The sequence below is a fragment of the Caloenas nicobarica genome, chromosome 4 (assembly GCF_036013445.1).
Source record: "Caloenas nicobarica isolate bCalNic1 chromosome 4, bCalNic1.hap1, whole genome shotgun sequence".
NCBI lineage: Eukaryota > Metazoa > Chordata > Aves > Columbiformes > Columbidae > Caloenas > Caloenas nicobarica.
This window is the reverse complement of record NC_088248.1, coordinates 52,420,201-52,564,379: the sequence shown is the minus strand read 5'-3', so window position 1 is coordinate 52,564,379 and position 144,179 is coordinate 52,420,201. Positions and strand designations below refer to the sequence as shown.

At 37.8% G+C, this 144,179-nt stretch overlaps 1 protein-coding gene across 1 annotated transcript; it reads right to left on the bottom strand.

Moving 5' to 3' along the window:
- Window positions 1–44,612: 44,612 nt before the first annotated feature.
- GABRA2 (gamma-aminobutyric acid type A receptor subunit alpha2) lies at window positions 44,613–100,423 on the bottom strand. Its single transcript, XM_065633382.1, has 9 exons — window positions 100,353–100,423; window positions 97,656–97,771; window positions 74,672–74,739; window positions 63,282–63,502; window positions 60,847–60,929; window positions 57,775–57,918; window positions 56,831–56,983; window positions 48,811–49,013; window positions 44,613–44,921 (listed from the first exon to the last, which is right to left on the bottom strand). The coding sequence occupies exons 1-9, from the start codon at window positions 100,421–100,423 to the stop codon at window positions 44,613–44,615; spliced, it is 1,368 nt and encodes a 455-aa protein (XP_065489454.1).
- Window positions 100,424–144,179: the final 43,756 nt, after the last annotated feature.

The window sequence follows — 144,179 nt, the reverse complement described above, 5'->3', positions numbered from 1 at the left end:
TTAAATAAGAAGAAAACCATATTAAATGAAAGGACTAACAATCTTTTAAAGACCTCAAATAATTTAATCCAAAGGGGACATAACTTATGTTACCTCCGATCTTTCCTCTTCACTATGTCTGTCTGCCTTCCTGAAAACAAGAAAAATAAGTGCATATAAATTTAGAAACACAGAATTAGCCATTCGTACCTTACCAGAGATGAACGCAGTGACACACAAAAGGATTTGAGGATCAAGGTAGAAAGTAAAAAGTACATGAGGTACACCAGAGCAGTACCAGGGCTAATCCTGACATAGAGTATCTCAGTAGTATGAAGCAGGAGTAGGGACGTAATATTCTGTGTGTACCTGCCATTAATGAGGCTAATATTTATATAATCTCTTTATTTTTGAGGTATGTACTTCAAAGAAAAAATTGAGAGGGTTTATAGAATGGTTAAACAAACAACTTGATATTTTCTGAAGAAATGTAACAAGCTCAGTTTACTTATCTGGGAGAAAAATGTAAGCTGCTACCAAGTTGCCTCTTAAACTACACACACCAGGGAAATACTTCTAACAATAGTTAGTACGACATGGGTAAATCAAATTCAATTGAAATTTCCACTCTATGTAGAGTATTGCAAATTGTGACACATTTGTATAAAACTTTGATTTTTGGACTGGATCGTTCATCCTGCAACAACTGCTAGACATAGAACTGCACTGCAGCTTCTCATCTCCAAGAGGTGAGGAGGTTTCTCTAAGCAAATGATCTACAACATGTCATGAAAGAATAGACTAGAAAGAGAAAGTCAGCAGGATATCTTCTGACCAAAATGCTGATTCCTTCAAGAATTTCCAGGATTCATTTGAGGTGCTCTGAGTTCTGCTCAAGGCAAAACTCGACAGAGGTAAATGAGGCAAGAAAGAGCTTTGGTAAGCGGCTTTCCTGTTGAAGTGCAGCCGGCTGCAGACCACACTCCATTCCTCAAGAGCCACTGCAGCCATGGATCCACACCCTGAGGCTGCCCTGCAGAACCAGAGGTATGAACCAAGACCTGGATTTCTCCACAAGGAGATGGACGTGGGATCCAGTGGATGAGGCAGCTGTAGCAGGTGGTACTGGTAAAAAAAAAAAAAAAAAAAAAAAAAAAAAAATCAGGCTTTTTTCAGCTAGCAGAAGTCAGGAGATCCACTAGCTGGAAGCCACAGACACCTCCAACTAGAAATACTGTAAAGTACTTCATCAAATTCCTCCTCCTCCAAGCTTTTATGCAAGGGCTTACAACATTTATATTGAAGCCATAAACCTGATACAGAAGCCAGGGTAAATTCTCCAATTTTGATGATTCTGATATCAGACTGAATTATCACAACAGATCCTATTGACTTGAACATCCAGCAATGAAAGCATATTTTAGAAACTATTTCTTTCCACCTTTGCCATATCACTAAGATTTTATTCTTTGAAGCAAGTTCTGTTCCAGATCATCTCCTGCTAACCTTTCTAGTCTCTCCAGCCACCTCTATTAGCTAAATGCTGCTGCATTGATTTACCATTTTAAGTTTAGATATGTAGAATCAAGTTTTTACATAGGCCGGCAGGCCACTGAACTCATCACGCTATTTTCAGCCTTATTAAAACTGTTTGCATGTGTAAAACTGCAAAAATTGAGGCTTCTGTGTCATATCCGGGTTAATTCAATTGCATCTGAATTACTCCTTACAAATTATTACTATTCAGAGACACCAGTAAGAAATAAAAGTTAGTGACACTGTCATTCACCACCCTTCGAAAGGTTCCTCTTAGTATGCTACACACTGTCATTTATAATTATTACTTGATACTTGTCATAATTATTACTCTGTTACTTTTTACTAAATAAGTTATGATTTTATTTAAGTACATGCCCAATTGAGTATGCAGTGCAAGAAAGGCTTATGCAGGTAACTAAAAAAGCCCTAATACTCTTCTCTCATAAATGTTACTACAAAAATAGCTCTTTGCTCATCTTGGAAGATGCTCACATTTGTTTTTGTATGAGTTCAACATACATGACTTCTTAAGTATATATACGGTAGCACAAGCCAAGGCAATTCACTTTCAAACAGTGCAAATGCGAAGTTCATTTAAGTAGTCCTACCTACTAGCCATAGAAACTAGGTGTTCTGTTCAACCCTGATTATTACAATTCCTCTACAGCTTCAAAGAAAATTCACAGAATCCCCAGCCCCCTTGTAATTCACTTATGTACACAACAAAAGTTGACCACTGTCAATGAGTGCTCACCTGTAATCTTTTCTGTCCAGCTCAGAAAGGCTTGAATTGGTAGCAAGGGTGTTTTTATTTAACATCAGGCATATTTAAAAAACAGAATGTTAAAAGTAATTAAAAATGTAGTTTAATTTGTTATGAGAGGGGTTTTTTTAAAATATATTGCCATAGCTTGAAGATTTCTTTTAAATCCACCATAAGAAAATTACGTGCAAAGAATGTATTTCTTAACATTTATGTCTCATTAAACTTTATACTAACAAAAGAAAATATTAATAAACTTTAAATAAAACAAACAGTATTTTAAAGCACTGGGGCTGCTAAATAACAAGTTCTTCACTGTCAAATCATGAACAAAGTACATAAGAGTGAGGAAAATAATGAATAAACATCACAGATGTTCAAATGAAACAGTAAATCACTATTATCAAGCATTAGGAGACCCATGTTGTTATGACAGGCTTAACTCCGATCCAGTAATTTATACAAGAAGAAAACACAGGCCATATTATATAAGTATTTTCCTAGGAGATACCTTAAAGTGGAAAAGAAAATATTAGTTGACATCTGCACCTGATGACAGTTACAATTCAATGGAGCATTTATAATTGCTTTTTAGAACATCAGGTTACAAAACTAAAGAGAAGATATGGCCAAAATTCTTAAGCTTACAATAGACTTTCAGGAATGCTGACCAGCACATAGCATTTAAAGCAGTATAAATTAGAAGAAATGTTACAGTCATGCTGCACCTGTATGGTTCAAACTAAGGAAATAATATTAATTATATTGTCAGCTCTTATGCTCTCCCTATGAATTATCTATGTATTTTAGCTCAACAAGAACAATGGGTTTGCCGAACATTTAGGACTGAAGAGACTGCTGGGTAACTACTCTTTTCCTACGTATACCTTATAGAAAGGCTCACAGCCCAACTTCTGCTACAGAAGAGATGTCAGCTCTTGACAGAAACAGTCCTTCAAGAAACTGGCTTGTGAAGTTACATCAAGTGCACTGGCCATTCTGGTGTGTTTGTGATGCATGTGCAAAGCTGGGGGAAACAACTGTTTCGCGGGACAGAGTTCAAATGCTATGAATCCCTGTGGTGAAGGAAGTTTGATTTAATGTCATGCTACAGTTTTTGGGGTGGTACATTAAAAGGATAAACTTTTGGTTGGACTCAACTTCCAATTTTCTTCCTTAGGCTCTAGCTCTATTTGTTATACCTGAAGCAATTTTACTCATGCTCAGCACAGACTACTTTGTGTATAAATGCACTAGAAGTGATGCATTTCGCAATCTTTTAAACATGTGTGTTGAAAAGGTGGGTTGGTTCCTTCAGGATGTTTTTAGAAAAACAGCCAAAATTGGTGCAGCCTGGTTTATTCTTGAGAAAGCCTTTACTTCTGTGTTTCAGTTTGAACTTCAAGGAAAAGCTTTGGCTGAAACTACAGAAATGCATTCAAATGATCAGAAAAAGAATATTTCCATCCTATTTTGTGACAGGCTGCTAAAGGGCGCTAGAGCTCCTGAGCTCTCTGCAAACATCCTCGAATTGTAATGCACTACATACCAAAGAATCAGGATCTCAAAAACATGTCAATTTGTGGTCACTTAAAGACAAGACAGAGAAAAATCTCTCAACGGCCATCATTTTCCCATGTAATCTCTGAATGCAAGGCAAGCCAGAAAATAGTTGATTCAGATACATGGATATTTATACCAAAGATTTCATTTTATCTGAGATATTCTGTAGCACAAAATAAAATAATGCATGTAAATTACCTCTTTTTCTCACTGAAGTCTTCTTATGAACTTATTTATAAACGCTACTCTTAATGAGATGTACATATAATAATATACACCTAGTCCTGTAATCACAACCACACTTTACAAACAAACAAAAATTATAACTTTTTTTTAGCTAGTCCTCCTCCTTTGTAACTAAGTCTTTGAACTGATAAATTAGCATGTATATTCTTTTCTTGCAAACCACGTGATAATTTCTTTCATACCTGAGGTACAATATGTTCATTAAGAAACATTCTGAAGATGCACAGCTGCACTGGTATAATTTCCATCACTGCTTTTGAAAAATGTTTCCATAATATGCCAAGGTTTTCAAAGACACAGAATAAGAAGAGTATGATCAGTGGTGTTTCTAACTATTAATAGGATAAGACAGCAGCCTTCTGAAGATGAGAGATGAGCCAATATTAACACACTTCACACAGATTGATAAATTATCATTCAATATGGGGAAGGGGTCTAGAGTCCAACAGACTCAAAAAAATTTTTAATAGAATTTTTTTTTACCAGCCTTTATACTACATATTTGGTACATCCTCCTAGAATGATAATTTGGTTTATCATTAAAAATAAAGACACACTGGGCAACAGTCAAATACCCTTTCAGTACTGTGTTGTGATTTTTATGAGAGTATAACCTGTGGAATGATTCACATTAGCTCTGAATTATTAATGTAGTTGAATGATCAGCTTGCATTTTGCTACGTTGTTATGGGTACCAATGACACCTTTACACAGCAGTACCAAACTGCTGTTTCTTCAGAGCCCTTCAGATCAGTTTTGTAACTCTCTTAAAATGCACGTTTCCAACTCCTGGGACTTGAGCAGCTGCCCGGCACCATCCCACGCGTGGGCCAAATCCCATTCCCGAGGGGTGCAGAGGCACAAGCCGGTGCCGTGCAGGATGCACAGGCAGCACAGTGAAAAAGTACCAGCACCACTAGCTGTTCCCCCGCGTTTCCACCAGCTGCTGGACCAGGCTTTTCCAAAGAAGCCATCAGCGCCGCAGCCGCTCGCCAGCGAAACTCCAGCCTCCTCCTCCCCCAGCAGCCGCCAGCGAGGGAGCGGGGTCGGGCAGGCACGGCGGGGCGCACCGGCGCTGCAGGGAGCTCCTTGCGCCGGGCAGCAGCCGCACCGCCGCCCCAACTCGGGGTGCGGAGCTGCCCCACCAGCCCCGGGCCGCCCCCCGGCCCGGCCCTACCGCCCTCTTGCCGGGAGGGACGCGCTTTTCCCTACACCGAGCTGAGCCTAGACTCACCAACTCGCTCAGCGAACAAGTGGGATGAGGCAGAAGTTTTACTTTGCCGGTGCCGGCTTCCCCCGCAGCCGCCCGCGGGAGCCATCACCACAGCACCGGGACCTTTTTTTTCTTTTTCTTCTTTTTTTTGAAGTTTCGCGGCGCGTCGCACTTCCCCTTCTCCCTTCCCCCTCCCCAAGCCCGGCCGCCTCCCCCCCCGAGCTAAGGCCGGGGCACGACGCGCAGAGAGCCGAGAGCCGGCCGGAGGATGCGGGCGGCCGGGGCTGGTGCGGAGGTCCCCGCCGTACTCACCCGCTTCCCAGCCGCACGGTCAGCAGCAGCAGCAGCAGCCGGGCCCCGCGGCGGCGGCTCCAGCGGGGTGCGGGGCCCCCCCACGCATCCATGGGCGTGAAGGCGCTCTACCTTCCACGAGTTTTCTCCGGAGAGGCTAGGGAATAGCGACCCTGCCAATCCCACCGTCCCCCCACGGCACACGGCAGGCAGAGGGAGGGGAGGGGAAGGGGGGAAGGAAAAAAAAAAAAAAAAAAAAAAAAAGAAAAAAAAAAAAGAAAAAAAAACCAAACAGGTAGGAATGCACTCTTCAAGGACCAACCAACTCACCCAATAGGCTCATCAGGTTGCTCCATAAATTATCCTAAAAACTGCTGGGCGAATCAGTCCCTCGCAGAGGTGGAGCCTCCTTTACTAGAAGGGAAACATGCTCGGGAGAAAGGGTGGCATTAATTAGCTATTTTCTCCGAAGAGGGAAATAAAATACGTCTTTTATATATATAATATATACAATGTTAAATATATAGCTAAAGCTACATATGTATAATTTAATATTTTTATTTTAAAAGCTACTCGGAGGGCGTTTTGCAACCTGAGAAGCAGCCCCTCGGCCCTGCCAGACAGAGACCCGCAGCCGGGAGGAGAAGCGCCGGGGGATGTGCGTGGGCACCCGCGGAAACTGCGCGGCCCCGCGTCCGGCACGACCGCGATTCTGGGGAGGGCGGCACTAGCCGCGGGAAAGGGGTTATCCTGGAGCCCCTCGTCCGTCCCCAAGACACGAAGCCTTCCCTTCAACCCGCGGTCCCTAGAGCCGTGCTGGAGACAGGCGGCATGATCGGCGCGCAAGTGCAGCCGCGGGAATTCCGCGCACCCAGTAAACGAGAGTCACGCAAGCCCGGAGGCTGCAGGCGGCTCTGCGCGGCCGCGGAGCGCCCCCGGGGGGGAAGGGGGAGGAAAGCGGCCGATGCGCGGTGCCGCGCTATAATGTGCGCCGGGATTCGCAACAACATGCAAAACGCGCCTTTTTTTTTTTTTTTTTGGTGTGTGTCTCTCCTCTGCTGATCCCTCCTCCTGCCTCTCTCGGGAGACCTACGCTGGAAAGTAGCCAAAACAGAAAAAAAAAAAAAAAAAAAAAAAAACGCAAATAAAGCCCACACCAAAACCAAACCCGAGGCAGAAAAAGCAACCGCGGTGGCAGAGACGTGCGGGAGGTTCCGCGCCTGCAGCCCTCTCGTCCAGCGGTGGGACTAGCGCTTAAGTAAACTGTATTTCTGTGCACGTCTTCAAGGTCGGGTAGCCCCTGAATCTCTCCTCTACCCACTTCCCTGGCCCTGGAGATGTCCCCACTTGAAGCTCTCTATTGGGCACTCCTGGATTAACTTGCGCTGCGTGGTTAACAACATGAGGATAGTCGTCATAATAATCCTTTCAGTCAAGATGGAGCTGCACAAAAATGTAAATAATCCCCCATGCAGTGGTTATTCTGATGAAAGACAGTGCTTTGTTTTGGGTTCTGCTTCTTTACATGTCATTCTCTGGTTATTATTTTATATGTACAGCTTACAGCTGCTTTAATGATTAAAGAAACTCACTACGCTTCAGAAAGCTGCAATACATTAAGTGACAATTCAATGACTTGAAAATTAATAGCCCGTCCTGGGGGTACTGGCAGAAGGTAAAGGCACATATAATTGTATGACCTGGGGTCTCTTTATTGGTGGATTAACACAGCAGTGTCCTAGCGTGATGGCAGAGGCATGAGCTTAGAGGAGAGAACATGCATTTATTACAGAATAAATGCAGAAGTGGCTCCCCTGCTGCAGCTGGTGGTTCTGGCTCCAAGGAACAGGATTTGCCATTTCCCTCAGCAAGAAAATAAGCACAGCCCATCCCCAAGTCCCTTTCTCTCTGGGAAGCTCTTTTGCCCTGAAAATAGCTGTGGTCTTTAGGTTTATTATGGATTGATCTGTCAAATTGACTGCAGTTTGTGAAATACGCAATGAACTCTTCTTATGCCTTTGCATGCTGATGTTTATGGAGCCATTAAAACTCTTTACTAATCTATAAAATTTCATCCTGTCACTAAAATGCATTACATAATTAATGTGACTACTGAGAAAGTCTGACATAAGAAGTTTAAGAGTACTTACAGGACTACAAGGCATCTTCTTTCTATGTGAGCAGTCTGGAGCACCTATTTAAAAACACTTAATTTGATTCCTGTGTAGGTCCAGCAGCTTGCTAGCACAGAAAGAAGTGGAGGATTACAACTAAAATAACATGTGGCATTTATAGTGAGAATTTTTTTTTCATTTGATTTCTGGGTTTAGGATGCTAAGGCACATCAAAATGCAATTAAAAATAAAATAGAATCAGCACCAACGAGATTTCTCAAATGATGCAAGACTAAGGATGATATCAGAACAGGCTGTTTTCTGGTAGTCCCAAATCTGAATTTTCCTTGTACTTTAGCATAAACAATAGAAATCCATCCCTCTCCAAAACAGAGAAGAAAATATTCTATGATTAAATAAAATAATAGATGAAAAATAGGTATAAAATTTGTGAAAAGCAAACAGGAAAGAAAAAATAATTAAAATTCCTGAACTACTAGAAGAAAACTTGAGGGAAAAAAAAATCATCTCAGCTTGCCTGTATTCCTGAGGAACAAAAGAGGCAATAAAGGAAAATTGCAAGATGGAAAATAGAATATTGAAGAAAACTGGGGAAATTGCCTAGATGAGTGTCCAAAGAAGGAGATGCTGATGTATGATAATAAACTAAAGGACAGTGAGTTACCAAGGCCTGCTGATATTCGTCAGCCACTTGGTACTGGAACAGCTGACCTAACAACAATATTTGAATTCTCAGTTAAAATCATCTCCTCCTGTTCAGAGTAGGATGGCTGTCTTAAAAAAAAAAAAAGAGGTGAAAAAAGGGGTCAACAGTGGAATTTCAGACCTGCTAGGCATATCACTTCAGAAGCAGAAAATTGAACAATGTTAATGTACAAGCAAAACTATAGGATTCAAATCACTGTTACTATTGAAGAGGCACAAACCAGAATTGCTTCTGCAAAGGAAAACCACTGTCTCTAACTTCTTCAGTCATATTTAATGAGTCTGTGAATAGAAGGACAAGGCTACATTAGTCACTGTCTTTCAAAACCTTTTTTGAGTCTATCAGTTATTTGTTAAAGGAGCTGCATAGTTATGGGATGAGTAAGATAGTTATGCCGTCTTTCAGAAACTGCCTGAGACTACTATCAAAGTGGTCAACTTTCCACATTAAAAACATGAATTGTGAGTTCTTATGAATCTGCTCTTGAGATTATTTTATTTAACTAATTCCTCACTGAAGTAATGGTTTTAAAGACAAGAAACAGAAAAATTTACAGATGAAAGTTTCAGTTGGGTCAGGTCTATAGAAAAAGAATACTGATCAATTCATCAGAGTATATAAAATTAATTATAAAATTATAAAGATACATTGGCAAACCAAAAAAGACAAATAATTCAAGAATCGAATATGGTAAAGATTTCAAATACCTAAATGTAAAATCACATCTCAACTATCAGCAATACTGCTACATAATAGTGGAAGATCCAGAGAAAGCATTTATATTTAACTATGAAATTTCTCCAGGGCTGTAGAGCAGAAGGCATACAAATACCTAGAAGAGCACTAGTTTGAGCAGCTCAGCACCTAAATTCTGCCCAAGCTCATCTGAAAGCTTTCTCTACCCCCCAGGTTTGAGGAGTGCAAGATAGCAGGAAAATCAAATGCAATGTAAAAGTCCTCTAAAACACAGCCAGGGTAGATCCTCCCTTTCCTAACTTCATAAAAGTGCAAGAATTGATTTGGATTCCATACAAACACACCTAACCCTCTGGCACTGTAAAAGAAGCAAAGGCACTTGGCACAAGCTTGTGATTTCCAGTCTAGAAGCCACCTATTCAACTTCAAGGTACCTACAGTCTGTAATGCATCTGAAATGATATGAGAAAGAATTTTTATGCTTAAAGCTGAAGTCCAAGTAGAAGGAGGAAGGAAAAACAAACAAGCAAACAAACCAACAAAAACAAACAAACCCCACACAAAAACAAGCTAGCTAATATGTCTATATTTTGCAACTGGGAGCCTTCATGTCTAGTATTGAAAAGCATTGTGATTCCTCAGAAGTTAATTGTTCAAGACCACATAGGAACCTAAAAACACTCGTATGTTATTTTCCATAGCTGACATCACACACCTGCTGTATTTCTCTTGAACATAACTGCTTTCCTGACAGGAACATGTGAAACTTGATGGCAGGTGTGCGTGCCTGCGTACCACTTTAAGTGCATAAAAAGCTTTGAATATCTAGCCCTAATGGATGGCCCATCTTCATTTACTGTGCTTGAGAGAAGTTGGAGGTCCTCACCTATGTAGTTGTGTAAGGAGCACTTATCCTGCTGAGAATAAAGTCATCCAGTGCATGGAGAGGGAAGAGAAAATTGTGTTCCATCCTCCATCAAAAGAAAAGCATACACAATAGCAAGAGCTCAAGGACCATCGCAGCCGTGTCTTCAAAAGGGTAAATTCAAAATTTATATAACACTTCTTTGGTGAAGTTACATCTGTAGACCTTATCTGTGGATGCACAAAGAAATTTCTTGTGTGTACTTCACCCCTTAGAGCCATGGAATCATAGAATGGTTTGGGTTGGAGGGGACCTTTAAAGGTCATCTATTCCAAAGCCCCTGCAATGAGCAGGGGCACCTTCAAAAAGTATGCACACGCGAGTTATGCGCTTGCATTTGAGCAAGCAAAAATGCAAGTACAAAGTCACATGCACAGTATTTTAAACCTGCAGCCCAAATGAAAACAGTTCCATTCTTCTCAAGGCAATTCAGAAAAAAGGGTTTTAAATATGCATAATCATGCTTAATCCTACCTGAATCTTTACACTGTAATAAAATTCCAGAAAGGTATCCTAAACAGCACAGGAGCTTACTGTTGCAATAGATGTACAAAAATCTGAGAACAAAGAAAATGAATGAAAACATTTGGCACTGGCCTTTTAAAATGGGCCTTTAAAGATGAGGGTGGTGGATCTCCATGGGACAACAGAAAAATGCAGAAATGTCACTTCAGTGCAGCTTTCATATTGTGATTAAAACCACAAAATAATTGCGTTCAGTGAAACAGTCAACATCTTAATAGAAAATAAATTACAAAACTCTCACTTCCCATAGCTAAATACCATTTTAATTAAGATTTCATCTCTGATACATTGATTTAACTGCTCACTCACTTATGTTATTCATTAAAATGATTACTAACGGTACAACTTTAGCAGCACTTAAAAATTAAGTGAGAGAAGTAATCTCAAGTAGAGAACAACATATGTAGGCAAGGAAAAGACTGCACCCATCTTTGCATCCTGGGGAAAGGGAAGAGTTAGAGTGGTGGATGATATTCCTTTACATTTAACATTTAACCCTTCTTCTCCATTTAATCTATGATGGAATGAAAAACAAATTGAAGTGTAGGCAGATCTATGGTAACTAGGCTGAAGTGCTTGGGCACAGAAAGGTAACTTCAAAGCACACGTATGCCCTTGGTCTATGACTATTGTCATTGCCTTTCACTAGACCTCTAAGTATTTTCAGTGTGAGTCAGAAAACAGAATATAAATACATTTTGATCCTTTACCTTTTACAGGGCATAAATACACAATCTCTCTGGCTTCTTCTCCCTAAGAGTACAATTTTGTCTTTGCCTCTCCCTCACCTTTCAAACAATATCCCAGAAAACAGAAGCCATGGCCCTGGATTTGTTGGGAGCTCAGATTTCCCATCTGCCAAGACACATCTTAGAAGACAGCAGACTTTGCTAGGGAATATGGTGACCAACAAGAAGAGTGATGTGTCATACCTGCAAGTGTGAGATGCGTGTATGCTGCAGGCAAGGCAAGGAGTCTTACAGGGAACTGGGACACCGAGATGCGCTCTAGTTCATTTAGGAAGGTGAATTTAGCTTGAATTCCTTCAGTGTCATGGGCAGGGTTTGAGCACTCGCTCAAACTCCTCTCCAGTCTATGGACTGTTTTCCCCAGCAAGGAAGTGATATAATTCACTCCAGCAAACCACAGTGGTGGAAACATACTAAGGGTGCATCATATACATTGTCACTTAAGTTAAAATGACAAGTGTACTTTCAAAGTGAACCTCCCAATCACTCCTTCCTCCTGAGCTCTACCTGCCATAACAGAGAGACCCTGGAAAACATGAAGATACTTGCAGCATCTTTTTGGAGGCAACTAAACCAGAAGGTGTGTTCCAGGAGTGCTGGAACCTGCTAACGCGTCTGCAGTTTATGGGACTAGATTAGTTCTAGTCTAAAGTAAAAGTCTCCCAAAACACACATACTGTGGATGTTGGATCCTCAACACCAACTGATTGTCTCTGAAGACCTGCTTCTGTTTCACCACAGCATTTGCCAATGTAGCCAAAGCCACAGTGAATTATTAGAGGACAAGGACCCTGGCATGAATCACAGCAAATCAGTCCGCCAGTGTAGGTGCTCCCATACTTTGAAGTCACATAGCAAAGAGCTCTTTTCTTTTTGCTGCAGGATGGAAATTCCCTGCAAATGGTAAGAACAAGAATGTTTCACAGCTTATAGGATGCTCTCAGGAGGGTAATATTTGATTATCTGTCTGCTCTTATTTTGTTAGAGGCTAACAGGGCAGCTGTTCTACCCCACTACTGTGAGCACTTACTGTTCCAGCCAGATCAGGAGGACAAAGACATGTGAGAATGAAGAATAATGGGGCAGGCAAAAGACTGTGGTCTGCACTTTTTCCAGTTTTAAAAAGATTCGGTTGATACTTGGCTCAGCCTTTGTTGAAAGTTGAAAGTGACTTTTCAGTATACCCTATCCTGACCAATCCTCTTTAGAGTATACATTTTTTAATCTGCAAAGCATAAGACATAAAAAGGTCTTTTCATAAGATTGGTCTGTCTGATAATTGAAAAACATTCTCTCCAGAATGCCTATTTAAGCTCTTGGTAACAGAATCCCATAGCAAATCTAAATGAAGGGGAATATAATTGCTGTCCAGAACATTAACGCTCTCTCTGCAATATATTATGTCACTTGCTGAACTTCTGTAATTGTTATTAATTGACCTCTAGACCTCTCAATTGTATCAAAAGCCTGAGATATTTAGAGATTGCTTTCAGGTGTATTAGATTGTATTCTGCTGCCTTTTACAGAGGGTATACGTTCTCTGAAGTTCAACTAATTTTCTCCTTTTCTTTTGCATCTCCGTTTTTCTTCTTAAGGTTCTTTTTCTGTCTTCCCGTTATTAGTTATTATAGAACACTTAAAAAAAAAAAGAAGTGTTTAATTTCCATGTTGAAACATCACAATCATCAGTATCTCCTGTGCTTACCAGAGAAATAAGCAGAGATCTGGCTGTGCTTCAAATTATTTTAATCATTATTGAGTATTCACTACATAATCAAACAGAACTGTCCTAAAATATAGCTTGGTGTAAACTCAACCGTTAGGTCAATAGATTTGTTTGCAGTGGCAGGAATAGGTCAAAATGCGTCATGTAAACCCAACATTGCTTCCAAGCTAATTACTGAGAGAAAAACAAACAACAAACCAACCAACCAAAACAAAACAAAAACAACCCCTAAACCTAAAACCCTCCTAAGTAGTTTGTCATAACAGGTCCTACTAGATTGTGTAAAGAAAATGCTGTTAATTACCAGTAACCATTTGCTGATAATATCAAGCATGTCAACACAAAGCAGTGTTGAGAGAGTGGAGCTTAAAGAATAAAAATATGCACATTCCACTTTGTTGAAATGAAGATGTCTGCTGATCTTCTAAAGATGTATTTCATGCTAAGTTTTCAAAACTACTTCATTGCATCATCAATATAAAAGTGCTTTGATTTTGTTCCTTAGCATGACCCAGAGAAGAGTATTTTTCTCTCTCAAATAGTACTAGAGAAGCAGGGCTAGACGACACTTAGTCTTAGGTCTTTTGCTCCTAGATAAACTCTTGCTTCTGCAGTTGTCTTTAGTCACCGACTTGCATATGCTAGCATCTGCATATGATGAAAATTCATCACTCTAGCATGACAAAAAATTGTTGCTGTGCAGAGATAATTCCAGTGAATGACGTAGAAATCAACTATTTTTAAAAGTGGAAGAATTATCTTACGGTTTATCATATGCTCTCAGGAAGGTCATTATCAGTAATGATTATCAAAACCAATTCACTCTTTTGATTGTAGACTAACAGAACAGCTGTTTCAGTTTGTATCACTGATGACTCTATTATTCTTGAGTATGATCCTTCCCTGGGGTAATTCAACCATTCTCTTGAAAGTATCTCCTAAAATAATTCCACTAACAAGATTGGTGATATTCATATTATCTTCTGCTTCAGCTGTGTTGCAAATGATACTCTGAATGTTACAGTCTTTGATTTCCCTAATAGCTGTTAAAAGCATAGCATGTGTTTGTAAAGCTACACCTCAGTTACCATGCTGTATTAGCCATGTAAAACACATTCTTTATTTAGTCTGAAAAATAGAATTATAATTTAATCTGATATAATAAAGTAAAATGTAATTTAAAATTAATTTTCTAATCAATTTTGTTTCATAGTTCCTTTCCTTTAAAATATTTCTTCTAAACTACTAATCCTTTTTCACCATTAAATATCCATTAACTCCTGGCAAAATGTTGTCCACCCAGAGGCTAGCCTTCCTCTTTCAGAAGCATTGCAAAGACTGCAGTATGTTAATAGCTGCTAATGTCAATATGTCACAGCCTTAGTATACAGTATAAGCTGCCATTCATGCAGAATTTGGCAGTGTGTCCCATAGCTGAGGAATTTCCACCATCCATCCTCCACAGCTCTTTATCATAGTCTCCACTTCCTTCCAGATCAATACCAAGACCTGAATGTCTATTTGCAAGAGAGTTTGCAGTGCCTTCATGGTCACACTGTTTCTGCTAATAAAATATTATTTTAAGAGGACCGTAACCCCACTTCCATTTTTCCGACTTGTATCTTTCTCACCCCAGAATTTCATCAAAGTAGTTACTATAATATCAGTGACTTTGTATCATTTCTTAAACTACCTCATTAAATTTCAGTGGCGGTTGCAAGCACTCCACTTAGTCAAAAGTGTAGGGTTTGAGCGGAAAATCTTATGGAAAGACAACAAAAGACAGAAAGATATAAAGGTGGTCACTCTTTTCAATGTTGTCTCCCTGCAGAGCCTTGTGTCTGTCATGAACCCTGCCTGACCTTGCTTGTTCCACAAATTTCTTCCAGTAAATTATGTCATCTTCTGAAAAAGCTCTGCCTCCAGGTTTTGACATTTATAGCCTGGGCTGTGAACATTACCTGAAGTCCCACTGTGCTCTTTAGGTGAATCATGGCAAGATCCATAGACTGGGTCTGTAATAGAATGAGATCTGCCCCTTTGAATAAATGTAGCACCAATGAAAAAGACACATTCCTGTTATTTCTCGGCCTTGAGTCACTGCCACATTATGCTGAGCAGCATTCCCTGTGTAAGCCCCAGATAAAGTGAGTCATAGCTGCATGGGTACCAGGGATTGCCGGAGCCTACTGCAATTGCAAAATACCTTAGAATAGCAGTGGTGTAGTCCTCTGCCAAATAGATATCACAGAACATTTTTCTCATGGTGAGTAAACACTAAAAACTGTCTTTAAAAAATAAAGTCACTTGCCTTCTTGGGATGATGGAGATTCTTGCTAGCAGCAAGTATTGTTGCTGAAGCCTTATGTGAATGTCCAGGCTGGGAGCACCTGTTTCTTGTTTGCACTCTGAGTAAGCTGCCCATTCACAAGCATATCATCTTCAAGACTTGTGACAACCTGGTGACCTTACACGCTGCATCTATTGAGAGCAGATGAGTTCATTAATCCTATTCAAGCCCTTGATGATTAGGAATGTACTGAAAATAAATCCATAGACTTAATCAAAGCATAGATTTTTGATAATATAAAATGGCAGGACATCTTACTAGATGTATCTAATGTAATCTCACCTAATATTTGTTGTTGTGAATGCATTTTTTTTCTTGTTTAGAGGCATTTCAAGCTAGCAGAATAAACTTTTATCCTGTAAGAATGCTCCCCGAAGTATTGTCAAATTTTCCTTGGGGAATTAATCTAGGTAAAAATTTTCACTATATTGAAACAATATTGCTTCTTTTATCTATCCATAGGGGAGAGGGGAAAAAAAAAATTTAAAAAGTGAAGTTCATCTGTATGGCTTGCTAGTCTGTGTGTTTGGAAAGCAAAGTAATTAAGTCCAAGTTGTAGCTTATCTTTAGGAAGGCACAACTTGACCTTATCACTGTCTCCGAAAGGAACGGCTCCTGAGAATAGGCAAAATTATGTCACTAGCCAAGTGCTAACATAAAACTAAACTGATTTATTAGCCTAAATTATTTAAACTACCGCTTTTCTTTATTAGCACATATGCCTTAGGAGTACAGTATTGCAGCAGTCCTGTCCTCTCACCTGTAAGTATGACATTATGGCTGCAATGCTATAGTGCTTCTGGAACAAACAGGTCAGAAAAAGTGAACTATTATACACAAAAGCACTACTCTCACACTGTAAATTGTGATGGTGTCTTTTAATGGTAATTTTCCTATCAGAGCAAGAGAAAAACATGCTGCAGATGCTCCTGATATTTTATACCTGCTATTTTATAAAGATTAACCAGTTAATCTAGTGGCTTTTTTCTTCACCTTTGTAGAGGTTTTAAGAAAAAAAAAAAAGGCAAGAAACAGTGAGTATGCTGCCATAGACATCACTCTGATATCTTTGGTTTTGGTGCAGACATACAGATCCTAGTAGCACCTGAACTGGCAGCCCTGTGACCTTCTATTTACCAGCAAAATAGGTACAGCACACGTAATCCTGCTGTACAATATCTTTCTATCTACAGGATGCAAGAGAATGAAAGCCCGGCTCATTCTTTTGGCCTAGACATCCATGCCATTTCTGAATCTGGTGACTACATCAGCTAGCATTGACTATAAGAGTTATTATTCATACTGAAGAACTGCCATCTCACACCAGCAGGAGTGACTTCTTACTCTGGCAGCAACTAAGTAGGCGACCACTGCTAGAAAGCACACTGTTGTATAAGTATGTCAAGCCCTCTGAATTGCAATTCTGTATTGGCCCACCAAATACAAAAGTATTTCATATTTTTCCTGTATTTGTGTCCATGAAAGCAGACATGTTTATAATCTTATAACTATTTTAACAGTTAAACACCTGGGAAGTGAACTACTAAGATGCCAGTTTAGCAAGTAACTAGATAAATGTGACATGTAATTGACTTTGGTGTTGTTCTGAAGTGCTTAGGCTAAGAGATTTATTTCCCAGGATCCCTATGCAGTCTATGGAGAGGGAGATAATTATCTTCTGGAGGATTCAGTTTCTCTTTCTCAGATGCATAGAGAGCATACAGTTTAGCTGTGTGACTAGTCCTTCCCTCTCATTCCTTCAGATGAAGTTCACTGCAGATATCACTACTGGTAATTACTGTTTCTAATAAATTAATAGAGTGCACTTAATTCCCGGAAGCTCAATATGATCAGTCTCCCTTCTGCTTTATGCCCCGCCACACAGCTTCTTGCACTGTTCCCTGCACAGTGCAGCTATTTTGAATTTTAAGGTGGTAAAAGCCAGAAAACTACTACATTCTTAACTTAATCTTGCAGACCTCATGCTGCTAATGCTACCTATAGTAATCATTGAGAGTTTTTCCATCTAGAGGTAACCAAAAGAAGTTCTGCACTGATTCACTTCTCTGAAAATCTTGTAGTCATAGATGAATGTGCCCAACTAACTCTACCTAGCATTTCTCTGAAGGTGGGTAGGCTTTTCCCACTTTCATCATACACATACTTGTGACTACTTTTCTTCTTCTCTGGAAGCAACATATAAAAATCACCCTGCTAGCTACAAGAATAACCATAGTAAAAGACATCATGGTACCTCTCAATGTTTATCGTCATCTTAGGTAAACTAAACCCAAATGTTAAACTAAGAAGCTTCTATCTTTTTGTGCAACATCTTTAGGTCTGTGTGACTGGAAGATGCTTCCAGGCTGGGTTTGCAGAAGACTTTCTGTCCTTGTTGTGAAGCACCTGTCTAGTTCTTTGCTTTCACTAGACCGAATGCTTCTTTACCTGTTGCATCATGTCTTTCCTCTTTCTTGTCCAAAACTGCTCATCTAGTCTCTCTAGATGGACAGCAGATTACAGCCTGTCTGTTTCCTACAACAGAGACAGGTATGCACAAGTCTTGTTTTAAGTTTCGGATCGTATTCCTGCTTTGGTGCAGGACCCCAAATATTGCTCAGGCTTGCAGGCCTGGAATCTTACGTTGTGTGTGGATTGTCCAACCTTATCCCCATATTGTTCTACCACTCAAGATACCAGAAACACATCTGTTTTGATGATTTTTGCCTTTTTTTGAGGGAAACAAATGTAAGATAGTGTATTAGACCAGCTGAAATAGCTGCAGAAAGCATAGAATCCTGCAAGTACACAATGTCATCACCAAGGCTGAAAAATATTGTGAAAAATTCCAAGCAAAACAGAGATTAAGTGCAGTTGCTTTGGATTTAACATATTTGTATTTGTCAAACAGACAGTTTGAAAGCAAAAAGCACTTAGCACCTGTTAAAGTAGTACAGGACATAGGAGATAAAGTAGTTTGGTTTAATGATCCATTTTCTACATGGTTCTGAATCGGAATTTTAGGTTTAAGTAGTTCTCTGAATTTTTGGTTGCTGGACTAAGAGAACTGATATTTGATGCCTGGAGGTCTGAAGAAGTGTTGACTTTTTGAGCAGAATTCTCAAAACACCAGGGGAGTGTTCTGCTGCCAGGTCTTCAGACACTATATTTCCATCAAATTCTGTAAGTTTTGATACCTTTTAATGCTTTTAAGTCTTTCACTAAATCCTTCTCAACTCCTTGCCGAACTTATTCAAATATCCTTTTCAAAAATCAGTTCAAATTCTTGCACCCAGAAGAGCTTTCACTAATTAAGCTCTTAGGAGTTTGCTTCCCAGTTCTCCTTCTCTATAACAATTATATTTTTTCCCAGAATTTTTTCTGGTAGCTGGGATATTTTATTTTTATAGCTTGTTCTCCTAATGAGGCCACTCTGCAGTTTTCAACAAGAAATTCCAAATCACCTTTGGAATATGTAACTGTCAAAATGTCTGGTCTTGGATGGGAGAGGTAACAGGCTTATCAGGCTGCCTTTGTTTTGTGTTTGCGACCAGAATTAAATCATGTTTGTAATAACAATGAGCTGGAATCAAAGAGTTAGGAATTGCATCCCAGTGCTACCTACCAATGAATTTTTCGTATGCAGTACATTCAAACAGAATTACTCCACCATTAATCCTACACAGCTTTTGACCATGTGCAAAGTATACTACTGTTCAAATCTGCTCCGAGCTCTAGAAGTCACTAACTCGCATTAATCAGTTACAAACATGCGTTAGGATGGTCACCAAAAGTAATACAGACTATGAGATTTTTGAAATAGCAACTCCAATTCTAGTGACTGAAATCACTCCTGTTGTAAAGCAATTTTGATAGCAGTCATGCTGCCATAACTGACAGGTATTAATAACAAGAAGTTCCCAAAGCATATTAGTATACAAATAGTATACAAATGCCTCTGGAGCATACTTTTTGTGGAGTGAACTCTTGAAAAACCCTTGAGTAAGGATGTATGCTTAACTGAGTTGTGCTAATATAATGTTAATTACATTATTGGGAAAGAACAGATCCAAGGCTTTTGAGAAAAAGTAGGGGCTTCCGGAAGTTCAAGATGACAGTATGGGCCTTGAAAGTACAAGAGCAGGACGACACGAGATGCCTTAAGGCTGCGCACCATATTAGTACTGGATTTAGGGACAAAGACAGCAAAAGACAAGTATCCAACACACGAAAAACATACTGTATATACTAAACCCCAAGGACAACACAGAACTTGCAGACTGTTGAAGAAAGAGCAAATATGTTTGTCAGCAAACATACAAAAATAACCTCAAGCGAAGCCAGAAACGAGCAGGAAGAAATCCTACTATAACCACCATGTTCCTGTCAGTGAAGCACCTGAGATGCTGGATCCTCAGTACAGTTTTCCTCCCCTGTTATATTCTGCTTAAGTAAAAGTAATACCATCAATCTGCTGACCTAGAGTGGGAAAGGTGAGCATAAAAGAGACAAGGATAGATAGTAGGAAGTCTGTGTTCAGCAATTGCATTATAAATGAGAAGCAGCTGTAATTGAATAATTTTGACTGTATTAGCATCATTGTAACTAGATTAGCAATAACTCTTTGATTAGATTTCTAATATTAATTGAACCAACAATAAATTCTTGACTTTGCATAAGGTGTATTTCTTTAGCCCACATACACTGCACAGAGTTTGGTCTGGTACCCCACTCTTGAGGCATGATTGTAATTTCGATGCATTGCTCCTTAAAGTATGTAGAGGATTGCAGGTATCTTTTATTCTTTTGCTTCTTAACACATACATCCAATGTAATCGTAAACAGATGAATAGGACAGCTTTTCTTTGAATGAAGTGCTGTGCATATATGAGGGCCTACTGAGTAGGTGTGTTTCATCAGCTTTTATACCACAAGAATCAAAATAAGAATAGTGGCAACGTGGCAAAAAGACTGTTATGGTTGCCCCCTAGCTCCTAATGCTATGGAAACAAGGGTGGATAGCACGAGCTAAAAACACAAGCATTAGGTAGTTGCAGTCAATGAGCAGCACTCCCTAAATCACATGAGTAAGGAGCCCCATGTCACACAGGTACAAGTTAACTGTACCCTCAGTTCATTCGGACAGACACCGTTCAACCTCCTGGCCATCTCTGAAACGCTTGCATGCTCTTGTTGCCACAATTGCTGATGGTCAGGTAATCTCATTTTGATGCAGGCTGGCTGGAGGTTGTTTGTCTAAGTCTTGTCCAGACATAGATCGTCTTCTGATGCTCCTGTAGAGCACCTGAGGAGGTCAAACTCTTCCATTTGCACAGAAAGTCCTACTTCCTCCTGACTGCAGAAGTCTTCTGTGTCTAAAATGATAACATTTCTTTGAGGTAAGTGAGAAGATCAGAAAAAAAACCACAAACTTCCTAATATATTTGATATTTATTTTGAGATACTTAAAGGTTTTCACTAATAGAAGCAGTTTGGCAGAAACAAATGTTTACAAAGTAGTGGCAAATAATTCTGAAATCAACTGCTGGAGTCCTCGATAAAATCATGGCCTCAAGACCAAGACAGTGAGTAAAGAGCAATGAATCACTTTGTATACCATAGCATGTTTTTAATAAAGTATCCTTAAATAGAGCAGACCCAAAATACATACATACGCAAACCCCCAAAAGTTCTTTCCAGGTAATCAATGTCTTTTTACCTCTCTGATGTGTCTGATTCCTTCAGTTCACAGAAGTTCTTAAATAATCTGTCATCTTAACATAAATCAATAATCTTTGAGCAGAATGTCTTTAGGAAATGTATCTTTAAGGGAGTAATACAGTAGTTTGTGATTAAATATAGCAAATTATTAATGTGTTTCCTTGTTCCTTTCCCTATTCTGAATTGCCTAAGCATAATTATTTTCTTTTTTGCCCCATATCTACTTTGTAGGCATTCTCTTCTCTTCAAAATAGCTGTGTTAGTCATAAAGTCATAAAGCATAAAAGAGCTATAAAAGCTTACTCTAAGTGGTGTCCTAAAACCCCTTAGGGACCATCCAGAATTCAGCAGATTTAAGTAGTAGTTCTTCAAGACTGAAATGACGTCTAAGTGTGGAAATTCATTTTATGAAAAAAAAAAAAAACAACCAGAACTGTTGGATACTATAGTAGACAAACAAGTATTTTAAAAGACAGGTCTTGCAGAGCACAGTCACTACCTGGGTATTAATCTATGTCTCATGTCATTTTTCATACACTCTAAATGGAAGTGCCTGGGATAACAAAAGGCTGCTTGCTCTCCATCGTTTACACTATGCAGCACTGAACATTGCTGCTGCTTAGTCATCTCCCAACTGTACCTGTTGCTGTGTAAAGGCTGCTATAATGGAAAACAAAACCAAACCATTCCCACTTAAAATTCATTGCAAAGTCACCAGCTGAGCTTTAAATGCATCATCTTGTAGATGCCATGGTGACTGAAGATTGTGTAGCAGCTCTAAGACCCTGGCAAATCTCTGTTTACAGACAGTGAGTTACAAATGTTCTTTTGCCAATAAACATAAAATGCTTGCGCCAATGAAAAGACAATTAAAATGCAAGCAATTTGTGTAAGTAAGTTTACTAATAATTGAAATCTATTACAGGACAGAAGAATAATATTTTGTGGCACATTACTCCAACAACTACTTTTTGGGGGCTGAAGCGCAAGTGGAAGGCCACTGTCTGTGGACAGACTCCTAGGAACTTTATAGTGTCAGAGGGAAGACCCTTATGGGCTAGCAAAAGCCTCATAAGCTTCAGAATCAAACTTAAGAAGAGATACCTGAGAGAATAAGATTCTGAAGATAACTGTTCTTTGTTATTATTTATAGAGAAGGACATGACAGGACTGTTTTGCTCTTCCTGCCCAGACAGATGGGTGCTTTGTGCATGCAAAGTGAGAAGAATTCTTGTGAGGCAAGTTAAAGAACAAGCAAAATAAATTTATTTTTCATGCAATTCAGACTAACTGAATTAAGAATGGAAAAGTTGAAGGAGTGAAAATTGTAAAAGCCTGAGCTGTATTTTATCAAAAGCTACAATATGATCTGCTTTAGGAGAATTCCCTGGAGACCAGTCCGATGTATTCAAGGGCAAGAATTATTATACTCTCTCACTCTACATTTCAGAAATAATTTGAGACACCAGGCAAGTTGGAGGGGGTAGAAAATACCTTAGATAAACTTAACTTAAATATCCCTTGTCAGAATATTGGGAGTTTTATGAGCCAGGAAGATCCTTTAGGGTTATTTAATAGTTGTTAAAAATTCTAATTTTCTCCCACATTATTCCAATACTTAAACAATCCCAGTTGCTTCTAAATGGAAAAAATACAGCAAGCTACTTTGCCAAAATACATCAGGTAAAATGATTGCTAACATCTTATGCACGTAGAGGGAATTTTATTCTCAAAGGCACTTCTAAGGCACCTACTATCTTGCTATCAGAACAAATGTACGTGATCATTTTTATTACAGACTACTAGCATGGGATTTGCTGGGAATTAATAAGAGTTTGAATCATCGCTAGGCCCTTTCTGGGCAAATTTTGGTTTCTGTAGAAAAAAAACAGTATGGATCCTCTAATTGACTTAAATGCATGTTCTGTTTTATGTCTTTGTAAGTTCTCCCACTCTCTCCAGGAAACTCGCTGTAATTCTCCATCACAGACTTTTGGAATAACTGTCATTACTGCTGTTTCCTCTTACCTGAGCCTTCTCTTCTGCTGCAAAAGGCTGCGACCCACCACCCTGCATCCCGTCTTGCACAGTCTGAAGTCACTTTACCAAAGAGAAAGAGGGGACAGCAAACAGTGTGGCTGCTCAGGAAGAGTAGAAGCAGCAGCAGGTCCCCCCTGCCAGCCCTTGCGGCCCTGCAGGAGCCCCGGCCTCGCCGTGCCTTTGGCACCCACTTGCAGCTCCAAAAGCCCCTGCTTTATCCCCTTCCTAACCCTGTGGCTGAGCCAGCCTAGGGGAACCAGACAGATTCAGAAAAGCTAAGGGAAGGATTATGGCTTTACATACATTAAAAATGCTTACACCTTCATACCTTCAAACTAAATGCGAAGGATGTTATGGAGCTGAGGTTTGCCTGTTATTGACTTCTCTCCAATGCATGCAGAAGTTTCTGAAAATAAGTGTTTCTTCCTCAGATTTCTGTGCCTCAGAAATAAGAAGTCCATTGAATCTAATCTTTCTGAGGTTTGGGGGGAGATAAGGAACTCGGAAATGCTCTTGTAAGCTCTCATACTTTTATAGAAAGAAATACGATGTAAAGTATTGAAGCCAAGGAAAAATTCATTTCACTAACCTAAGAAGGAATACACTAAAATGAAACATGTTAGGAAAACAACCAAAACCCAAACCAAAAGAAAACCAACCAACCAAACCAAACCAAACAAACAACCAATTGACCAAACAAAAAACCCCAAACAAACAAAACCTAACAAGTGTAATTTAAACAAATCAGTCTTGGAAAAGCTTGAAGCTGTAAAAGATTTGAAAAGATCTGAAAAAGCCTGATGTCAAGGAAGAATTCTTTTCACTAATCTAAGGGAAAATTTACTAGGATGAAATGTACTAAGAAAAAAAAAAAAAAAGCCCTTAACCCAATGGAATTTAAACAAACTGATTTTTGAAAAAGCTATTCCACCTCAATTGCTCAGCAAGTTTTCTCTGAGAAAGTACAAGTTCAATAGTTCTGTTTGTCTGACTTTCTGCTATGGAAAAAAAAAAAAGCATGAAACTGAAATATTTTTCTTTTGATAAAACCTTCATTGCCTTCTGCATTCATTACAAAGAGCTGAAACACAATAACAACTGCCTTCATCCTGCATAAGTCACCTTGAGAGGTACAATCTAACCCTGAATTTATTTATGGTGACTATCAAGTATGACTATGAAAGGGATATATAGTATGGAGAATGAATATGAAATACATTTTAGTTGAAGCAGTACATTATTATATAACCTGCCCTTTGTTATACAGCCTCTTGTAAGCTGATAGAAGGTTGTAAGAACAAAAAGGGAGGCACCTTAAGTACAGGAAGGTTCTCTAAAAGTCAACTGCAACAAGAGTTCCCTGTTTAGTATAAAGTCCTATTAAGTACAGCCACTTCTTCTAAAACCGCAGTGGCATGGCTTCTGAATAAAAAGCACATCTAAGTATTAATCTTTTGGGGAAGGAAAAGGTATAGAAGAGGAAAGAGCAATCTGCATTTCTCTTCTCTCATGAGTGCCCATGTCAGAGGGAAACATGCCCAGATGAGAGCTACACCTTTGCACCATCATCTGCCTGGAGGAAGAGATTAAATCAAGGATTCATTTATTCAGAGGTTTTAACAGGATGTGAGTTGCCATAGAAGTCAGTGATACATTTTCACAAACACTTAAATAATTATTTTAAATTATTCACAAATAATACAGGTACTGTTATTCACATTCTGACACATTAGGTGAGAGAGAACTTTGAGTTACTCCCTAATTATCTAACTGATGACAATTCCCTAGACTGACTTTCTGACTCACGATGAGGAAAATATACCATGAAATGAAAATACAACTCTCATCCCACATTAAATTTATTGAAATCCATGTGTGTCTTAAATACTTTTATGATTAAAAGAGTATTCTACAGTTGCATGAGCAGGTAGGATGGAAAAGTTATACATTTTTAAAAAAAAATCTAAATATCAGTGATGATTGCTTTTAAAATAATCCTTAAAGCATCAATGGTCTCTCTCATAAAAGACTTTTCTCACTTATTTTGGTTATAGGTGCTTCCTTTAAACGAGAAACTTTGCTTTCATGCTTGTGTATACGATGTGGTTTGTGCGATCTCCATTTTTAACCCTGATTTAACACTTTACTGAAATGGCCATATTTCCGACTTGACAAGAAAAATGTTTGTTGCACTTTTTACTGAATTACATTTTAAAACAAATGTATCAAGAAATCATGTTCTGTTATGCAGTCAGATTTTCTGAAGTGTAAAAGAAAATTAAAAGCTTCAGTTCTTTAAAGGTAGGTCAGGCTAGGAGGCAGTCCAAATTAGATACATTAATATTTTACAGGGTTTTGTCTTTAAAGTCAATTCCAAGTATTTAAACATACAAATAATATACCATATTTCTAAGCAACTTGTTTGTAACTTGCTATGAAAATAGTGTGACTCACGTTCTGAAGTATTCTTCTTGGATGATTTCCTCCCCCTTCCAATTATTTCCCAATTAAAGTAATTATTTTCTTAGCTTCTTTGCACATTTTCCTTTTCTTTGATTCCCTATGGTACTGTATCATACAACAGATGTGATTTCCATAGCTTTTTACTCTTTCATTTAAACCATTTTCGTTTTTGTTTTGTAGGGAATTCACTGAGATATCTTGAGTGGGAGGCTAAACAGACATCCAGGTTATTTCACAGCCTCAACATTGCATTATATTTTAAAAGCTTTTTGCAAAATGGCAAAATCCAAACCATAATGGCTCCTGAAGGCTAGATAACGTCTTCAAGGCTTAACTGTTAGCATCGTTCTTTGATTAGGTAGATTGAAATCAATTCTTGGTACAATTCCTATGAAAATGTCATTGTCTTTCCTGTGATGAGACCACACTATGGACCACTGCAGCAGGAGGGCAGAGCAATGGCCTCACCCTCACGGCATGCCATCCTGCTTCCATTGGGGCTGCAATTAGGCTTGCGAATGAGCAGATCAGAGAGCAGAGAGACAATCATTGACCTTCCCCTCCTGCTGGACAGCTGTACCATAAGAACACGATCAGCATGGCACTTAACTTCCTCAACCAGCTTTCAGTGGCTCAGTAACCATATACCAAACCAAAAAATTGTCATAGATCACCAGGACCTCACAAGATGTGAGATAGAGAGCAATCAAGCTTTGCTCTCATATGGTGGGTCCCACAGGGTGCCTGTTGATGTTGAAGGGAACCAGAGAACCCAGAGAGGAAAACCAAAGTCACATAGACCAGACCTGCCCTCCCATTCCACCTGGGCAGGAGAACTGGTTCATTCTCCATTATTTTGGGCAGCATTACTTAAGGAAAGTAACCACCATAAGAGCAAGAGAACAAATCAGACCTGAAATGAGTACCAGAGGGGTTTGCCTCAAGAGAATCCTGCTCTCCATTCGGGTCACTATGAGTTTCCCTTAAATGCAGACCTACCTAGTGCCTTCCTCCAGAGAGGATTCTGGTCACTGTTGTCAGGGGTTGAAATGACTCCATGACAGGGAGCCTTTGAAGTTCAGCAGCGTGGGAGTGCAACCCATACCAGCCTTATTCAGCTGCACCTTAGGAGAGCTTGCTGTGCATTTCAGCGGTAGCCTGAGCTGGTGAGGCATGAGGTGAAGGACTGGTATTACACTTAATAGTGTTCGATTTGATCTTTTCCTTAAATGAGATGTAACATGTAGAGAATTCCATATAAGAACATCACATAGATCATAACTTAAGCTGCTCACTGTGTCAAAAAAAATGCTTGCCTGCCTGTGCAACTCCAGCCTCTTTGCTTGTGTGCAGTATAATGTTGTATTTAATTCCAAAATCAAATGCTATGGTTTTCCTCAAGGAATAGATACAAAGTAGAATTTATTTTCTGAATGATAATTTCTTCTAATACAAGTATGTAACTCTGATATGCAGTAACCCATTACCCCACTGAAGAAATCTTTAAGTGGTCTGAGCCTTTTGTTTCAGATTTTATATATGGTCTCCATTTTAGAAAATGTAATCAATAAGTGAACTTGCAAATTAAATCATTAATCAATGTGAATAATACATGTATTGTATATTAATTAGAGATTCAAAACTTACAAGGTTCCTTCACTATTGATCAAAATAAATTCTGATGAAGGAGATTGAAGAGCAGTATTCAATCTGTGATTGCATCACATACCACAATGAAAATAAAAAAATAATTGCTACTGGAAAATTTAATTGCATGCAAAGATATAATAGTCAACTGGTGCTTGAGCAGGTGTAAAGCATTCAGGTATAATTATTACCATGAGAAATCAAATGCCAACATCCATAAAAAATAAATGTCAGAAGTAGTTCTCATCTGTGGAAAGGGAATAGTTTATCCATCTCTATAAGAAAAACACATTTAATATAAACCGGTAGAAACTCTGATCGAGATCTGCAATAGGAGTTAGCGGGGAAAGTAATAGTTGAGACATACTTCTTGTCATAACCCAAATACACTGCTAAAATCAACAAAATATCACTCACAGAAAATTCTCATTTAATTGTGGTTATTCCTTTAGCACTGATGATCGCTATTTCAACAGTGAAATAAGTAAAACAGTATTGATATGTGCATCATACTCACTAGCCTTGAAAGATCTTTTGTTGCCAATATTAGAACTTGACAACAAAGCAACTACATTTCAGGCATAAATACTTAAACTTCAGCAACAAGTGTAACGTGTGAGTAGTTAGAAAGGCAATAATATAAAGTAGTCAGCTTTTTATGACATTATAGTACACTCAGAATAAATGGAAATCATCTGATTGCCATTAACGCTCTACAAGAGTGAATGGATAATTTGGATATTTTCATAGTGAAAATGGAGAATGACTAGCAGGTAAAACAAAGATTTGGTTGCAGGATCATAACATAAAAAGGATGATTTCATGTAATTTTAGGCTAATAAACATAAGAAATCAAAGTATAATAAGAGATCCAGTCATGGAAAATAAGTGTAATAGTGTAATAAGAAAAATGGAAAATGAGTGTAATAACAGATCCAGTCATGGAAAAGAAACTGCTAACAACATGAAACATGCGCATCCTTCTCACACACTTTTTTTCTGTGATGGACAAAATAATTCTCCCTACCACCACCAAAATGATGTGTCGCTGAAATTCTAGTCTGTGTCCCATCATGAGAAATAATCCTTATTAGAGGGCAAGTGTTTGTATTGTTCCTAAGATCCACAATTGTCTAATAACTTTTGTAGGTACTTCTGAATAAGTTCTTCCTTGCCTTACAACCTGCAATGTTTAGTTCTGATTGACTCAAAATAGTGTTGTACTGCACAAATCTCAGTTTGCTCTTCTTTTATTATTTCCTCTTTCCTATCTCCTAAGCACTATACATAGTTAAAAATATGTATCTGCAGCCTAGCAGAGGAAGCAAACCTCTTCTTGCTTGAATGACTTAAATGATCTTAATTGGAGTAGAAATTAAATGATTAACTGATTAGTCCACAACACACTAAAATGACACTTCTCACAAGTGATGTCTTGAGTCAGATTGTCTTCAGATTCAGGGGGTGCTGTAACTTTTGATGTTGAATGTACAATTCAGATGCTTACTTTGAAACAGCAAGGAATAGAAACTGCTGTTCTAAGGAAAAAATGAGACATCAGCATAGGAGACAAGATACAGGGAAACAGCAATAGGTTGCTTATTGTGTTGATTTTTGTCGAATGCAAGTGATCTAGCTGGTTTTTCCTAAATTCCTTTAATGTAGGAGAAAAATATCTGCACAGTTGGCAAAAATCCTGGCAGCCCTAATGGGCTACTCCCCTACTACATGCAGCTACTGCTGGATAAGATGCACTTTGATGTTGCATTTTGACTTGTAATGTCACATACATTTTGTCCCTGGAGTTCAATAGATCTGCTAGCATAAGTGAAGTTATTCCTCTCTCTAGCAGGATATGAGCCATGGAGTTTGGGCAGCCAGCTCTGGTTTTCTGACTGGCTAATCAAGCAGGGCATGGGAGCATGCCACTGAATAAAGAGAACTCAGTTATTAAAAGAAACTGCTGGTAGACAGGAATGATACCTCCTGTGAAGAATATCACACAAATTTGATGTTTGCCAAAAGGCTAAATTACAAAAAAAAAAAAAAAGGTATATGCTAGTAATAAGATGGGGGACAAACCCTGGAGCCAAAGGGAACTTCACACCTTGCAGGCATCAGGCCAGGATTGACCCAAGGATTCAAACTGCAACAGAGTAGGCAAAGCTGAAAGCTGTGGGTTCACAGCAACACTAAGCTCTTCCCTCACCCTTGGATGCTCATACCCATTTCTTCCTTTTGGCCAGCACTCGCTCCCTGTTTTAGCTCAGCTGATCAAACCAAGTAGCTAATCTGGCCAAAAATAAATAAAAGCAGCATTTAGCATCACTACCAGTAGTAGTATTTCAACATTTTGTACTGTTATATCTATACAGATTAGGAAACTTACTCATTGATGTAACAGTTCAGTTCAAGAAGTGCTAGCCGTTCTGCTTTAGGTGTCTTAAAATATGATCCCAGAAACACGTTTTAGTTATTCACAAGTTAAAACACAAATATAATTGCCATAAAGTCAGAGCTTAGGCCCATAGTTTATGCAGAACATTTCCCTAGTAATGCATGGTTCATTAACATCAGTTATAACTCATAGCCCCCGCTCAGTGCGTATCAGGTTTTTTGGTTGGAATACATTTTACCTTTATAAGATACTCATGACTTGCTTAAAAGCATAAACTTGCATAACAAAATCCAGGCTGTATCATATTTATAGAGTATGACTGTTGATTCTAATGAAACACACATGGATTTTCATTGGATTGCAGCTGTTGCAAAGTATATTAAATTCTGCTTTCTGAGCCAATTGTCATTGCCTATGCTTTGTTTGCAGTGTGATGTGTGATCAGAAAGCAGACACTAACTAAAGGCTGTGGAAGGCTAGCAAATTGGTCAGGTTTGGCAAAATAGCAATGTGCATGTGTTAAATTGTGCTGAATCCTTTGCCTTTGGTCACACTCAATGCTCCCCTCATATCAGACTCCTTATCTTCTGAAAGAGAAAGCAAATCACTAGTTAGACTACAATGATCTGTATTTGTTCCCATACAGAAATAGACTATATTTCCTCTGCTGGGCTCAACCATTTCTTTTAGTGCTTTAGAATGTGAAGATTGAAATATACGCATGCACACTTGCACTTAGGTCTACCACCATAAGCCTTCCTACCTTTGTTTTTTGGTTGGTTGGTAGGGTTTTTTGTTTTGTTTTTGTTATATTTTTTTTTTAATCTGGGCTGTTCTTAACTTACCATGTAATTCACCAAGAACCAAATTCTGAACTTTTCAGATTAGCTAGATCACTTGAAGGGCACCAGAAACCAAGATGAGTCATATACTGCCTCGGGCACAATTGTAAGGCTAGATATATCTTTGGGAGTTTGATAAATTAAGTTCTCAATCTATCTATAGGCTCCTTTTTAAAAAGATAGGTATTCATTTCTTTTTGAAAGAGATTTATATTCAAGTCAATCTATTTCTAGAGTTAAAGGGCTATCATTGTGACTTCTAACTTATTCACACTTCCTTTATATAGCCTGTATTGGTAGTGGAATCTGAAGAAAACCTGGCTGCTATTCTTACAGATTTTTGGTTTGAACATGAAGAGGAGAGAAGCACTTGGCAGCCATGTGTTATAGGGAATGCCATTGCTGGTATCAGGTTGCCTCATAGTCCACCCTAGCAAGGAATTTTTGGTGGAATTGCATAATCTAACAGACCAAAATTATCTCCTCTGACCACAAGCAGACATCTTCAGAGCTGGAAATAAGCCATCTCGGGGGATTTCAGATTTAACACAGAAAACGGAGTTCATAAATTCTAAGGTAGAAAGCCAATAACACGTTCACAGAAGAAATAAGATTGAACCTAAAGCTTGTTTAATTTTGTGCCATGGGAGACAGTGATCTGCTTGGATCCTTAGAAAACTATTTAATACCTGCTAGTTTATTCTTCCTTCCAACATCAGCTTTGTCAGCTTTTGCACAGAGTCACAAGATCACTGAGGTTAGGAGGAACTGCTGGAGATCATCTGGTCTAAACTCCCTTCTCAAAGCATGTCACCAACAGCAGGTTGCTCAGGACCACGTCCAGACAGCTTTTTAATATCTCCAAGGATGGAGACTCCACAACATCTCTGGGCAACCTGTTCCAATGCCCAGTGAGTTCTCACAGTAAGACAGGGGGTTTTGCATGTTTAAGTGGAATATTCTGTGTATCAATTTGTGCCCTTTGCCTCTTGTCCTTTCACTGGATATCACTGACAGAAGTCTGGTCTGGTCTTCTTTACTCCCTCATATATTGGTGCACATAGATAAGATGCTCCCAGAGCTTTCTCTTTTCCAAGCTGACTAGTCCCAGCTTTCTCAGCCTTTCCTCATGTTTCAAAAGTCTCCAGGCCCTTACTCATCTTTGTGGCACTTCACTGGACTTGCTACAGTGTGTTCACGTCCTCTTGTACTACAGGGGAGGCCAGCACTGAACACAATATTCCAAACACAGTATCACCAATGCTGAGTAGCAGCAAGACCTGTTGGCAATGCTCTTCCTATTGCAACCCAGAAGGCCTTCTTTGCCACAACAGCACACAGCTGGCTTAGTTTCTTGCCTACCAGGACCCCAAGGTACTTTTCTGCAGATCTGCTTTCCAGCCTGCACTGGTGCATAGACTTACTCTTCTTGCATTTCCTTTTGTTGAACTTCATGAGGCTCCTCTCTGCCCATTTCTCTAACCTGTCAAGATTCTTTTGAATGGTAACACAACCCACTCCTCTCAGTTTTGTATTGTCTGTGAGCTTGCTGGTGGTGCACTCCATCACATCAGTGAGGTTATTCTTCAACATTTTAAAACAGTATTTACCCCAGTATCTACCCCTGGGTAAATAACTAGTGATTGACTTCTAAGTGAACTTTGAGCTACTGATCACAATACTCTGAGCCTGGTAGTTCAGACACTTTTCAGTCCACCTCACCTACACTTCATCAGTTTGTCTAATCAGATGTTATAGGAGATAGTGTCAAAAGCTTTACTGAAGTCTGATAAAATCCAGTGCTCTCCCCTTGTCCACAAAGCTAGTCTTCGAATCATGGAAGAGTATCAGGTTGGTCAAGCATGATTTCCCCTTCATAAATCGATGCTCACCACTCCCAATCACCACGTTGTTCTTCAGACACCTGAAAATGCTTTCCAGGATTATTTGTTCCATTACCTTCCCAAGAATCCAGGTAAAGATGACTGGCCTGTAGCTCACCAGACCCTCCTTCTTGCCCTCTTTGAAGGTAGGAGTAATATCTGCTATCTTCTAGTCCTCAGGAACTACTTCAAATAACTGTGATTTTTTTCCAAGGTAATTAAGAGCGGCCTCAAGGTGACATTAGGCAGCTCCATCAGCATTTGTGGGTGCATCTCATCAGAACCTGTGGACTTGTGTATGTCCTGTTTCTTTAAATGTTCCGTATCCTGGTCTTTTATCAAGGCTCAGTCTTCTTTGCTCAACTTTCCCACTGGACTCAGCAGCCTGGGATTCCTGAAGGTAGGTCTTACCAACAAAGACCGACACAAAGAAGGCACTGAGTACCTTGGCATTCTCTATGTCCTTGGTCACCAGGGTCCCTGCCCCATTCAAGAGTGAGCCCATGTTTTCCCTGGTCTTCCTTTTGCTGCTGATACCTATAGAAGTCCTTAACTTTGCCTTCCATGTCTGTCGTTAGATTTGTCTCCAGGTGGGCTTTTGTTTTCTCATTACTCTTTGCATACTCAGACAGTGTCTCTATATTCCTTCCAGATCACCTCACTCTGCTTTACCTCCTGTATGCTTCCTTTTTATACTTGAGTTTAGCCAGGACCAACCTGTTCATCCATGCAGGCTTCCTGCTGCCTTGCCTTGACTTGTTGCATACTGAGTTGGACTTTCCTCTAGCTTAGAGGAAGAGATCCTTGAAAAAAAAAATCAACCAGATGCCCTGGACCCTTTTTCTATCCAGCACCATCTACCAAGGAACTCTTTCAAACATATCTCTCAGCAGCCTGGGGCTGAGGATGGAGTTCGCACTGTGGGGAGATTAGAGTCAGAGCCAGTCTGCTCTCCTGAAGTCCAGGGATACAATCCTGCTTCGTGCCTTGTTCCCTCCTCTCAGGATCCTGAACACCACCATCTCATGGTCAGTGCACTCAAAGCTTGCACATCCTTCTTTGAGAGTGTGAGGTACAGTGTTGCGTCTTCCCTGGTTGGCTCCTATATCACCTGTGTCAGGAAGTTGTCCTCCATGCACCCTAGAAGCCTCCTGTATTGCTTTGGGGTTTTTCCACCTTTTTTTCCCTGATGTCTCTTAGTGTGAATTGCGAAGGTACTCTCACCCTTGGCAAATAGTAGGGTGACCAGATTGGTCTAGACTTTGATATTCCCCGTACCACCTGGACACTAGCTCATTACTGGACACTTGTTCTACTTTATTAATTCTGTCAGACTTCTTTTTGTAAAAACAGAAACATTGACCACCACGCACAGCCCGCAGTAAAAGCGGTTGAACTCTGTAATGCAGCATGAAACATGGTTTGACTCTAAACTCTCATCACTGTCATTTCTGCAAACGCTAACCTGTTTAGTGTCAGGTAGCTGTGATAGAAAGGAAGAACAGAAAGTGCTTTTGAAGGAAAATACATTCCATCAGAAAGGTATAACAGCAATATGCCAAGCCACAACTTAAGAGAAATTTCGTTGCCAAGTCTGACTATCTCAAAATATTGACAACTGACTTGCGGGGGAAGGGTGAGGAGTACAGCACTGAAATAAGTTGCTCTGCACAAACAGTAATCTTCATAAAACTCAGTCACATTCCTTATACTTGCCAATCATGTTCAGTATTAGCCAAAAATTATGCTAGTCTATGGAAAGTGGAAGAGACATTCAATTCCTTCCTCTTTAATAATTTATACCAGGGTCTCAAAATATCTACAAAGAAATTGAAAGCAGAGTTGCTTTCAATATTTAAAACGTTATGAATATTCATCCTTCACTTTCACTATGGCTCCTGTCCACCACAAAGGCAAAGACAACTGTTCAGAATATTTTCAATGCTGTATCTAGGTGAATGCTTCTCTTCTCCCATATGATTCGCAAGTCTGTAAATATTACTCAGGACCCCTGCTTACTTCGTATCTGTACATAAAGCATGCTGTTGAAAAAGAAATCCTCATCCATTAGAACCTGATTTTTTGATTAAGTTTCCTGAAAAAATGTACTATGTTATAGACCATTTTCTGCATTGCTACTAATCCTTCAGCATTGCATGAAATCCTCTTTAATGCTGGTGAAATATTCAAAGAAAAAATAATTATAACTAAAGAAAAACTCTTTCCAATGGAACAATAGGAATCTTTGCACAGTTGCTAATAAGAGAACACTAAAAGCGTATTTTGCCCTCCAAGCATATTCTGTCTGCATATATTTTTGCATCCATGAAGAAGGAAATGTATAAAGAGACAAGCAGAACAAACTGCTTCTTCACCAATAACTTCATCCTTATTTTTATCTTGGCATTATCTTGTTGCCTTGCTCTATATTAAACATTGTCTCTGCAAGGGAACACGTTTTTTAAAAAGTCAAATTCACCTAGTGGCTCCAGGAGGTGTTATTTGCAGCATCCTAATAAATCAGTAAATTAGATATATAAGAAATGTACTGGTCATACAGCTGAGATTGGACCTGGTCCAATATCACTCAACAGCTACAGATTTACATCTCCAGAGAAAAGCAGGGAGCAATGCCCAAATGGTGCAAACACACACCTATCAGGGTCTTTGAAGGACCACGTCCAGCGTCTTGCTGGTATCATCCCAGTGTGAATCCCTTGTTTCGTGGAGTCAGCCAAACTCTCAGCACCATGTTGGTTTTGGAGCAGTGGTAAAGAAATGGCAAGCTATGAAGTGGCAATAAGAATAAGGCCCCACGTTGCGCAATGTATTTCTCAGTGTGCATTGTATTTCTGTGCTGTTCATAGCCTTTTGCCCGGGAACAATGTCGGTGACAGTATTGTAGTAGGAGTAGAGTTCACTAAGAATGTTGTACTTCAACGTCAGTCTCTAAAGCAGTAATACAGGCTCTTTGGGACCTCAGGATCAAGACTAGATTAATTATGTAAGGTGTGCTACCAAAAAAAAAGCTGGGCCATTAGCAGAAAGGCAATCCCTCACTCAGCTTGTGCCAATCTGCAGACGGAGAGTAAATCCTAATGCAGGATAGAGTTAGAGACATGCTGTAAATAGCAATTTGACCTGAAGAACATAAGTGAACTTTCTTTGACATTTTATGAGAGTTGGAAGGAGGCTGTGTTCTCTGACAAATATTCCAACACCTGTGAATATATTTGTTGGCATTTGTTGGTACCTTTGACACTCAGAGTTTACAAGACTGAAATTCAAGATTCACCATCTAATATAATTTGAACTACAAGCAGCACAGTATCTTGAACTCTACAAGGTATGTCATGGAGCTCATAAGGAGGCCCTAGCCAAGGGCCACAAGGAACAAGAGAATTTACAGCTGTGTTTCTGAATTGAAGGCTGTTACTGATGCAGACACAAGGCACCTAACTGATGTAGCTTATCCTGCCAGTAGTTGCTTGAAGAAAAAGCACAAGCAGGACCTGTGATCCATTGCCTTGAGACCACAACTGCAATTACCCAGCCCTGCATTTACAGCTTCCCGTCTTCCTGCAGGGAGGTGCTGGCACCGAAGCACAGGGCTTTCCAGACCAAAAGGCTGTGCAAGCAATGCAGGGCCCTTTCTTTGAGGGAAGAGTGCACTGTCTGAGCACTGCCTGCCTGTAAACCCCCCCCACATTTTCAGTACCTATTAAGGGAGGAATCCTGCTACTACAGGGCTTCTCATGCAAGAGGCTCCAATGCTGACAGGGCAGACAGCTACAAAGCATCATACTTCTGTTCCAGCACAAAGGCATGCCACTGTTTGAGCTGAGGGTTGCAGCTGCCTGAGCTACAGCACTCTATAGTCAAGCACCCAGATGCATTTAAAATTTAAAAATTAAGTAAGTCTATCACCCACATTGTAACCCTTACCTCATCACCAATGGTAGTCAATGTATAAAAGGGAGGGCTTTCCTCACCTGATATAGTATTTTGTGTCACCTCGGTACCTGAAAATTTACTGTGGGAAAGCAAGTGGAAAAATCACCCAGTTTGATTATGTGAGGATATTTGATAGCAAGGCTGCATCTTCTGAACTGACAGAAGTCATTGTATACGTGCAGGGGATATTGTCCTCATTCACGGAGGCTGGTAGAATTTGTTATCCCCCAGGCGAGATATCTGTTTTGGGATACAAGCAAGTAGGATCTAAGCAGTGATCACAGAAGGAAAACCAGCCTTGTGGTGCCACCTGGGCCCACATGTTAGCATTTTCAATCCAAATTAGCAATAAGGACAAACCACTTAGAGCTATAGCTTGGACTATATACCTTGGAACGCTCCTCTCAGAAGTCTAAAGTGATAGAGCAAGTAGTAACAGGCACAATTTGCAACATGGGAAATTCCAATCAAATGCAAAGAAATGTTTTTATGCTGTGAGGGTGGTGACAGGGGAGCAGAGACCCAGGGAAGCTGTGTGATCTCCATCCTTGGAGATGCTCAACACTTGATTGGACAAGGACTCCCACAACTTCATGTAATGTGGCGGTGCTTTGAGCAGCCAATTTGACAGGATGACCTCCAGAGATCCTTTCCAATGTAAATCATTACAACTCTACTATATATATCTATTTTCATAATAAATTGCTCACACATAGTCTTGGTATTCCCAGGTATTCCAGGAGAACATTACAGCCTAGATACAAGGAACCCCAAATCCCTTCTGATAAGCAAAATTACTTCCATCTTGCATAAAGAACGTTTATGTATCTATAATGAGAAGCTGCAGCTATACAGAAAGAGAAAGGGCCATCCCTGAAATAGTTATAGCCTTTCCACAGAAAGACTTAGAACATAGAGCACTTATTTTCAAACAAACAAACAATGCAAACCAAAACAAAAATAAAACAAACCCACACCCTACTATCAGTATACACATTTGAGGTTGTTTCCAAGTAAGCTTTTTTACCCAATCTACTCCTATTGATGAACCAAGCTGTCTAGCATTTCTTATATTCCACATCAACTGATGGTTAGCATATACCTTCCAGCAATATGTTTTATAACCTTCCGAAAACATGAAACATTGACACGTGGAATTTGAATAAATGAGGACATTCTCATCATATAAATAGAAAACCCTGTTAAACTCTCACCATGCTAAGGAATATTTCCAAAATATTGTTTGCTTTCTTTGGGAAATTCCATCCTCAATAAAAATGCACCTTCATAGAGGCTGTAATGGATTGCTTAAAAACAAGCAAACAAAAACAAATAAAACCCCACACACAAATCCCGAGACAAAAGCTATGAGGGGAATCAAACATTTGTTCTGTCAAAGCATTAAAAACAAATATACAAAGTGTGCTATATTTAAATTAACTTTAATAAGAAGTACAAAAAGATAATGTTAAGCAATATTTTGCATGTGGTTAATAAATATTCTTTGACAGCAAGCAGTGACACATTCAAACATAAATCCAGTTATTTCTTTTACATTTTAGAAAAGTAACAACTTTTTCCAGTTAAAACAAGGTCACAAATTACAGAATATTATCATCCTCTTTAATTATTTATAACTATGAAACCTACTAAATAAGTGAACTGTCACCCAGAAGATTTTATATGATGCTGATGTTCAAGGTTAAGTATATTTATATTTATCATGCAGTTTCTTACTGTGCATATTTGACTGGTGTTTAGTTTTCTTTAAAATTATTGGTTCCATTCTTCCTGTTTCCTTATTTCTTTTTAATATACTGGAAGCATCTATTTTCTAACTCTTATACATTTTCACATCTAAGTGACTCACTAAAGTAGATTTGTCATCCAGCCCAGCTGAGAAATTCCTAACAATGTCTGAATCAGACTCCACATTATTTTTACTATTTTTTAAAATCAAGTATAACAAGATTTAGTGTAATCACTTCCATTAATATTAAAGTGCCTTCAAATGTTTCCTAATAAAGTGACTATTCAGAGGGCAGAGGGTGAAGAGGTGCTGTTTGGGAACTGATTTTTTAACAGTTTATAGATACAGTGCATATTGTACATATGTATTCTAATAGATGTAAAGTACTACATTGCATTCCGTGCTAATGCTAAGCTACAGTAGCCTATAAACTGATAAATTCAGCCAAAATGAACATCTAATAAAGAATATCAAAAGCAATTGATCGAAGCAATATCTCGTTCATTCTCTATTTCCATCCATCCTCAATAGCATAGATAGTAGGATGAAGTACTGGAAAACAAATATAATACTCCAACCTGTTGAAGCTCACCTCATTGAATATTAGATGAATGAAAGGACTCAGTGCAATCATTAAAAACCTTGAGTGAATAAAGACACACTCCAGGCCACTTGATCAAGTGAAGTATTCACAACATTATATAAGGAATTAAAATTTTAAATGAAAAATATAACTTTTAAATCATCCAAAAATAAAAAATATATTCATATATCTTTATGTAGACACCAACGCTAGAGAAAGAGTATATATCATCTTGCATATTTTAAAACATCCTCCAAATTCCTTTTTGTGAGTGTTATCACCTACTCTTAACTCACAGCACTTTCACAGTATTCTTAAAAGGCATTAATATATAGCAGGAACAAGAGAGATATCAAGTCCTGCATTTCAGTATGGTTGGCTCTTCCTTTAGGGGCTCATTTTCATGGATTAAAGAACTAAGCAACTCAGGTGTACTGTCCATCTGTAAAAAATCCTTACTGACTTCAGTGACATAGATGAATATCCTGAGGATGCTAACTAGTTTTATTTTAAATTCAGTGCAAATTTTGCACTGATCTCAGAGAGGTCAAGCCCTCAAAGTTTAACTTCTTCCAGTAAGAAGTAATCACAGACTCCAAAACATGAGTTCAAGGATTCACCTACAAAGATCTGAATCTGAAAAATTAAATGCTCTAAAGTAGAGAAAAAAGTTTTTATGCGATTAACATCTGCCATTAATTGAAACAAATTTTTGAGCACAACTTCTACTACTAAAGGTCTAAAAGTGACAAATCACTCACTGATTCACAGATGGCTGCAATTAATAATTGGATTCAGAATAGGATTAATAGCTCTGGTTGTTAGAGAGGTTTGGTTATCTACAGAAATGAGGCAGAGGACGTCTCCTTGACTAAAAGAAAATAGTAAATAAAAGAAGGCAATGTTAAAGAGATACTTAAAGTTATATGGCAAACTGACAGCATTCTAGCAGAAGGTACACTGTCCCTGGGAAGAGGTGAAAGGAATCCTAAACCAATGTTTTCTGAAGAACCACTCACTTTACAGGAGGCTGAAACATCAGCTGACTTTCACATAAATTCACTTAATTACTTTAACATTTTGAAGTATTTAAGACAAATACTTTATTTATGACATCAAATCATACCACACTCACACATTAAATTTAGATCTCTTTAGACACTTGTACATTTATCATGCTGTTTGTTTTTTCTTTTTAAATGAAGCTGTTAAACTGTCTTAGCTTATTTTCAGAAGTTTTCTTCCTCTGCTTTCAAACCCATTGCATTGCTTTCTAAATTTTAGCATGTGTCTACACATAATGGGGTATAGACTGATGATAGCTTCATATCCATACTGAAATCATCTTTCATGCAAATTTGTTAGGAATGGAAATGTTCAGAAGCATGGACTTCATCTATTTTTTGAAAGGCCAAAGCAACAAGTTGTGCAGCCCTACACTTTTGGAATAGGAATGAGAGGTATGGAGGATGGACACTGACTATCTGTGCTTAGGTGAAAGTTACACCTCTTAAGAAAACAAAACTTGGAATTAACAAAGGTCTACTTAATTCCTGAAGCTTCTTTCCCCCCTCCACCCACGATGGCCCATGCTACAGGAAGCACACAACATTGCAAGGTTTTCACAGAGCAGTCAGCAGAAGCCTGTTAGTTTGAAAGGCACAACTCATGTCCCTCAAGTTCAGCAGCATTATGCAAGAAATATTTCAATTCTATATGCTCTAAAAGTTACTTTCCTACAATTCATATACGGTAACAAAGGCTCAGAACTGAAGCTGAAACAAAAACACACATTACCTCCTTCAAAGGCCTCTTCCTCATTCCACTGACAAGGTAACAAAGCCATTTTCTTCTTCTCTTTCCCCTCTTCCTCCCTCATACATCCCTACCTCCTCGCAGCTGCTTCTGGTTGCTTTCAGGCAGGCTGTTTATGGTCATTCCACTTTTAAAGTCTCACCACAGCATGTGTTATCTCTAATCGCTGGGAAACGAGGGTGATTCAGTAAGGCTCCTGTTTGATGTCTCATGAAGCTCTCTCTCATGACTATAGAGGCAGACTAGCTCCATAATTTAGCATAATGTTTGGTGGTATGAGTAGTGTCCCAAGCTAAGGCTCCTATCTCAGAACATCTACCATAATATTTTTTAAAGATGCTCCACAATGCAGCAGTTACAAGCTGAATTAACCCAGACATGAAGGTGAAGATAATTTCATTGACTACAACATAATTGAGAAGTTTGGAAGCCACGCTTTTTAAAGCAATCTGTTAAGAAGTCTCCCGCAGGCAACCTTGGCTGATAAACCCTGCCGATCTCTATATTCTTCATGCTGATTTATGAATTACTGTTAAATTACTGACCACATGCATCCAGAAGTACGTGCCCCAGTACTACACTGGAAACCTGTTTCATAAACCTTGTTCGGAATTATGGTAATTCCAATCCAAGTTTACCACAGTGTTATATCATTGTATTTACTATATTCATTTCTTAAATCACACAAAATATGACACCCTGACCCAATAAAAATTGGAAAAATAAATTAGATTAACATGTTAAGCAAAGTAAAAACTTTACTGGTGGATTCCATGTGCAAGTCTTTGATAGCAAAGCAACTTGTGTTTGCTCACTCATGTTCTCTCTTCTCACTTCAAGATCAGTAAGTTTTACTCATATTAAAAGAAACTTCTAGGTATTTGGGACATAAATTTGTGAGACCAGCTTTAAAATCCCAGACACAGATTCTATACTGTTAAAAGGAAAGAAGGCCTAACTCTTGTATTCTGGTGTTCTTTGTATAACGCTTGCATTCAGTTAAATGTTTATATTCAAATTTACTTATCCAGTTGTTAGTTTTACAAATTTGCAACTTGTGTATAGACAGTTTACTCACTATAAATGTTTCAGTAGAGAAACAATAAAGCAGACTCCTTCCTCCCACAGAAAGAGTTTGCTTCAACACAGACCAACTGAACTAAATGTAAAAGTGAAACTTTTCTGGAGTGTATGCACTCAAAAGCCTTGCTGATGCCCACAATAACTGCATGTGGCTATTTAAAATGTATTGGTTTTCAATGAGTATATTTATCTATCATGCTTCTTTTTCTGTATTTGTGTGCCATGAATGTATCTTTAGCTTGTGAAAAACACCTGTTTTTTTGTCTGACTCTAAGCATAACATAAGAGTAGAGAAAATGGTCAATGAATGGAAAAATAGTCGTACCAAATAAAAGCAAAATAGTTGTACCAAATAAAGGCAGTAGCAGCAGAGCTAAGTAACAAGGGACATCATCAGCCGTCTTGTGCAAACTGAAGATACACTGTTTACATGCAGCTCTGAATTATACAGATGTTATCTTCCAGTGAAGAAGTCTTGTTGGAGAAGACTTGTACTGTTAAAAACATTTGAGGGGTCCCATTTTCAGATAAGGATGCAAAATCCTTCCTTATCAAGTAATCCAACATACCTCTGAGCACACTCATATTGGTAGTGGAGAGAGTTCTGACTATACAGTGTCATGCATGGAACAATACACAACATTGTTTAAACATTTTAAAGGGTTTGGAGGACCTGGGATGTGGCCAAGGGTGAAACACAAACCTCTCTTTCTCATACCTTAGACCAGTGAGGTTCAGAGACTCCCTAAATCTTGCTGATGTGAAGAGAAGGTAAGAACTCCCACTAGGTCACAGGAAGGAAACCTCAGCTACAGAAAACATAATCAAGCTACTCAAGCCCAAGAGCAGTTTAGCATGGGCCTCCATTAAACTATACAGTCAGAGCCCTTTGCCAAAAACAGAGTTAAAAGTAAAGGGATTTTTCTACAGTTCTAATATTTACAATTATTTGTACATATGTACATATTTATATATTTATTCATACCTAGACAATGTGACATTAAAGGGATACTTTATAATTTACAAATGAAACATTTTAAAAATGTATAATTCTAACATGAAAAAACCTTTTTTTTATTGCTTGCCTTCCAGCCTTATGCTCATAATCATGCTATTGCACACATCTCCATGTTACATGGAAGATCGACATTTATATATAAATATATATGAAAATAAGGATATTTCAATTTTAATGTTCTGAGTAAAGTGCTCATTTTTTAACTACTGTTGATGAGAAAGGTTTAATCTGACGGTTTAAGAAGAGGGACTTCAAGGGATACACGCTTTGTCCATGCTTCTCCGTTTCATTTATAACTTATGAAATGTCTTTATTTTACTGATGTCAACTCTGTCTTAGCTATTAATTCTATTCATAATACGCATTTGTGACCTTGGCATCTATACTGTCACATGAAGTACAAACAGAATCACATTAAAAGCAAAGAAAAAGCAAGAAAATAAACCAGCAAATAAAAGCAGTGTTTCTCTTTGTTTTTAGCACATTTCCATGTCTTAAGATATTCTTTTATTTGATTTTAGAAATATCTGTACAACTTTGTTAAACTCTGAACATACCTATTTTATGCACTATACTCAAGTACTGTACAAAACTGCAATAAATGACACTATACGACTACATATGTCTCTACTAGAAGACATCATCATAAAGGTGTATCTTTTTTTAAAGGTCAACTAATAACTGCTAATGTATGTGTGAATCAAAATATTTTTGACTGGCCAAGTATACTAAAATCTAAATACAGTACGCAATTATTACTTATGTCATGATTTACCAGGCCTTTAGGGGCATAAAGAATCTTTGCAAAGGCTCAGATGAAAAACTATTTTACTGATCAGTATTAAATGTTCATATAAAATTGCAAATGGCAGCTCCAATTTTGTTATATTTGTGTATACGAAATACAGTTGATACCTACAGATGATGCATGACCTTTTATTAAAAAAATAACATCCAAATCTTAGCAAAACCATTTCTAGTATACAAAGTTGTTGTAAAGTTATGTCAGCGAAATGTAAAGTTGCAATTTACAAAAGCAGCAGTAAATTTTATTGTATGGACAATATCCTGAACTTAAATAATGGTTCTTGTTTCCCTTGAAAAGAATGCTTTCTGGGAGAAATACAGGTAAGTATTTTAATGGCAGGTTTTAGGGTAACATTAAGCAAGGAAAAAGAATGTATTATATTAGCGATATACTTCACCCTGAAAAAATTCTGAGTGCTTTTTTGAACCTGACAATAATCCAATTAAGAATAAAATCAAAAAGCAAAGAAAACCAACTTTGCCAAACCAGACAACCTGGGTTAGCAACATGAAAAAAAAAAAAAAAAGTGAAAAGAATAAGAGTTTCACTAGTGGAAGTTGGTTGATACTGGAAAATTCATTAACACTTGCTTTTCCCTGAAATCAATTAGAAGAGTTTATTAACAACTTCAAAGAGGATAGAAGTAAGAAACTTGTGGCTTTTGCCATATAGTAGTCTTTACTACCTCTTCAGCCTAACTAGTATCCAGAATGTTTGTCAACAGTAGAACTGTATGACCTCCATACTCTGTTATGTACACGGGAACTGCTATTGTATGAAACAATTACACCTTTTTAAAAAAATCACTTTTTTAAATGACAGTTTCTTTCATTAAAGTAGAATTAGTTACTTTATAGAAAAATATTTTAAATTTAAATTAAAAAAATACTGTTCCTAAGTAATTATGTAGGATCATATCTTCGTTTCATTGTATGGAGAGAATATAATTCTGTATATTTGAATCCTAGTTTAACAGAACTCCCCTGGGTATAACTTTTGCACAGCTGGCTATATTTGCCATGGGTGCCATCTGTTTACAGACCCATGAATTTACACTGTGTCCCTCCTTTGGAGATACACAGATATCTATATACACTCTGTACATAATGGTTCACAGATTAGCAGTTATTAGTCGTACTGTACATAGCAAACAACCTATCTGATTAGAATGATGCTTTAAGTCCTCAGTGCAATTCACCTTTTAGGTTGATGGTGCAAAGCCAAGTAAGACGGGCTCCCTGTTTAAATATGTAGCCCAATAGACTAAATTAAAAGTACCAAATAAGACTGGAAACACTATTCTAGACATTCTGTCAATTTTGCTGACACTGTTGAATGTCTTCTTTGCTTCCTGTGGCTTCGCTTCTGGTTTTGCCTTGTTGGGTTCTGCAGTTGTAGCGCTCTTGGAGATGGTTGGTAGCACTGAGTCCTTGGTAATATTTGGAGCATAGTTGGCAACAGCCACTGCATAGGCATTGTTTTTCTTAATGACAGACGCTTTTTCTTTTTTCTATTGGAAGACAGCATGAAGTTAAATATGTAAGGTGTACTTGCCAGAGTAGACTTAATAAAACATCATTTCAAATGTAAAAGAAACAAATTAGTATGTGTGAGCATGTTAAAATAAATACCAGGAATACCATACTAATAAATTCAAATATAAAGAAAGATACTCCAGTCTATCCAAAAAGAATGTACAGGTAACATAAGAATACTCTAAAAACATGGACTTTTGAACCATCAAATGCCCTACTGAAGTTATATGAGGAAGAGTCTTTTACTGCGATTGTAAGGATAACTGGAAAAGAGCTGGTATTTCTCTAGCTGTTTTGTTATCTGGCTCTCTACAACAGAATCACAAGATTTTTAAAATGTTCTCTGTTAAGAGAACTGGAAGGAATGAATGGGTGGACTAGGAAAAAAGATTACCTGGCATTGTAATAAAATGAAAACTAGGCCATCTTTCCCACATAAATCTAGCATCACTATGTCTGTGTTTACATGTATATATACATAGACACACTCACAGAGATCAGAAAGAGATTGCAATTAAGAGAAAGAAGGACTCCAGCATGGTAGTTGCAGAAGTGAGCTGAGAACTAGCCCAAGAACTACTTCTGTTTTTCAGAAGTTGTTATTTAAAAAATGCATAACAGTGATGAAAATAGGGTTTAGAACCTAAAAAATAAAGGAAGATAAGAATGGTGGGATGGCATGACAAGAATTGAATGAAGTTCAGCAAAGGGAAATTCAAGTTCTGTATCTCGGGAGGAATAACCCCATGCACCAATACAGGTTAGGGCTAATGGGCTGGAAAGCAGCTTTGCAGAAAAAGCCCTGATGGTCCTGGTGGACACCGAGTTGAACACAAGCCAGCAATATGCCTTCACAGCAATGAAGGCCAATAGCCTCCTGGGCTGCATTACAAAGAGCACTGTCAGCAGACCAAGGGAGGTGATCGTTCCCCTCAACTCAGCCCTGGTGAGACACATCCAAAGTGTTGGACCCAGTCCTGGGCTTCCCAGTTCAAGAGAGACATGGACATAATGGAGCAAGTCCAGCAAAGGACCACAAAGATGATTTAAGGCCTGAAGCATCTGAAATATGAAAAGCTGAGAGAGCTGGGACTGTTCAGCCTGGAGAAGGCTCATGGGGAAATCTGATCAATGTATGTAAATCTCTGGTGGGAGAGAGGAAAAGAGACCAGACCAGACTCTTCTCAGTAATATCCAGTGTAAGGACAAGAGGCAATGGGCACAAAATGAAATATGTAATATTCCACTTAAACATGCAAAAAAAACGTGTTTTACTGTGAGCATGACTGAGCACTGAAACAGGTTGCCCAGAGAGGCTGTGGAGTCTCCATCCTTGGAGATATCAAAAAACTGTCTGGACCTGACCCTGACCAACCGCCCTTAGTTGGCACTGTTTGCAGTAGAGGGGTTAAATTCAATGATCTCCAGAGGTTCCTTCCAACATCAGCAGTTCTGTGGTTTTACAGGTCTGTGGAATCTTTCAAATGGCTACAGTTTAGCCAATGGCAGTCCAATGGAGAGTCTATGTCTATAGATATATACAGGGATGTATAGCTAATGAGTATAGGCTTGAGTTCTTAGACCTATATATACGTACACAGACTAGCTCTGCAATAAGACTGTAATGCTATAAACTGATTCGCTGTTTTGCAGCAATCCTAAACTAAGGAACTTCTAATAAACTATAGGAAAGAATGGAAGGATTTCAGTTTCTCAGGAAGCAAGTCTCTCCACAGACTCATATAAGAAATCATTATCTGTTGTATTGGTTTGGTTTGATTTTCAATCTAATGGAAGTGGCACAAGTGGGAGAATTCTTGTGACAATTCTCATACCAGTGCATTCAATTTTTTTACTTCCACTGGGAGTCATCTACCCAATTTCCAATTTTGGTTTTAAATTAGCTCCAATTTGATATTTATCAGAACCACCTACGAATCTTGATAAGATCTTCATGGTAAGATGTTGTGCCCCAAATACCTTGTCTCAGGAGATGGTGTCACATAAAAAGAAAATCTGGGATTGGTGGGAATTCAGCATTGCTCCTTATTGACTGGAATATGAAAAAGGACCGAAGAAACATGTAGTGTGTTCCTTCACCTTCTTTTCTCTGAGACAAATTCCATGCTGACAGCATTTAGATAGGAATTTCCATTTAACGTGAACACAGATGACTGTCACTGAGAAAACATATTTCACTTTATTTGGTGAAGAATAATCCTGTCTTTAGCTGCACAGATGCATTGAGCAAAAATAAGAGCAAATTACCAAACCAAATTATTAGAGGAATACTTTAATTGATCTATAATTCCTTCCTTTCAGACACAGTGTATTTTTAAAAGTTATCTGTAATACCATTAATGAGACCTGCATAATAAGGATGAAGCATATTTTTGTATGAGAAAAAATAGCTTTTTTTTAAGTCAGTTTGAAGAAAATAGAGAACTGGACATGTGAATGGTATATAAAACTTTAAATGGAATGACTACATTTTTCATTCCTAGGGGAGGAATACTACCTAGCTGTTAGACAGCTGCCAGTCCTAAGATCATGAAACAACACTGTTATATTAATTTAAAGGAACAGCCAGAGGATCACTGGAGAGTTTTCCATACATTATTACAATGCCAGGGCTAAGTGCCAGTCTGAAAAGCTTCACTCGTGACATGCCGATAAACTTGTAGTGATTTGATACCTACTTCTAGCATGAGGGAACAGATTCTGAAACTATGGAGAGTTCATGCCCTTCCAGAACCCACAGGGGATTATAAACAATGTACTAATTTCTTCTAATTCTCCTCTGTCTTTAACTGAACATTTTGCTTCTTCATGCATTGTGCTTTATATGTGCTAAGAAATCATCAGTTAATTAAACTTTGCTTCACATCTACTGTTATCATCTAGAAAGCAAATAATATTCTATCCTGTTTTAAGGAAAAGCACAGAAATGAGAGTATTCTTTGTCAGAAGAAATCCTTTTCCATTGGTAGAATCAGGGACTGGGATAGGTCAAAATTCTATAATATACTAAGTCAGTCAAAACAATAAGTCAGCTTTAACATTTGTTCTGGGTTATCAAAATTATAAACAGTAAAGCCTGACACAAACTTAGGCCTATCACCAGTTCATTTTGTTCACAAAATAAGAAATTCTATCAGGTCAAATTTTCTTCATGCTATCACACCTACTCTACTATTAATACCAGAAAATTAAGGCATGACTGTGCTTGTGTGCACTCAGAGCATCATACATTATAAGTGAAGAAGTACTCAGAATTTTGTACAACTGCTATTTAAATTAGTTTAAAAATAATGCCTACATATCATAAAGGATAGGTTTCAAAATACTGAAAATGTTCAAAATGTCTAGATTTTGTTATTAATAGTTTTTACATATGTCAGCATTCAGTTGTTTTTCTGATATTTAGTTACCAGGTGTTAGGAAACAGATTAACACCAGGAAAATTAATATACATATATCTTTCTGTAATCCTTTTCTTATTTCCAATTCAAATGGATTAAATAATAAAAAAGTAATCAAACAATACAATTTGGACTATATTTTCTGAGTAACGAGATAAACAGTTGTATCCGAGGAGTCAAGAAACAAATCATACAGTTCCAACATAAAAAACCAATGTGCTTGATAACTAAATCCAGATTATTGAAACCAAGTGAGATTAGCTACATCAAGGCAGATATATTTTTGCTCAGGAGAGAAAATACATCTACATTATTTTGATTTAAAGCATCATATATATATTTTTTTATGTAGCCAATTTTATATGAAATTATTTTATCAACAATACATTACAGCTGTTTTAGTGCAATTGACTGGAAATAGGGCTCTTTCCTTAGGACTTACCTTATCATTCACTACACTTTTTCCATCCCAGGCCCATCCTCGTTTTGTAAAATAGTTTACAGTTGCGAATTCAATTAATGCAGAGAATACAAATGCATAACAAACAGCAATAAACCAATCCATAGCTGTTGCATATGCTACTTTGGGGAGTGAATTTCGAGCACTGATGCTCAGTGTTGTCATTGTCAACACAGTTGTTACTCCTGCAAGGGGACAAAAAACCAGAACACCATCAGTTTTACTTGGATTTTGAATGTTAATAAAAATACAAACAAAAAAGTATTATGGCTTGTTTGGGAAACACAATAGAAAATTTGCTTATCTAAGTTGGTGACAAACTGCCAGAATCATACTAAAGGCTGCAACTAGAGTTTCCTTTGAAATATTTTAGTTCAATTTTGTTGTCTGAACTTCCTTTTTTAAATCAGCTTAAGATTTTACTTATAGGAGATAGATAATATTTTATTTTATTGGTTAGCTACCAGGACAAGTAAGGCGCAAAATTGATAATTCCTTAATGGAATCATAATATTTTGCAGCATTTCGGTAATAATGATTAATATGTTAATGTTTGGTGGCTTGATTCGCTGCAGTGGCTGCAGGTCTGGCACCCATCTTTACTGACAGTATCACACAAATTTACCTTTGTTATTAGAACAAATGATTTTTTTTTTCACCAGTAGCTGTGTCACTAACCATCCAGTGACAGTTGAAGACATAAATAGGGTAAGTTTTCATTCAGGTAATGTGGATTTTTTCTAGAACAGTATATTGATTTCAAATGTCAGATTATAACCATATATTATGTGTCAGAAAACAAGATTTGATGTTCTGGGAAGATTGTTTTTTCACTGTGGCAGTTACTAAAAGCACTTTACAATACTTTGTACATAATGAAGTCCCAGCAGGAAGCCAGGAATTATACTCAAAAAAATCACTAAAAAAGATACATGGGAGGAAGAAAAGAACATTTTTCCGAATCAGTTTTAGCAAGCAGAAACCCACAGCCACAAATGCAGCCTCCATTCCTTAAGTAAATCAGTTCTCCCACCTCAGGCTGAATCACACTTCGGCAAACGAAACTATTCTCTTTGTGGCACACCACTAAATATGTCTCCAGAATGAAAAGCAACACAAAGTGATATACTTAGCACAGATCAGCAAACCTACACTCCATTATGACAGGCAAAGGAGATGCCATGGCAGAAATATTAGTAACAGCACATCACAGCTTCAACAGCTACACACTCATGAAATTATTGTAAGAGGATTCCCACCAGAAAGTCACGTCACTCTCCCTATGCCAGATCCTCCAACTGTCAGCAATCTGTCACCTGGGTTCTGCAAGATCAACCTAGCCCAGATTTTCATTTTGCTACAAGAAAAGCATTTTTAACCACTGTGTGAGAGAGAAGAGGGGCAGCAATTACACCTACTCAGACCTCTTCAGGCTTGGCAATTTCCATCTCTCCTGTAAAGAATCTCCATTTCTGAGGGTGCTACAAAGGGTGACAGAGCAAACCTAAGTGGACTCGGCCTCAGTGCTATTCTCCCTTGATGAGCTTCCAAAGGCCCAGGCAGCAGGGAAGACATGCACAGAAACATCCTGCTGAGTCACACAGTGTCCAGACATCTTAACAAACACAATTCTCTAATTGCTATTTTTCAGCCTCCATAAATTAAATAAGTGGATTTGCTCTGGAATCAGCCATGACACTGTTGGGATCTACTAGCCTATAGAATGAGAAGGAAGCAGCTATCATATTGTATTGTATGAAAATGTGTAGACAATTTATTTTGTAAATAACTTATTCTCTCCTAACACACAACATATGGCTTAATTATTTTCAGCACCTCAGGGAAAAGGCAGTCTATCTTACATGTAAAATTATCACATGCAAATTTTAACCCTGGTCCTGAGCTGCAGATAAATCATTTTAATTATACAGAAGTATCAGTAAAGTGATTGTTTCTCAGAGATAAGGTGACCTTATCCACATGTAAATATATACAGTTGCTAAGGTACTCTTCTATTTAAGTCCTACCTTTTAGAATAAACTAATCTTCCGGAAGGCCCATTGGCTTCTTCAGAAATCTAATTTAGGATTAGCTGCTGACCTTTTCTAGTCTCAATTAAAACATAATGAATTTACATCTTGTATCTTGCTACCCGTTGACAATTTTTCTAAAACGTTCAGCAAGCCACACCAATTTGTGATCCAAACGCTAATCAAACAGCACATTGTCAGACAATTGCCAATGCACTTTCATTTATTCCTTCACTCCATAAATTCAGTGATGTTCAAGCTACCACAGTAATTTAACCTGAACTGAGTGGTAAAAATTGGACAGAAAATTTAATCCATGATACCTGTCAGTTTAGGAATTGCTAGTATTCTTACACTTGCTATTCTTCAGTCAAAAGACACATGATTTTGTAACATTATAGTTAATTTGAAAAGTCTGTATTATCAAGTCTTCGTTAGGGAAAATGACTGAATAAAAATAACTGCCTCCTTGTCATTGCTCAACCTGAGAGGACTCAAAAATTATTAATGTGCAGGATTATGGTCAACTTGTAAACCAAAACACATTAATTTCACAAAGATCAACTTAAAACCCCAAAAAATCCATATACTGGACAGATAAAAAACATTCCTCATTGCATTATCTGATTTGGAACACTAGTGAACTAAAATTGGTAGAAAAAACAGTGAGTAGATTGTCCTGCTACAATGAGGTAGTCAAAATATTAAAGAGAAGCAATCTTCTCCCCTAAATCATATACTACTCTGAGCAGCCAAAATAATTTAACAGGCTATATGTTAAGACTGCATGATATCTCACTATGATGTAGAAAAACCACCGTTTATAACTATCTTCTATAGCCCAGCACTCAGCAGATGTGACACTGGATGGGTGCCAGAAAGTCAAGGACAGGTATCGTCTTGTAAGAGACCATGAGAAGTCATCAGTTTGTCTTTAAAAATGAGCCAAAAAATAAATCATTGACAGTTCCTTTTGATAGTATTTCCCTTCTCCAGAAAGGACGAAGCTTTTTATACTTGACAGTAAATATACCCCAACCTCATTACAACTTTTGTTCTCAGCAATGCATGCCTATAAAAGCTAAATATCTTCTATCACTACGGGTGTATCCATTCAGACCAAGACTGGAGCTGTTTGATTGCCCAAGACTTTTTTTACGGTGCTGCCTTAGAAATGGCATCTGCTCACTGGAGAGATGATATCCATCTTCGGGGCTGTAAATGTAACACTTTTCACTGCACTTACACATGTGGAAAATACCAACTCTGTCGTATTTTGGGTTCTAGGACAGATGGATACTGTTTAAGATGTGTTTAAAGTTAGACAGCCACCCTTGGGCAAACAGTTTTTGCTACTCAATGGTATAGGGCACTGCCACAAAACAGCAGAAAAGGTAAACTGGAAAACTAGAAATTCCTAACTAAAAACATAGAGTGGAAACTGGAAAAGCTAGCACATAAATATTAAAAATAAAATCTGTCATGACTAGCTTATGCCCACATTTGTGTGCAAATGTCAGGCTACTCCTTGACAGGGATAAGTTCTTTTGCACCCTAACTTTACCCCTTCCGTGTCAACTGCTTTTTGTAATTTGAGCAGGTTTTAGTCAACTAAATCATGGCCTGGCCTTCTCGTGTTAGAATGTGGACATCTCCTTTGAAAATCAAAGTAAAAGGCCCAAATAATGAGTTACCAAAGGACATTTCAGTAACAAAAGAGATACTTCAGCTTAGCAAATAATTTGTACAAAATGCTTAAAATGAGCTCCATTTCTTATAATGTTATGCCACTCCTCACACAACTTTATCTTTTCACCACAGCACTTTGCAAAGATACACATAATGGTTGAAGAACATATCACAAAAGGATTGATACATTACTTTTTTTCTTTTAATTAAGAAGCTAATTCCATTGCTCTATTATTTCAATCTTTCTTTTTTCTTAACAGTAATTGCAAGTGTTGTTAGGTAATCAGATCACTCAACCTGGTCCAAAACCTGAATGGATTTAGAAATACAAATAAAACAGAAGAAAAGACTGTTGTTCCTTTTACAGAGATACAGATTATTACTTCATTTTATCACTCCAAGAGTAAACTGTTGGAGGTCTAAACAAAAGCTTAAGAATTCTGGAGATAGTGCAATTTTGAACTATTATACTATAACATTTGGCTACACAACATACTGTTTCTTTTTTACTTACACAATGTATGTGTATCACTTGAGAATACAATGCAAAAGGAGTGTACTTTGACTCTGCTCAGACACTGGGAGGTAAGTCTGAACAACCATTGGGAGAAAGATTGTAGAAAATAGCTCAAGTGCTCTGTCTACCCTTCTTACTAAAAGAACAACGCAAAAGACCTTAAACAGCATGGGAGGCCAAGGACTAAAGTATAATCTAGTTCCAGAAAAATTGCCTTCAATCATTTAAGTTACATATACTTATTATGAAGTTGGTGCTCATGTTGCTTCGCTGTCCCAGTACCAAGCAATGAGAGAGAGTTCCCCATCGATCAACAGCTGAACTAATTCCCAAAACTGAAGGGCAAATGCTGTTTACCCCAACTCCAATAAACGCCTCATGTCATTATGCCACTATTGGAACATGAGCTAGCTGAGATTTTTTTTAACAAAATGGGAAAAGGTATTTTGTATATGCAGAATTGTTCAAAAGGAAGGGTCTGCATTATTCAATTCCAATGTAAAAGTAACCAGAGAACAAATCTGATCTTTTCTTAGGTTCCCCTTTCTGTAGTTGCACAGTTTAAGTGTCTGTCTATTTCAGGTCTAAATGGCTTTTTGCTTCAAAATGTACATTAATTAATACAAGTTCAGAAAAGGTAAGAACAAGCAAAACACAGGGATAGGAATAAAGCATAAGAACAAAATTATCACAGAGAACAGAGACCTGATAAAAGAACATAGCTATGTGAATTCAAAATTCAGCATCTTGGACAATGTACTGAAAAATAATACAACTATTATTTTTTGTCCTTCCCTGCTTTGGGTATCAAAGAATATATATGTAACTATATTCATGTTAACATTCTCATTCCTACTAAATGTAAGTTAAAACACATAGGTAACTGTAGCACTCAGAAAACAAATTTCTGATTTGTCTGTCAGCTGTATCTAATGCTGCTATTCAAATACATGTGATGCTTCTAAATGTTATGACCCATTAAAAATGAAGTGAGAATTCAATAAACTGCACAAGATCTGTTTTGCTAATATTGTTGACACTAAATGCATAACAATAAACACATTACTAAATAAAATATATTGTAATCTTGCAAAAAATGAAAGCATTATGAACAAGGCTTATTCCCTTTCATTAAAAATGCAATCAAATGCTTTTCACATTTATCTGTTAGAGAAAACACATTCAAGATTTATTTAATTAATGATGGTAAAACTTTCTTCTTCCAATAATTTAAAGCAAAGTTGAAATGATATAACATTAGGCCATAATTCATTTGGGATAGCTTAGGTCAACAATATTAAATAGATGCCATAAAGGAAAGGGATTAAAGAGCTCAACTATAAAAGAAGCCTCATTATACCAAGCCCTTAATGTTAACCTAGAACTTGAAACTACATTGCGAGAGAATAGAAAGGGAAAAGAAAAGTAACTACTTTCAAACATGAAATAATAAATGTGAAGTGGTGCTTTGAATAACTGGGAGTTATGTTTCTTTGAAAGGAACGGTACTCCAGTAGTTAGTCCCTTCCAGGACTTGGTATTTCTCAAGAAGGTAATAGAAATAAATTTTTCATTGATTCTAAAAAGCACTTTATCAAAACTAATACTTTTTACTTAATCAAATTTTAATATTTATATATTTATTATGCAATGAAAAGATGGGTATCTAGCAAGTGACTACATATAAAAACCAAAAATTAAGTATGATCAATAAAAATATAAAGTAAAATCTCCTACATTTTTTATATTCCATGCTGGAAATAGCTTGTTTTATTTTATTATTTTATTTTATTAGTAAGGTCTTCATGTGTCACAATTCAGTAGGAGCCAGGAAACACTAAGAAGCAATAAATGACTTCATTGTGAAACTGTGGCTAACTTCACATTTTTGTAACATATTCAGGCGGGAGACAGAGGGTATCAGAAATCCCAGTGACAACTGCTGCCAGTAGGTATGGAGAAAGACTGGGAGATTTGCCTGGGGCTGCGTGATTAGAGAGGCTATTGGCAGCTTATGCTGACAATTTCATCTGGAGTGTAAAAGAATGTTAAGGAATAGCTCCTCAGGGGACATCCAACCCAAATCAGAAGACTAAGCCTGAGGTGCAAATGCTGCACGCAGGGGCTAGGGCTGCTCCATCAGGCAAAACCTGGACACATCTAGTCCCCCTGCGTTCGCAGTGCCAGTTTGAGCTGGCCTGGAGGGCACAGAGCCCTGACTGTATGTGAGGTGCACGTCTGTGTGGCAGAAACAAAATACTAGCACAGAAATTGCTATCTCCTGGATATATCCATTGTGCTTAGTAAACAGATTTTAGATTTTATGTCGCTGTGTTGTTCTGTTCTTGTGCCCACCCTACCCAGATCCCTCAAGACATCCCAAAACAGGACACCATTCATTATCCATATTATGCTAAAGCCCCAGCAAAGTAAAGCATCTATGCAGATATTACTTCTTTTAAAAAAAAGAAAAAAAAGAAAAAGAAAGAAAAAAAAAAAAAGAACAAGAAAGAGACTTACAGGAAGGGACAAAACACTCAAGAAAAATTATCTTAGTGCCTTGTTACTGATGACATAGTAACAGAAAGTATCTTTTAGGAAAAGAAGATGAGAGACTTTTTTGGACAAATGAGTTACTGTGTCCTAAATGTATAGGAGGAGGGTACAGAAAAGGGCAACGACAGAGATACAGAAGGATTTGACAGTGTACTTGCAAAGCTGGCAAACAGGAAGGTGCATTTTGATGAGCAGAAATGGACAAATTCACAGCAGATTTTGAAAAAGGAAAAAAAAAAATCTGCCTGATAAGTGCCTGGGAAAACATGGTAGAATTCTGGTCTCACTAAAACCACTGACCCATTTCACCTGACTTGAGTAAGGGTCATATTCAAACCCGTAATTTTCACAATTCTTCATGTGGCTTTTTCTCTACCAGGAGAGACAGTAAGTGCTTTGTTGTGTATCATACTTAACATGCATTTGAGTCTGCCCTGGTTTTTGAAGAGAGCACAGTGTTTGCTGATGACTAATTGTACAGTTTTATGCAGCATTTCTGTTGGCTGATTCCATGCAGACATTACTTTCTTTTTGCTGTACTAGTCTCTTTTTCTTTAAAAGTAAACAAATTAAAAGAACTTTAAGCTAGCAAATAAGAAAAACATTGTTGCTTTGCTTTAATAAAGAAGAGAGCAAAATCGTAAGGTAAGAAAAGCACCACTACTTTGCACTGCTGAAGCTGTTCGCAGCCTTACAGTACACTCTGATTAGAATGAGTGAGAGAGATTTGCCCCAGCCCCCAGAGTAGGGCTTCTTTTAAAGAACTGCAGCTTTCAAAGTTTAACACATTCAAGTAATTCAACAAATTCAAATTTAATTTGCTTCATTTACAAATATACTTAGAAATGTGCTTATTTACCAAGTACCAAAATATTTGGATAATATCAAGGTAAGACATTTCCAAAAATAATCTAAATTTACTTTTTAAATAGAAACATTATCATCTTTTTTCCATTCCGTGAAAACTTCTTCCTCTTAATAGAGTCAAGGATACATGGACAGTTCTCTCATATGTGCTAATTTCCAAACACTTTGTTATTCTCAGGAGATTTGTAAGCTGCGGTTGAAAGCTGTTTGGACTAGAAATAGTACCACATTCTACAAACACACTAACTTGAAAGACAAAAGGCCTTTACCAAGCAGACTTCAGAAATGCTTTTAAACAGCTTCAGCTGTTGCAAACAAAGCTAATGCTACTCAGTATACTCACCAAAGACTGTCCTGGCAGGTACAGACTCTCTGTTCAGCCAGAATGACACTTGAGAGAGAATGACAGTCATGATACAGGGGAGATAAGTCTGAATGACAAAATAACCAATTTTTCTCTTCAAGTGAAAATGAGCTGTCATTACTGTATATTCACCTAAGGTGCCACAAAACAAAACAAAACAAAACAAACAAAAAAAGAAACAAAAGGTTATGATCTTAAGAAAGTCCATTTCTTTGGCAAAAGAAAGTTTGCTATATTTATGAGAACCAAATATGCTAGGGTTAAATTCCACAGACCGTATTTTGTAGTAGAAAGCATCCTAGAAAGTTTTTGAGCACAACTACATCTTATTCCCGCTGAGCTCCAGGAAAGATCAGTGTTCAGGAACTTAAAAGAACTGTTTTATGCCCTGACAAGAACTTCAGTCCTGCAGGCTTCTGCACACGAGCAATTATCTGCATTCGCCCAAAAGCACCCTAAGAACTTAGTCTATAGTCAGAATCATGAGGGTCTATCACATGCAGGAACACAGTCTAGAGCCAGGTAGAATAATCCAGTATTTATGCGTAGGCAAATAATATGATGGAAGAAAAAAATGGTTGAAACCAGCATACTTCACCTTTTAGTAGACCAAAAAAAAGACCAAAAATTAAACAATTATCCAAGTTTTGGTTACAAACATTAGGATTCAAGACTAAGCCCCAGCTAGCATTAAAAAAAAACCCCAGTCTCTGAGGAGATGTTCACTTCTGCTATCACTGGCTACTTTTAAACTTGAAAGAATCAGTAAACTGCTGCTGTGTGTTACTTGTACATTAACAAATTCTGCCTAATATCTCACATTTTGCAACACTTTTTTTCAGTAGCCTTCTAACACCACCAGCAACGCCTATGTTATTCATAGCTGAGTGAGTGCCTCTTTCTTCAAAATATCTTCTACTAACCTGTACTTGATTTAACTGTCTCTTTTCCAATTGTTTGGCCTAAAAGATCATACTGATTCAATCTTGAACCATCTGGTGCCACTTGCACTGAATCTGAAGCATTATAAGTCCAAATGTATGTCACTTCTGAAGTTGTGTATGCATCTGTGGGAAATAAGATAAAATATTTTGTCATCAATTTAAATTAAACAGCTTCCATCAAAACTCACAGAACTAGAAGAGCTACTTATTTATTTTTCACAAACATCCCAGCCCAAAAACCTAAAGCGATCTGGTAAAAAATATGTACGGCCATTTAAAATAGCTTTACTGCAGGGTAAATGCCTGTTGCAGCATGGGAACATGGCACTCATTTGTTAATTTTATTAACCGCAATTTATTGCTATTAAATTAGAAACATCTCTTCCACACTGTTAAAAACTTGTCAGAGATTAGATATTATATGCATCCTAAAACTCATGGTAAGCCAGGTGAAAAGAACAAAATTTTGCAAGATTTAGGCCACATAACATTTTTGAAAATTCATTCCTAGATTGTTCTGACTTTCCGTTGTCCCCACTCTCCACTTTGGGATTGTATCACAGGCATTTTATTATTAGCTGATATTCATACCTAAATATGGGAAGCCAGGTTCTGTGACAATGCCCTTAACAAACTTGTAGGAGCTCTGTGTTCTGCCTTGTGTACCATCTTAAATTTCACTGCTTATCATGGCATATTTTTGTGGGACACACTGACACTAAGGAGGCTGCTCTCTCAGTGCATTCCTGATCAAACATACGATTAGCCTAGGGTCTGTCAAAATAACCTAAATAAAAGCAAGTCAACACAGTATTTTAGATAGCATTAATGCCTTTCCAGTAAGAAAAATATTGAGTATGCCCTGCAAGTTTTTCCAGTCTAATACCCTACTAATGCAATGAAGTATGAAAAGAAAAAGGTAAACCACTGATGGAAGAAATTGTTTGTTCATTTTGATTGACTGAGACAAGCACGTTTTAACTCTTATACCATAACTGTACTGAGGTAAAAAAGAAAAGCAGCATTTCTGTTGGTCTGCAAACAGTTTCACTTGAGAAATCTCTGGAGGCCCAGAAAGAAGCTGCTTCTTGCAACTATCCATAAATTGCATAGCTAACAAGATCTGGCAGGTGGGCAGCATGTAGGGATTTTTAACACTTCCCTTCTATCTTTCCAGCTTCCCACAAAAAGACCTGTGCTTTAATGAAAACCAGCACAACTGCCAACTGCTGATTTGTCCCCATCCTCCCCACTGTTGGCTAGACTTTTTGATGAGGATAAAGAAAGGCAACCTATTAAGATACAGCTTCTCCTATACATTGTTTGGCTTTTCTCTTGTGTATAACAAAAAAACTTGAGACATTCAGGCCAATGACTGTCCTAGCAATGTAACATTAGCAGCACATGAAGAGCTGTGACATATACATACCACTGGCAGACTTGCCTCAGCTAAACCAAAATCCTCAGGATTCCTGCGTATTTTCACCACTAATCATAATTCAAATTCTATCACAGAATAAAATCTGAAAAATGCACAGTAGTCTAGAAATGAGTTCTAGGTAAAGAAATAAAATGAGTGTGAAGCTGTTCAAAATAAACCCAAATAAGAGTCCCCTGGATGTGCCACCAGGGTGGAGCACGAGTGACTACAAGGGAAATTAAAGACAGCTCACAGTTGAATTATCCTGTTTACTAGAAAACCAGAAATGATGGACAGAGCACAAAGAACAAATTCATAAGGAAAAAAAAAAAAAAAAGAGACAGAGGGAAAAAAAGAAACTGTTCACACAAAGTCTAATATACCTAGTCAGAAGGGTTTCCAACTTAGGAATGGAAATGAGGTCATATTATAAAGTAGCCACTTGGCCTGAGTATCAGTTTCATCATCCTGGTTTGTTATTTTTTTCAGTTGTTTTGAGGCTACATATGAGCCTTTTTCCCCTCAACACCTTATAAATCAAATATACATTACTACATACATACATGTAAATATTATCGGTCAGCAGCTGATTTTAGCTAACATCTCTGGTGTTGGTTAAGCTGTATTATGTATTATAAAGACAATATTTAACGGGCAAAAAATGCTTGATGATACAAATATTACTAATTTTAATGATCTTTTATCTCCATAGTTAAGATTTCCCTCTTCTCTCTAGGGCAGAAACATCATCAGAAACACAGGACTGGTTTAACTTGCTCCAAACTCCAAGGAAAGGTGATATATCAGGGTTACAGAGTGAGTGTGCACAGTGCTCTGATAATTTTCATCGGGTCAATGATGTCTTTAGTGGCAGCACATCACCTGTTTTGTAACCCGTGGTGGCTGCAATTAATGTAGAATCAGCAAAAATTCAAAGGTATTAACCAGTTTCCTCAGAAAAACATTCCCTTTCCTGGGCCCAGCAGAGAATGTAGGCTGCAGCCAAAGAAAAAAGGAAAACCTTTTAGCATACAAAATCCAGGAAATATATATAATGTGATCCTAATTCACAAAGAAGAAGAATAAAGGCTGTAATATAGGTAAATGAAGCTATGCTGCTGTTGAAATAATACTAGTGAGATCAAAGTCCACTTATCTAACATGGAGAGGCACTGAGTGAATTTTTTTCTCACAAGGAGCCATCTGTTGTTGCCTACATTGACTAGGAATGTAAAAAGAAATATCATTAACAATGGAGAGAAAATAAATGTTTTAATAAATGAGAAAAATATTCTTTAATCTGCCTTTCATTAATATGCCACACACATTCTATACAGGCTACATGGACCCAGGTCTGCATTCATCAGTATGGTTTGCATGCTGGAATAAAAGCTGATCAATGCAGTGCTGAATTAGGTGCATCATGTTTATCGTTAACTGGAACCAAGAAAGCTTTAAAATACTTTTGAAGACACAAGACTGAATAGAGAAACGTGTGTCAGGTTCCAAATTTTTTAGAAGTACCATCCTGTGTTTTAAACCTCTCATGTAACAACCTGCCGAAAGAAAGTGATGCTGAGTAATGTTAGATATTCACAAACCAACAGCTATACTTCTGGTTATATACTTACAGCTGCCAAATTTCAGTGGGCATGAGTGAGCATCCATAGGGAAGTCCTCCAAGTGCATTGGACATTCAGCTTGGACTGTAAGCCTAAAAGGCAAAAGATCGCTGTGCATTTAAGTCAGTTAGCAGGACAAGAAAATCAATTCCACAGAAATGAACAGAGTTCATGCTGATTTAGGAGATGAAACTGAAATGTTATATTAAACTAATTAAAATTTAAATCAGCTCTTGCTTCTTCCCTTTTATGTGTTCCTTTGGAAGGCATTGACTTATCACATCAAAAACTTGAAAGAACTGACCTCAAAACTATGAGGAAAGGCCATTTAAATGAAAATATGAATTATGTAACTGCAGGTTGTTAAGAACAGTCATTTTCCTCTCATAATATTCTGAGGTACATGTGTGGTTATATGGCTCCCAAAGGCTCATTACAAAAGCATATAAAATACGGTTAATTTGCCAAAGGACCATGCTCCATAGCTTTCTGAATTTTGTTTTCAGTTTGAACGGAAGATGTAGGAAAAGAAACCATACATGTTCTTTCAAAAGATTGCTGCTACTCATTCTCCATGTGACTTGTGATTATTATTTTATGTGTAAGCATGACAGTACGTTAACAATGCATTCACTTTGGCTCGTTTTGTGAAAAAATCCCAGCAACATCCCAGTATCAAGTACGGTGATTAATAAAATAAAAAATAATTTTAAACAGTTTGAAGAAAGTTTTCGACAGGCTTTTCTTTCCCATTATTTTTAATTAGATAATAATAATAATAAAAGCTCAGTTTCTCCTTACTATCCTGTAAGTCTCCTCTGTGTAGAGATTTTTTTCTGGATGTCTTTGTTCCTCTTCATTCAGCCTTAAACATCAGCTACATCCTCCTGTACTCTCAGTGGTTCATAGTCATTCTATTCCTCACTATGTTATCCCACCCTTCCACCCAAAAATGTTCCATATTTATATTTCCTCACTCCCCAGGAAAGCTTTTCTGAAGGCAAGGGGCAGAGAAAGAGGAGTCAGCAAACAGCTGAAGGAAAAGGAAAGAACTGCATGAGTCTCTGATATAAACTACACTATCATTTTAAATAGACACAGATCGAAAATGTCTGTTTAAAATCTAGACAATGAAAATAGTTTACACATAATCTCACACCCTCAGAAGCAATATGCTTACTAAGGCATAAATTGATGAGGAAGTCAAGAAAATGCTTAGTTAATTCTAGCTGACATGACTCATCTTACATTTTTAAAAAATTCTTCATAATGGTTTCAAACACTATTTCTTATTATTTATAGCATATGATTATAATGCGTTCTATAGGGAATTACAGTCAGCTTATACAGATATGAGTTCAAATATTTATTTGAGCACAGGCAAAAATACTATAAATGGAGGTCTCTATTTCCAGCAAACTTTTCTGAACCTTTCCAGCCACCACATCATTCAACATCATTAGCAGTCTACCCACCAACATTCAATACTATAAGGGTTCGGGTGCTGTATAGTAATTCAGACTTAAGGGATGCTGGTATTGCTGCATGGAGAAAAATGCACAGTATGTGTTTGCTTTACAGCTTGCATTTTATATCTTACTTAGGCTGGAGATTTTAAGTCTACATTCACAACAAATTCCATATATTAAATATTCACAAAGAAAAAGAAAGAAACTAAGTCAAGGTTTCCAGATATTTGGATAAATTTTCCCAAAAACTCATAGGTAACATCATTACAAAAAAAGTAGTCAAAGAAGAAATCAGTCTTATGCTGCTTATGCCTAAGCATACATGATACTTACAATTTTTCATAAATTATTTTCTAAGCAAATTGAATACAGTTTACCAGCTAAATGTTTATCTTAGCTGTTAATCATGCACAGGATGCAAAAAGTAAAACTCTAAGTAAAATGTTGTAATTAGATATAAAGAAACAGTTATTACAGAATAAGGCATACTTTCCCTGTAGTTCTTGCTGGAAAGAATTTGAGGCCTTATTAACCCTTTATTCCTCTTTTTTTTTTTTATTGCCACTGATTTAAATAATACATTTGCTTAAAGGTTCGCATGCTTGGTGCAATGGGTGCAGTAACAGGCAAAAGTCAAATACTATTTTAATTGTTCTAAGATGGAGTTGGTAAACTTTGAGTATTCTTAAAAATTATTACACGGTGATTCCCATCTGAAGGTCTCAAAGCACTTTATGCAGCTGGTCAGTATCTTTTAATACTTTATAGAGCTACGAAAACTGAGGAATATATAGGAAAACTGATCTAACTCATAATCAGCTGACGGACTTGGAACTGGAAACAAAACATATGTTTTCATAGCTTGCTTTTTGCTGGGACAGAAATGAGACAGATCTCCTGTAACCTTATCTAACTGTTATCTGGAAAAATCACATTGAGAAATAGCTTGCCTAGAGAACAGATGAAAAGACTTACCTCATGGTGTACAAGAGAGTCCCATCATCTTGGATTCGTAGAAGTTTGTTTGGCATTGTCATGTTGTGAGCCACTGACTTCTTCCCATTGTGAAAAAATGTATCTGGGGTCCAGATTTTGCTGGCCATTAAGTTGTTCAATCGAAGAATGTTCATTGGGCCCTTAAACTTTAATCTCTCATCCTTCCATCTCTGACGGAAGAAAACATCTATCGTGTATTCCTGTAATGGAATAAAGATATGCTGCTTTTTTTTGCCTGTTTTTTTTGACACAATGAAACATTAATCTGCTTTTTGAGGGCTAACACAGAAAAGCTCTGCTTGAAAAAAATCCCTTGCTAAAATTGTCAAGAGAGAATAACCATTACAAAAAATTGTATAATACTGAGAATAATAAACAGGAAGTCAATTTATTCAAGGTATGACATTCTTGTTCGTGATTGCTAGCTGTTGTTTGCATACCAAACCCTTCCAATATGTAGATTTCTGTACCTGATACACATAGTATATATGACAAGCGTAATTTCAATAAACACAGCCATTTTATATTAAGGAGTAAGAAAAAAATACACAGAAGGATATTAAATAGTTCCTGCAGTAGATGCAACGGAATGAGAGTAACCCAGCATTTGAAGAGCACAGAGAAGGGCTGCGGCTGGTAGGAAGGAAATAAGGTTACCCATAAAGAGTACAATATATCCAGGAAGACTAATATAAGGAAGATTTTTGCAATGGGGAAAGTAAGGCTCTGTAGTTGTATGGATTTTATTAACAGAAGTACATAGGCAGGGAACATCAGCTGATGATTAACAGGTGATACACACTGTCTGCTGAACTTTTCTCTGATGCCTAATCTTGGGAAGGAGGTACAGTCTGGAGAAAAGGATGCAAGCAAAACCAGACTGATGACCTAGATCAGATGCCTGTGTCACCAAGTGCTGGGTATCCCACCTGCTGGGTCTTGTTGCTGTTCAGAACAAACAACAACAAAAAAAGATACTGATTAAAAATTGATAACATAAATTCATTAATTAACTTCAAATTGGAGCTGTAAATGGATTTAGTGGTTTGCTACTGTCAGCACAGCATATAAATTGGAAATGGAAGAGCTTGAAAACTTCGCTGGAAGCAAAGCCTACCTTGATGCAGTTTCAGTTTTGTTAGACTGGTGCAAAATGGACCAATTATTTTTAAACATTAGCATGTTACAACAGGCTGTACTATGGCAATTCCTCTGCAAATGTTACAGCTTAAGTAAACCATTTTCAGTCTATTATCTTTGAATGGACAGGTCCTGATAAAATTCAACCAATATAAAATATTCAAGTGATTTCAGTGTAAAAGCGATTTCAAGCAACCTATCAGCCCCCATCATTTTCTGCTGGCTCCCTTGTGTGCTGATTAACAAGGTTTGAGTTTTTTCTCAGTCAGTCATACAGTGGTACAAAGGACTGCTGAGCAGACAGTGAGAAGCAACAGCCTTTCTCAGCTCCTTCTGTCTGTGAGCCAGGGAGATGTGAGGACCTTTTCCAGGTCAGGGCCAGAGGCTAAGATGAGCATGTGGAACAAAGCAAAGAGAATTCTGTTACCTGAAGGAGCATGGCAGGGGCAGGAGAGAAAGCAGTTGCCGTTAGGAATTCTGATAGGTGCTTGGAGAGATCTTTTTGGAATGATGTAATGAGATACATATAAACTAACCTGACAAAATCCACAAGCTTGATTTTTAGCTATATCAAGAGGTCTTTCATTACTACAACACAATTTTGTCATTTTTCTAATTAAAATTAGAGTTACTCAAATAAATATTAAACTAACACTACAGTGCACTTTAATTTGTATGGGTTTCTTTAATGCCAGTTGCTATTATCTCTAATAATATTTTAGTAAATATATCTGTGAAATACAAAATTATGCACTTCTAAAACATGTATTTCTTTGACATTATATCTGATCTTTTACCATCTCTCATCACTGTCAGAGAGACAGCCTCACCACAGATAATTTGCCCATTTCTGTATGATAGATCAAATTCAAATGTCCTGTTTTATTTGCTCATTCGTATGTTGTTTCATTTGCTAAATATCATGTGACTTAAAATCCCATTTACAAATTCCAAGTTATCTATCAGTTCATTTGTAGACCAGGGAAAGTCACAAAATGCATAAAATCATGGAGGATCAGAAGCAGCAGGCGCAGTGTGCTTGAAGCAGGAAGAATACTTGAAATCTGGCTAGAAATACTAGGTAATTCAAGGAAAACAATTGCCCTAAAAGCCTCCTTGTGGTTTCTGTCTGAAAGCCTTGCCAATAAATCATTGCTATGTATGATAAGATTGATGTTTGAGGTATAAAGAAGTAGAAAGAAGAGCCTCAGGGAGTAAGACTTTGAAATCCCACTGAAATTCAACAGAAGTGATAAGTCCTACAGGTGCCTTTGACAAATATCCCTGCAAATAAATGATTAGAATATAAATCTTAAGTTTTTGTCATGTTTCCATCAATAAAGATTTTCAAAGGCCCCACTTCTTCACTGTCTTGCAACATGTATAAAAAGAATTACAAGAGATATAAAACAGAAAAAAAAAGCAGACATGAAATGCCACTAAATCAAAACAGCAATATTTCAAAAAACCACATCTGATGCATGGCAACTTCTTAGGAAGCAGAATAAGCAGGAGAGAATCTGAGCTGCAGCCTTGAAAGATCTCACTGACAAATCTCTGACTGATCCACAGGTAATTCTAATCTCTCTATCCAATCCATCCAGAAATATTCATTCACAGAACAACACATTTAGAAGATGGAAACAGGGAATAATCCAAGGTTTGGTTTGAATAATCTTGAACACCTTCTCCTTCCACTTACCACAATAGCAATAAAATCTCACATGGTTCTTAAGTAACTTATCTTTCTATTCACCTCAGTGCATTTTTCAAAGGAAGTATTGGGATCTCAATTTTGTATGAAGGGGAACCAAGGCACAGAGAGGAAATTAACTTGTCCTGGTCCATTTACAGAGTGATTATGAAAAGTAAAATACAATCCATGCCTTTTTACATCCCAGTGCTAGATTCGCTGGTGCCATGTTCCCTCCTGAGCCAAATCTATTCTACTTATGAACATGAATATCCCTAAAATGATTAGCATACAAAACAAATGAAAAAATAGGTGACTGTTACAGTATTTTGAAAATAATCAATTTTATAATCAATGCGATTTATCAAAACATGCTGCATAAAGATTTTTTAACTATTTCCTATTCCATGTATGTACCACTTTGGGATAAACGCTGTGTAATGTTTACTTTCCAAGCAAGACTAACATTCTGGCAGAAATACCAATCTGGACTATAGAAAAAAAGACTCAAATTAATACCCGATACTAATTTCATAAAATCTGCAGATATTCTGTCATATGAAAAAAACCTGTGCTGTCTCTGGACATTACCAAACCACCCTCCAGTACCTAGTGCAGTATCTCCCAAAATCACACGAGCATACTTCCAGGACTACAAAGGACTCCTGTGATCATTTCTAGACATGCAAATGTTTCCTACTGATTTGTTTCTGAAATGGTGCTTTCACAACTGGATTCTAACACAGTACAATTAAACACTATCTTTCAAATATGTATTATACCAGTTTACATGAAATTTTAGATACAGGTGATGAGATACTTACTACAATGTTAAGAAGCACTTGAACCTCTGCCAGTTCAATGATCAGAAGAATAAAATGGTGAAGGAATTTCATTCTTATTTTAGTGTGCAGTTGTTGTGCATAACTGTATGCACAGTAAAAAAAACACACTGGTATCTCTGGGAGAAACTTTAACTGACCTGAGTATAAGCAGTCCCTCCTCCTTTTTTTTTGCTAAGGCTAGAGTTTATGGGAAAAGTTCAAACAACAAAAAATGTACTCTTGGCCTCTTGGCTGATGGTTGGCAGATTGTGGTAGTTTTTCCATCTGGAGTAAAGATGGAAGAGTTCCAAACATCTCAAAAATTGTGAGCATCCATTAGCAAGCAGTATTGTCATGGAGCAGAGTGAAGATTTTATTAATCACTCCCTGGAACACAGCACTTTGTTTACAGAATAGTTCCGGCCAGAGTTCCTCATTCCCTACTTGTAAAGATTTTTCTCAATTCTGTAAAGAAAGTTTGGCTTTTTCTTGACCACTGTCAAAGCCAGTAACTGACACACATATACAACCATGAAAGCAAATTTTAAATAATGCAAAATATTAAATGTTAAAAAGGCAAATTAAAAAAAAAAATTAAAATAAGGAAAGGGGAAATGACACACATATCTTTTTATTGATTCCTTAAAGACAGTCAGAAATGCTGTGGTTGGTACATTGATGAAATAAACACATTAGATTCATGTACTTAAATCCCATCTAGCTAATATGGGGGCTTCATATTAATATTTATTTTTACATAAGTATAATTTCTCAATTTTAGTTCTTAAAAAGCACATTCTTGTTGTCATACTTACCTTGAGGCAATGTGTAATTTAGCTTAAAAACATTAACAGTATTAGTATGCAACTATTGAATATTAACCCTTGGTATGCAGCTAAGTATCAAAACCACTTCTAAGAAAACCAAGTAGGAGTTTTAGACAGGAGACTCAAAAAATGCAATTATTCAAAGCAAAATAATCTTCTCAGTATATGCATTCTTGCTATAATCTGATATTTGTGGGTTTGATGAGTGCACATTTGTGATGGAACTTCTGCAAATTAATTTACCAAACTTCCTCACTAAGCATTTAGATCTAGCTTTTGAGTGAGTGCTGAAATTAGCTTTACAGTGGGAGGTTCAAATCATTAGTTTGTTGTCTTGGTCATTTCATTCTCTGTGGGATAGATTTATGCATGGTGCAAGGGCTAACACATGACAACAGCCTGCAAAACCCCATAGTTCTTGAAGCACATTGTTGTATAGCTTGGCTTTACCTAGGCCTGTCTACTAGATTGGACAATGTTTCTACCATCTCCATCTCAATTTCTACTCATCTCTTCTCAAAAAAAAAAAAAAGGTCAAACAATATCAGGACTGAAAGAGTTCAGGATGCAATTCTCCTCTGCCCAAAACTCCCTCAGGACTCCAGTCACAAACGCTGACTGCTCAGGCTCTGTAAAAGTACTTCACTAGCTGTGTATCTAACATCAAATCTCACTGCACAGATGTATAAACTGAGTCCATTTGTTCTTTTCCAAAACTTACCTTCTGATGTGTACAAAACACAGAACGTAGAAGGAAATAGCAGACAGACAGAATTTCCTTTCAAGTCTTTGGGAAGTGTGGATCTTATACACCAGTGAATAGAATTCTTGAAAATATTCTGAATAAATTCCATTATGAAGGAGGGCTGTGGTTTGAAACTGCAATGTTGATTACTTTTTATCAGAACTCTTACCAGCCCTGTTAAAAACTTAAACACTATCGCATCACTGCATTTCAAATGAACATGTATTCATTTTTAAATACGTAAGTAAAGTCTGGCAGATATATATGACTTTCAATACTATTCTAGGGAATTGTAGCATGATTTTCCTCTATTTGAAGAACTCATTTCAAGCTTTTTATTTCTGCTTTGTCGGCCAACTTCAGTCATTTTGTCTAAACATTTAAAGTCAACATGAAGTATTAGAAAAAAATCTGGAAAAAATGTGTTTAACCAGTTTGAATGATAGTGTCTAGGGAAAAGAATGTCTTCCTATTCATATCCATTTATGAGAAGGACCTTCTCTGAATTATTTTCTCTCTCTTTCTTTCCATAGGCCTGATGTAGAATGAACCATGAGTCTAAAATAAGCACTGAGGAGGGATAAGAGAGAGATGTAAAAGATACAATTAGGGATTACTTAGACTACAGGATATTATTCACACTGCTGTCACTGAAAATAGAAACATTTCTCCTTACCCTTTTTATTCAGACGCAGAGAAAGGGCAGCCCTGAAACACAATGGATGCCCAGTGCCAGGGACAAGAGTCCAAACAAGAGGAACACTGAGAGCTAATGTCAGTGAAGGGCTTGGACACAGCCTCTGACAAATCAATCTTCAATACTCATCCACTTGGCAGGATGCTGCACAGGGGGACAAGCCTTCCCAACAGAATAAAAGGACAGAAATTCTGCAAGACATCATGTGAGATATCCTCCTCAAAATTTCAGCCTATGGATTTAACTTACAAAGGCAATGACATGAGCCTATAATAAAAGGGAATAAAGCAAACAATTTATTGACCGTTCAGAAACATATTGATGATAAAAAGACAACATAGATGGTCTCCAACACCCAAGAAAGCCAAGTATATTAATAATTTCTAATTGGCTTTTACTCTTTAGTCTTCTGTTACTGAGTTAAAACAAAAGCTATGGTAAAATAACTGTGGGGCGTTTTTTTAATCTTTGTGAAAAAATAACCTTGGTACGTTCCATTATTCAGTCCTGGCTTAGATATTATACAGCCCTGTAATGCTTCTCTCCAGTTAAGGAACTATAGCTAATAATTAGACCCTGAAATAGCTAAAAAATAAGTTTCATAGAAAGATGAAAGATGATTAGGGGCCTAGAGCACCTTTCTTATGAAGAGAGACTAAGAGAGCTGGGTCTGTTCAGCCCGAAGAAGAGAAGGCTGAGAGGGGATCTCATCAATGTTTATAAATATCTCCAGGGTGGGTGTCAAGAGGATGGGACGAGACTCCTTTCAGTGGTGCCCAATGATAGCATGAAGGGCAATGGGCACAGACTGAAGCACAGGCGGTTCCGTCTGAATACGAGGAGAAACTTCTTTACTTTGAGGGTGCCAGAGCACTGGAACAGGCTGCCCAGAGAGGTTGTGGAGTCTCCTTCTCTGGAGACATTCAAGACCTGCCTGGACACATTCCTGTGCAATCTACTCTAGGTGAACCTGCTTTAGCAGGTGGGTTGGACTAGATGATCTCCAGAGGTCCCTTTCAACCCCAACCATTCTGTTATTCTGTAATTCTGTGAATGAGGAAATCCAAAAAATAGACAGAAAAAAAGAAATGTGTTTTCTAGTTCAGCCACTCTCTCTAAAGAACCATCCACAGTTGTAGTGAGAGATGCTGTAACAATCCTTTCAGTCATTTCTGGATTTGACTTTCAGCCTCATTGAAAATTTCTGTTCTGGCTATAATTGAAAAATCCAAAACACTTATTGGAAGTTTAATTGAAAACTGACAAGATGGAAGTGTGTGTAACAATGAACTACCCGGCTATGACCATCTCCACAGAGAAAGGTTCATATTTCTTGATTCTAGAGTGAAAAAATAGAGGTCTATCATCAAGAAACTAGGAAAAAATGTTGTGTACAAACAATAGGGGAAACCAAAGGTATAACCACAGTAAACAAAACTCCACAAAGACAGAGGAAAGCTAAAGTTCAAAGGTGAAACACAAAACTTTCAGAAAGCTTACTAGTTTAAAATTCAAGCAAAACTGATTCAGGTTCTGCCACCTACTTACTGTGTGTTGTAGGAAAGCAGGAAAGACTGTTCCCGGTGACAATTAGAAAGACTGCTCTGAGGCAAAATTTGGTAAAATCTTTCTTCACAGCAGACGTCATATAAAGGCTCTCAGTGCCTACGTGATCTGTTTTACAGAGAATAACTATTGCTTGAAGAGTAAAAATGTTTCTCGTTTATTATTTATATTTTTTAATTCTATCAAGGACGTCAGCAGTTATGACTATCTCAGAAATTTTAGAAGCTAAAGTGTCAGTAGAGACTGGAAAGAAAGAAAGTCTGAAAAAAGCTGTAAAAGTACCTTGCTTGCAGTGCTAAAATCACAGTTAGCAGCATATATATTTATAAAGATATGTCAAACTATCAGACTTCAAATAATTAATTTTGAAAAAAAAACAGAATAATGATCAGGTTTAATGTTTAAATTATTTTCATTTTGTTATCCTATAAATCATAATCCAAACAAAAATATCACTCACCTCAGAACTGCCAAATATTAAATATTTTAGTTCAATTACAAATGTTTTAATTAGCTTCTTTAATCATAATTTAGCCTTATAACTCTTTAGAAAATTCAGATATGCTTTGTTTTCTGATTGCTCTGTTCAATTTTGGTTTGTTTGTTTTTCTAAACAATGCAGCTTTTCTTCTCTCAGGCTAATGTCAAAATAAACTTGTATCACTGATCTGGTTGGAAGCCTAAAAGGCATAGCATAATACTGAACTTAAATATTTCAGAGAAATATCAACTCAAAAAGACAGAACAGTGAAAGTAAAATCTGTTTAATCACGTGTTTGCATTTGCCTTCCTTGATTTCCATTAGTTTGCAAAATGAAGTTGAAAATTCCTGTTGTATATTGGCATTTCCTTTGACATTAAGTACTGTGGTTGACATACAATAGCATTTTTGTGACACAGCTAATACAGATACACCAATATTTTAGTCACAGTAGTTAATTAAAAGTGCAATTTGCAACAGAGTTCTGGCCAAGAGTCAACAGATTTAGTAGCTGACTATTTGGGGCAGAACAGAGAGTACCATCTTTTTAACTTAGTCAAAATATTAATCCACAACAAAGATCAAAAGTTTTTTATGCTTAACACATTTGGAGAATAATCTCAGCCTCAGCTTTTACCTCCTAAATTTATCAATGACAACTTCAGCTAGCCTGAAATCAGTCAAAGATCAAATTCCCCTGGACTTAATTATTTTTTGGCAAAATTGTGATACTGGAAAAATACAGGGAATATGAATAAAAACCTACATTCTAGCAATCATGCTGGGTCACAGATTGCACAAAATATTATATTATCATTAATGGGAACTACTAAGTGAGGAAAAGAGAAACTTCACAAATTGCTATTAATTCGGCAACAATAAAGGTTAGAATGTCATTTTATTGACTTTGTGAATCAACACAGCTATGCGACAACAGTGTCCTTAGCCCCAGTCCATCCATCATTTTCAGCATGCCACCTCCTTCTTCCATACTGTATACACATATTTATAATTTCCAATGGCAGTGAGGCCCCTTCCCATTTTCGATAGGTTTTTCTCGTAAGCACTGTTGTTCTTCACAAGATGCTAACCCAGGGGAAGAAAAAACAAAAAACAAAACAAACAAACAAAACTGGCAAATAGATGATGCAAAGCAGTGCAGTCATCTGTTGACTTTTGTTGCTATGAAAAATTCCATGGGAAGGAGTGCTCCCAGCAGCAATGGCTATGAGAGTTTTGGGCAACAGTAGTGTCCAGCCTAAAAACCTGGTGTGACTGAGGGTCTCGCCACTCACACTGTGAAAGCAGAGGACCTCAGGAGCTGGGACCCAACCTTCCTGAAAAGATCTGAGATTCAGTTTGGGATCTTCTGGAGAATTAGGAGGATATGGTCAAGAGCGAAACTTATTTTTCCTATGAAGCCTTTTAGGGAGGAAGCTTATAAAATGAGAATATTTCTGAGCTTCCAACATTTACAGAAGAAAATATCAATAAACCCTCAGCATAGTAGTTTACATTATTGATTCAGTAAATGAAAGAGTACTCATGGTAAAAACTAGTCACTTTCATGTTTGACAGAATATGTGATACTTTGGAAGCTATTATTTCAAAAATCACATGTTGAAATTTTCTACTTGACTGCTCATACATTTGAAAATTATTTTATAATTATCTAAATTAACCCTGAAACTTGTAGCAGCAAGTATTAAACTGCTCTTGCTTACCTACTTATCTGCAAATAGACCTACCCATCGCAGTACCAGCTGCCGTTCTGATGCACTGCTCTCTGTTTCAATTAACACCTCATCACAGAGCCATTAGAGCCATAGTATCAAATCACCTGATCCCTTACTGTGCTGTCACATCTGCCTGTGCAAATGGACACCCAGATTTCTCCACACATTTACACGCTGATGTCAAAAGTGGTTTAGGAGCTAGGGATTAGGGTCAAGGAGCTTTTCACTAAATTGCCATTTAAGCACAGGTGACTTGCATAGCCTTAGGTAAGTCTCCTTGTGTCTCAGTACCACATCTTTAAAATTGGGTTAATATCATCTCCCCATTTCACAGGAATACTGTAAGTGTAAACACTGTGAAGTCATGAGGTACTAGACTAACAAGGTCAAGATGTTCATATCACATTGGTATGTAGCTGTGGATACTTGTATTTTATAATTAGTAATAAAAGAAGAATCATTTCAGAAACTTAACATCATTAGGAAAAAACACCTCAAGAGAATCAGTAATATATACAGTGACAAAAAGAAAATAAATGTCTGGTTTTCCTATGAAATGACTTTTCATGTGAAACCTTAGTAGTGTATTAATCACAACTGAAACAAAGCTTGAAAACTGTAATTATCACACACAAAAAAGTAAAGACGAAAATCCAGAATATCTTCTCCAAAGGTATGACTACCTGTGAGTCAGTGACCAAATAACTTTTAAATTCCAGAGCATACGATGAAATATGTAGTATCATTGCAACCTAGCCTGTAACATCAAGATGCTTACTGCATAACCTGAAAGTTTTCATAGAAAAACTAAATACTTCCTGGTTTTAAAAATATTCATTTTTAATACCTATACACATACATAGTAGTTTATGTCTCATGTATAATCATGAATGTTCAAAATAATTTTAAAAAATTTCATGCAGAAAATAATTTATTGCAGGAATGGTAAGGGCAGATAAAGTAACTTTCAGATTGTCCTTCCCTTCTTTTCTCTAAGAGATTTTATATTTGTGAAGATCTTTCTCCCCAGTGTGACACATTCTCCCTAATCTGTATGATTTGCAGTGAGCTTCCAGAGGACATCTTGCCTCAGAGTTTCTTCCATTGCTGTTTTCACAAAAAAGCTATAATCCAGAGCAATATCCTGACAGTTTATTTTTAATGTCACCGACTTCCTTTAAATGGTTACTAAACAGTGCAAATTATAAAAGACAGATCTGTAGAACAACACATTCGTGCTGATGACCCAACTTCCAAGCTAGATCTTTTAAGTTTATTTCAGACTGACTCCATTCAGGTCTTTCAGACTGTTCCCAATATTAAGTGTGCTCCTACAGTGCACATTTACCTTAGTTTCATCCAAGAGGAACCCAGTTCACCCATCTCAAGACTGGTTCAGAATATGAACCAAAGTACAGTCAGCGGAGAAAATCAGAAGATTCACTGTTCTAAACTAAAAAGCTAATACAAGTGTTCTTATCATGTAAAGTCTATAAACCAATTCCCATCTTTAGAACTACCAGGATTTGGCACTTCCTTACTTCAGTGACATTATTCCCAATTTGTCTACAATAAGTAAAATCAGAATACAAGTTTAAAAGAAGTTAACAGTATATATCTTATACCATTTACCATATATGCAAAAGATTCAGAAACTCACCATATCAGTATCTGAAACAGGTCCAAAACTGGTCACATAGATGTTAGTGAAGACTTCAGTAATACTATCTGATATAAAAAGAAAAAAACAAGCAAACATTTTAAATCTACAGTACTTCTTCAAACTCTCTATGCAAAATTATGGGACATTTTGAACAATTTTCTGTCCTTCCTTACTTCCCCTAACCAGTATCCTGTTGTAAATACTGGGGGTCTCTACTTTACTTAACACAGAGATTATCGGATGAGAGTTTGTCCCACTGAGTAGTTTGTTTTAGTCAAAGGACTATACAACCATCAGCAACTACACACATATTTCCCATTTCTCCACCAGCAAAAATAGCCACACTGTTACCACATTAATACAGTTCTAAACATAAAAGGCTTTTGTTGCAGAGGTGTTATCTCTGTTGTTGCAGATCGCTCCAACTAAAGTCTTTCTAGTTCAAGGCTGTATTCTTCATCCAGAATAGCTTTTCCAAAGACAAAGACAAGAAAAAGCTTACAAAGCAATTATTGACTACACCAAATGCAACACTCAACAGCATCCTACTTTTTAATTTGGTATGTTTTTAAGTGCCACGTATTTTAACATAACAGTTCCTTCCCTTGATATGCTGTGCTCCTGATACATTGTTGTGGTACTATAAATACTATAAGAAAATGCTCTTCCTAATCATTGTAGTCAGACAGCCATGAAATCAGAATATTAAATATTGTACTGCAGGGAAGAATAATTGCTGAGTTTTCTATCTTCAGTTTTCAGTTAGGCTCAAAATGGAACGATATTCACTAAGAGGGATAGCACACGCAGGAAATTTCTTACAGTAGTTGCCAACTACTGTCTGAATTCAAGACAGTCAACATGAGAAATTCTTGCCTTAAAGCCAGTTGCTGGCTGGAAAAAAAATATTTGAATACAACTAGCTGCAATTTGAATCACCTCAGAATTTCCCATTCCTAAAAGTAATATAACTGCCTTTTATATGAGTGATCCTGCTGTTATACTATGATTTCCATATTTAATCATCATTTAATATGGATAATTAATCATTTCTATATTCCTAAAAGCTATATTCTGACAAATATGTGGTATAGGCAGATTTTACTTTTAATTGTATTGAGGCTAACAGTATAATCACTGCCCTCTCTTGGGAGAAATCAGCAGTGATCACCCATGACAGCAGATGCTCTACCAGCCACCAGGCAAAGGCAAGAGCGTTCCATGAGTGCCTGCAGTGTATTTTCAAAGGGATGTAGCTGCAGAGATGAGGTGATCTTGTACTTTCAGAAAACTTCTGCAGCATGGGGAGGGTACATTCCTGCACTCTCACCTTTAAAAAAACTTGAATTTCCTTCTGCAGTGGAACACTAGACCCCTGTTTATCAGAATACAGAATTTTGTAAAGCCTTCCCTACAAGAAGAATCTTCTTTCTCGGATTGTCTCTGCTTTTTAAGCAAATAAATGCTGGCCGATCCTTACTATGTGTCATTCTGAAAGTTCAAAAAGCACAGTTCCCCTGCATGTCCTGAGAGATGTTGTTTGTGTGACAGAGACTTCTGCAATCCCATATGCAGCATCTTATACGCAAGCTGAGTTGATTTCTACTCCAAAAATCTTACAAACTAATTTTAAGTCAGTGGACAACAAGAGGTGCTGAGTCTGCACTGTTCAACGAGGATAACATATGAGTCTGGCTGAAATATCTTACAGAAACTATAAGTACAGTTCAGAAGGCTAGTGACTACATGTTGCCTGTGGGAGACTCTCCAGAAAAAAAGATTATTCTCGCCAAATGGTTACCTGGCACAGGCTGAGATGAAATGGAAAAGTGACAAGAGAGCTACTCTTCAGGGGGTAAAACAGTGCTGCAGGGACTAACCGTGAAATTTGGCCTGTACTGTGAAATTTGGCCTGTACTATAATGACAACGTGAAATCTTAATTAGTTACATGAAAAACACCGATGTTAAAAAAATATGATGGACAATCAAGTATCCTGACAGCAGAGAATCAAGGCTAATTTCAATTATACTGGTATAATCTGAAGGAACCCTACTATTAGCAACAAAGTCGCTTGGAAAATCTTAATCTGCACATACTGCCCCCCAAATGGTTGGAAGCACGGTCCTCTTGTAATGTCGCCCTGTTGCTATCAGTTGTTTGCATTGTTTGCATTGACTTAATTGACATATGGGAATGAGTTTATAATTTGCATATAGTAAACATGGAATCTTCAGGCTTGCCATGCATTTCAAGTTTTAATTAGAAAAAAAAAGTTCCATATTTTATCATATTATTTGTACATATTTCTGGATCCATCCTCCCATCAGAAATGAGCAGAGATGACAGAGCTGAGAACAAACAAACTGACCACAACACACCGTTTAATGCTATCGCAACAGTCTGTAGATGCCTCCTGTTGGTGTGCATTACTCTCTTCAGATCACTTCAAATTCTTGGAGTGAAGGATCAAGACTTGGGGAGTGAAGGGGGTATGGATGGGAAGAAGGTTTGCTATCCATAGACCCTCAGCTGCAAGAACTTCATTTCAGGTTGTCATAATTAAGAAAAGCACTTCAATGTATATAAAAAATTCTGGGACAAACTAATCCCTCATAGCTTCAGGAATGGGAATGGATGAAAATTAATCGTGCAACTTTTTTTTTTTCTTTTTTCTTTTCCAAAACTGCCTTAAACCAGCATAGCTCCAGGCAGTGGTGACAGCATGAGTTTCAAGGCAACCAGTTGCTCTTCCCTGATGTGAGGGTTCATCCCAGTGGCAGGCATCTCACCAGGATGCTTCTCCTCAGGCAAGAACCATGCCACAGCAGAGATTGAGGTAGTAGGTAGAACACCTCGAAATGGGGTATGAAAGGGACAAGAGAAGCTGAAAAGTTACAAGAGATGACAAGACTGAGGGAAAAAGGAAGGATAAGAAAGCAGAATGAAAGAAGAAAGAAAGAAAGAAAGAAAGAAAGAAAGAAAGAAAGAAAGAAAGAAAAAAAAGAAGAAAGTACACAAAAGAGGAACTGGCAGATTTTTATTTCTGTCTCCTATTTTCTCTCAAAATTCTGCATATTTTAGAGCTTCTTATTCATACCCCACATACAAGGAAACTGGTCCTTATAAACAAAAGAAGCTGAAATGTAATAAATCTTTAATTACTCCTGTTCCCATCTGTTAGTGTTAGCAGCCTGAGCCTTGTGTCTGTTTCTTCTTTGTTATTTGACAATTACAATTAAGTTTGCTCTGAATTACAAATTTGAACTGAGGGTTTCAGAATAAGTTTCCATTAAAACGAAAAATGAATCCTCCTTTTTTACAACAAATATTGTAGTTATTACTTTGAAAGAATACATGCTTGTCAAATGAAGTCTGTATTAAAACATACCATTTTGTCTCGCTAGTAACTTACTGAAAACAATTCGGAGTCCCAAAGCACAGTTTCAGATGCACTCTCTGATCAGAATTCATCCATCAGGCACCACAGTTGCAGGCTTTTTATAAGTCACGTTCTCTCAAGAACAGCACAAGTCATCACACTTAGCCCACTGGACATTCAAACAGGTCTGGAACATCAGTGCTTGTGGAAAAGCCAAACAAATGTACTCTAAAAAATTGTTCAATGCAACATGTGTTCGTGCACAAATCTAGAGTCTAGTTTTTTGAAAAAAAAAATAGGGCAAGTTTTTTCCACTAGAATTACAAAATCTTTTTCTTCAATTGACATATAAACACATAACTAAAAGGTGTGATTTTTAAAAGTGCTTAAATCAATGAATGCCTAGTGCTTTTGAAAAACAGTCCAGTTTTTAAGGAAGAATTCTCTTTTGGCAGAAGGAGTGGCTGACTCATTTATAATGTGAGCTCTTAAGTTATTCTGAATCACTGCCTTTGAAGGCTAAACAAGAGGAACAGGAAAAAGTATGGATATAATTTCTATTTCTGATGCTTCTTTTAGGGGAAAAAAATCTTGGGCAAAGAATATGACATGTAGATGCCATCATCCTATGAAGTGCTCTGAAATTCAACAAATGCTGTTATAGCATCGTTGCTAACTTGTCTTGGTCATAAATGTTAAAAGAGAAGCCGTATCTGACTTAGCTTACACAAATTTCTCAGAATATGGAAGCCAAAGGTAAACTGACAAAAAAGAGTCAAGAGCTAAGAATAAAGAGAGGAAGAAAAGCACATCCTACAGAAGTAGTAAAAGCAATAACTATTAAGATTATGTTTCACATGGTTCTCAGGAAATGGTTTCTTCCGATTCCTTTTCCTTACTTGAACTGTCATTATATCAATACTGGGGAAAAGAAAAAAGCAATAAATATACCAAATTGCAGAAGATATATATATCCTTATCTGTTCTTAGCTGGAAGGTTTACTGTGTGCTTTAATTACATTTAGGATTTTGCAAACATTAATTATAATAAGTTTCTCTGAAGATAATTTTATTATCTTAATTTCTGTGTACTTGGGAAGCTGAGGCAGAAGAATTAAAAGAAGTGCAAGTAATGTGAAGCACAGGTGTTTACTAAGTCTGGCTTCAGCTCTCCAACATTAAGTATCCACACTGGAAAATGTCAACATCATTGACTCATCAAAATTAGGAGTTCAGAGCTTAGTCAAGAGTTGGCATCAGTGCCTTTGTCCATTCCATTATGCCAGCTCTTCTGCTGCTGGGATACCCTTTCTGATAGTCTGAAGTCCTGATGTTCCTCAGTAGAAGAGCTGACTCAGCTGAAGTAGGCTGATTGGCAGAGAATTTGCAGAGGCTGAAGTCTAAATCAATCACAGGCTGAGTACTGGAAATGGTCAGAAAAGTCAGATGGAAAGGTTCCTTATCAGCATTTACCAATTTGACAAAATTGGAAATTTCCACAGAGGCAACTCAATTTTGCATGAGTTCCTTTGGACTGTTGCCTCCCAGGCAGTTTTCAAAACTTCTCTGCTTTCTATCAAATGTCCCGTCTCAGCTGCCTGCATCTCTGAAGGGGTACAGAGGGCTTCAGCGGCTGCAACATGGGGTAGCTAGACATGTGGGGTTGCGCACATCTGAGAGCTCTCTCCTTCCTCAAGAACTCTGAGGCAGGATTATCTTTCTTTAAATAAATTTTCTGAATATCTCTCAAATTTGACAATGATCTGTGTTTTGCTCATTCCTCCTCTCCTCTCACCAGAACAATTAGCGATTCTTTCTCTTCACAGACTGTAGGGCCAAACACGCATGGCTAGCTCTAGGTGCATTGAAAAGAAGAGAAGAAAGGAGTGTGGTCATTGCAAAGTCTTCAGAGTGGGCCATCAGCAAGGTTCCAGATGTTTGTTTGCTTGAATCTGGCTATATTATCCATTAATGTGTCAAGGTTATCTTCAAAAGAAAACAAGCTAGCAGACTGGGTTGGATTTTTGAATTTTCAGTCAATACAACTGTAAATCCAGGCTTTGGGTAGCTAAAATGAAAGCCAATCAGTTTGAGGTAATCCAAAACCATCAAAAGTATTCTTGGTGGGACAGAGCTTTTAAAATATACACACACAGTTCTGATGCATAGCATGAAACAATTTCTTATAAATATTATTTTAAATGTAGAGTAAATAGTACCCGGGAGAACACTGCAAGGCTGCAACTGAAGGGCTGCTACAGCATGTAAAAAAACATGAACCTAAAATACCGCTCTTTAATTATGTCAACAAAAAATAAAAAAGGAGGTCAAGCTGCAGTGCTGTGGGAGCCTTAACTGAGGATTTCTGAGTTTTTGTGGAAAGGCTGTCAAAAGCTTGATGTTACTTTAATTATTTTGCTGTAAAAAAGTATTTAACTGGAAATGACATTGTTCTGACATTGTAATATGGTCTCTAAGGGCACTCTTGGCAATGTTGCTCAAAGGCTTTGAAATTGTCATTCATAATACAAGTCAGGAATTGCACAGGTGAAGCAGCCGGGGTCTTAATCCATCAAACACTGCTCCAACTCAACATGCTTCCCTTATCTGACAAGCTCTTTAGTGCGTCTGTTGACAGCTCAAGACACTCTCTGGCTGTCAGGGAATGGAGGTCAGAGGAGGTCATGCAACGTGGAGCCGCAAGAACAGCAAAATCCATAGGAATGCAGATATTTCAAAACACTGTTCTGCCAGTTCTTTATATGTGTTTTTGGTGCTTTACGTGACATTTTATGTATCTAACTACTTAGCATCTTCATTCTTTATCCACTGTTAAATTACAAGAGTTTCAAAGCCACATGTGCACACACAAATATGCTTCCAAATTGTAAATTGAAGCCAGCTGTGAGAAGAAACAAATTCACTTCTCTTCTTGACATCAGCACTTCCCTTCCCATAGTCTCACTCTATCCTCGATCTATCAGCAAGACAATTTCTTAATATGAGCCATGAGTAAACTTCTCTTTCAAATCTCCATCTTTTAACACAGCATATGCAGAGCAAGTTTACTAGTAAAACCTAGTAATACCTGTGTTACTGTTAACAGTTGCTCTCTTGATTAACTCTGGTGTAAATGAGACATAAATTGGGCACTGTAATTGCATTCTTATGGCATTCACTGAAATAAGAATATATTTTTGAGAAAATATTCTGGAGAAAGATACAGGAATTGAAAGCCAGTAGGCTAACAGACCATGCCTGATTTTCCCCTGAAGAGTTCATACCTATTCACAGACACTCTATCACATACTAAATAGACAGCTCCATGTAAAGACTACCAGAGACCCTGCCAAGGCCTACACAGAACTCATGAATTTGGGAAAATCTGTAAAGCAATACTGTACTCTTGAAATAAATACCATTATGTCATTTAGACTAACCGAATACCTGGTCCTGTGCATAAGCTCATTCCTGAACTGGAATTTTTATTTCAGAAAAGTAGCATTTATTATTCTTAAATTGAATACAGCAAGTCCAAAATAGCAGGAAAATATAAACTTGAGGGGATGCAACACAAAACTTCAGTTAAAAGTAAATGTATCTTTAGAGATAAGTGAGACTTTTTGACAGCTAAAAAAACCCGCACATTAACATGGAAAAATATTTAGCGTAACTGTCAACATCCTTTTCTTCTGTAGACTTGGGAAAACATTTTCAGATATGTTTTTAGCTGAGCTAACATCTTTTTTAGGTGTAGGCTACCCACAAAATGTGCACAGAATAAAATGTAGGCACATCTACAACACAAATAGTGTGATATTTCTCCACAGTCAATTAATTAGTCAGATTTGTCCTGTATGTAAAAACACTGGTGCAAACTGTAAGGGCACTGTTTCCAGCTAGCAAATGGAAAATTTAAAAGTTTTCTCTGTGCTGACTGGTACATCTCCCCATAACTAAGGTAATATTCATATGCATTTGACAGGTTTTCAGCTTAACTCTCACTCAAAAAGAGAAGAAGCATGTAGATCATATACACAAACATCATCTTTACTACTTTTCTTCTCTCTCTCTCTACCAAGAGACCTTTAATTTGCAAACCTTGTTACTTCAGGTAATAAAATTAAGCACATTTCCAAAGGATCCTATGAATGAAGAGCCTTGGACACAAGTGATATCTGAGGTGCAGTTTTAACTTCACTACAGGCTTCGTATGAAAATTTGAAAAAGTCACTCAAGGGAAGGGCTGAAGACTGAATTTGGTGCCCAATTATCTTTTTAAGTATCTTGGACATGCTCCATGAAGTTACTTAAGCTCCAAGTTTCCACATAAATCAATAAAAGTTAATCTGAATGTCTCTGTGGTTCAGATCATAATGGCTACATTTTGCACTTAGATTTGTCTGAAACTCCTTTAGTCCCAAATTCCTGTCTAACATTTTCAGTACCTAAAATTCCCTGGATGCTTGTATTTCCACCTTAAGGCAAAAATATACTGATGCTGCCAAGCAGCTTAAAGAACTGGCTCTCAACCAAGTCCAAATGAGTTCCTCAAACTATAAATAATTACAAATTTACTGGGCCAAAGACTTTGAGAGAGAAAGCAAGAAAACAAGCAAGAGACTGATACCACAGCCTAGCAGTACTCATGGGATGTAGCAGACACAAATTGAAGTCTCTGCTCAATATCTAATTATTTACACAAAGCAGAACAATTCCTTCCAAAGACTGAGGAAGCATGCCCTATCTTAGAAAATTCACCTTTGTGGTCAAGACAGACCCTGACACACGGTGACTGAAGTTCATGTCTCTGCTTTAAATCAGAGCATGCACTTGAGAAGAGGTGCCCTCTCTCTCACAATTTTCCAGCATCCCAGGCTATCAGCTACCCCTATGGCTCTTCTCAGGGAAGGAGGAATGGCATGAGGTCTAGAGGGGGCACACCACTGTGGACAGATGAAGTGGAGACTGGTAATGTCTTCCCACCCAAACATGGACGTTTCACCCATGTTGGTAAGAAAAGGCTTCACCTGCATGCTTCTCTTCAGCATTTTTTTAATTAGTTAGCTTGACAGATCCCCACTTAGTTTAATGACTTTATGAACTGCTTTTGCAGACAGTCAGGGCTATGCCCACACCATTTCTGAAGGGCACCAAAAGGCCCAGCCTTCCTCATGTTCCACAAAGGAGATCTGGCTGTTTGAAGCAATGAATTCCACTACACATGGGGTCCAGGAGATGTAGGCACTGCCAAACCTAAGCCTTCAGCTTGTTTGGGGCTGATTGGCCAAAGACTGTGAATGGCTCTACAGTCCAGCAGTACAAACACAGGTCTCAGTCCATGTTCTGATACATATGTAGATACTTGATACAAAGTAAAACATCTCCAGTGGAAGTTAATAGATTTGGAAAGTAAGAGACATGGATTCATACCCCTTTTCCAAATCAGGTAGAGAATAAATAAAATGTTGAAGCTAGAATGTATTTAATCCCTAATGAGAAGGCTACTGTACTGATTGGTGCAGCCCATACTACATCAGGCCAACCAATCCACCAGTGTCTAGCTTGAATTCTGGTGGTACTTAAACATGAGAGATCAAAGCAACACAGAAGTGCATAACTTAATTCGTTCTTTGCATGGAGAAAAGCAGAAAAGTAGGTACTCTTAGTCATTACTGTTGGACTTCATGGACTTCTGGCACCTCAAGAAACATTTTGACGATCTCAGAGGTATCAACTGCCAGGTGATTAAGAGAGCAATTATCTATCTAGATGTCTACCTGAATTTTCTTTCCTACCCTTCAAAAAGAGTATTCCTCCAATTTACAGGTCTGTTGTAGATATTAATATAATGTGGATGCTTTGGTTGTATAAACATTTGAGACAATTGAGTAATCAGAAACAGTAGTCTTGACTATGTTAAAATTAACAGCAAAAAAAGTGGAAAATAAGAACAAGAAGTGAATGAAATCATTGGGAAGGGCAATCAGAATACATGGGTGATATGAAATCCGTTCCCATAAAGACAGACTATCATGAAATCCACCCAGTCTCAGTTTGTTCCCTTTTCATTACATCCTCACACATTTTTAGTTGGAGTTGCACAAAATGTTCAATAGAAACACGAAAGTGAAAACACAGTTGAGTTTGGCCGGAAGAAATGTGATTTTACTGAGAAGGGTTACTTAAAAGGTTGAAGTAAAATGAACTTTACTAATAGCTAACACACAGCACATTTGGCAGCAAACCAGAACTATATGGCATCCAAATGAAAAATAAAACATGATCACTAAATCTTAGCCCTTTAGAAACTATAGCTTCCATCAGGATGTGTATAATAGCCAGGCTGAGTAAGAAATGGGACTACTGCATTGTTTAGATCAGCTGGATGAGCATGATGAAACTTAAATGAACCAGACTGCCCCAACACTGTCTAAAGAATGAGACAGGGGAAGACAAAGAGAACAACAGCACTCAAGTCTGGAAATGGAAGGGAGCAGACTTTGATAAAGTGATGCTGTAATTATTTGGACTGACCTGAATCAGTGTCATCATACAAGTAGGGATGGCAAAGTTATTATTCCCATGCAACCATATTTCCATCCAATCTGCTTAGAGACTTGTGCTATTAGAAAGGAAACCATAGCATGCAGGTAAGGCAGAACATTTCTTTCTCGTTTTTATTTTATGTCTGAATTGTATGACCTCAGCACTTAGAGTCATGGAACACCCTGGTAAACTCTGCTGCATTACCCTTCTAGGCTAATTTCAGCTTTAATCTCTGTGCTTTATTCCAATTCACAGGATCTACAAATCATCCCATTTGATACAGTCACTCTGCCAAACCCTCCTGTACTCCAAAACACATATCTCCATAGCAGCAGTGTCATTTTGAAAAAGCAGCAGCTTCAAGTTTCTCTTTATGGTCATGAAGTGGCAAAGTTTGGACTTGTTAAGATATGCCTTCATTGCACAATAGCTCCTGACTTACTTGATTTTAGTTGCTAGCTTATCTCCTTGTTCATCTCCTCTTACACGGGCCCAGGTGCTTTTCTAACCAAGATCACTCAGCCTAGGTTTTGTCCAGGTTAGAGTCACTCCAGGAGTCACTTTGGCTTGTACTGGTAGCATGTCAACTTCCCACTGAAAGTACAAGTTATGAGAGGCAGCTCTCCTTCAGTACCTTCCCACATTCCAAACATTAAAAAAAAAAAATCATAATTCCCTGGAAAAACATCAGAGGTCAAAGTTCTTCCCGACCAAGGACATATGAAATAGCTGCAAAACTCACACTGGAGTGATGAAGGAACTGTGATACTACATACAGGATTTCACGCCTTGGCTACACACTGCTTTTTCTAAGCTAAAACAGGTATTTTCACAGTGCTTATTACCCTCGTTAATCATTTAATGAAGATTTGTGTAGCCAGAGGCCCCTGAAATCAGTGAAAAAGGCTTGCCTTGGTGATGGTCAACTTCAGAGGAAGCCTTTGGAGAATGCCTGTCTCTGTGGTCAGCCATGACAAAGGGTTAGAACCTTGGATCTGACAGAAACCAGGATGAAACTCTGGGAAAAACAGTCTTGCTTGTTCTGTGGCAAACGCTCATTGTCACCAGAGGTTGGCATCTTCCCAAGGCTTGCTTTTATCAGGGCAAAGTATGAAATTCACGTGTTTCCAAGTCCCAAAGGCTGATGGAGCTCCTCTGAAGATCAACAGACTTAAGAAAGCATTGAAAATGACAATCCTTTCAGACATATTCATTTTACTGTCCATGCTTAGTGCCTGGTTACTATACTCCTGGATCATACAGTCATTAAAAATGGAACTACAGTTCTTTTTTCTTTTGCTAGCCTTCTACTTTGCATTCAAGCATGACAGGAACCAATGGCAGAAAAAGGTATCGCCTTTATTTAATAGAGCTGTGTATTAGGGGGCACTTTTAATGCATTTTTTTTGCAGCAGAAGCCTCGAATATATTTTTAATAGGTAACACTGTATGAAATTCTGTAATAGCATTTCAGAAGACTGTGACACACTGTCAAAAAACTAGACAGCATTCTAATCCTTCTAGCAACCAGCCAGCAGTTCCTATTTTAAGCCAGGTGAAATAACTATGAAGGACAGGAAATTAATGTTTATCCAGATAACTCTAATATTCTCAAAAAAGCTCGCATGGATTTACTAAAATCAGCTGGAGGTTGTGGGTATGTTAACAGCCTAAACACCCAGGATGTATAAGAACAGGTAGGCACACTTTTTCTTTACACTTTTCTGATCCCCACAGATGCTGAAATGCAGGAAACAAAGGAATAGACGTGTGGATTTTGAGACACAGCACAAATCAGACTGGCTACCAAGCTGTCTTTTTTTTTCTTAACAATTTTTGTTCAGCAGGACAACTCGTGGAATGGTCATGGATAATAAGCTTCTTGCTAAACAGTAGTCAAGACAAACAAGGAGTTCATGACTTGACCCAAAAGAGAATCATATTAGTACTTAAACTGAACAAGTATCTCCCTAATGACCAAAAAGTAGTAACACAGACAATAATGGGGCATTCTTCTTTTAAATCCCATTTTAACATGTTACAGAGTTGTCAGTTATTCTTCTGTTATCTGGTTAATAATAAAAAAGGTCTCAGATTAAGACTGTGTAATGTGTACTGTAGCACTCCAAAGTCCCATGGCTGAGTCACTTGAATGTCTCCAAGCTACTTTACAGATAGAAGTGCTACCAAGAATCTCCTCTAAAACATACTCCCAGGATACTCCTAGAGCTTGGATTAGGCAGCCTCAAATTTGTCTTTTATGGTTGTGTGTGACAAGAGAATTACCCTCTGGCTGTCCATAGGACTTTCAGAACCTGCCAGGCTTCTAAATGTGGAAAGGTTACATATTTGGAACAAGAATCTGCTTTTAATATTAAATTAACGGTTTTTTACAGACAGAAAATACAAAACAGTTGTTTTTTTTTTTTTTAATTTGAAATGATGCCTAATATGCATTTAATTAGAATCCAGTTTGTTAAAATGCATTTTCTTCTAAGCCGATACTTTTGCTTTGTGAGAATGCAGACAGCATATAACACAAAATATTATTTATTATTTTAAAATAATTGGTTATTTTAAAAATAGCATATTATGCAGTAGCAAACAAGATTATCTGTTCATTTGTTTATGGTCAACTAAAAAATAAGCCTGCTTAAAAAAAAAAAAAAAATCTCTGACAGCTTTTAGCACCCAGCAGATAGAGAGGGATTATTAAGGATGTGACCACTCCATTATCTCAAACAACAGGCATTTATATTTCTCGTCTCCCACCATTATTTATTTATTTATTTCTCCAGGAGGAAATATCTTCCCTTTTGTTAAGAAACTGCAGGAGGCAATGCAGTACCAAATTCACATTTAAAGATCTAGTAAAAAGAAGTTCACTGGTACCCAAGTAACACTATGGACACTGATAAGGACAGTCTGTGAAATGCCCTGGCATGCCCTCAGTATGGCAGAGAGGTTTTATCAACACAGCACTAAATCTAAGGCTCAAACTTCTGGTTTTCCTTATTTATATACTCTACATTTCAACTGCTCCTCAGTCTCTTCTCATCCAGAGGGAATTTAGTCCTCATTCTGTAAGTCTATAAACTGTGAAAAATATAAATTACTTCAAATAACGAGAATAAAAAGGCATCTACAGTAGCCTTTAGATTGTCAGTCAGAGAGAAATATCTAGAACAGGGGTGTCAAACTCTTTTCCACCCGGGGCCACATCGGCCTCATAGTTGCCTTCAAAGGGCTGAATGTAATTTTAGGACTGTAAATGTAGGAGTAGTTGAGTGTAGGAGTAGTGAAAAAGAGTTTGACGCTCCTGTTCTAGAACATTAGGCTAGTATATTCAGGGCAGGAATTGTCCCTTCGACCCACCTCTAAATTCTTCAAAGATAAATACAGACACTCCTTCCTCCTCCATTCCCTTTCTGCTCTCTGGTGTTGTGCTGAAAGGCTCACACTTTTGAGGGAATGGAAAAGGATAATAAAGGATAATAAAGGTAGTAACTCCCAATCACCTGATAGGAGTGGTCTGAAGAACCTATTATCCTAGGACAACTGAGAATGGATACAAGAAAGAAAAAGCAGGGAATGTGTTGGAAGGCAATGACCTCTCTTGGATGAGAGAATTGACACCAAGCAACAGAGACCAACAAAGAGATGAATAACTCCTAATGACAGGGCAATCCTTCAGTCAGAAGATACACTGCTTTTCTGACATTCAGGTTTTTCAGGGATCAAGAGGATGCAATTTTTAAAATTGAGACAGAGGGTGTTAAATGCAGATAGGTAACTCCAGGAAACTGCATTCACATGAAAGATCACAAATGCAAGCAGTCTAGAAACACTTCAAGAAAACAATTAAGAGTTTCAAAAAACCAGCTTATTTAGAAGTCATCTTTCCATCTTCTGTATAAACCTCCTCAGTCAGGTCAAATCTGTATTAGAAATTATGTGACCTGTAAAACAAAGCACTGTACTGGGGCTTGGAGACATGGGTCCGTTCCATTACCAGTGGTGGATCACACCTCCTGGTTACTTCACTCTCATGGACCTTCTGTATTTACTCTAATATAAAAGTCACTCCTTTTGCAAAGCAGTCTGAGTTCTCTGATACATTTTCAGTGTCATCGCTGTGAGAAAAGTCATGATGTGCATATAATGGACATGAAGGTTTTATAGCATACATCAGTTTTTAACTGATTCTTCTTGAACTACGTGTCAGAACATTGTGAAGGTCAGTGGTCCATGGCACTGAATTTGGATGGCAATCTATTAGTCATAACATTACAAGATTACAAGATAATTAATTTACAGTTTGCAAGAAACACAGATTAAGCAGATGGAACACGGAGCATTCATGTTTTTCCCAAACACAATGCAGATTAGGATGCATGATCTCTACTGGTTCAACAGAAAAATGCATGTGCAGGACCAAATATGTACATATAGACACAAAAAATAAACTTAATTTGGTCAGATGCAACTAAATCCAATCTCTGACTGCAGCTGCATAACTTTACTGAAATGTTTCATGTCCTCTGATGTGCACAATAATCCCAAGTAAAAGGGAAATTGATTTACACTGCTTTCACAGAGTTAACTGCTCTAATTATTAAATAGCCCTCAACATATGGCAATGAATTATGTAATGTAAATCAAGAGCCGTGTGCTACAAAATAATCACACAAATGGTTCCCAAATAGAAACACCACTTCCAGAAGGTTACCTTACCTTACCTTACCACTACCAGAATCATACCTTCCTGACACACGGACTATTCCAGAAAAATAGTGCTGACATACTCTTCATTATAAAGCAAATTATTATTAGGATGACAGTGGTAAACAAAACTTCCTTTAGCTTGTGATTAATTTAATTCAAGCATTAACCTGAAAAAACAGACATTAAAAAGTTTGTAAAGATAATCTTGGCATATTAAAGTGCTTTGATTCTTATCATTAAAATTTATTAGACTTTTGACAGTATTAATTCAAAATCTTCTGCTGATGCTTTAATTTAGCAGGCTAGTGAATTATACAGCAACAGAAAATGTTATCTGATATATCCTCTATAGCTGCTTTTTGAGACAGAAAACTCATTGTTGAAAAACATTACTGTCAGAAATTTAAACACATGCATATACCATAATGATGAAACTGCTTACATTATTCTACTTTCAAGTTTTCAAAGGGTATTTGAAAAAAATATTATTCAGCTGTCTTAATCTGCCAGTTGTTTAAAAGTGGTCAATGTTTAGTATCACCATTTTATCTCCCTCCTTCACTCTCCATCTATTTTGTCCTGCCCTCCTGCCCTTTCCCTTGTTCCTTGCTCGTTGTGGTTTTTCACTTTGGCTTGTATTACCCTAATGCTAGGCTGTTGAAAAACAGTGTTATGTTCTACTTTGTGTCTGCTTCCTGGAGTCTTTAGAAGCTATGGTTAGATACTAATAGTAGCTACTAATACCAACAATTAATACAGACCAAAATACTGTAAAAAACAAAGCAGATGCAGTTTAAATGTACAGGCAATTACAATGTCCTTCTGCATGATCCTTGTTGATGAAATTTTTCTCTCTCTACACACTACTAATTCTAAAAATCAGATGCAGAGTGTTATACAGCTTTTCGGTTCCCTACACTGCCCATCTAATGACGACAAAGTAAACTGAGAATGATTCAATGAAATAAAATACTGTCTTTTCGCACATTTAACCCTTTTCAGGACTCTAAGTTATGGTGATAATGGGAAAAGTGTGGCTAGGGTCACTTTTAATCTATTAGTCAAATCCCAGTTTCTGCTGAATGTTAAAAAATCCAAGGCAAGAAACCATAAAAAAGGATATGTCCTCCATGTTTTTCCAGACCTTTCCTGCTTACCCCCAAGCTTCTATTCATCACAGTGGATTGTTTATGAATAATAAGCTCAGGAGTTGTACAACACTGTGCATTCTTCTGTCCATAGGCAGTCTAAACCTTTCATCTACGCAAGTATTTTTATTCAGTTATATCTTCTAGAACTGACATTCTAATATTTTTTTCACAGTTGCCAATTAAGATGGAAAACTTCAGCCATTATTTCAATGTCTTGCTGGTTGTAAGTCACAGAATCGTAGAATAATTCAGTTTAAAAAGAACTTTTGGAAGGTCCAAAGCAGAGCCAGCTCTGCACGTCCACTTAATCCCAATTTTTTAGTTTCCATTGAAAATAAAACATCAAAACTTGCCAGTGAATTGCCTTGAAATAAAGTTATGCATGACTATTTGCTTAAATATTGACTGCTGTCACATGAGCAGAAATCAGCATCACTCAAACAGTGATGCCTACTCATATCACAGCAAAATGTAACTCTTGTTTTTCCTTAAATCAAACATATTCCCAAAGTCCATTTTTCCAGCTCTGTGAAGCACAACATATACCAAATACTGTCTGTGTCTTATATATCTAAAATCAAAAATTCAAAAAGCATCAATGCTTTTATTAACTACTGGTTTAACAGTTTCACCAAAACCTTATAATATCTTCAGGTGATTATACAATGGAATAAGAGAACTCTATATCTTCCTGCTTATATTCCTTAGTTAGCACTTTTTTTGGGCATATCTTATTAAAGAAAAGATTTGAAATGTAACATTGTGTGTCTCCTATAGAAAGAATATATGAAACTGAGTACTTCATGACTACACCATAGCAGTAAACATTAAAGGATTTCCCTGATACCACTTATAAGCGCATCTTTTAGTGTAACCCAGAACAATACCGATTTTGTATTACAAAATGTGTCTTTGTTGCTACAGAAGGACTAATATTTTTTTCATTGTAAGCAACATACACATTGATTTCTACATTTCAAATTCACTTTTTGGTGGTTAAAATCCACTACTAAATATCCATGAAATCCATTAAAATCCCCCAAATATATCCTGGACAAATTTCTAATGCTCTTAAATATTTCTGCAAATGTTTCAGAGTTAGATTATTTAAATAATAGTTACGTTTCCAATTCAGGTGGCATTACACAAATTGTATCACTCCACGAGGGTAATAAAAATTTTGGAACTGTAACATTGCAGTTCCTTGGAACTTGGCTATTAAAACTAGGCAGCCTGGGTGAGAAACAGCTCTATATTTCAAATAGCAAACTCACTGCAAGATTTATGTAACATGATAAGAGGTTTTGGTGGGAAGCAATCCACAGCAGAATACCTTGGATATCAGCAAGGCCACTGCATTTCAACCACTTTCTAAATAACCCAGAAAAAAAGGTATCGCTGAAAAAGGGTGATGTTTGTCTTAGCCCATCAAATCTGGTTGAAAAATTAAACCATCCCATCAATCTGATTCACAAGGAGTTCCAATGAGCTCCACAGAAATCTGCAGGATCTGCTTTCATGTCTTCATTATATTTGAGATAAAAGTAAGCAAAGCCTTAATTCAGCCTTGGTGTCATCAGCAGTATTTCTAGCTTTAGTATCTAGCTTCTAAGCTTGATACTTTGCCAGGAAAAAAAAAAAGTACTGAATATGCATGTTCAGTGAACTGGGAGATCCTCCCAGACAGGCTCCTTTATAGGCATATAAACTTTACAGTAAAGTACCTAGATTTTTGTTAACCGTTGTGAAGCATAACATTTTGCCACTTTGCACAGGGCAACACTTTCCTTGATTGCAACACTCTGCACAGTTGTAACATTGATTTGATTTTGATATCTTCACTGCTGATTTATCCACAGACTTCCAATAAATAAATAAATAAGCTTTGTTTAGCTCCTCAGACATTATCCTATCCTACATAATTTTTTGCTGGTTTGTTCCTCGGTACCGCAACAGTTTCTGAGGGTGTTTTATCCTTCTGCTTTCCTAATGATTCATTCCCTAGAATGCTTCAGCTACTGAGTTAGTTCTGTTCTTAGATTTTAGCACCATCTGCATGCCCTGGATAACTAATTAAATGAGATGTTCATATCCTCCCCTTATTGCTTTTCCATTTTTTCACAAGGAATGCTTTTTGCCAATACACATTACCTACAACTCTAACATAAATTAATCTGAGTTTCTTGCTGACTCCTCAGAAAGCACTATAATGGCCAGATTCCATGTGACCCTTCCAGGTATGCCCAAGAAAGAGCACACAGTAGTTTACTCCTTTGTATCCCAGCATAACTACATAGATAGTGGACTTTCAGAAAATGTAAGTGCTGCTCTGAATTGCTCTGCAGAGAGACAGAGAGACATCACCATTTCCAAAAGATTAAATTGGAGCGAATAGGGGCAAAGGAAGCAACCAGAACTGAACAGGGGAATGGTACTTTTCACAGTAGTGAAAGCTTTCCTATAGTGTTCTGCAGCAAAAATTGTCAAAGAACCTTCTTTTAGGATATTCAGAATGTGTATTAAGTATGATGAGGCTGACAAACACCACTAAGTTTTGAATGCCCAGCTAGGGGACTGCTACAGCTACAAACTCTTCTAAAACCAGTTAAAAACTCTGAGTCACAAAGATATATAAACACACTGCCCTAAATTTAACATATTGCAGATTATCGGCATATGAGCAAGGCCTTGTTTCCTGGCAACTGAAGACACACAACTCTTTGATAATCACACACATATACATATATATATATATATATATCTCTTGATCTGGGAGGAGTGGGAGGGGGAAGTGTTTTCTGTGAAAAAATATTTTTTCCCTTTTAGCTCATATTGGTGAGCACATCATACAACTTTTAATCATGGAGTCTGATACTCTACACTTCTGCAACACTTCTATGCAATGATATATCCAGTGCTGCAAAGACAAGTGCTCACTGCTCGCCATCTCTCTAATAACAATAATCAGCAACAATCCTTCTCAGTTCTGTTTGGTTTTCCTGCTCAGTATCTACAAAATGTTGTAAAAAAAAGGTTTTGCTATGTCTGTAAGTGAAACGCAATGGAGATTATTAGTTTAAGCATCAGAATGCCAGAAAGTCACCTTGCAGCAGAAATGGATCCTTCAAAATGGAACGACAGTGGCATTTAGTTTTCACCTTTCTACTGTCTGATCTTCCTCAGTTTTTTTAATAACCAACATTCACCTCTTTGGTTACAATGAGAATGCCATTCTTGAAGCTGGTGAGAATCACTACAGTTTGTGGAAAGATCCTCAAATTATATGAACTTGCACAGCTCTTTTTGATGTCAATACGGCAGTTGAAAATCTGGTCTTCAGGCTATGAATTCCAGTCCTCTGTCCTTGTAACTTCCCTTTCTGGATTTTTTCAGCATTTAAGTTTTATATTTTCTAAGTGTTACATTCAATTATATTTTATAAATTTGGGAGAGTAGAACTGACAGAAGTTATCTAGCTGCTGGAAATGACCAATTTCCAACATGAGAAAGCAAAGCAGGCTGAATAGCTTATGGAGATTGTAAGATTACTGAAGCATCCAACATGATATCAAAATCCTAGCAACACCTCTATTTCTTCCCCCTTCCTTCCTCTTTTTCATCTTAAAATGAAGCTAGAATTTTTTAAAAAATAAGTATGTTTTTGCTGATACACCTAATACACAACAACATCAACATATTAAAAGAGACGATTGCCTTAATCTATGTCCCTTTTTCCTTTAATCATGTCTGTCCATGGGGCAGAAGAAAGCAGACAGAGCAGACAGATAATTCAGTCACTTCCAGATTTGAATGCAGCTGTATCTCAGCTTGAAGACTGGTGCCTCACCATTTGAAGATCTGAATTTTCTTTTGGTCCCTTGATTAGTTTTAGTGTCCACTGTTTTGTGGATTTCTTTTTCTACATGCTAATAAGAATCAAAGGATTTATGGAAAAGTGCTACCCTAAGTGTCTTGAAAACTTTACAGCAAATAAATAGAAGAAAATACCTTCATGAAGAAAATCATAAACAATCAAACTCTTTATGACTTATCATTTGCATGGTTGTATTTCACATAAATTAGTGCTAATGACATATAGAATTTGTTTTGAAACTGAACTTGTACTTTATTTTGATGTCTAAACAAAAATGGCGCAGAATGTTTAGGTAAAATAGTTCATGCCAAAAGTGACAGCGTAGTCAAGAGCGTTGCAGATGCAATCCTGTGCTTAGCGTAAAATGAGTACAGAGAAAAAATTATCTCCCCTTGAATACCCTTATGCCTATCTATATGAAGGCAGGAGGCTGGGGTATTATCTAAGTCATATGAGATGTTTCCAGCTTCAGCAGACAGTGCAGTATCTTCTTTTCCCTGCCCACACCCATTTTGCAGACTATCGCATCACTACAGTGCTCATACATGATTCAAGGACCCCAGCTGCTAGGACGGCCAATAGCCAAAACCTGTTTATACAACAGAGCTGCATCACAAGCAAAAGTTAAACCTGCCTTAACAGTCTAGAGAAAATAGTACTCACTTCTGAAGTGTATTGATGTATCAGTCAAGCATCAAGTTACATACTGTAAGTACTCACACCAAGTCTTCCAGTAAAATTAATTATAAATCTATCCCTAAATTCAAGAACAAATTCCCAGAAAATTACTTAGCTGAACTGCCAGTGTTAAGCTAACACTTTTCATTATTAAAAACATGTTTGAGATAAATAATTCTTCACAATGAGCTGAATTTTTGCTATAAGACATCTCTGAAAATGTCTTACAAAAGGTAAAAGTGGGCTGGTGAACAACTCTTGCTTTCAGAAGACTTTAAAAGAATCCATCTCAGACCCTGGACTATTTCTGTTGTAGCACATTAGGCCAGATTGTGATGTTAGTCATAGTACTTTAGCAGAATAATGCAAGCTGCTATGTCAAAGTAAATGCTCTACTGGTTTGAACTGAATTATTTCAGATTCATATAAATGCAAGTGGAACAGAACTAACTGAGACTTAGTATATTAAATTAATGACATGTGGCATGGTCAAAATGCAGTCATCTATGCAAAACCACTTTTAGAAACTATCAGGACTCACTATCCACATAACGTTTAAAAAAAATGTAGTATTTCTATTTTTCTTTCCAGGGTACAGGTTAATAGAAAAATACGAATAAAATGTTACAAAATTCCTGAAATACAAAACTTAGTAATTACTAAGCATTATGTAAGAAAGTACTGTTTAGCATATTTCATATGGATTATCACAACTGAATTTACAAGCATTATTTTAAACTATAGGAATCTCTCCATCCACAGTTGAAGTATTCTTGCAGATTAACATTAATGCATCATGAATCATCATGGTTTAATATGCATGACACAGTTTCATTTCACACATGTTCCGCATGGGTTGATTGCCATGTATGCCAATATCAAACAGATGTTAATTCTTCAATTTTTATGCTTCCAAAGTATATTTTAATTACCTAATAGCCTTGGCAAAATAAAATAGGGAAGTATTTTGAATTAATGGAAAATCTAAAATCTAAAATAAAAATCCATTAGAAAAATAGTTTTTAATATTCATGATATCAACAATATAAGTTTGAATATTCAAAAGAATAAATGCTAGCAAAAGAACTGCAGACTGCTCTCATTAAATGGCACATTCATTTTTGTAAACAAGAATTTTTCATTATTTTTCTAATTAAAAAAATAATTTTAAAAACCCTGCAAATTAAACACGACATTTATGATATGAAATGTTTCTCCAAGTCACTTGCAAGGCATTCTATGTTCGTACTGTGTCTAAAGTCTTAAATTCAGGTATTTTGCAAAGAAAGCAAATCTCTGTGCAAAATATTGCTACACAAATTCTCGCATTTGCAGTGCTGTAAGTCTCATTTTATGGATCATCTTAATTAAAAAGTCCTTAAATATAAAATATTTCACAAGTCTCCACTGTACAGAGGCCAGAAATGGAAATTAAAAGATATCCCAGGTTAAGATTAATGTATAATGAGAAAAGTCTTGCCACCAGTGCCAGCTCCCTCTTTGTGCTGTATCAGACACAAGACAGGATCCCCCAGAACCAAAACGGCAGCAGAGTCACAGGTCAGGATGGACAAATCTTGGCTAAAAGCTGTGAGCTTTAACTAATTTCCGTTTGATCAGAGTTGTTAGAGCAATTTCCATGCAAGTCAGAGCAGGTCTCCAGCTTTGGGCCTGATCTTACTGAAATCAACAAGAATAGGAATGGCTTCCAGGAATTTTGCACTAGAATTAGTTTTAGCAAGGTGCAACAGTCTCCAGGTTAACTGTTAATAATAATAATAATTTTTAAAAGTGTTATATTTGATACATAAATATTTATGTTAAATAGTATAATCAGCAGATAAACAATAATGGTAGATAAAATATTACCAAAAATAAGATATTCTGCCCTTCTCCATACCATAGAGACCTTTCTGCACAGTAATACTTCCAACATCCAACCAATTATTTAAATTTCTTGCTTACATACTTACATAAGATGGCATACAGATTTAAAATGAAAATGTGAACTGACATTTTGAAAAATAACTGACAGCCATGGCACAAGAGTGCAGTGACCTCTGTCTGCTAATATTCCCTTATTTCTTTTTTCTTTTTTTTCTTTTTTTAATGCCCAAATACAAGCAAAGTACCCAGAAACAGCATGCAATACCAATGAAACCCTAATTCCAAGGAAGTCAAAGATACAATATTCCCATTGAATTTACGGGGACAAGGAATTAATCTCAAATGTGGATTTTACACATACGACACAAATCACTTGTGCAGACTTCTGAAAACTCATCGCATTGCAGGGATTCAAACCTGCATTCCTTGCTCAACCAAAATTCTCTGACTGGAATAACAGCTTTAGATGTTATTTCTGTTCTCATTCTGGTTTACTATGTTAAATCACCAGATTTTTTTTCTTTTTACTTAAGATAAATGTGTGAAAGTGCCTCCTTTCCATTCATAGATGTTATCTTCCTCAAACTTCAAATGATTCAGCTGGGTGAACATAGAGTTATAAATAATTTATCAAGATATGTACCAGTAGCTAGAAAAAAAAATGAAGGAAGAATATCACTGCATAAAATCTGAACATTAAAACTGATTTTTTTAAATCAATCTTTAATTTATTACCTCCTAATCCAGGTCTGAGACGATTATCATAACCATCCAGAAGTCTGTCTAGAATTCTTGTAAATATGGTGATGTTATTCTTAGCTTCGTCTTCCAGGGAGTCAGCCAGCACTGATCTAAATGGACATTTTACATTTTAGAAAGAGGTAGATATGTTTTCATTTACACTCAAAATGCAGTTTTTGCAGGCTGGCCTTGAATATTTAAATCACTGCCCTCTAACAGGAAGGGAGTAGTTAAGAGTATACGAATACACAATTTATATATAACATGTTCAGATACTTAAGAGTCGGTTGTATACTATTTAAAATTTCCAGGTAGTCATTTTCCAGTAGCCTCTACTTGTAGTCCACATCACATCACCATGAACGCTACTTTAAGTTCCACTTGGCTGTGCAGGTGCCAAAGCCTAAAGGAGCTTCCCAGGCCTTGGTGACATGTCACTCCCAGACTAATAACCCAGGTTCCCACACACAAAACTGTCTCCTTCCAGCTCTGTGCTATCTGTCTTCACCTAAATATACTCTATCTCTGGATAAATCCTGTGGATATGCTTCCACCCAATGGCCATGTAACGTACATAACTAGAAGAACTAACATGAGGGAAAACTCCAGTGATCATGCTCAGGGAGTCCTCTGATGTCAGTATTTGGTGGGTGGGAACAATGATGCTAACTAGCAAGCCGCAAGATAGCTGTGGACAGCCCTCATGCTTCTAAAATGTTATTTTGTTATAAAAAGCACTGTCTGGTGTTCCACTAGATGCAGACAAACCTTACAAAAGTTGGATGGAAAAAAAATAAAAATGAAGTGTCAAGAAGAAACTATAGATCATTGATTGTTTCAAACTTCCCCGATAAAGAAAGAGATGTTACAGCCTTTATGGGTCATACATCTGTGGAAAACACCAGGAGCTGGAACATGAATCTGCTGCCCAGGCAGCTGTGGTGGTGAACAGTCCTCGCAGTTCTGGACACCCAGACCAAGGGGATTGTGTACTGGGGAAACACTCCCATGCAGAAAGCCTTACACATGCAAACACTACGGTGCCAAAAATCTTAAGTACCACATATGTGAAATGCATGAGCTCATCAGTATTACCTACTTAATACTGGAATATTAGTATCAAGGAAGCATACGAAAGCATCGTATGCTACATGCATTATTATTTATATCTTTTTCAGACATCTAAATTTTTAACCCGAAATGTTTGAGTATTTATCAATTAAGCTAAGGCAGTCTATCCCTAACAATCATCTCTAAATGAACTACTGGTCAAGGTATTCTGAATGATTAATTATGTCATAAAAATGAGCATGCTTTCTTCCTGCTCCAAATCAAAAGTAGGCTTGGGTGACATTTTCTTTAAAGCAAGCTATAATACTATTAAAGATAGGGCTTTATGTTGGTCCCCAATTCAACAGCATGGAGGAAGTCTAAATGTAAATCATTGCAGTCTGTGATTTCGATCACATAAACCACAGAATCGATGAAAATCATATAACTTATAAAGAACATATCAAAATGTCATGTGTTATTTTACTGATGCATGAGGTTTTTCTTAATTTTAATTACTGGATGTCTCCTTTTTTATTTTTGAAATGTATTTCTGTACTGTCTCTGCCATTTTTTAAGCTTCTTTTTGAGATATACCATTTTTTTGAACTCAAGATACCACTAAAAAATTGGATCATACAATTATATCAAATTAAGGTCGAATCTTGTAAACTTTACTCAGGCATATACTCCCTAATTACGCACATAGTCTCTTTGACGTCAGTGAGATTACTCACTTGAGTAGGGTTTCCAGGATCTGGCCCACTGTGACTCAACTAATACTGCACCATAGTTAAGCATAAAATGAAATAGGAAACATAGTTTCAGGAAATATTTTGTTCACTAGGAAACAGACAAAAATAAATGCAGACTTTTTCAGTCATAGGAAACATGCATGATTTAGCTTATGACCCTTACCATATCAGGACAAGACCTACTGCAGTCAGAATCAAAGTAAGTAAATCAAAGTTACAAACTACGATTAATTGCATGTTTAGGGACTATGGGCAACGCAAAACTATTACACGATTAAAATTACTTGCTCGTATGTTGTCACTTTAGAAATGGAGAACTTTGAACAACATAAGAAAAGTTGATTAATAAATAAGGCTATTGTTTTATGATGTGATTGTGAAGTTGTATGCTGTCTCCACCTAGAGGTTTAGAGCTTAAGTATCATTTTGAATTCTGCTATGTTGACCAAAAAAAAAAAGGCATGCCCATATTAAAAAAGATGCGAGCAATATTTTAGAGACTGTGATTTGTTATTTGACTTCACGATAATCTATTTCTCCATTTTAACTGTTCTGTATGGTACAGAATCACAGTGATACAATAACTCCAATAAATCTTTAAGATCTGATAAGGCATTTAAAGGAATGAATTGTTTTTATTTTTAATGGTGAAATAAAGCATCAATTCACAAACTGTTTAAGGACCAGACATTAGGTTAGACTACCTTCTCCTACTGCATTTGCTCTGGAAACTACGTAATACTGCATTCAAACAGCTAAGAAAGATTTTTCTTATTATTATTACATTACTATATACTATACTTTTATAACCTCTCACCCAAGCTTGCCTTTAGCAGATTGTAATACACATGCCTGTACTGAACAACAAAATTAAACATCCTCTCACCTTGTTGATAGCCACACCGATAAAACGAGAAGAACCAACTGCATCTTGGAGAGTGCCAGTTTCCTCTTCATCGCTGCTCTTTGCGAAACCTAACCGTGCAAGAAAAACATAAACCCTCTCTGAGCTACAGTCTCCGTCAAGCAGTGCTTTCAACTTAACCCGAGGAAAAATATGCCACTTCAGCGGAGAAAGGAAACCACTGGATTTCTGCAGCACTTTTCACTACTAGCAACTTATTGTATCTCCATCTTTCCCAACGATCCTGCTCTGTGCAAAGAGGCAACGTATGATCAAAAGTGGCATGTGAGCAGACGCATCAGATGCTTTCCTTTTCTGTAAGCTGAAAGCCCCAAGACGAAAAGGAACAAAAAATAAAAAATGTATGCATAAAGAGATGGGGCTTTAACCATTCCTCGCCTCACCACGGCACACCGCAGCCGGGGGGGTGTGGGGGGCGGGCGGCGGGGGGAGTCACGCCATTCGCAGGGGCTCGGTGCGGGGACCGCGGGCGAGCCGCCCCCAGCCGCCGCCGAGCGCCCAACACGTTTGACAGCTGCTCGGCAAAACACCGGCGACAGCCGCCGGGGCGCGGGAGCGGGGGAGCGGTCCCCGCAGGGCGACTAGTTGCGGACCGCGGCAGAGCCCCGCCAGGGGCAGGCGCTGCCCGCGGCCGTGGGGGGCCACGCCGTGGCCGCTGGGGGAGACGCCGCCGGCCCGCGCTGCCCGCGGCGGGCGGGGACCCCCGGGGACCCTACCTGCGAGCGGCGGGCGGGCGGCCGGGGCGGGGATGTGGGGAGGGAGGGCGCCGGCGGCGCGCGGGGCAGGAGGCGGCGGGCAGCGCGGGGCGGCGGCGGCGGGCGCGCCCGGGACCGAGCGGCTCCCGAGCCGCGGGCGCGCGCGCGCGTGCCTGGCCCCGCGCGGGGGGCGGCGGGCGGCGCGCGCGCCGGTGCGCGGGGGCGGGCGGGGGGCGGCGCGCACGGGCGGCGGCTCCGCGGGGGCGGCGGGGCGCGCGGGGGTGGCGGGGCGCCCACGGCCCCCGGGCCGGCGCGGGGAGCGGGGAAGATGCAAGTCACCCTGCTGAACGGCGGCGCCTGCCAGAGGGGCTTCCGCGGCCTTACAGCCTGCGCGGAGCGGGCGGGCGCGGTAACTTCGCCCACGCGCGAGCGATAAACACAGGGAAAAGCGGACCCCAGGAGGATAAAGCACCTTTTCCGTGGCCCTTCTCAACCTTTTAATCAGCCCGTGTTAAGTAGGTGCCTGATAGGGCATAACCCAAACGAGCGCTCTGCGCCCTTCTCCGTCTGCGGTGGGAACGACCGCCGGGACCCGGTTCCCACCTCGCTCTGAGGCTGCCTCATTAATATTCCTTACCCCACTTGCCCATTGGCACAGTCTAATTGAAATGCAGAGAGAAGAAAAGTCTGTCATTCAAAGTGAGCTCAAGATGCAGGCAGCCAAGAAAGCAAACCTTCCTTTTTCGCCCAGATTGCGTTACTTTCTGTCGTATTCCCTTTTACAGCACGTTGCCCTCCTTTCTTATACCGGGTCCTTTCACAGTAACTGGACCACTGCTAGGATTCATTCCCATTGACTTCAGCTTTTCCGGTGCAAGTAGATCAGGACAGGCTTGACAATTAACGATAAGAGTTTATATTTAGTGTACCCTCATTTTGCATTATTAACTTGGAAATAATTAAATAACACCGGCAATAACGTTGCCGCTTTAAAAAAAATAAAAAAAATAATAAAATCTTCATCCACCTCCTTTCTATCTGTTAATTGCTGAAAACACAGCTCTCAATTATCCTCTTAACATCACTGGCATCACTGGCCTACCTGTTTATTGTGTTTTGACTGAAGTTATTTTGCTGAATCTTGCTTCTGCATCATTACCAAAATGAACTTGTGAAGTTGTATGCACACACATGATGAAGGGGAAAAAAAGAAAAAAAAAAACAGCTAACTATTGAATCAACTACAAAAACTGACAAATTCTTTTTCCTACTTTCCTTTCTGCTGTTTTTCCTCTGTTTCCTGTTTCTAATGGTTGCTTCTTGCAACTGGAGGTTCCCTTGTTTTCCTTCTCTAGTGGCTTAATGACTCCACAGCACAGCATGAGAGTCAAAAGAAGGAAGAAAAGTGCTTGGGCTGTCAAGATGATCTGTTATTTCCAACTTTGACATATTTCATAACTTGTGGTAAGATTGCAAAGAAAGAGGGAGCAAGCTGGATTTCTTTGTTTTTAAATAACCAGTAAAATGACAGCCTAAACTGTGGGAAAATGACAAAGAGAAGGACACGAGTGCAAAAACTGAAAACCAAAAAACAGTCATTCAGCAGCCATTTAACCCTGGACATGCTTAAGGTACAAGGCACTTGTTTTTCCCTTTCCAGATCCGAAAAATTCTTCTGCTTACAATTCTTTATTATCTGATCAGTTAAGCATCAACAGTCAATCTAAAATCTTCTTTGGATCTGCCTGCAAGTCCTCACATATTAGGAATTAACAACTGCAGAACTGACAACTGGTACTAAAGGTGGAATCAACCCTCACTGTAAAGAAAACAAGTTTTAACTACTTGTCCTACGATAGGGTGACTTCACAAATATCAATATACAGGAAAAAAAAAATCATTAAAAGTGAAGAGCTTCTGTGATTTAGTCTTATGTGAAGTACGTTACATTATACAAGCAGAATAATTTTTTTTTTCACAGGTATTCGTGGCTTTCCTTCCCCAAAAGGCACTTCAGTAACCATAATACTGAACTAGGATTCAATCTTTGTATGTGACTTGCATCAAAAAATAAAAAACCCCACATTTGTTAAGGAAAGCAGTCACAGTGTCTCCTTGTTGCAGTGACAGCATATTGTCATTCTTCAAAAGCCACATGGGGTAGGTATGTATTTATAATGAGCTTGTGCTTAAAGCCTTCCCCTAGAAAAATGGGATTTAGGCTCTAATCACAATTACCTGTGATGTTCTTTGAGATTTGCCATAGCTTCATGCATTGAAGTCACACTTCAGATGAACCACATACCTTAAAATATCAGAATCTTGAACATAACTCCTCATTCGCGTTCTCAGACAAGTTGGACAGGAGCATCCAAAATCACAGGGGAGCTGAGCAGAGAGACAGATTACTGAGGCAGTGTGTGAGAGATCAGAGGCAATATGATTACTACAAGAGGTTTGTTGCAATAGTCCCACACTCTTAAAGCCCATGCTGCTGATGAACTGGAAGGCATTTGAGGATAAAAGTGTGGTATTACTGGGGTTTTATTCTTTTGTTGGGTTACAAGCATGCATGGCTCACATGGCTAGATGTATTAGCTCTTGTTGGTTAGAAACAACTCACTTGAGCCCCCTCAGCTGCACAGTCAACAGGGAATTTTCCCTTCTGCACTATTATCTGCTGAGTGGTATTGAATATTGCCATTCATTATTGAATTTCAGTTCGACCTAGGTCGTATGTGGTGTCCAACACATCACCAGGTTTGTGAGACTCTCCTGAGTTCTGATGCAAGTGCCCTAGAAGGTAGAGCGCCATGCCATTGGTTTGAATAGGACTTGAAACACTCCACTGGAAGACAGCAGGTCTGTGAACTGTTATTTTTACAGTATAAACAAATTGGTTTGCTTATAAAGTTTTGTTTATTTTCTGCTGTATTTGCTGAAATATACGACTAGAATTCAATCCCTATTTTGATATTTAAAAATGTCTTTAAAAAGGACCTTACAATCCTATTATTCCCCCTTGTCAAGGATCTCAAAGCTCTGCACACACTGATAAATGGTGTTTCACAATACCTTTGTGAGATTGGAAAGACTTCCTCTGTGAGGACAGATTGAACATCAGGGCAGGTACGTGCCATCTCATAAGCACACCTTCCAGTTTAGAGGTAACAGAATCACAGGAGAGGTTAAGCCCAGGCAAGGCATTCTCTGTACTGCAAAATACTAAATCAAATGGTTCCTTTACCATTTTGCTTAAAATAATCATTAGATGACAAAGTTACTCCATCTTTCAGGCAGAATAAATTACTTAAAAACAATACCTCAATTTTGCAGTCATTAGGGAGATGGCAGTAAACATTTTCTGCCATGGACATAACAAAGTAATGCCAAACAGTACTTAGTACAGTATGCTGATACATTCTGCAGTATACTAGTTCCAGACAAAAATTCTGGCAGATTGAGCTAATCGTCATATACTTTGTGCTTCTTGAGAATAATCCTCACCCTTATATCTAGGCCAGCAACACTCTTAGATGTAGGAATAAAAACAATAATCATTGGGATTCAGTCAACTGATACATACATATGAAAATTGAAATGATATTTCAGAAATTTTTGTATGTTGTATAGCAGTATACTTTTTTCCTACAATTTGTATAACTGCTTTAATTTCTAAAAAGGCATCAAACACATCTCTCAATCAATATGGTATTCATTATTGGAAAGGCTATTTTATTTATCTTCTTAAATTTATAAAAAATAAGTATTAACCATTCACGTATAAATGCAAGTGTTTGAGATACATAACCACAATACAATGCCTATGTAATTTTAAACATGTATGTTACTTTAATCTTACCTTATCTTAGTGAATAATGAAAAATAAAAAGCTAAAGGGGGAATTAGTTTTTGACTAAGGCCCTAGACTAGTTTATCATGCAGCTACATGGATGCTAATCTGAGCAAAAAAGAAAGGACTAGCTGGCTCATTTTAGGAGCAGCTCCATGTTATGACTCAATTAATCAAGAAAATAAGATTTCTGTGAGACTCAGGTCTCTAAAACCCCTCTAGTCACTGACTTTCTGCAAGACTGCACCCCAGATCCTTCAGAGAGGTGAAATTATTTTGAAATGCACCATTCAACAGTAGATGCTAGTGTAATAAACCAGGAAGCAAGAAAAATCTCATGCCCTTATGTGGTACCCCCTGTTGTAAGTGCCTGAGCAACTTTTAATCTTCAGGATATTCCACCTAACTATGACACTCCCAGACTGGGAAGAGTTGTTGTGCTCGTTCAAAAGCTGTAACTATCATACAGACTTCCTGATTGAAAAGCAGAAGTAAATGGCCAGTGCCAGCTTTATTTCAACTCTGTGTAATCAGCTTTAAGTCACTTTCCAAAGTGCACTGGGAAGTTCAGCAAGACAGGAGATTGAAACAAGCTTTCCCATCTTAGATATCAGTTAGTGGGTTTTCTTTATCTTTGAATCTTTCTTTATACTTCTCCCAAATTTGAACCTTAAAAACCACATGAGGATTTTTAGTCTTCTCCAAATACACTGAGATATACCAAAAGAATGAGTGGAGGGTCTTTTCTGTCTATCAGGAGTGGCAAGACTTGCATCATCTTTTTAGAGCAGATCTTCCTTGATGGGACAAACGGAAGGCAAGTAGCAGAGGACAATGCGACACACACAGTTGGGACAGGAAAGCTCAGGTAAATAGAACTGGCTCATAACTCCTGATTTGAGTGATTGGAAGGGGACATCTGCTTCTGTAAAGAGCAATAGTTTTCTTCAGCTACAAATTCCCACTCTCACATCTATGGTGAGCTCACCTGTCACAGCGGGCTGAAAGTAAGTTTACAGCAAAACAAGACCTTTGCTTTGGGTAGACAAGACAGAATGTAGAAAATGCAAATATATGTTAAATAATTTCATAACTGTCTTTACATTTGTGTTACTTGTACAAATACAGTCTGTTTTATCTTCCAGCTGTTCACTCAACCATTCTGTGGACTCTGAAGATGTTTTTCATGTGAAACAGCACAAATTCGTGATGTTCATGTTCCAGATGTCCAGCTTGGGGCAAGTAGAGCTTGTTTGTTAACAGCATAGAAAAATTCAGCATTTTGAAATATCGGCAGGACAACATGGAACTACTTTGAGGTTCATTTTGTTTGAATATATTTTGAAGTTCAGAGACAAATGCTCTTCGATTGCTACAAAGAGGTTGATATTCAGAGAAAATTTTACAGACACAGGGCCATTTCCGGTCAACCTTTTTTTCCAGGAATACAAAGAAAGGAGACACTAGATTTCTGTCAGATTTTGTTGGCCACAAAATTGACACGTGGTGACTTTGCAGTCTGGAAATACCAGGAATCATTCATCTATAGCTGTCTTTGCTTTTGCAAAGGCCTCAGCTCCCCTCTTCGCTGGCTGATATTTGCATACTAAATGATGCTCAATGGCCAATGGACTCGGCTAAGACTCAAGGCCTTAGATGACTTCTGAGGGAATGTGCTTCTGCACGTCTTTTTCCCCCACCATAATGCAGCCTGTAGACAGATGACACAATTAAGCAGTGATATTTCTATGTCTAAAATATTTAATTTAATTAGTTAAATTCTGCTTTTAGAGAGTAAGTAGCATGAAAGATTAGTAAAAACAAGCAGAAAGTTTAATGGAATACAGCATGACAAACAAAGGGAATACTGAGTGATGAGTTTTCCAGGCAAACTGTTTTAGAAGGTACTGTCTTTTGTGAACAAGCACAAGTCACTCTGGGGGAAAAAAAAAAAAAAAAAAAAAGAAAAGGCAAAATACAGACCTTCAGACTGCCTGAGAACTGCTGCAATAGGAAGTTCTGGCAGTGACAGATTTTGAGCAGAAAAAATTATAGTTTTTTTAAAAGTTCCTACTAAGAGGGCACTGCAATTTTTTTTTTTTTTTTTAAGGGTGCTTTTCTGAAGTCCTGATAAAAAATTTAAGCCCTTGCCATAATTTCAGTGCTGCTTAAAAGAATGCCCAGAATTTATTTAGCAGTCTGCCCAATAACTGCTCCTAGTCGGGAAAGCTTTTGTTGGTGATTCAAGATTACCATATTATCTTGGGTGGCAAAAAAATCTGCATTTTAAACATGATTCTACCTCCTGCGACTTCAAAGAGTTTCCTCCTGTCTGTGACTAATGTTAACTAAAACACATGAGAAGCTGTTCTTCTATCACTAACAACAAATAATCCAAAGACAGTTTCAACATGAAATGTCTTGCCTACATTCAACAAGAACAAAAAAATCACGTTGCTCCCTACAGAGTCGACACAAATGTAGCTTCTTTGTCTATGGAGTCTAGATGGTAAGATTTAGGAGGAAGAGTGTTGTGCTGTATCCCATGTTTGTTAGAAAAAAAACCATAAACCACATAATTGCTTAAGGCTGTAGCTGTAGCCTGTGACAGTTTGGTCACATTTTGCAAAAAAACACTGAGCTATTTATAAACATATCTGGGTTAAGTAATTGCCATTATAGTATTTTTATACATTTAAAAGAAGAATTTAGCTTTTCTGCACACTGCAGATGACATATTATGCAGGATGAAAATTAAATCATAATAAAGACATTTGCATAAACAAACTGCTGGATTTCAGTACTTGCTCTGTGTATTGCTGTTTCCTAAATTGCCCCTTGCTGCACCAGCGGACAGAGAGAGAGATTGGGAAGCTCCCTGGCTGGGCAGATGAGAACCTCACCAGCTCCCCAGGACCTGGTGGATTCTCAGCCCGTCCTGCTGGAGGAGGCTCAAGTATCCAAGGATGCACAAATCCAGAATGATCCTAGTGTGCACCTATGCTGCCAGTATGAGTCGTTCCCCCACTCTTCTGTGCTTCAGTGCATGAGATCTTTACATGAATGAGGCTTCTCCATCCCTACTCCCATCCATACATGTAGGTGCCAAGCACAGCCTAGTGCCTGAGAAAAAGCAGCAGAGGTCAGCAGGCATCAGTCCCGCCACGTTCCAGCAGTTACGTGCTTTGAGAATGCCCTGGGCTAAAATAAATAAATAGCAAGATAAATGGATGACACTTGGTGTAAACAGGCTTGATCTGCCTTCCTCTCCTTTCATGCAATGAATCATCAGTGAAATGGAGGTGACTCACTAAGGGAATCCAAAGCATGCTTTCTGTTTCTCATGTGAGTCTGCAGTAGCCATCCATGCTCTGAAGGGGGAGAAAACTAGGCTGCATTTTAAAATTCATTTCCTTGACGCTGAGTCAAAACTGTCTGTAAGTGCAAAGCCATTTTTAAGGAAAAGCAGCACTGTCCTCACATTGCACTAACATAATGAGAATGTATAAATAGTTGCACAGGGTGGATAGTTTGTGTCAACACAGTATTGTACTTGTGAGCATCTGGGTAGCAAATGCTTGACAGGAGAGAGCAATGGAGCAGCTGCTAGCAAAACATTATGCTGCTGTCTACAAAGTAAGTGCTGTTACCCAAGAGCTCTGGACAGTGCTATTAAAATCTGCCACACAAAAAATGGTGCCCAGGGCAAGAGTTTATTAAACATCATCAAGATTATTTGAAAACAGGGAACTTGTTATGTCCCTTTTTAGTTCATACTGTGGTACCCAGCTTTCTGCTCTAAGCTCTCGCTGATGGTTCCCACTGTCTAACTAAGAACCTGGACAGGTCCTTACCTCAGCCTGGCCGGTCGCTGGCATGGGTGGACAGAGTTGCACGACACATTTTGCGAATGTGGTAAGAGGCTCTCCTCTCTTCCCTGGTGGCCCTCCACACAATTTTCTCATTGCGCCGTCTGGCTTCAGAGGCTTGATCTGGTTGCCTTGCAAGTCTCCTTTTGGCGGGGATGCTGTGCGGGCACAGGGGCGGCTCCAGCAATTCCTTCCCCCCTTCCTGGGGAATGTGGTACCGCATCTCCTGAAAGAAGCTTTTAGTTGACCCTGAATCGCTGCCGTATCAAAAAGCAGACATGAGCACAGCCAGAAGTTACAAACATGCCCGTTAGCCAGGGCAAGATCCTCCCCCATGCTGGCTCTCCCTAAAAGCCTGAATCTGTTCTCACAAACACCAGAGGCAGAGGGGCCGTCATCTTGGATGCAAGAGACTGTGGAGACGCCAAAGAAAAAAGTCTTTTTTAATCTAATTTGTCAAGTCACGTAACTCCAGCTTCCGACTCCATACTCTGTACAAAATTCCCACTCCTCTCATTTGCTTCTCATTTATTACAGGCAATGGTTTAACAGGTACCTCATGTTGTCATATACTCGACTATTTCTGGGTTTTTTGAATTACATATTTGCCCAGAAGGATTACTTACACAGAAAACTGTAGATGGCCCTTACAAATCCCAATCACAGTTCCTTTTCAAGGAAAAAAATGTAACTGAAAGGAGTCTCATTTAATTTTTGAAATTTTAAAGGACTAGCAGGGGGCTCTGTTTGTACAAGGACCTTTCTATTGCTCTGAGCCTAAAGACTAGTAAGTATAGTAAGTATAGTAAGTATAGCAAGTATTCAGCCAGGAGAGCAGCCTGCCAAAAAACACCAACAGCCTACATGCAAAAATTTGAAGAAAATATGCAAAGTAGTCTTCGTGCACTGTTTATACAACTCTGTTAGAGATGTACCTGCAGCCTAATTTGGCACACTTGTAGTTTTCACGTATTTTCACCGGAGTAATTTGAATTTCAGAAAACAGCTTGCTTCCCTGGTTTTCTGTCACTTAATCCAGGCCTTCATGAGTGTATTTGGAAAATGTGGGATGTCAAATTCATTTTTTCTGCACAACAGCAGGTCCATCTTCAATTCAGGTATAAACATAGTGTTTCCTCAAATTCATTCCTATCCTGTATTACAAAACAAACAAACAAAACAAACAAACAAACAACAAAAAAACACTAAAAAAACCCTGACCAAACAAAACAAAATTAAAAAGGCAAAACAAAACTCAAATGGATCGAGCTATCCAAAGAGACAATTAATAATTTTTTAAAAATATGTCTCTCTTACCCACCTGCCATCCTACTTCAGTGTGATTTTCTTCTCAGTTTCCTGTATTTTCTACCATCCTATTCCACCTTAAGAAAGGAATCACAGGCTTCAAGTTGCTCCTCTTGTTACATCATGAACACTTTGGAAAAATGAATATTTCAAAGTTAAATATAATTCAATATTTTTCATCTTGTGTGCATTATTTTAAATGGAAAATTGGTCTCTGATGTTCCATCACTTAAAAGAAACTGAAAAAAAAATTCTTGCAATGTAGAATTTTGTACTTCACTAATATATCAACAGTGCTGAAAACATGTCTCAAAAGACATCAACAGTACTTGTAAAGCCATGTAACTCTTCTTAAATGACACAACATGCTTTTATTAGGCTGAAAAATGAAAGAGTAAATGTAAGTTGATCTTGGATACTATTCCCACAGATTATTTAAATAATGTCTGCTTGCTTGCAATTTTCATGGCTTTTATATATTTTTTACTTCAACTCTCTCATAAATGCACAACACTTTTTTCTCTTTTCTAATTACTAATCTTAATTACATGCATCCAATTGCACCTTGTTACTACTTCTCAAATTCTTATATATCACTGCATTCCAGTCATCTGGCAAATGAAGCTGTAGTGTGAAAATCCCAGTCACATTGAAAACAATGCTCTCGACTTCCACAGGGCACATAATTCTTTCCAAGACTTTTATCACTTCAGAGACTGATTTGAAGGTGAGTGCTCTGGACACCTTTCAAAGAAAATGGCAGGGACTATCACATTATTCCACTCAAATACCTGTGCCGTATTTGAATGAAGTTATGCTTGAGTGAGAGAATTCCTATACTGCAGTTATTTGGGAGATATAGAGAAACGTGAGGTCGTTTTGAAGTAGGTCAGATTCTGCTAACAGTGTAGAATTTGGCAGTATGAGTTACGAAAGTTGCTCAATAAAATTGGCACTTCCGAGATGGCTGAGTGAAGACATGATGGGAGGTAACTTCAGCTTGCCATGTGTTTAGTGCCATTAATTCAAGTTTGTCTGCAGATTACTCTACACTGGCTGCATCAAGATGAGTCCTCCTACAAACTTCATGATGTTCATACAGTTTTTCTGAAACATACTGTGAATCCAAAGTTTGGCCTGTGCTCCACAATCTCTCTCCTACACGTGTTATCTGATGGACTATGTAGAGGAAAATTATTACATTATACATTCAAAAAAATTGGATTTTTTATGTCTATTGGTTTGGGAATAATCCTGAGGTATTATAAGATCATGGAAGGACTATTAGCATAATATATTTATGCAAGGACAATGTATATTTAATCAGTACTTAATGGTGATATAATAATAGGTTTTCCCATAGAGAATGACAATATGATTTTCAACTTCCTGAATTAATAATCTTGCAGAATACTGTAGACCATTATTTCACTTCACTCACATGCAGAAAGAAGAAATTTTTTTTCTGTGCAAGTAAGGAAACCTCTAAAACAAATCAAAGATGTGGGCAGACAGTACAGAGAACTAATTAACTCAAGGCAAGTAAGTCAGGAAAATTAATGTTGAATTGGAGGTAGTTCAAAGACTTCAAGGGTAACAGTTTAAAATGCAGCATTTATGGCCTTGAGTAGTTAAGACCTCGTGAATGACTATATTATTTTCAGAAGGCAAGAAACATCAAAAGCAAGACGAATAAGAATAAATCTGTGTGTACAAAGTGATAGGAAAGAGGAAGAGCTCTCATTGCATTCATAGAAGGGCAAGATTCCTTAAGATCCTCAAAGTCTGCTCCAGAGATAGCAACCACTACTACTACTGTACTATGAATAGGGTCATAGATGTAGTGAGATTACTGAAAGAACATAGAATCTATATGTCTTTTAAATACCTCCATGTACATGTACAGGGATCCAGGCTTGCCAAGTTCCCCTTAGGTGGTTTGCCTGGTGGGTGCTCCACTGTGGCAGAGTCTTCAGTGTACGGCATGTCCCATATCTGTAAGTAGCTCCTTTGCTAAATTCAGTGTTCATTAATCAGAAGCAGAGAAGAAAGATGGTTCTTAATCACTGATGTGAAGTGACACTGCAAAGTAAATGTGATCCTAAGACACACCAGGAAGTTTTTTTGCGAGACATAAAGCTTTAGTACCTCTGTGTAATATGCTCAGGTCACTCTGTCAGGAATAATAAGAATCGGTTTTTAAACTGGTGTTTGGAAAGTAGGAATTAAAATTTAGAACACATATCCAAAAGGGCCACTGAAATGGTGGGGCTACTTGTATTGCAGAAGAAAGTCCAGACTTGTCTTGTTTTGTCTATTATAATGAAGGCTGAAGAAAAAGGGACAAAGAGAGAAACAAAGGTGTGATAAAATGCCTCTAGAAAACACCAAAGTAAAAAAAAGATATTGCTGTTGAAGGACAAAAGGAGTGGGCATCCACAAGTCCTGAGTAGATGCAGCCAAGAAATTAGAGGATTTCTAGCAAAGTGGAAGAGCTGCAACAAGAAATTGTGAGGGGGACAAACACAACAGTTGGTAAGAAAAGGGGAGTGAAGCAGCAGTTTGAACAGAGATCTCGATTTCCTGGGTGTTTGCTATTTTAGGACATGTTTCTCATTTTTCATTTAAACTTCGAAAGTATTGACTGGAAACTCCTCTTTCATAATCTTCAACGATATGGTCTACTGAAAGAGCGTTGACTAGGAAAGCATTAGGTAGCAACAGAGTAAAGTGTTTTCCCTCTATATATCTTGCGTATTTCATCACTATTGCTTAGTGTTAAAAGAAAAATAAATGCTAATTAATTATTGCTCTAACGTTATAATAAACACAGAACAAAACTGAAGAGCATATTTCATCATAAGATACAGACACTTTTGATGAATGCCATTCTGCCAACAATTGTAATTCTTTTGCCCAGGTATTTAAATACCACCTTTGTCCAGTTCTTGGACAGAGCTGTTTTGGCAGACAATTGTGTTTTAGTCGAACAAATAATTTGTATTGATTCCATCTCATACATACACATGAAACATGCCCTTTTCCAAGCAACCTCACTCTGTCAGCTGGTTATGATCAAGGAAAAGATATAACATTTGGGGCAAGCTGTGGCGGGTGCACTCAACCCCCTCCCCTGCCAAACCAGCACCAGTTTGGTCCAGGCTCCAGAGGAGGTAAAGGCCAAGAACTCCTTCCAGGAGACCCGCAGGGAAGCAGAACGGCACACTGAACGCCGGTGGCTTGTGGGCGCAGGGAGTCTCATGCGTACTTTTCCTACTGTATGCAATTTGACTACAAGTCAACCACTTCATTCTATAAATAAGACAGCCTGGATGAGCCCACTTTGAGCTCTCCCTGCTAAATAAGTGAGCTGTATGGTAACGGTTTTACTACTCAGAGGTCAGTGGATGAGCCCAATTCAATATTAACCATTTAGCTTAAGTAGGTGCACACCAAACGTAATGGATTATTTAGAGATATAAGGTTGTATGATTTTTAATACATTCTTTGATTCATGTTACTTAGTAGACTAGATTTGCTAAAATTTTAAGCTCATATTTACCAAAAGCAACTGCAGACTACACTAAATGCCTGCAAGATAAAGTCTAGCTTGCATTTTGCTGGGGAAAATGGAACTGACTGGGAAAACAACGATCCAAGGCTAATGCGGAGACATCACAGACATCTGTGAAGTGGGGCCTATTTTTGCACTTCGCTGAGAAGAAAGGATTTATCCAGACAAAACGGCACCTTCAAGGATATGGACCAAAACTAATGTCTACAACTGAACAAAACAAAGGCCCATGTGGAGTCAGGGAAAAGGGGTCCAATGGGGAGCAAGGGACTTGATGGCGAAATTTTGCTATTGCACTGAATCTTGGTGTGAATGGTCTGTAAAGATATAAAAGTTTGTGGTTTTCTATGCTTAGGCAGACCTCTGTGCAGGTACCCAGCTTGAGCCAGCCCTTCTGCTATTCTAATCCATTAAATTTTTTATTTTCTGAGAATTTTGTTTCCTGAAAGTCTGCTTTGCATGTGGTTATGGGTCTCCCTTGAAAGTTTGTCTTTTGAGCTCTAAGTACAGGCTCTGGAGCAAACTGTTATCAGGGGAAGAAGAATCCCAAATATTTGCATCGTGACGGATATACACGTCGCCTGAGAGTTTGCCTCCGGAGCTTCAAAACACAGCCCCTGGAGCAAACAGTCCTCAGGGAGAGAAGATGCCTGAAGGTTTGCTTCGTGAACAAACACATGTGCCTGGAAAGAAGGTAAGCGATATTTGGTTGGTTATATCTCCCCCATGCAGTAAATAACAGAGCAATCCCGCCACCAAACTCTTTAAGGTCGCACTTCTCTTTAAGAAATCTAAACATTGTTCTGCAGCAAGCAGAACCCTAAATTACTCCCCCGCAACATAAGCATTTTTGTTATGCTAACCGTTTACCATATCTACTCTAGAGTTTTTAGATCTAGAGTGTTTTTTCTTTTTTCTTAAGATTTGTTAGCTGGTTGAGAGAAACTTCCTTCTTTCAAAAGACATAGGGAAGAGAGTGCAGCTCATTCCATTGTTTAATAAGCTTAGGATTTTTCCCTTAATGCTGAACACGGATTCATCACAGTTGTGTATTTTCTAAAAACATACATTCTGAATGCCTGAAAACAGTAAAACAAGTGCTTAGATAAATCAAAAGTGACGTTTTTCAGATTTCATGGAAGTGAGTGAAGATCAAGTGTGGAGATTTTTTGCTGAATGGGAGAGTATTTTTATGAGAGTGACAAAATATTTTTAAAGCAATATTTTAAATAATATAGCATCTCACTATAATTTTACTGTACAGTAAGAATTACTGGTCCTACAGTGTCACTGTAGTTTGTTTTAAATGCTACTCCTTCAAATTTATTCTTTCTCCACCAGAGAGAGCAAGCCATGACTATTATATATATATATTTGTGTATATATATACACACACGTTAAAAAAATGTCATTCATTATGCCTGATTTTGATTAAGCAGACATGCGCTGTTCATCTCCATCCCAAAAGTGATCAAGAAAGTTCAAAAATGAATGAAAAAGTTTATCAAAGTCATTTAAGAATTAAAGTGGTTAGAATCCCTACCCCTCTTACCATACCCAGATGTTTCAAGAGCAAATGGCAAATATATTCCAGCCACTGGCAAGCAAAGAATAGATAATAAATCTTAGAGAAATGAGAAAGGTTGATGGAAGACCATAATAAAGAAAGAAAATTATCTCACAGATTCAATTAGGAACTTCGATATCTAAGGCTAAAAGTAGAAACTGGAGGTTACCTGGACATAGAATTGTACGTCATTGAAACAAGAAAATGTAGAACACGAATGCTTTTTAGCAGAAATCAGTTTTACAGAGGTGGAAGAGGGACAAAAGTATTTACTCCATTGAAAAAGGTTCTTTACTAGCTGCGCTGGTTAGTGTCGTTTTGCTATATTAAAGCTGGATTTACCATTTACAGATTTCCTACAATGTGATCATCTGACAAATCCATTCTCAATGGTCAGGAATCCTTCCTTTCTTCCTTTCTTCCAAGGGGATGTATTCCCCAAGATTAGATCTAGAGCCTTCTTTTCAGCCTTCATTAGTTAAAATTATATAACAAGATCAGACTAAATATAGAGATGAAACAGTTTGCAACTACTTTGGGCTGTTATTCATATGGGATGTAGTTACAGAGCAGCTTGCAACCATAATCAACTCACTTCCAGTTCCTTATCCAGAATTAAGCACCAGAAATACAGAAAAGTTTGTGCAAAATGTTATTCTCTGATTTTATAAAACACGATACCCTTATCTTAAAGGATAAAATGCAGTGATAAATGTAGCAGGGTGTTCATAAATCTCGGAGCTAGAATATATGCCTTTCTGCAGCACAAAGCAATCAAGTATCAGGAAAAAATAAAGTGTCTCCTGGAGCTCAAGGAGTAGCTGTTCACACACTCGGCCAGGAGAGGGACTGCTGAAGGCTGAGTCATGCTCTGCCCAGCAGAAGCTGCCTTGGTTATGCAGAAAAGGCACCTCCAGGGCAATGCTGCTGCCAGTTAGAGAGTTTTGCTTTTGATACCAAATTGCAGCAGGAAAGATGTCCACCTGGGTATTCGGTTAAGTGCCCAAGCTTTCAAAAAATGCACACACACACCCCCAGACACTGCATTTTTCCCTAATGGATGAAGAGATTTGTTTAGATTTAAAATGACAACGGCACTTCTCCAATGCTTAAATGAATTAATTATACAGCAATTACAATACAGTTAAATCTCAGCAGTACTGAGGTTATTCCTAAGTAGGCTGGCACCAGTAGTCAGCCAGCAGCCAGCCTTCCTCTCCCTTCCTCTACTTCCCTTACCAATCATGCAAGCCTTTGGCCCTCCCTTGACATTCTCTGTTTCATTTAACAAGTGCAGACTAGGCCACTAGTTCTTCTGATATCTATGAAAACACAATGATCATTTTTCTAACCTGCACATTTTTATGTTTCCAATAAAGAGCCCAGATTTCTAAACAACAAAAAAGCGCCTTTGAAATACATATTTTTATCATACTTCTGTCACTCCTTTTATATAATGACTTAATGCAGTTTGGTTTTAACCTTTTTCAATTTGGAGACCTCTAAAAACCTCCCAGTAGAAACATATAGTGAATTTAAGCCTACTAACAAAATACTTTTCATGGTTACATTTCTCAGACCCTTAGGGGAGGAATACATAGACTTTATAAATTTAAAAATACCATAGTATCCAAGACTTATCTTGATTGCAACCAATCAGTGAATGGGTTCTGTAGCTCTTATTGTACCATTTGATTTTACAGGTCTGCCTGGAGGCACAAGGATATAGTTACAATTAAAACAGCATTAGACTGCTGAGAATTGGCTTACGTATATTGAACAAAATTGTGTATTTCATCATCAAAGCTTTGCCAATGGTGATTCATTTTAAAGGGCTATAGCTATTAGAGATTCTTCTTTCAGTCAGCTAGAATCTCTTTATTCCTATCAGGAATGGGAAAACATACGGGCAAACTCAAGAAATGAATTTAACTCAATGCACATTCTTTAGGGCCTTATGAGTAGTATCCTGGACAAAACTCCCCTCTGCATGTGCAGTTGTCACCTCAGATATAGCACCCAGGAGGAAAATGGACCTCTCATGGTCCAGCCTGTCCCTCGTTATTCCTGTCAGTGTGCACACAGTCACCAGGTTCCAGGTGCACTGAGACAGACAGTTGAGGTTCTATCCAAACTAGGACTGAAGCAGAATCCGAGCCCATGTTAGATCCCTCAATACGTAGGACATGCAGAAGGAGAGAGAGCTCAGACAAGGTCCAGAACAGCCACCTGGTAGTTACACACTTATATCTTCTTCTGAGCTTGCAACTACTTTAAAAATCAAGCTGGGATCTATTTTTAGAAAATACCGAGGCACTTGGTGCTTACACTCCAGCCAGATACTTATCTGCCAAAGACATTTTGACCCAGGTCTCCCATGATGGCACCCCAGCCATTGTCTTATGTGTGACACTAGGGAAACTTGTCTATCACCACAAAAAACCAGAACATATCGCATCTCAACTATGGGACACCATGCTGTAATAGCCATGTTGTAGAAATAAAAGGAGTGACCAAACAGAGAAGGAGATCATGAGAAGGTTCCTCAGCATTGTGATCAAGACAGGATCAGAAATCAGCCTGCAGAAACTTCATACAGGTTATTTCCAGAACTTATGTGTTCTGGAGAAAACCAACCAAACTAAACCAAACAAAAACACACATACACACATTCATCCACGTTCCTGAAGAAACTGCTTTAAAAAATAAAGGAGAAAAGTTAGGTTACTCTTTTTTTTTTTTTTTCCCATATGCTTCAGAATTGTCTAATTTGGATGAAGAGTGGTGGATGTTTTATGTGGATTTTCAAGGACAGTTGCTCCAATTGCACATAAAAGCCCAGCATCTATTCCATTTTTGACAGAACAGAAAGTGTGTAAGTAGCTAGCAAAGTAGAAACATCAAAATCTGTAAATGCTTACTTGAACTTAACCTCCAAGCTTCTGCCTATAGGTGACAGACTCCATTCCCCATTTTCAAAAATCCTTTTAATCAATGTATTACCTCAAATTAATATACACTATAAAATAAAGGCATTTGTGTTTGACTTTCTTATGCTGCTGGGAAATGCTGTTCTCTTCCTATTGCCAAAGGTGTCTAATATCCAAGTCACACAAAACGTTTTCTGGAGAAAAAGTACAAAATCCAGTGGCTTATGTAACATGACACAGTGTCGCATGAAAATCCAAGCTGTGCTATGCAGAGGTGATTGCAAAATAAGCATTAGTTTCCAAAACTAGTTCACTAGAGTACTTAAAAGAGCTGCTAACCTGACTTCTCATTCCCATGTAGGAGTTTCATAAAAACTCATTTTAGAATATAGAGCAAATGTCTCCCAAGCCATTTCAAACAGATTTTATCCCTTGTTATTTTAATATGTGGTAAGATGCTGTGCATATGATTTTATGTAAAGTTTTAATATGCCTAATAAGGTTGAACTAGTGCGTTAAATGATCAGTCTTTGAAATAAGTGCGGGAAGAGACAAACTAAGCAATTACTGTGTTCCTCTTGCTCTGGCTTTGTATATATAGTTCTGCTATTAACCTCTAAGTTTTTTACGGTACATTTGTGATACAAAATTTTTAAGGCAGGGAAAAAAGAATAGGAACTTTTTAATAAGTATTCCAATCCAAATAAAAGCTTAAACAGACAGCGATGGTTTAAACAACTCTTAAATTTCATCAAATTAGGGATACAAATACGTCAGATTTTATTTGAAAACAATTATGTTAGTAAATTGTGTTCATTTAGGACCTTTCTCAAAATTTAAAGATCAATTTAGTATTAATTTTTTTAAGTGGACTGAAAAGTAAATTCAGTCATCGTGGCCCAACAGGAATCTTTTCTCTCTGATTTCGAGAGAAATGACAGCTGTTCCATCTCATGGGTACCTTTGCCACTGAACTCTTATGAAACAGACTGCACATTTCAACCCTTGTATGTAATATTTACTTCCATCCCACAGGCACCACTGAACAAATAAATCGCTGCTTTTTGTGCAGAGATCACACAAGTTATACAGGTTAGAGAAGTCTAAGTTACATGTGAACCAATCTTAACACTCTGCTATGTTATAAAAACATAGCCTGGGTTATTTTGCCCACTGTTATTCAAGAGATTTAAAAGAACATTTCCAATAATCTCACTTTAACATTTGATTGACACTTTCACAATAGTTACAGCTGAGTCAATTAAATGTTTGGGTACCAGGACAGGGGAGGAAGGGGAATTCATTTGAATGAGCAGGAGTTTGTCTTTTTCAGCAATATCAGCTGCTCTATGAAATACATCAATAGCTTCCTCACTCTCCCTGTCCTACTCAAAAGGCACTACCTTTTCTGTAAAATATGGTTTTAGCTTCAGCACCAGGAAAGAGCTAGGAACATAGGAATGTTGAATTATTGGTGTACACTATTTTTTTTTCTTGAAACTGCTTTATCTCAACAAGAAAGAAACTTCTGATAAAACATTTCATTTCAGTGGATCCCAGTGCTTAGAGATGCCACTAGACACTGTAGTTATTAAAAACTTTTTTAAAAAAGAGAGGCGCTCTCACTGATAACATTGTTTCTTCAAATATACAGGGTGTTTCAAAAAGATGGACCCAATTTGAAATTACTGTATCGTTGCAACCACAAACAGCCCATGAATGAAACTCTCACAGTCCGTACAGCAGGTGAAGGAAACATAGAGCATTTATAAAAAGGTTAATAAAACTTGATAACTCATTAAACTGTCTGTAATTTTTTGTGTAACTGTAATACGTTGGGCCCATCTTTTTGAAACATCTTGTATTTTAGACAGCTCTGGCATAGGGAATGCTATGCAGAAACACAAGTGTATGGCTGAAGTAGTTTCCAAACTGTGTGTTTTGTGAGGATACTCTTAAGAATAGCAAAGCTTTTATTTTCCTCACATGAGATATTTATTGTTTTTGTAGAACTTGAAAAAGAAAACTACTTCAATCCTTTGAAATTTTAATTTCAGCTCTTAAATGAATCTGAAGAGCCACCTAAGATATTTTGAACCTGTACCTTTATCATGCTTAGTTGCTGTTAAAGCCTGTATCGATCTGGACCATGTCCTCATTCTTTAATGCTCAGCTCTGGTGACCAGTCTGAGCTCCTTCTCATCACGGATATGTGCTTTGGCCTGAAGAAAATGGATAAATAAATGACTTTTAAAGAAGTCCTGTCCTATCGTATATCTATCAATTAGCTACAATTACTATCCGTTCTAAATGAACATCCTTTTAACGTGGACAATTAATAAGCAATTCTGATCTCTAGATTCATCTCAAGTTTGTTATTTCTCATTCACTATTGCACAGAAATTAGTATGGCTAGTGTTACAGTCTTTGTGGTGACATGTGGTGGTTGAACATCACTGCACTGTGTACATCAGGGAGATATTGCTCCCCACAAATAATGTGTCTGTGGTGGCACCAGGAGGACATAGGAAGTTAATTTTCCATATTATCCACTAGAAAGAGCCATTTTTAAATGAACAGATAGAGAGCACATCAGAAAATTGCTGGTCTCCCAAATTCATGCTATTGAAATAGCACTTAGGGACTGATTTTTGATAATCTAGTGATTCACTGCAAAGGACTGAAGGAACAATTTCCCCCCTGTTGACAATGATAAGCAAGAATGAGATTTCTTATTACTGCTGATGCACTTGCTGAAATTACTACTCAAGTACTTTCTGCTATTGCTATTTTTCCTTCTGTTGTAATTAAAGTAATATCAGAGGAACACTGCCTTCTGCTATGTATCAATTAAACCGAAGTTAGCTTCTTCACGCAATCCTATCCATGAGGTTTACAAAAGGAACGTAGACGATATACTACCTTTAATATTGTTTCAAAGTTTTTGGAACTTTCACTGTTTAGTGGTGCTTTTATCTCAGAGAACTGCACTTCCAAAGACCCACGAGGACCCAGATGTTTTTTTGTTTTCCTGGGGTCACTTCCTCATTACTGGTCCAATAGCAGTAGAATTGCTGGACCAGCACAGAGGTATCTAGAAGGCAAAGGTGCCAGAATGTGACCTGAGGGTTTATGCAGGAACGACTCAGATAAAATTCCCTTTTCTTTCAGTGGCTGCTTTGACTGAAGATAAATAAGCATGGAAATACATTCTATGGTCTGATCCCAAACTTCAGGCAGATCCACAGACCTGATAGTAAATGTAATTTGAATGCCAAGATAAGGAGTATCAACTAACTGCTGAGCAACATTCTCTGCATGCATAAATTGGGCTTGGCTGTGACTTGGGTCCTCACCAAAGAATGGATGGACTAAGAATGAACCCAAGTCAATGGACAGAAGAGACCTTGTGCCTGCAGGGCTAGGATCTACTCATATCAGTCTCAAGTCTTGGGGAAGGGAGTCTTCACCCTGGTCCTGCACACTGAACTAAGTACTTGATTTTTCAGGGGGAGTATGAAAGGTGATTGTTACTTAAAAGGACTGGGATTAAATTACTTCTGTAGGATACATAGAGCAATTTTACCTGGAGATTTTTCTCTATATCACACAACTTATGTCTATGTTGCTAAATAAAATCCAGACAGGCACATATCCACATGAGTAAGGACACTGACATAGCCTTAGAAAGTGAGTAGTCCAAAACAGAGCCAGCCAGCAAGCTAGCTGTTAAGTAATGCAGACAGTCAAGAGACCAGTATTTGGTCTCAGTCTCTGGGCCTCTTTTCTAGCAAAATAGAATAAAAGAATCATTTTGGTTAGAAGATACCCTCTAGATCATTGAGTCCAACAGTTAACCTAACTCTAGCACTAAACCATGTCCCAAAGAACCTCATCTATGTGTCTTTTAAACACCTCCAGGGATGGTGACCCAACCACTTCCCTGGGCAGCCTGTTCCAATGCCTGACAACCCTTTCTGTAAAGAAATTTGTCCTAATATCCACTCCAAATAGAGGCATGCCAGGACTACGCTGGTACATCCACTGCACAGGACCATAGCTAAAGTCACTGTCCTCAAATGCCTGCCTTTCTGCAACAGCCACCTACCTCTACTGTGGATGGCACAGGACTCCCATTTTTTCCCCAGACTATTCAGAGATCAATTGGCTTAGGACACTGATCTGATGTTTGGGTCATACTGCTGGGAAATGTGCCAAACACAGGGGAGAAGAGGAAAAAACCAATAAAAGAGAAATGGCAGAGGATATCATGAAATATAAAAGCAGAGAAGCTATGTCCATCTAATGTCCAGTTCTACTGATACAGCTGTTTCCTTATAGTCTGTTAGTAGTTTTGTATCTATCTATATGCATATATGTTTATATGCAATTAAGATGCAGTTTCATACTGCAGCTGAGGAAAACCAACCCAAAGCTGCCGTCAAGTGCTCCTGCCACTTTCCTTATGCTATTTCTTTATCTTTCATCTACCCTTCAGTGAACCAGTCGCAAACATTAAGCTAGCGCAATTATACCCTAACTTCTGTTGGCTCAGCTTGCTGAAGAAATTCCCCATTGAACAGGACCCCATCATGATGAGCCTGTGCTGGAACTCAGAAAGAAAGTGCTTAACTGGGAGGCAGAATGATGGGCAGGACTGACCTTTGTATCAGTCAGCAGTTATTTGGCAGGCACAGCTGTACTTTCAGCTATATGTCCAGCAAAGAAGATTTTAATTCAACAGAGTATTGTTGGACCTAACAATGTCTGCTATTACATACGTCATGCTACAAGCAGGAGCAGATGTTTCTTTTTTAATTTTTTTTCCTTTTCCCCGTGTTGGAAGGAGCAGTATTAACTCCTTAAGACCTGAAAATATGATTAATAGAGTCAGACACATGGGTTAAATTGGAACTGGTGTGCGCTCTACTTCCCAGGATCTGATGTATACCCAGGCATACCCTAAATCTCACATCCACATAAGATCCCAGCATATACCTGCTCCCCAGTTCCAGTGAAGGATGTATAAGTATATAAGCAGCTAGTAACCCTGTAGTCTGAAACTTTTGCGTATCCTTTTAGAACCCTGCACATTGAGAGTAAATCACATCTATGAGCTGAGTCTCTCAGAAGGTGGTTGCATTATTAATAGATGATTCAATTTAGCTAGTTAGAGGAAGAATGCTTTCTCAAGTAAGATTGGATTCCAACCACCTTTCTTGGATTTATGTTATTTTTATCCTTTAGCACTAATTGGTCTCTGTGCATGGTTTGCCATACAGCTGTAATTCCTATATCTCTGTAATACGAAAAACAAATAGCTGCTAGGTAATGCTAACCCTTGCTGCTGTCACGGTGGAGATTTTACTGTCACCCTTGTTTGGTTCTTTCCTTAAAAAGGCTTTTAAGTTCATCTGGAAATATGTCATTGCATTTCCCCAGTCATTCCTTCCCACTTCTAGCACCTCCCACCACAGATGCTGCTGCTGCTAATTTTCCTTTGAGCGCTGACATGTATTGCAGGGTAGCCTCGCCACCACAATATATAAGGCACACTTACAAATATCTTAAGAAATGAAGGACAGTAATGACTTTTCTCCTTGCTACTTTTTCCATTAAAGCATTGCTATGGATGGTGAAATGAAGATCAGTGGATATGGGGATTCAAGAAAGAGCAATAGTAATAGATTAACAGAGACAGAGAAAGGAGATTACATTAGCAGCCATATTTTTTCTAGGGAAAGGGAGAAAATGATGGGAATCTTGGAGAAAAAACAAACAAACAAACAAACAAACATAGTTTGAATGCTCACAATATATGACTTCAGATCTGAAAGTGTTAAGCCTCTATGTTGAAAAAGAGAGAAAGCCAGGGTTTTTAGACATGTTATGGGGAGGAAAAAAAAAAAAACAAACCAAGCATAAAAGGCAGCTTGGACCTTTAGATCCAGCAAGTACTGAGGGTTGTCTTGTATGTTTTATGATCAATCTCTCAAGATAAATAACAACACTCTGAAAACCTTTGATGCTTTCAGTTTTATTAAATTACAGCAAGCTACTTTCCCATCAATCAATCAAACAGGAAAGACTAGAACTTGATTATATATCCCTGAGTTGGTCTGCCATAAATCAAACCCACAGTTGAATAAGTGTTTAATTATCTGTTCACAAACTGTTGTGGACAAAGCAACATACCTATCCAATAATATTTTTTTTAATCTCAAGAATGTGTTTCTCGTTAATCAGTTGCTAGAAACAGTGAACTTTCTCTTGAGAATGAAAAATAAGAGCCTGGTACCAGTACAGAATCTCACCTAGGAGGATCCTATGTTTCTACTGACTCAGAAGCTTCTTTCAGCTTGAGGAAAAGACTCCATACCTTGCAGAAACAAGATTCATTCATAATCTGAATGTGTGCATTGCTGGCTTTGTTTATCCTATGTTTAATTTATTGGGTCCAGGGAATGCATTTGTGAATGGAGTCCAAGACTGAGAAAAACTGTATATCAAGACACAGGCAGCACACACCTCCTTACACAACAGCCAGGAAAAAAAAAAAAAAAACAAAAAACAAACAAACAAACCAACCAAACAAAAAAAACAACCAAACAAAAAAACCACCACACAAAAAACCACATAATAGCAAGCGCAATAGCAAGGATAGAAACCTTCCAGTGTACCCAAGTGTACCCAAGAGCAAAACTGTCTGTTTTCCAGAAGACATTTTGTGCCCCAAGCATACCATGTCCATTTATTGTGGACTTGCTAAATAGTTGGACCATTGGCTGACCACTGCACTCCACAGTCTGTCTTTATTAATTGTTCAAAAGCATTGGTCACCTGGGGTTTTATGCTTGTTTTTAGAAATTTTTAACCTAATAAGCAATCATGTGTAACCTGTCTGCACTTCCTTGTTAATACCAACAGTTGAGTTCACTGGGCTTGTTAAGGCTATCAGGCTGTTGATGGAAGTATTCAAGACTTTTAATGTAAGTCATTACTGCCCCAGAGGGAGATGTTCAGAGGCTGAGTTAATACTTTGTAAGGACAAAGTTGTTTAGGATGCTGACCCCAGGTTTCAAAATCATAATTTCTTTCCTACTAATATCATAAGCAATATATCATTCAGAGCTGTTACCCCATCTTCTCTTTTTGGCCTTTTCAATATATTGTTCTCTTGAGCAAAAGCCAGGAAATCCACACTTTCAGAGTGGCTTGGTGCCTGAAGGGTGGCGTACAATCATTGTCATCAGTTAGTGAACCACTGCAATAAGACATAAAGACTGAGAGGAAAAGAAGTTACTAATACAAAAACTTATAAAACCTTAAAAAAAAAAAAAAAAAAAAAAAGGTCCATTAGGCAGAATCCACATAATTCATCATTTATGACCCCAGCTCTGCTGTGGCTTATGCATGAAGCACTTTAAAGGGAAAATCATCACAAGTGTTCTCCTCCTCTTAAACTACCTTCTGCTGTAAAAACATGGCTTTTCATGGGCAGATAATTCCACCATTAAGAAACCCGTATTCTCTTTCTTCCACCATCCCAGTCTAGACTGGTGATCCTTCCCAGGATTCTTTTTCTTGGAAAGGAAGAAGTTTGGCTGGTCCAAAATACCGTTAGATGTACAGAGAACAGATCACCCTATTACAGCGCCCTTCAAAAATCAGTGGAATATTCTTTGGTAAATCTGCATAAGGGCAAAGGTTTAAACTGTAAACTGTGAATTGCATCCTCTTCTGATTGACCTCTATCCTGCCACAACAGAACCGCATCTACACTCAAAAAATATGATCTGAGAGCAGTAAAATTGTACATATAAGGCAATATTAAGGCTTCCATAGAAGAATCATAGATTTGAAAGATTAATTTCAGGATCTTGTGTGAGTCATTAAGGCTATGGGCCTGGGAGGCAAGTGGTTGCATCAAGGCAAAGGATAAGATTTCTAAAAGGAGAGAAGGATACAGGTTTTTCCATCTTGCACATGTGTAATTAGTGCTTTCTTGGCACAGCCATTTAATTATTTTGTGTGATTTTTTTGGGGTGGGGAGGTTCTGCTTCTGCTTTATCATACTGAACCTTGGGCATTGGCTGCATAGTTGTGTATCACTGTTTGTCCAGAAAAAGATAGGTTGTGATCCCTAGCATACCAAACATCTGTAATTTCAGTTAGTTTCTGAGTAGCTTCATATGGTCAGCATTTTGTCAGATCTGGTACATTAACAGGTTGATATATGAGTATAGGCTAGTTTAAATTCCTAGAAAAGTTTCTTATTTACAGAATCCCAAGATAAGAGTTCTCCTAGAAAAAGTCCAAGATTTTAATTTCTCTGGTATATGTGCCTTTGCCAAGGACATATCAGAGGCCAGATAAGAGCATTCAACAGTTTATTACAGGTCCAAGGTTTTGAACTAAGGTAAATCAAAGGTGGAAGTAATAAATCCTTAATATCTCTTTTGTACTTGAAAGTGTAATATGTTGGATTTTTTCAGCAGAGTGGGAGACGATTGCATATTTTTTCTGAAAATAAAATGTGTGTTGTATATTCTTTCATTTAGAGCAACAAAACTTTCCCATTTACCATATTTGTAATTTGTTCTGATTCACCAAGGTACTCAAATTTAAGCCAATGAATAAGAACATGGAGTCAGTAGAACTGCTTTTGTCCCCTATCTAAGGAACACGCTTAGGCTTAATGATGAATTCAGCCTTAATTAGTTTCTAATGCTCCTAAGCACTTCTTAAGGCAAGGAAGATATAGAGTGCACTTTGGTTGGAAAGTTTCAAACTCAGCAGCAACCAGGGTTCTTTTGGCCTAGCCATGAATATCCTAAGTAATTAACCAGTTCCAAGGTTATGCTTATTTATGTATTTATTTACTTTAAATAACATGAGTGACAAGACACCTAAATTTTTAGTTACCCCAACATTGCTAATGCTACAAAATAAGTTGCTAAGGAAAATGAAATAAAGAAAAGCCCTAAGATAGGATGCAACCACATCAGCGGAAAGAATAAAGCAACTTCCCTGTTGGTGAAGAATTCATTTAGGTCATCACATTAGGTCTCTCTACCTATTTGTTCTTGCAGATTAAACTGAATGAATAGTTTAAATTCTATTTACTTAATTACAAGAGTCATTACATTTGTTTAGTGGAAAGGTGGCGGAGAGAAGAGGATGAGTTGACTTGCTTTTGTCAACTTTATTAATTATGTTTAGACACCTTTGTAAATACACTACAGATGCTAATAAGAAATCAGGAAAATGCAAGAAATGGAGGGACTCCAGGACAGAGAACTCCTATGTCTGCCTATGTAACACTGCACATGGAGAGAGGAGGCAGCTTGAGCGAATGGAAGGAGCAGAAAAATGGCAGATAAGGAGTGTGAGTTAAGAACAGCCTTCTAAGTATTTTTTAAACTGGATGCCAAACTAATTAGAAGTTAATGGAATTGGTTTTAAAAACATACCTCTTTTTGCATGCCAGCTCAAGTCACAGCTTTCTGAAATCTTCCATGCTACATCCTCCTATCTCATTCTTCAGACTGTTATGGAAATTGTGAGACCTCTGCAAGTTACAAGAGTGTATGATGCTTCCTGATTCTCTTCTACTTTATTTCTCTGCTATTGGGTTGCTTATTTCTTTACTTTCAATATTAAGTACTTCCCCTAATAAGGAAAATAGGAGTCAGAAAACCACCGGAGTAAAAAAATCATTGACAAAGATGAAGGTAAATTAATAAAGTAATGGAAAAAGACAGTGTCATGTATACTTTAAATACAGAAGAAAGCAGCTGTCTGGTGAATTTTCTTTCCCATAGCCAAAGCTATTTAGCTTGTATTTAAGAAGAGTGGTAAATAGTAAAAATAATTAATAGAAACAGATGTCACTGGGTTACTTAAGTAAGAAAAACTAATGTGAATAAGTACTTCGGGGGATATAACATTTAATAATGGATACTTACAGGGAACTTTATGTGTTCCAGGAACTGCGCTTACAGCAATTAATCCTTAGGACACCCCAGGGAGATGACTTTGTAAGAAATAGTCTCCTGCTCAGTTTACAGAAGGGGTTACAAAGTGTGGAAACAAGCTGTCATTGTAATATGCCCGAGACTAAATAGCTCTTTGATAGGAACAACAAGGCAAGAACTCCTCAGGTTCTGGACTTCTGTTCTGCATTCACATCGTCAAAAGTGGCAGAACCAGAGTGACATGGGAGAGAAGCACACACACTTTTTTTGTATGTGTCTGGGCATTTTGTTGCCTAACAGAGTTGATCTCATACATGGAAAGTTATCTAGAAAAATACTGGTGTAACTGTCAGGCTTGGAAATCCATAGTTTTCCTTCATGATTTTCAATGCTGTGACCACTGAGAATTTAGGTGGATTTCAAAAAGTAAAAAAAATAAGTAACAAATGATATTTTCATAAATAGTAGGAGAGAAGGGTGTTTGTTTGCTTATGTTTTGAGGATGAGACAACTGTTGGCATGAGTTGAAAATGTCTCGTATTTTCTCCTGGGCTTTTAAGTATCAGTGGTTCATTTGAGCAACAGAGGATAGAAAACAAAATAGAGACACTGTGAAAAAGGACAAAAGAGAATATAATCAGAAAGGGGAGAAGAGGAACTTATCTTGCAAATTAAAATTCCTGTATCACATATATTCAAAATACTCTCCTTTTTTTTCCTCAACAAACTCACATAAGCAAGCATTCATCTACCTTGCCAAGGTTATTGTCGTTGCACAATAATTTTCTGTGCTCCCATTTAAAAGCATTTTATTGGATGTCCCAATTATAGACTATTATTTTTATTACTAGCATTAGGTAGGAGTAATAGACCAACATCCCATTATAAAGACAACAACAAAATCATTCCTCCTTCAAACAATTTACATGTTCTTTTTAATGGAATGTATAAAATGTTATGAGAAAAATTCTGAATTGCAGTGACTTTCCTGATTGAATGGTGGCATGTACACAACCTCCAAAGACAATTTTTTCTTCTAATTCTTATATTCAAAAAAACCTAGAAATTTAAAGCAAGTTTAGTACACAATTTATATGAGCATAGCCATTTTTATTCAATGACAATTAGTAGCGTATTTTGTAAACATGAGAGTTCTAGGACAAGTGAAAAAAAGAAGAATCTGATTTTGATACAGCTGAGTGTCCTGAATATCAAAAATTAAATTATCCTGCCATGAGTGTCAGTAGCATAAGTCTATGGACTTCAGCTTGCATGCTTGGGATGTTTACAGCAATTCTTTCACTGTTGCTGTACAGGAAATGGGTAACATTTTTTCTTGGGTAGTATTCTCTATCAGATATGTTCAGACACTCCTTTTCGTATGCTGCCACTCCAGCAGATAGTCCATTCCTGAAAGAAGGGCAAAGACCAGCCATACTGTGAAGGCAAAAAGTGACTTAGTAATCCAGTCATGATTTGAAATACTGTCACTCACCACACTTTAAAAAAAAAAAAAAAAAAAAAAAAATCCTTGTGAGGCTATGGGCTATTTGTAATTTGAATCCATCCTGTAGTTCTGTAGTTTTGTGGATGGCAGTTCCTTAGTTTGTGTTTTTATTATTTTATTCTACAATGCCTCTCATATGGAGAAAACAGTCATGATTTGTCCATACTAATACACCATTCACAATGCTATATGTTGCAATGACAAGACCTTTTTCAGACAGGCAGAAAGCAGAAGAGAGTAACTTTGGAAAAACAAGACTCTGAATATCAGATTTTTTATTTTTACTGTTTTGTCACCTGTGGCCTCTGAGAAAGAACCTAATGGTAAGCCGTAAGTTTTAATCCCTCTGTTGTGTATGAGCAATGAATCCTCCTAATCTGGGAAGCTAAAGTCCACTTATGGCCTTAAAATAATTTGCAGATAGAGCCAGAAGCCAGAAAGACTAGCTAAGGAACACAGTGGAAATATCTGTGTGTAGTTGCTTCAATTCTAATGAATTAGATGTGAATTTGGAGAGAAGGGGAAAGAAACCTAACATCTGGCAGCAATGGCTAAGAAGCCTTCCTGCTTACTACAAGTGTCCAAATAGTCTCACAAGGGAGAATGTAACTTCATAGCCACATTTAAGAAAACCAAGAAGGAAAGTCTGCTGAGTGCAAAGAGAGAAACCCTGTCATCAGGAACACCCAAGCCTCATCACTAAGAAATTACCCCAGGTGCTTTCTTCCTTGTGGACCAACATATCAAAATACAGTGAGGACTGGGAAGAGAAAGCATGGCTGAGAGAAGGGTTCATGTAAATGTGTATTCCCAGGAACCAGTGGGATTTGTGGTTCACATCAAAAATATCCTGAAGGAGCACGGAAGATATAAGGGCTGCCTTCATCAAACAGAAACTAAGGGAAACTTTAATCACAGAATCACAGAATGTTAGGGATTGGAAAGGACCTCAAAAGATCATCTAGTCCAATCCCTCTGCCGGAGCAGGAACATCTACATGAGGTTACACAGGAACGCGTCCAGGCGGGTTTTGAATGTCTCCAGAGAAGGAGACTCCACAACCTCCCTGGGCAGCCTGTTCCAGTGTTCTGTTACCCTCATTGAGAAGAAGTTTCTTCTCATATTTAAGTGGAACCTCCTGTGTTCCAGTTTGAACCCATTACCCCTTGTCCTATCATTGGTTGTCGCCAAGAAGAGCCTGGCTCCATCCTCGTGACACCCACCCTTCATATATTTATAAACATTAATGAGGTCACCCTCAGTCTCCTCCAAGCTAAAGAGACCCAGCTCCTCAGCCTTTCCTCGTATGGGAGATGCTCTACTCCCTTCATCACCTTTGTTGCCCTGCGCTGGACTCTCTCCAGCAGTTCCCTGTCCTTCTTGAACTGAGGGGCCCAGAACTGGACACAATATTCCAGATGAGGTCTCACCAGGGAAGAGTAGAGGGGAAGGAGAACCTCTCTCAACCTGCTAACCACCTCCCTTCTAATGTCTCTTTTATTTTTTCCCCTTCTTTTTCACTCTTTTGAAAGGGGTTCTTTGGATCCCAGCACTAATTCCTTTGGAAGAAGGGGCTAGATTTTGCCAGTAAATGTCAGAGCTATGACCCTTTCTTTGCAAATCTTCTTCTTCAAGACTTCCTGTACCTCCAGGACAAACGAAATTCCTAAATAATGTGCTCGGTGCTGGTGTTAGCTGTAGAAGTTCTGATTCTCTACTCACGTAAAGCATGGGTAAAAATAAGCTCAGCAGGAGCAGGCCTGGAGGAGGGCTTCTAGTCCCCTTGCATAACATCCAGGCCTGGTGCTTCTCATTCGCTGCCATTTGTTTCTGCAGCACTTCAGCAACATGTAATACTTTATCCTACAGGTGACAGATATCTTTGGTGTTATTGCTGCTTTGTGGGCAATAAATCTCCACTCAAATATAAGCCTGGGTCAGGCCATATGACAACTTCTTTACTTATTTGCATCACTGTAAGGCAGCCTGGCAATTATACAGAAAGTATGTTACCATGGCAACACAGAGAAACTGCAGCATCTAAAAAAAAAAAATTAAGACCACAGAATTACTTAACATTTTATTCCCCAAAGATTTCAGTATTCTGGGTTTAAACTTTGAATGAGGAATCATAACAAACGGTGCCTATTTCATAAATAGTTCTTCCTACACCTTTTAGGAGTAATTGCTTCTTTTCATCAAAGCGTTTCATATTTTCATCTTTGTGTAATTATTGAGTAGGGAGCTTAATGAGTAAAATATTCCTCTATCCCCTGTCCAGATTTTCTCTTTTTTTGGCAACAAATATCACTTGATTATTAGTCAAATACAGTAATTATTTCAGCACAGTTAATGCATAAGTCCCCTCACACACCTCCCACACAAATGACTGCAGACAGCTCTGACAGCCCCTGCATACTGGTAAAGCTCCAAAACAGCATAAAAGAGTAGCTGAGATTTTATTTTTCATAGGATGGGAAGAGCCAAGCAGTCTGAAGGGACATGGGAAGGGATACAAAAAGGTGAGAGGTCCAGAACCAAGTTCTGTGCTGGTACCCACTAACTTAAGTTTAAAAATACTCCAGCTTCTAGCATAATTTGCAATACCCTTGGCTTAGTGGCTAATTCAAAACCGAGGCTCAGCCATTCAAAGATGGCTTTGCCACTAATGTCCCACCAACTGCACTGGTTATGGATGTTGTGTATCACATGATTTATGCTCTTAAACCTGGTACTTTTGTACATGGAGATCAGGAAAGCAATGGGCAACGGAAACTCTGCTGTCTTCCATATCAACCTGCTACTGCAGATCACCTTGTTAACCTGGGTTTTGTAATCTATTAGTATAAGCCAGTGCTGCCAAGTAAATATCACTATATCTGAGAGCATTTTCTCTTGTATTGCTGTTTGTAAATTATTTCATCTCACGAACATGGTCGAAGCATGTAAAGGCAAAAGCTGTTTAGTGACCTAAGAACATTAATCCTGTACCTCTTTGAACAGAAATAATTATAAGCAAATACAAAGCAGTCACAGCTTTGTGATATCTTTCTCACAAACAGGGTAGGCAGAGTTCTCAGTCTGAGCTCTTTTTGACAAAAATGGAACTGTGTGACACAGATACAGAGAAGTCTCTTAATGCACAACTAATGCCCTACACCGAAGTAAATACTGTGGGTTCATTTTTTTTCTAAATGGTTCAACACTACTAGCAGGCTACTTTAAAGTCCAATTTTGAAAAACACCACAGCCATCTGTTCTTTGGTATAGTCAATAGAAAAGCACACACTGACCTCTGAAGATCTGAGTTTGAAAAACAAAAGTCCCACTGTTCAGTGTCTCTGATCCACATTCTACACCAATTAACCTATATCTTTCAATTAAAAACAGATCTTGGTTCCTTAACAAGAAGCTTAATTATGTTACCTATATTGCATTTCTGAAATCGGTGATAAAGTCCAGTCTCAAATTTCAGTCTTTTTTAACAGCACTAACAAATACGATTCACAGAGACCTGGTTAGGAACAGAAACTCTAAAAATGTCCAAAGCATTTGCACAAATGAAACACGCAGAAGTTAACCACCATGGCCTATCCAGAATTATTTGTTGCCTTAGTACATGCAATAAATACACAATACAGGAACTCAAAATAGTCTAACAGTCTTGAGTAAAATTCTAGAGCTTAAGACCAACAATGCAAGGGGAAATAAAATAGATGAATAAGAACTCAAAAATAATAACAGCAAGGAAATGCTGATTTTTATTCCAAACAATAGTCTCAATGAACAAGATCCAGAATGCCAGGCATAGCAAAAAGCAGAAGCAGCAGGAGGAAGAGAGGTAACAGAAGGAAATGCTTGATGTTGTCAGGGAGTCTACTGACATGTCAACTGAAGCAACAAGCTGAGAGCTGTGAAAAGAAAATGATAAACAAGAAGCAGCAGCTCAATTATTAAGAAGCAAAAGCCAGCTAATGGGAAAACACATCAGGCTATCAGGAAGTCAGCTGCTTGGAATAAAACCACCACAAAGGAAAGATGACCACTTTGCACTACTGAAAAGAAAGCAACAGCCAGTTGCACATACCAACAAATTACTAGAAATATTGAGTGGAAAAAGCAGCAAGAGAGGAAGCCTGTAGGTAATGCTGCAGAAAGGTCTTGGCCACACTGTAGATATTATTTGAAACTAATTCAATTTTTACTATAGCCTCATGTAGTTGCAATGCAGATTTAGCAATGAAACGGACTGACTTCCAGGTGCTGAAAACTCTGTGTTACTATTGGAGAAAGTGAGATATCGTCATAGGAATCGGATTACTTACCACCTCTGAATAACTGCTTGCACATTTCTGTTTGTAAAAATGCTTAATTGAGTGATATTTCTGTTCATAGGACAGGATTCCTTTCACACCATGGCAGGATTTCCTGTCATGCCAAGCTCCAAGTGCAACTGCATGTCTAAGTAAAAAGGAGGAAGAAAAACGTATGATACAATGACATTGGTATGGGATGTAAGAAGCTGAGCAAGTTCAATTCCCTGCCCTGCCACACACTTCTGGAGTAAACTCATATAAGCCACTTTAGGCAAGTCTCCTTCTGGTAGACCATGGTTCGGAGACGCTTGGCATGGCTTTGCACTGGGCTCTGCAGGGGACATGCAAGCCTGCCCTGGGATATGTATATGTTCCTGCAGTCACACTGGAAGCCTTCTTATCTCTGAAATGAAGATAACAATCTTCCCTGTCCTATAAAAATGTGATCTGGACAGAGATACAGATAGCAAAAAGCTAGTGAAATATTAGGTCTGTTTCTCCTCTTTATTCACAATTTCAAACTGTCTGGTTAAAAATCTAGTGGATATAGGTTGAAAGGAAAGTACAGCCACCTCTACAGAAAACATATGGCTGAATTCAATCTTGATGTAAACAAAAATACTCTAAGTATCATACAATTTCTTTTCCTCCTTTTTCTTTCACACCTTTTCAATAGCTGCAAAGTATCGTCAAAGCCCATCGTACCCTAAGCCATTTCTGAAGCCAAGCTATGCATTTTTGAATGCCATTTTATCTTTTTCCATATGTCGCTCCTATTTCTGTTGCTCTTCTTCACCTGTAAGCCAATTATATATCTGGTAATTCTCTCTCCAGTAAAGTCTGATTCATCTGTAACCACGTAAGGACAGATTCCATGACGAAATTTTTAGGCGAGACAGTTCAGAGGAGGAAAACTTCACAGTTTCTCCTAATGATATTTTTCCAAAGCATTCCACTTCTAGAAAAGAAGTCTCTAAATCCTGTGGAATTAACATAATAAATAATACAGTCCCTAAGGCTAAAATTACATATAGAGAGGCCTGTTTCTGAACAGGTTTTCTTTTATACAGTATTTCCCTGTGCACTTTATTCTTTTTTTAAAGACACTCTTGAGAGTGATAAGTTCTATTTCACCATGTCTACAGTAACTACAGAATTATTACACCCATTTTAATAGACATTTTTCCACGTTGACACTCCCATAATTTTTTGCCTCTATATCCAGTCTTTGGACTCTAAATCTTTGTTTTCTCTATCATTTACTTTGCCTATTTGAAATTTAAGGATATGCTTTACCTTTTCCACATGGCGTATGTTACTTTAGCTGCTAGAGTATTAGAGCCTAAGACAGCTCATTAAACATCTCCTACCTTGTTTGACATATTGTTATTTTCAATACATCTGGTAGACTTTCAGCCCTTTTTTCAGAACAAGCAGTACTACTTTTGTTCAAGTAGAGGTGAATTAATTTTTTGTCAGCTGATTTCATAGGATGAGATAAAACTCTGGAATGAAATCCAAAGACATTTCATCTGCTGCAGTCTGTACAGCTACTGATTTTCTATTTTACTTTCAATATAAGACAACATTTAAAAACACGCCTGATAAACAACTTATATAAGAACCACGATACTTCCTGCTCAAAGTGGTTTTTTATGTCTAGAGAGACATTTTTTCCCTGTTATTCTATTACTCTTCTAGAAGCAGAAGTTAAATATAAGAAATTCCCGTGACTATCTTACCCATCCCCACTTTCATCTCTACTCCCAGCTCACGAATCAGTACAACTCCCTTGTCCTCCACTGAAATAATTTCTGTATGACCTTAGTTTCTAATTTCTGTGTGCATATATGACAAAGAAATTTTTCAGGGAATCTCAATCTTTGACATTTTCAATTCATAATTAATTCACTCCTCTTCATTTATTAATGAACTAATTTCTTGCTAAGGTTAAAGTTACTCAAAAAGAAAAAAGGCAGAATTTTTTCGGTGCATGAAGGTCTCCCACACTTTAGTAAAGAAGCAAGTTTTGGTGGCCTGCTGCCTAGAATAGTGCATGAACCATAGCAATTAATAACTGAAGCTGCAACAGAAATTAGGACCTGTTATTTGGTTTTGGATTCTGCATTTGCCTCTTATTTCTAAGCCCTGTAAGTCTGATTAGACTCTTCAGAGGAGGAAAACAAAAGCAAAATCCTCAACTGTTCCTCTATAATAATCCTCAGAGAAAATATGTTTCACAGCTTCTGAAGATGTGCCTCCCACCTTCACATCTGGGGATAGTATTTATTTTCTGAGGACCAGGAAAGCAATAATTTGCATTTGAATACAAAAAGCCTTTTATGATTGCTAGCATCCTGGAATGAGAAGCTCAGGATTTCAAGGGTCTAATGCAGGAATTCTAAAAAGGCAGAGCAGACTGTTTGTTTCCCATGTTGGAGGAGCACAGTTGTGCAGGTTTGGCTCACGCTTTACATATCTGAATTCTCCCATATTACACTGAGTTACATGTTGCTTCCTATGAGTAATATGCTGCAAGGTGAGGGAAAACGTGGGTAAGTGAAGATTATCTATCCATACTACTTGCAAATTTTTTGAATATTGCATGTCACTAGGCACAACTGCTGGGTTACACATGCCTCCTGTTCTGCCTGCCCTCATCTGTGACTGCATGTTACACACTGATTTCAGACTAGCTTGCTCTCCTTTCACTAATGTTATGTTCCAATTTCTATGTTCTCTTAGAAAATAGGTCTTTAGCTCACTCAACTATGTGGCATGCACATTTCTAAAACAAAAAATAAGGTCAATGAAGGTCATCATTATTAATGGAGCCTATTCTAAAATTATGTAGCCCCGATGTTTTTTTCTTTTCTTTTTTAACCAAATGTAGGACAAGAGTAAAGAGTACTTGAATTGACACATTAGTATAGAAAGGAGACTATGTGAAGATGGAATTAGAGTTATAATCAAAGCCTGCTGCAAAAGAGCACACTGCTGCAGCTATGTTCAGATTGGCATATAACTGAGGGCATCTATCCACATTTTGATTTCTTCATTGTTTTGTTATTGAAGGCTTATATTGTATTTCTATACACAGACATGCAAGCTGTAAGGGAGAGATCAGGGTCACTGTTGGTAAGGGAACAAGTTACCAGGAGCTGAAATCCACATTTTAAATTAGAATTATATTATTATTTGAAGCAATTCATACAAATAAAGACTCATTGACAATTATAAGTATCTACTTAGAGCAGGAAACAATTAATTGTCCTAATATACTTGAAGGAAACTTAGTTATTCTCATAGTGTTGAACTCAATAAAGTATATAATAAATAAATTGCTGAGGAATGTGTGCCCATTCCTGTACACAAATCAAGCACATAAAATTGCAATACCTTGTTTCCCCACAACTTTCAGTAATTTTTGAGGAACCAAGACACTAAAACCCAGCATTTTTTGTTGGTTTTCATGAAATTACAGCTATAGACTGTACTTGAATTATCTCATGAACAGGCTCCCTTCCCACATTTGCTATGCAGAAAGCGACAGAAATTCCCCTTCCTGCTATTCTTGCTCATGTCATACTCACATGCAGCCTTCCTTGTAGCCTTCTGCTGAGGTCCTTTGAGTTTCATGAAGTTGTTGCAACTAATTCAGTGCCTCTATTTCATGTTCTATTTTAGGACAAACCAATAAAAGAACAATGGAAATATCCACTGATTGAAGGCTGTATAGACCTACCAGCAAAACCAGCAGAAAGTTACTACTTATGGCTCTTCTGAAGGTTTCAAAAAGCAGCCAAGAAGGGACAGCCTTGTGTACCGCACATCACTAGGATAATGGCAGCATTTTCCTGCCAAGTACTGTTTGTTGCCAGAAAAATGTCCAATTACATGGTCAATAATTTCATTGTTCCTAGGTATAGAGATTCGAACCTGAACCGAACAGTAGTGCTTTATCAGTTCTTTCTGAAGTAACATTTTTATTTTTCTTCCACATAGCAATTAAAGAGATTCAGTAAAGATTACTGAAAGTGTTACTGGTTTATATGGAAACATTAATGTGAAAATATGAAGTATTGGCAGTTCAAGTGGTAAGTGGAACAAGTCAGCATTTTAAGTTTTCCATATATAAATCTGTTTGTCGCATGTATCTATAACAACTAAGACATTATAGCTGAAGAAACTATAGTTCATTTCCCATCCTGTTCTCATGGTAAGGCTGTATAGGTTGGGAATGTATCATGTCTGAACTCCTCCTTCTGGAATTTACATGCATGCTGTATAATGAGAATAAAACTTCATGTCATATTTTGAAAGTGGCATTTATGGTCTATTTGTGGCTTCACAATTCAAGGTCATTTACAAGGACCATCACCTCCACTTATTCTGCCAATTCTTTCACTAGTTTGACATAGTCAACTAACAAGGTTTCTGAAAGTATTAAAGCACAAGTTGCCTTAGTTTAAAATAGATGCCCACTTAGATACATTGATGAATTTCAAATGAGAAAAAAGCATATTTACTTCAGCAGTATTTATATTATAAAACTCAAGCATATATAATTTACTAAGCATTTGTTTGTAAAGAGATTCTCCTACTCCTGGAATAATTATTAATTTCTGTAAGAAAAATCATTCTTCTAACATTATTTCTTTATGTAAAACAAATACTCCTTATAATTTTAAGTTCAAATACTGTTTTAATTTTTTGGTTGAAAAGAACATTTTTATGAAATAATCAACCAGAAAAAGATACTTAGGAACAAGTTATTAAATCTTACTACATGCAGGAAGATGAGTCTAAATCTCTTGGACGCTTAGCAGCCAATGATGTGTCAAGCACTTATTTTGTTATGAGCTTTTTTTCATCTGAATAGGAGGAAAATTCTTACTGATCTAACTTCATTTACTTTGCATAGTCATTGGCAAATTTGAAGAAGAGATTTATTAGCGAGTTTTACATCTCTAGGGACAATTTTTCCCTCTCTTCCCAGCAAGGTATGCAGAGCTACCCTACTACAGGTATTAACCTCTCAGCTTCTACAGTAATGATACATTTTCCTATTCGTCTCCTAGTAAAAATAATTCATGCTTTGAGTACTTTAATTATTACTTCTTAATACTAATGACTTCGTGCAATTAGAGCTAATAGCACTGAATTATCAGTGCTAATACACCCATATATCTCCAACAGCGAAAGTATTTGGTATCAGGTACTGTTCAATGCTGTGAATTTTATTCTTTAATCTGCATATGTCTACCAAAAAACCGAAACAAAACAAAACCAAAAAAACCCACCCAAAACTTATTTGCCTACAAATAATCAACAGAAACAAAGTATGGACCAGGTTCATTTTTATATATATATATATATATATATATCTTATTTTAGTAAGTACTAGGAAGTAAGACATATAAAGGGAATATATTTAATTTGTATTTGAATGTAAATATAGGCACTGGCTACACTTTGGTTACCATCTCTCCTGCAAAGTCAAGCAGAGAGGTGCTCTACTGTTAATGTCATCCCACCTTCTGATATGTTGGTCATGTGAGCTTAGAAAATCTTGGTTTTGTTTAGAGTGGCTCCTTGCTGCACTTGTCAAAGGTGCCTCACATGCTAATGGTGCTGATATTTGTCCCAGTCATGTTCGCCAAGCAACTTCAAAGCACTCAAAACCATCCATTTCAAGTGGAAATACTTGGATCTTGCAGAAATACCCTTAGTGTTTATCTGGCTAAATTCATCCCAGGACCACAGTGCTTTATAAAAACTACTGAACATAGCACAGTGTTTTATTAGGGCATGAAGGTATGGAAAAATTAATCAAATCCATCAATATCTCACACAGGAGTTACCTGATGAAAGACCAAAAAGGACTTTCTTCTGCTGTAGCCAGAAGACCAGAGTTTTGGTGACTGTTATAGTTAATATTTATAATTAGAATACCTAATAATAAATGACAACTCCTTTATTCCTTCTGCACTGACCATTAGTGAAACAAGTCTCCTGTCTCTCACTTGTATTTCTCTTTGAGCAGGCTTTGAAAGCATGATCCAGATGCACGTGTTCAGCACCCCCATGGCAAGAGGACCACTTCCAAGCCTGCTGTGCTCAGGACACACATGCGGAAGGACAAGCTGAGGGAAAAAGGTCCTTGCTGACTCTCTAGTCTTCAACAGGAGCATAGGATTTTGTGTTACTGGTGAGAAATCAAGCAGCAGGAAGCCAAATGTTTAACCGAATACTTAAAATGCGTTCCAGCCCTGGTGATACTGTTTGTTTTCTCCTTACTTCGAGCTCCTTTCCTCTTTCTTGACTCTCCTGAAACTTCCCTTTCTCCTCTGCTGCCTGGCTCACTCTGCCCTCACAGGAACCAGTTGCTCTATTTGCGTAAGATTTAATTTTAAATGGATACAGCTGGGAGAGATGATGCCCCAGATGCAAAGCTGCAGAAGCATTTGCTGAGTACTGTTTTGCGGAGGCCTTTAACCCCAGATTTGTATGCATACAGTGTTTTCCTCTTTCCTCTCAACCAACCCCAGATTAGAAGAAGGGAATATTTCTGAAGAAAAATTGCAAAAGTCAATACATGAATTTTAAACCGAAGCCCTTTCATGTCCCCAAAGTATAGGCAACAACACTGACAACTACGGTAATTGGGTCTGCAGCAAGTAGTTCAAGGGAGTCAAGGTGACTGACAGCTCTCTCCGACCTCATAACTACAGAATCTGAACTCTTGTTTTTCTACAGATGAAGTATTCCTATGGAAGATTAAAAGCACGCACTTTTACTCTTCCTCCATTTCAAAAATATTTATTTTATTACCTGTTTAGAGCCCTTTAGGGCACTTTTCTGCATTCTAACCAGATTTCAGTGGCATGCCATCCTCAGCATGATGAGGCATATGTCATCCTCATAACAGACTTACTTGCTTTTCCTTTTATGTCATCTACAACACAATAAAATAATTCCAAATATTATATGAGAGTGAAAAAACAAAAAAAACAAACCCTAGCTTTGTTTAGGGTCATGAAGAGTTCCCAAGATCTGAAGGATGTTTCTGAAATTGCAGGGGGAGCTTCTCTCTGTTCTCTTCTGTGTATATTTTCGCACATTCCCTGACTGATTCATAGGGTAGTCATTAAGCTAATGGAAGAGCCCTGAGGGAGTTAAGAAGATTATACGAATTTGGTTAGCTAAAATGCTGGGAACACACTAAAATTATCATAACTGTTGCATAGTTTGGAAAATATAAAGTTATTTAAGCCTATGGTAGATTGTATATTCTATTACAAAATAGTGTATTAAAAACCAGTTGACTTTTTTTTTTTTTAAAAAACAATAAGCCCTGGGCTAAAAATCTCTTCTTCCCCCATCCAATTTGTCCCCACTGTTTCCTCACAACAACAATAATCCTCTCAGCAGTGTGTGTTAACCTTAATGCAAAGCATATCACCAAGCAGCAACACACTGACATCTTTGGTGGAATTTGGTACTCAGCACATGCAGTACTCGGATCAACTATGGATAGCGTTCCTACAAGATACCTCTAAATTTGCTCATTTCAGTAATGTAAAGCAGCAACATTCAGAACAGCTTGTTTGAAAACATTCATCACAGAAAATTTTTGCAGATCTTCCATGAACTCTGGTACTGCTTTACTTTCACAGCAATACAAATCTCTGACTTCCTAAACTTATGGGAAGATATTCCTCGTTCTATCACAAACCAGACTAACCCTAAAAGTCAGTATTTTCATGTGATTTACTTCAGCACAGCTGTGCTCCAACTACATTATTGCTCAGAGTGAAGCCAGCCAGCCAGCTGTGCAATTCCTCTGTGAGCAACACAGAGTCTTTTAAAGCCAACACACTAAAACATCTGTTTAAAGATGTGTCAAACTATTCAGTGGTGATTAGAATACTGAACAGGAGTGGCTGTTTGCTCGTTAATGATGGGTGAGAGATATAATTTCCTACCCATAAAAATAGATGACTTTTTTAGGACTCATGTTGTACTACTGCATCCTAATTTACAGCACACACCACCGCGTGAAAAAAAAAAAAAAAAAAAAAACACCACCACAAACCACCACAACCCACACCTGGGCTGAATTCCATAGGCCTTTATCAGACAGAAGCCATCGCTCAATTATGGAGCACAAAGCTTGGTACACAGACTTTGGGCATTTATCTCAGAGAATGATGTATGGTTTTCTGAAAAAGAAAATTTGAAACTAACCAATTTTATTTCATTTTTCCATCTTGTAAAAAAGTGGAAGTATGAATGTTTATACCCTTTCTATAATTCCCACTTGTAATGCCACTGTAAATACTGTGAAGAGATGTATAAAAGTTTAAGACTTTTTGGACTCCTGTTTACCATCTGTCTGCAATGATATATTGGGCAATGCATAATAGAGGTTAATTATGCATTGCAAAAAAAAATATCATTTTTTTTACTCAGCTTTATGTTCAACTGACTGAATGCTCTCTTGCTGTCAGAGTCTAGGAATTGTGAGCATGAAGGAGTAAAAGAGACCCCATGAAATCTTCTACATTAATCCACTTCTCAAAGGTCCATGGCAGCATAAATACCACTTGCTCTATGCTAGAATGGCTCCATAGTCTGTGACTTTTCAGTTTGAAGTTATATACAGTTATAACCCACTCACTAAAAAAAAAAAATGTTTCTGAAAAAAAATAAACATAATTTCTTTAATTCAGTAAGCGTTAAATATTGCTTATTAAGCTTATTATTGAAGAAGTTAGCCACTACAGTAAGTTGCCAATTGTGCTTATCTTTACAACATCAACAGTCCCATTCCATGATTCCTGACTGTCAAAACCATAATGTCAGTTCCTGCTTTTGATATCTTTAAAGTCATTACTACAACTCTTCCTACGGGACAAATTCCTGCTACTTGTAGAGACATCCAGAAAATTTTTGCTGGCTTTTCCACAAAAGAATGACAGAATGACAGGGCTGTCTTCAAGAAGAGTGAAAAAACTTCCCAGAAAAATCTATAATAGGAAAGTAGATAAGACAAAAGTAACAGACTATGAGCTGAAGTATAGCCCCACTTCAAATGGCCTTTGGATCAAAGCTGATTTGCTGGGCCAAAGCCCATTCGACACCAGGGAGGTGCTAACTTTTCTTACTTGTCTAACAAGACGGACAATGCCTGAGTTATCAGGAAAGGTTGAGCCAATTTCCTCATATGTTTGTCCTGAAGCAAACTGAAGTCTGCAAAAATCCCAACTCCTGCAGAAACAAGTTTCATAGTTTGGTGCCATTTATTAAGTCAGACCAATACACATACCCAGAACTTTATCATGATGGATAGCTTCAACACTTGGAACATTTCCAGCTTTTCACTATCAAGTCTGATCTGCCCTCTGACAGCCTCTCTGAGCAAAGCACAAAGTATTGTGCACACCAGCCACTTCCGATGGAATGCATTGTGTATACATCATCACAAACTAGGTAGCATTCTCATATTTTGTTCTCAAGTTTTCCAGTGAATCTATGAATTCAGTTTATAGGTGATGGCCATAACCAAAATGTTGGATGATACATGTGGATGAAGATAATATAAAAATCCAAATATTTTGGTGAAAGTTTGGAAACACTGCTGTAATTTTTCCAGGAAAATGTGTGTGCCTTATTGTTTTGCTGCACTTTGTAGGTCAGTCTCTGCTCCTGAGGAAAGCACCTATTTTCATAGAAAAATTCTGCTTAATCAAAGAATTCTTTTGCAGTGAGAGTGCTCAAGTGTAGTTTTCCATCAGCCATAATACTAGCAAACAGTTGAGGCTGAAATGTAAAGTCCTGCTAGTATGTACATTTTATAGTTTTTCCTTTTTCATTCTACTTTTTAAACTATTTTACATTAAAAGATTCATCTCAAGCATATAGCTGGTGCAGGGGAGCACAAAGTAAGAGCCATTTACAGTCAAGGCTAAAACAGTCCTTATCTCATTAAAGGTTTGCTATTGCAGCTGTTATGGTCTATCAGAGAAGGAAATCTTGCACACTAAATGAGGAACAATACCTCAGCACAAAAATGAGAATTGTTTGGTTGAGTCTCACCCTCCATTTCCCAAGTTTAATCAGACCCTTAATGTTAGTTTAGCATCTTTTTCCTCTGGATTCCTCAGTTGGTGCTTAAAAGTAGAGAAGA

Excerpts from the sequence above, each read along its gene's own strand:
- GABRA2 (XM_065633382.1), bottom strand. The coding sequence starts at position 100,423 with ATGAAGAGGAAACTGGCACTCTCCAAGATGCAGTTGGTTCTTCTCGTT. Across the intron at positions 97,772-100,352 it reads TCGGTGTGGCTATCAACAAG|ATCAGTGCTGGCTGACTCCC; the intron begins GTGAGAGGATGT and ends ATGTCCATTTAG. Across the intron at positions 44,922-48,810 it reads AAAGTGTAGTGAATGATAAG|AAAAAAGAAAAAGCGTCTGT; the intron begins GTAAGTCCTAAG and ends GTCTTCCAATAG.